The 144,179-nt window shown below is 45.4% G+C and overlaps 1 protein-coding gene across 1 annotated transcript; it reads left to right on the forward strand.

Moving 5' to 3' along the window:
• The first annotated feature begins 4,859 nt into the window (after window positions 1-4,859).
• Window positions 4,860-84,972, forward strand: LOC106568530 (WD repeat-containing protein 7). The gene is given in 19 exon segments (XM_045692790.1): window positions 4,860-5,027; window positions 5,497-5,554; window positions 5,557-5,595; window positions 8,826-8,902; window positions 13,530-13,643; window positions 19,601-19,748; window positions 21,063-21,163; window positions 21,166-21,313; window positions 25,491-25,690; window positions 31,063-31,083; window positions 35,747-35,942; window positions 46,195-46,409; window positions 82,278-82,406; window positions 82,650-82,730; window positions 84,203-84,297; window positions 84,418-84,638; window positions 84,765-84,789; window positions 84,791-84,923; window positions 84,925-84,972. Coding segments are annotated over 19 exon segments (2,208 nt in total). The 5' UTR covers window positions 4,860-4,868.
• The last annotated feature ends 59,207 nt before the right edge of the window (window positions 84,973-144,179 follow it).

The following is a 144,179-nucleotide window of genomic DNA, read 5'->3' on the forward strand; positions in this document are numbered from 1 at the left end:
CCTGAATATAGCTTACTGACCCTGGAACTGTCCCTGAATACAGCTTACTGACCCTGGAACTGTCCCTGAATATAGCTTACTGACCCTGGAACTGTCCCTGAATATAGCTTACTGACGTTCTCATGTTCCTGTTAATTTCAATTTTTTTGTGTTTTTGTTCTACTTGACTTTAAAAATAAATAAAAAAGTAAAATGTATACTGATATAGATTATTGCATTGTTGGGAAAGAACAAGCCAGAAAGGCATTTCACTGTACTTGTGCAAGTGACAATAAAAAATACAACAACTTGAAAGTTGATAAACGACTCGGTAAGCTTGTTGTTTCACCCTCACCTCTGTCTGAGCAGGCTGGCTGGGCTGCTTTGTATTTTCTGTTTAATTAATTGAGTTATTTATTTTTAACGCAAGATCAGCTGTTCTGTCATTCTGACACAGGTCATGGTAGGTTGCATTCATTCATTTCCTTATACTTGAAGTACTTTTTTTTTTTTTAAAGGCACTTGCGTCTGTCAGGGTATTTCAAAACAATATTGTGGACTCACTTGTTCCCTGTGCTTGATAGGCTAGATACTGTAAGTGAGTGGGCTTTTCGTTTTAGGCTAGTTGGCATGACAACATTCAGCCTCTGTAGCTAGATCGCTACCCTGCTGTAACCCAAAACTGCCGTTTGGCATTCGTGGATTACCAACAAAGAATCGTGGCTGTGGTATCATCTGAATAGTAAACTAGCTACCTGATACTGGGCTAGTCATGCGGTTCTTTCAAAGAAATACACAAGTTTACATGACACAGCCAAGATACCTGTAATACCAATGCATTGCACATACAAATGATCACTTACTTAGTTTGTTGTCTTGAGGAGCTTGTCCTGTTTCTAGGCCTGTTTCTAGATAACAAAATGGAAGATCATGATTCTAGCTGCCTTCTCTGTCCTCCTCCCCTATTATAGACGATGCAGCTACATACACAATACTCTGTCCTCCTCCCCTATTATAGACGATGCAGCTACATACACATTACTCTGTCCTCCTCCCCTATTATAGACGATGCAGCTACATACACAATACTCTGTCCTCCTCCCCTATTATAGACGATGCAGCTACATACACAATACTCTGTCCTCCTCCCCTATTATAGACGATGCAGCTACATACACAATACTCTGTCCTCCTCCCCTATTATAGACGATGCAGCTACATACACAATACTCTGTCCTCCTCCCCTATTATAGACGATGCAGCTACATACACAATACTCTGTCCTCCTCCCCTATTATAGACGATGCAGCTACATACACATTACTCTGTCCTCCTCCCCTATTATAGACGATGCAGCTACATACACAATACTCTGTCCTCCTCCCCTATTATAGACGATGCAGCTACATACACAATACTCTGTCCTCCTCCCCTATTATAGACGATGCAGCTACATACACAATACTCTGTCCTCCTCCCCTGTTATAGACGATGCAGCTACATACACATTACTCTGTCCTCCTCCCCTATTATAGACGATGCAGCTAGTACATGCATACTGTTGTCATGTCATCTGACCTATCCAAAAGGAATCATGAAATGGCGTGTTAAGACCACCGATCAATACGACACTTCACACTGCTGCCCTTACAGTTCAGCATGTCAGACAGCACTCGTTGTTCTGTACATCACACAGGCTAGGAATATGTCCCACGTGGCACCCGTTTCCCTATATAGTGCACTACTTTGTGGTTAAATTGTAGTGCACTACATAGGGAATAGGGTGCCATGTGGGACATGCTCACAGTAAACTGGTTCTTATGGATCCTCCTCACTTCACTGACTCACTGGTCTACTGTTGTGGTACGCTGCGGTGTATCGATCTTACTCTGAAAGCCTGTCGATGGATTGGTGGTAGACTTGGAAAGCCGTGTGTGTCACTGTCTACTAGACTAGCTGTTTGGACTGGAAGCAGAGGGATTTTCTTTTTTGTTGAGCTATAGAAGAGGTTTCTACTTGGTTTTCTTGAGTGTTAAACAGGAATATTATCCGAAATGAAGCTGATGCGACTTGTGAAGATGAAAGCGATGTTTCACAGGCTGAGGTCTGCTCTGACTCAGACAATTTATGAGTCTATCATAAGGTACGATACTGCTGATTTTTAAAGCTTCTCCACTGAATGGCACTTGACTGAGACCTAGCCTCTGTATTTCAACAGTGTTCTATAAGAATGTAGCGGTGTCCTTAACTCCCTAGCCTCAATGTTATGGCTTTTTAAAAGTCAGGCTAGAGTTAGGAAGCATTTTATAAAAAATAAATAAAAAAATTGCGATAAATACAGTGGGTTATTCCTTTGTTCCGTGTGCACATAAATAGTATTTATTGGGTATTTTCACAGTTCTGCTATTATTTAATGGACAGTACTACTTTAACATTTAATCTGGATTTTTTTACATTTATATATTTTTTTAACCTTTTAGTCATTTAGCAGACACTCTTATCCAGAGCGACTTACAGTAGTGAATGCATACATTTCATATATATATATATATTTTTTTTTTCATACTGGTCCCCCGTGGGAATCGAACCCACAACGCTGGCGTTGCAAACACCATGCTCTACCAACTGAGCCACACGGGAATAGGGTGCCATATTTCCTGGAACTTGCAGACAGCTCAATAAGACTAGCCTAATGCATGTAAAGCCTACTACTGGCCTTATCGATAGGTGAATGATTACTTCTCACATGAAACAGATACAAGTTTAATTTGTTTTAAAGTGGCTATTTTAAAATAGTTTTTATCTGAATGTTGAATGTGATTTAACCATGTGGGCACCTGATGTGGCACAGCTGTCTAAAGCACTGCATCTCAGCGCTTCAGATATCACTACAGACACCCTGGTTCGAATCCAGGCTGTATCACAACCGGCCGTCATTGGGAGTCCCATAGGGTGGCGCACAATTGGCCCAGCGTCATCCGGGTTTGGCCGGTATAGACCGTCATTGTAAGTAAGAATTTGTTCTTAACTTACTTGCTAAGTTTAAATAAAGGTAAAATAAAAATCTGTTGTGTTCAGTTCTGACTCTGGACAGATGTAGGCCAGGTTATCACAAGAGATTACTACCAAGTTAGTTACTTTTCTGGGACGTAGACAGCCAATGGTCTCTCTGTCTGTGCTATTAGATGAAGTTCCCATGCTGCTCAGCACCCTAACCCTCTCTGTCTGTGCTATTAGATGAAGTTCCCATGCTGCTCGGCACCCTAACCCTCTCTGTGCTATTGGATGAAGTTCCCATGCTGCTCGGCACCCTAACCCTCTCTGTCTGTGCTATTGGATGAAGTTCCCATGCTGCTCGGCACCCTAACCCTCTCTGTCTGTGCTATTGGATGAAGTTCCCATGCTGCTCGGCTCCCTAACCCTCTCTGTCTGTGCTATTGGATGAAGTTCCCATGCTGCTCGGCTCCCTAACCCTCTCTGTCTGTGCCGTTAGATGAAGTTCCCATGCTGCTCGGCACCCTAACCCTATCTGTCTGTGCTGTTAGATGAAGTTCCCATGCTGCTCGGCACCCTAACCCTCTCTGTCTGTGCTGTTAGATGCAGTTCCCATGCTGCTCGGCACCCTAACCCTCTCTGTCTGTGCTGTTAGATGAAGTTCCCATGCTGCTCGGCTCCCTAACCCTCTCTGTCTGTGCTGTTAGATGAAGTTCCCATGCTGCTCGGCACCCTAACCCTCTCTGTCTGTGCCGTTAGATGAAGTTCCCATGCTGCTCGGCACCCTAACCCTCTCTGTCTGTGCCGTTAGATGAAGTTCCCATGCTGCTCGGCACCCTAACCCTCTCTGTCTGTGCCGTTAGATGAAGTTCCCATGCTGCTCGGCACCCTAACCCTCTCTGTCTGTGCCGTTAGATGGAGTTCCCATGCTGCTCGGCACCCTAACCCTCTCTGTCTGTGCCGTTAGATGGAGTTCCCATGCTGCTCGGCACCCTAACCCTCTCTGTCTGTGCCGTTAGATGGAGTTCCCATGCTGCTCGGCTCCCTAACCCTCTCTGTCTGTGCCGTTAGATGAAGTTCCCATGCTGCTCGGCACCCTAACCCTCTCTGTCTGTGCCGTTAGATGAAGTTCCCATGCTGCTCGGCTCCCTAACCCTCTCTGTCTGTGCCGTTAGATGAAGTTCCCATGCTGCTCGGCACCCTAACCCTCTCTGTCTGTGCCGTTAGATGAAGTTCCCATGCTGCTCGGCACCCTAACCCTCTCTGTCTGTGCCGTTAGATGAAGTTCCCATGCTGCTCGGCACCCTAACCCTCTCTGTCTGTGCCGTTAGATGAAGTTCCCATGCTGCTCGGCACCCTAACCCTCTCTGTCTGTGCCGTTAGATGAAGTTCCCATGCTGCTCGGCACCCTAACCCTCTCTGTCTGTGCCGTTAGATGAAGTTCCCATGCTGCTCGGCACCCTAACCCTCTCTGTCTGTGCCATTAGATGAAGTTCCCATGCTGCTCAGCACCCTAACCCTCTCTGTCTGTGCTATTGGATGAAGTTCCCATGATGCTCGGCACCCTAACCCTAGTCCGCTGGTATTCCTGTCACTATTGTCATTGTGTAAGGCCGACACTCAATGTTGTTTTGGGTGACCCCCAACTATTGACCATGTATTTGTGAAGAGGTTATTGGCAAGTGTACGCTTGATATGAAACTACTCTCACTTGCAAATAGTGACTCTAATGGTGCTTCACATCAGCCACTGTTGGGGCATGATAATACCAAGACTAGTCTGCACTTCAATACTGATAATACCAAGACTAGTCTGCTCTCTCTCTGTCTCTGTCTCTGTCTCTGTCTCTCTCTCTCTCGCTCTCTCGCTCTCTCGCTCTCAGTTCAAGAGAGAACATGTCAGGAAACAGCCTGGTTTTACCCATAGTGCTGTGGGGCCGTTCGGCGCCCACTCACTGCATCTTCAGCCTGCCGGTCATGGATGACCTCACAACCATCATTACTGGCTGCCATGACGGACAGATCTGCATCTGGGACATGACCCCTGACCTCGAGGTAATATCATGACCCCTGACCTCGAGGTAATATCATGACCCCTGACCTTGCTCCTACTGAACACAATCCATATCAGTTGTACTTTACTCGTAGGTACCTTACCACTCATTGTCATTCTGAAGTAGTAGTAATTAGTAATTACAGTATTACTATAAGAGAAACATCATGTAAAGTGTTGGTGGTGTGACCCCCTGTCTTCTGATTTAATGTTGTTACTGTAGTAATTAAACAGTGTTACTAATACATTTACATGTTAGTCCTTTCACAGAAGCTTTTATTACATTTTAGGGTTAAGTGCCTTTCTCAAGGGCACGTCGACTGATGTTTCACCTTGTTGGCTCAGGGATTCGAACCAGCGACCTTTTCGGTTACTGTCTCAACTTTCTTAACCTCTAGACTATCTGTCATTACCTACTACACAGGTATAAGTGGTGTTCCTTAGTGACTCTGTGTCTGGTGCTGTTCACAGATCACTTCCAGGGCCATGTTGTTCATCCACACCGCCTCCATCACCTGCCTGTCTAAAGCCCCTGCAGTGACAAGCAGTACATCGTCAGCGCATCGGAAAGTGGGTGAGGACTGAGGGCAGCAGGCCTACACCGCAGTGAGGGCAGCAGGCCTACACCGCAGTGAGGGCAGCAGGCCTACACCGCAGTGAGGGCAGCAGGCCTACACCGCAGTGAGGGCAGCAGGCCTACACCGCAGTGAGGGCAGCAGGCCTACACCGCAGTGAGGGCAGCAGGCCTACACCGCAGTGAGGGCAGCAGGCCTACACCGCAGTGAGGGCAGCAGGCCTACACCGCAGTGAGGGCAGCAGGCCTACACCGCAGTGAGGGCAGCAGGCCTACACCGCAGTGAGGAGTGAGGGCAGCAGGCCTACACAGCAGTGAGGAGTGAGGACAGCAGGCCTATACCGCAGTGAGGAGTGAGGGCAGCAGCCCTACACCGCAGTGAGGAGTGAGGGCAGCAGCCCTACACCGCAGTGAGGAGTGAGGGCAGCAGGCCTACACCGCAGTGAGGAGTGAGGGCAGCAGGCCTACACCGCAGTGAGGAGTGAGGGCAGCAGGCCTACACCGCAGTGAGGAGTGAGGGCAGCAGCCCTACACCGCAGTGAGGAGTGAGGGCAGCAGGCCTACACCGCAGTGAGGAGTGAGGGCAGCAGGCCTACACCGCAATGAGGGCAGCAGGCCTACACCGCAGTGAGGGCAGCAGGCCTACACCGCAGTGAGGGCAGCAGGCCTACACCGCAGTGAGGGCAGCAGGCCTACACCGCAGTGAGGGCAGCAGGCCTACACCGCAGTGAGGGCAGCAGGCCTACACCGCAGTGAGGAGTGAGGGCAGCAGGCCTACACAGCAGTGAGGAGTGAGGACAGCAGGCCTATACCGCAGTGAGGAGTGAGGGCAGCAGCCCTACACCGCAGTGAGGAGTGAGGGCAGCAGCCCTACACCGCAGTGAGGAGTGAGGGCAGCAGGCCTACACCGCAGTGAGGAGTGAGGGCAGCAGGCCTACACCGCAGTGAGGAGTGAGGGCAGCAGGCCTACACCGCAGTGAGGAGTGAGGGCAGCAGCCCTACACCGCAGTGAGGAGTGAGGACCGCAGGCCTACACCGCAGTGAGGAGTGAGGGCAGCAGGCCTACACCGCAATGAGGGCAGCAGGCCTACACCGCAGTGAGGGCAGCAGGCCTACACCGCAGTGAGGAGTGAGGGCAGCAGGCCTACACCGCAGTGAGGAGTGAGGACCGCAGGCCTACACCGCAGTGAGGAGTGAGGGCGGCAGGCCTACACCGCAGTGAGGAGTGAGGACGGCAGGCCTACACCGCAGTGAGGACGGCAGGCCTACACCGCAGTGAGGGCGGCAGGCCTACACCGCAGTGAGGGCAGCAGGCCTACACCGCAGTGAGGGCAGCAGGCCTACACCGCAGTGAGGGCAGCAGGCCTACACCGCAGTGAGGGCAGCAGGCCTACACCGCAGTGAGGGCAGCAGGCCTACACCGCAGTGAGGGCAGCAGGCCTACACCGCAGTGAGGAGTGAGGGCAGCAGGCCTACACCGCAGTGAGGAATGAGGGCAGCAGGCCTACACCGCAGTGAGGAGTCAGGGCAGCAGGCCTACACCGCAGTGAGGAGTGAGGGCAGCAGTCCTACACCGCAGTGAGGAGTGAGGGCAGCAGTCCTACACCGCAGTGAGGAGTGAGGGCAGCAGGCCTACACCGCAGTGAGGAGTGAGGGCAGCAGGCCTACACCGCAGTGAGGAGTGAGGGCAGCAGGCCTACACCGCAGTGAGGAGTGAGGGCAGCAGGCCTACACAGCAGTGAGGGCAGCAGGCCTACACAGCAGTGAGGGCAGCAGGCCTACACCGCAGTGAGGAGTGAGGACAGCAGGCCTACACCGCAGTGAGGAGTGAGGGCAGCAGGCCTACACCGCAGTGAGGAGTGAGGACAGCAGGCCTACACCGCAGTGAGGAGTGAGGACAGCAGGCCTACACCGCAGTGAGGAGTGAGGGCAGCAGGCCTATACCGCAGTGAGGAGTGAGGGCAGCAGCCTACACCGCAGTGAGGGCAGCAGGCCTACACCGCAGTGAGGAGTGAGGGCAGCAGGCCTACACAGCAGTGAGGAGTGAGGACCGCAGGCCTACACCACACATAATCATATTGTGTGTGTGTCATCATAATATGTGCGTGTGTCATCATAATGTGTGTGTGTGTCATCATAATGTGTGTGTGTGTCATCATAATGTGTGTGTGTGTCATCATAATGTGTGTGTGTCATCATAACGTGTGTGTGTCATCATAATGTGTGTGTGTGTCATCAAATGTGTGTGTGTGTGTCATCGTGTGTGTGTGTGTGTGTCATCGTGTGTGTGTGTGTGTCATCGTGTGTGTGTGTGTGTCATCGTGTGTGTGTGTGTGTGTCATCGTGTGTGTCATCGTGTGTGTGTGTGTTCATCATATTGTGTGTGTGTGTGTTCATCATATTGTGTGTGTGTGTGTTCATCATATTGTGTGTATGTGTGTGTCATCATATTGTGTGTATGTGTGTGTCATCATATTGTGTGCATGTGTCATCATAATGTGTGCGTGTGTCATCATAATGTGTGCGTGTGTCATCATAATGTGTGCGTGTGTCATCAGAATGTGTGTGTGTGTGTGTGTGTCATCGTGTGTGTGTGTCATCGTGTGTGTGTGTGTGTCATCGTGTGTGTGTGTCATCGTGTGTGTGTGTGTGTCATCGTGTGTGTGTGTGTGTCATCGTGTGTGTGTGTGTCATCGTGTGTGTGTCATTGTGTGTGTGTTCATCGTGTGTGTGTCATTGTGTGTGTGTGTGTTCATCATATTGTGTGTATGTGTGTGTCATCATATTGTGTGTATGTGTGTGTCATCATATTGTGTGTATGTGTGTGTCATCATAATGTGTTTGTGTGTGTCATCATAATGTGTGTGTGTGTGTGTCATCATAATGTGTGTGTGTGTGTCATCATAATGTGTGTGTGTGTGTCATCGTAATGTGTGTGTGTGTGTGTCTGTCATAGTGTGTGGGTGTCATCATAATGTGTGTGATCATAATGTGTGTGTGTGTGTTTGTCATAATGTGTGTGTGTGTGTGTCATCATAATGTGTGTGTGTGTGTGTGATCATAATGTTTGTGTGTGTGTGTTCTGTTTGTGTGTGTGTGTGTGTGTGTGTGTGTGTGTGTGTGTGTGTGTGTGTGTGTGTGTGATCATAATGTGTGTGTGATCATAATGTGTCTGTCATAGTGTGTGTGTGTGTGTGATCATAATGTTTGTGTGATATATTTTCAGAGGACAGAGTGGTAGCAGTATCAGTCACCGGGATACTGAAGGTGTGGATCATCACACAGGATGTCAGCAGGATGCAGGTAGAGTGGGACTGAGTTACATCAGACACTACTGGATGTTGTTGTTATCATGCTGTTAGCTACCACACAATACTCATATTAACCAGGATGCAGGTAGAGTGGGACTGAGTTACATCAGACACTACTGGATGTTGTTGTTATCATGCTGTTAGCTACCACACAATACTCATATTAACCAGGATTTGTTCCAGATAATATCACGAGTATTGGGACTAATTAGAGTAACTGGGACACACTCAGGGGAACCAATTGTAAGGGATAAGGAGGATGGAAATGAATAATCAAGTTCAGTCACCTCTAAGTGTGTGTTTCTCTTCCTGTCCTGAGTCTAAGCCCATCTACTGTGGGGGCTGTCAGAGCATCTCCTTCTGCAACTGCAACACAGCTCTCTGCTGGGGGTCTAATCCAAGTACAGAAGGGTAAGATGAAAGATCCCATGCTCCTTGGGTCTCCCTTACTGCCCAGGTTGGAATACCCATTCACTGTGATCTGTATACCTAGTACCCTCAGTAGACCTAGTAGACCTAGTGCCCCTAGTAGACCTAGTAGACCTAGTACCCCTAGTAGACCTAGTAGACCTAGTGCCCCTAGTAGACCTAGTACCCTTAGTAGACCTAGTACCCCTAGTAGACCTAGTACCCCTAGTAGACCTAGTGCCCCTAGTAGACCTAGTACCCCTAGTAGACCTAGTAGACCTAGTAGACCTAGTACCCCTAGTAGACCTAGTACCCCTAGTAGACCTAGTAGACCTAGTAGACCTAGTACCCCTAGTAGACCTAGTGCCCCTAGTAGACCTAGTAGACCTAGTACCCCTAGTAGACCTAGTGCCCCTAGTAGACCTAGTAGACCTAGTGCCCCTAGTAGACCTAGTAGACCTAGTACCCCTAGTAGACCTAGTACCCCTAGTAGACCTAGTAGACCTAGTAGACCTAGTACCCCTAGTAGACCTAGTGCCCCTAGTAGACCTAGTAGAGCTAGTAGACCTGGTACCCCTAGTAGACCAAGTACCCCTAGTAGACCAAGTACCCCTAGTAGACCAAGTACCCCTAGTGCCCCTAGTAGACCTAGTAGACCTAGTAGACCTAGTACCCCTAGTACCCCTAGTAGACCTAGTACCCCTAGTAGACCTAGTGCCCCTAGTAGACCTAGTAGACCTAGTGCCCCTAGTAGACCTAGTACCCCTAGTACCCCTAGTAGACCTAGTACCCCTAGTAGACCTAGTGCCCCTAGTAGACCTAGTGCCCCTAGTAGACCTAGTAGACCTAGTAGCCCTAGTACCCCTAGTAGACCTAGTAGACCTAGTGCCCCTAGTAGACCTAGTAGACCTAGTGCCCCTAGTAGACCTAGTACCCCTAGTACCCCTAGTAGACCTAGTACCCCTAGTAGACCTAGTGCCCCTAGTAGACCTAGTGCCCCTAGTAGACCTAGTACCCCTAGTAGACCTAGTACCCCTAGTACCCCTAGTAGACCTAGTACCCCTAGTACCCCTAGTAAACCTAGTGCCCCTAGTAGACCTAGTGCCCCTAGTAGACCTAGTACCCCTAGTAGACCTAGTGCCCCTAGTAGACCTAGTAGACCTAGTGCCCCTAGTAGACCTAGTAGACCTAGTACCCCTAGTAGACCTAGTGCCCCTAGTAGACCTAGTACCCCTAGTAGACCTAGTACCCCTAGTAGACCTAGTGCCCCTAGTAGACCTAGTAGAGCTAGTAGACCTGGTACCCCAGTAGTTTATGTGTCGGGGGGCTAGGGTCAGTCTGTTACATCTGGAGTATTTCTCTTGTCTTATCCGGTGTCCTGTGTGTATTTAAATATGCTCTCTCTAATTCTCTCTTTCTCTCTTTCTGTCTTTCTCTCGGAGGACCTGAGCCCTAGGACCATGCCTCAGGACTACCTGGTATGATGACTCCTTGCTGTCCCCAGTCCACCTGGCCGTGCTGCTGCTCCAGTTTCAACTGTTCTGCCTGCGGCTATGGAACCCTGACCTGTTCACCGGACGTGCTTGTTGCACCCTCGACAACTACTATGATTATTATTATTTGACCATGCTGGTCATTTATGAACATTTTAACATTTTAACATTTTGACCATGTTCTGCTATAATATCCACCCTGCACAGCCAGAAGAGGACTGGCCACCCCTCATAGCCTGGTTCCTCTCTAGGTTTCTTCCTAGGTTTTTGGCCTTTCTAGGGAGTTTTTCCTAGCCACCGTGCTTCTTTCACATGCTTTGCTTGCTGTTTGGGGTTTTAGGCTGGGTTTCTGTACAGCACTTTGAGAATATCAGCTGATGTACGAAGGGCTATATAAAAATAAATTTGATTTGAAATTTGATTTAGACCAAGTACCCCTAGTAGACCAAGTACCCCTAGTAGACCTAGTAGACCTAGTGCCCCTAGTAGACCTAGTACCCCTAGTACCCCTAGTAGACCTAGTACCCCTAGTAGACCTAGTGCCCCTAGTAGACCTAGTGCCCCTAGTAGACCTAGTACCCCTAGTAGACCTAGTACCCCTAGTAGACCTAGTACCCCTAGTACCCCTAGTAAACCTAGTGCCCCTAGTAGACCTAGTGCCCCTAGTAGACCTAGTAGACCTAGTACCCCTAGTAGACCTAGTGCCCCTAGTAGACCTAGTAGACCTAGTACCCCTAGTAGACCCAGTACCCTTAGTAGACCTAGTAGACCTAGTACCCCTAGTAGACCTAGTAGACCTAGTACCCCTAGTAGACCTAGTACCCTTAGTAGACCTAGTACCCCTAGTAGACCTAGTAGACCTAGTACCCCTAGTACCCCTAGTAGACCTAGTAGACCTAGTACCCCTAGTAGACCTAGTACCCCTAGTAGACCTAGTAGACCTAGTAGACCTAGTACCCCTAGTAGACCTAGTACCCCTAGTACCCCTAGTAGACCTAGTAGACCTAGTAGACCTAGTACCCCTAGTAGACCTAGTGCCCCTAGTACCCCTAGTACCCCTAGTAGACCTAGTAGACCTAGTGCCCCTAGTAGACCTAGTGCCCCTAGTAGACCTAGTGCCCCTAGTAGAACTAGTACCCCTAGTAGAACTAGTAGACCTAGTAGACCTAGTGCCCCTAGTAGAACTAGTATACCTAGTAGACCTAGTGTCCCTAGTAGACCTAGTAGACCTAGTGCCCCTAGTAGACCTAGTGCCATCGATTATCATCAACTGGCATGGGATGCTTATATGACCAGGATTATCATGAACTAGCATGGGATGCTAATATGACTAGGATTATCGTCAAATAGCACGGGCTGCTAATGTGACTAGGATTATCATCAACTAGCATGGGTTGGTAATATGACCAGGATTATCATCAACTAGCATGGGATGTTTATATGACTGGGATTATCATCAACTAGCATGGGATGTTTATATGACTGGGATTATCATCAACTAGCATGGGATGTTTATATGACTGGGATTATCATCAACTAGCATGGGATGTTTATATGACTGGGATTATCATCAACTAGCATGGGATGTTTATATGACTGGGATTGTCATCATCTAGCATGGGTTGCTAATATGACTAGGATTATCATCAACTAGCATGGGTTGCTAATATGACTAGGCTTATCATCAACTAGCATGGGTTGGTAATATGATTAGGATTATCATCAACTAGCATGGGTTGCTAATATGACTAGGCTTATCATCAACTAGCATGGGTTGGTAATATGATTAGGATTAACATCAACTAGCATGGGTTGCTAATAAGACTAGGATTATTATCAACTAGTAATATGATTAGGATTGTGCCTTTAGCTACTGGCTAATGAAAGAAAGTTGGTATGAATACCAATAGAACAGGAGAGAAATAGTCTACTGGTTTCTATGTCATGGACGTAATTCCCTCCACGTTTGTATGGTCGGATTTTTACTTTGAAGCAAGGTAAGACATGCCTAATAATATGAAGTAAAACGTTCAGTTTTCAAACAATTAATTATATGTTTTCAAAACACATACTGCCCTACAGCTGTTTAGAAGTAATAAAATACTTTTTGAAACAACAAAATGCTGTCCACCCCATTTTAATAGAACATGCTCTCAATAGATAGAATGAGAGCCACTGCCAGTATCAGCTTATTTAACTAGGTAAATCAAGAACAAATTCTTATTTTCAATGACGGCCTAGGAACAGTGGGTTAACTGCCTTTTTCAGGGGCAGAATGACAGAGTTTTACCTTGTCAGCTCTGGGATTTTATCTTGCAACCTTTCGGTTATTAGTCCAAAGCTCTAACCACTAGGCTACCTGCCTCCCAGTCCTCTAACTAGATACCAAAGTGTCTTATGTTCTTAGTCAATGTTCTCTTTCTATCTTATATTGTATGTTCTGTTTGCCTGGGTGTCAATCTGTTTATGCTTTCTCGCCAAACGTGACAATGTTTGGCGTGGCAATGTGTGACAAGGACATGGCAAGATGGCACAAACAGATGTGGGACCCATCAGGCTAGTGTGTTCTGTATTTTATTTAGGAGGTGTGTAGTTTTCTGTGTATAGATTTGATTAATGTGCTGTCTGTACCTTCTCAGTTTGTTGTTATTGTTCATATTCTTTTCTTACCCTCGTCACACTGCCTCACCCCTGATCCGAGGGCGTGTGCTCCTCCAGATTGAGGAGTCTGGTGAGGGGGTAGACATGGTGGTGCTGTGCCACCCTGCCAGCGAAGTAGACATGGAGCTCTACACACCAGAGCTGCTATTCCACCAGCCAAAAGAGGCACCAGTAAGCTCAGTGCTGCAGCGAACAGATGGAGAGAGGCACACACTGGCTCTGTCCAGCAGGGGGAGCCATTAGCTCTGTTACAGATTCACTGCATGCACTCAGGTTCACAGAAGAAGCATACAGACCAGGATGGCAAGATGTGATAGTATATTGTTGTGGCACGGGGCAATTACACAACATTTAGTGCCCCATGCATAGTACGCTGGTGATTTGATCAATATCATATTTGATGTTGATGAATTTCACACTATAAATCGGTATCCTAAAATGTTACTAATATAGTCTTGCAGATGTCTTGTTGATGAAGACTGATAACTGATCTGCAATACATTGATCTGAATTCTGATTGACTCCAATGCTTTAATTTATGTATTTTATTAGCCAATCGAAATAAAATCTCCTAAACCCCGTTTGGTCAGCTGAACAGTTATTGGTTGCCTGCCCCTGTGATGTGTGCACCTCTACGATGCTGTTTTTCTGATTGGTCAGTTTCCTCATCTCACTCTGGCTCACCTGGTTCCATGCTCCTCCCACTAACATCTCCAAACCATCAATCTCCTCTCATGTAGATCTTCATGCTACTTTTTCACTGAAAATCAGATCAAGACACAGATAAGGACATCTGATACAGTTAGCCTGTTTAGCATCTGATACATTCATAACAGGTAGCCTGTTTAGCATCTGATACATTCATAACAGTTAGCCTGTTTAGCATCTGATACATTCATAACAGGTAGCCTGTTTAGCATCTGATACATTCATAACAGTTAGCCTGTTTAGCATCTGATACATTCATAACAGGTAGCCTGTTTAGCATCTGATACATTCATAACAGGTAGCCTGTTTAGCATCTGATACATTCATAACAGGTAGCCTGTTTAGCATCTGATACATTCATAACAGGTAGCCTGTTTAGCATCTGATACATTCATAACAGGTAGCCTGTTTAGCATCTGATACATTCATAACAGTTAGCCTGTTTAGCATCTGATACATTCATAACAGGTAGCCTGTTTAGCATCTGATACATTCATAACAGGTAGCCTGTTTAGCATCTGATACATTCATAACAGGTAGCCTGTTTAGCATCTGATACATTCATAACAGGTAGCCTGTTTAGCATCTGATACATTCATAACAGTTAGCCTGTTTAGCATCTGATACATTCATAACAGCTAGCCTGTTTAGCATCTGATACATTCATAAGCCGTTCTTAGTGCTGTTCTTGTGTGGCTTCTTCCCTTTCTATTCTCTAGCCTATTCCTTCTCCAACAAAACACTCCAGTGCCTTTGTCTTAAACCTTTTAGGATTGTGTTTTTAGGATTGTGTTGAACAAAACATTTTTATATGAATTAATAGATCATGTCAATCTTTGCAAGTTTTTTTGCTAATGTGTGCATGCTAGACTGTTGGTACTTTGCATTGACCCTGTGGCTGTCTGTTCAGGATGCTCAGAAACTCTCAACTGACCTCTGAACTATGACCCATACTATTAGAACTCATAGACATACATATGGCCAGAGATGAAGAGACGAAGCGAGAGGGTTTACTCCGCCCAAAATACAGTGCATTTGGAAAGTATTCAGACCCCCTTGACTTTTTCCACATTTTGTTACGTTACAGCCTTATTGTAAAATGGATTAAATATTTTTTTTATATTTTTTTCCCCCTCATAAATCTACACACAATACCCCATAATGACAGAGTGACCATTGTGTTCTTGTTCACCTCTCTGACGAAGGCCCTTCTCCCCTGATTGCTCAGTTTGGCTAGGTGGCAAACGTCTTCCATTTAAGAATGATGGAGGCCACTGTGTTCTTGGGGACCTTCGATGTTGCAGAAATGTTTTGGTACCCTTCCCCAGATCTGTGCCTTGGAGCTCTACGGACAATTCCTTCAACCTCATGACTTGGTTTTTGCTCTGACATGCACTGTCATCTGTGGGACCTTATATAGACAGGTGTGTGCCTTTCCAAATCATGTCCAATCCATTGAATTTACCACAGGTGGACTCCAATCAAGTTGTAGAAACATCTCAAGGATTATCAATGGAAACAGGATGCACCTGAGCTAAATTTAGAGTCTCATAGCAAAGGGTCTGAATACTTAACTAAATAAGGTATTTCAGTTGTATTTTAAAAAAAAATTTCTATACATTTGCAGAAATGTCTAAAACCTGTTTTCGCTTCGTTATTATGGGGTATTGTGTGTAGATTGATGAGAAAATCAATTTTAGAATAAGGCTGTAATGTAACAAAATGTGTAAAAAATGGAAGGGGTCTGAATACTTTCCGAATGCACAGTATGTCCACGTTGAGTAGATAATACGTACGACCCTGCCTCACACAGGAAGCGGCGCAGGTCCTAATCCAGGCACTTGTCATCTTCCGTCTGGATTACTGCAACTCGCTGTTGGCTGGGCTCCCTGCCTGTGCCATTAAACCGCTACAACTCATCCAGAACGCCGCAGCCCGTCTGGTGTTCAACCTTCCCAAGTTCTCTCACGTCACCCTGCTCCTCCGCTCTCTCCACTGGCTTCCAGTTGAAGCTCGCATCCGCTACAAGACCATGGTGATTGCCTACGGAGCTGTGAAGGGAACGGCACCTCCATACCTTCAGGCTCTGATCAGGCCCTACACCCAAACAAGGGCACTGCGTTCATCCACCTCTGGCCTGCTGGCCCCCCTACCTCTGAGGAAGCACAGTTCCCGCTCAGCCCAGTCAAAACTGTTCGCTGCTCTGGCACCCCAATGGTGGAACAAGCTCCCTCACGACGCCAGGACAGCGGAGTCAATCACCACCTTCCGGAGACACCTGAAACCCCACCTCTTTAAGGAATACCTAGGATAGGATAAAGTAATCCTTCTAACCCCCCCCCTTAAAAGATTTAGATGCACTATTGTAAAGTGGTTGTTCCACTGGATATCATAAGGTGAATGCACCAATTTGTAAGTCGCTCTGGATAAGAGCGTCTGCTAAATGACTTAAATGTAAATGTAAATAATGAATTATTAAGGAAGTAAGGACTTTTTGTATCGGGGGCAATGAATGTCGAATTTAGTCAGGACAAAAATAATTTTCTATTTTGATACGAGAGGCTTATTGGGTCTAATTGAAGTTTTGTAATGTTTAGGTTGTTACAAGTGTACTGATATAAGTAGGACACATGACATCCCGACAACTTTGAGAAAAAACACCATCAGAGATGTCCCTGTTGAAATTCGAGATGTATCCACCAATCCGCAGAGAGGAATAGGCATGAGCTTGACAGCCCACCGTTCCTCTGACGTGGACAATAAATCCCATTGTTAGGGTGGAGACACAAGCTTCTCATCATTTTATCTAGTATCTCTGATATGTTTGTGTCCCAAATGGCACTCTATTCCCCAGTGGTGTAAAGTACTTAAGTTAGTTTTGGGGGGTATCTGTACATTATTTATATTTTTGACTACTTTCCTAAATAAAATGATGTACTTTTTACTCCGTACATTTTCCCTGAAACCCAAAAGTACTCATTACATTTTGAATGTTTAGCAGGACAGGAAAATGGTCCCATTCACGCACTTATCAAAATAACTTCCCTGGTCATGCCTACTGCCTCTGATCTGGCGGACTCACTAAACACACATGCTTCGTTTGTAAATGATGTCTCAGTGTTGTAGTGTGCTCCTGGCTATCCATAAATTTAAAACAAGAAAATGGTGTCGTCTGGTTTACTTTAATATAAGCAATTTAAAATGATTTATATTTTTACTTTTGATACTTCAGTATATTTTAAATCAAATACTTTTAGACTTTTACTCAAGTACTATTTTACTGAGTGACATTCACTTTTACTTGAGTAATTTTCTATAAAAGTATCTTTACTTTTACTCAAGTATGACAATTAGGTACTTTTGCCACCACTGCTATTCCCTACATGATCCCTGGTAAAAAAGTAGTGCACTATATAGGAAATAAGGAGCCATTGGGATGCTGCCATATTCACGCTATGAGGACCTGAGGTGCTGCTCCACTCTGCTGCTTCTCTATGTCTCTGTCTCTGTCTCTCTCTGTCTCTTTCTCTCTGTCTCTTTCTCTTTCTCTCTCTGTTTCTCCCTCTCTCTCTTATTAACTCCCATATATACCATCAATATTACATCTTATAAGCCTGTTATAATCCCTTTTTATAATAAGCCTCACGTAAACGGTAGTGAACTTCTGATGGACCCTAGTTGATTGATATTTAGGCAGTGAATAAAAAAAAAAAGTGATTTTTGTTACTCATAAAAACAATAGGGCCTTCATTTAACCGTCATCTCAGCTTCCCAGTGTTAATTTCTCTAGGAAGGAACACAATTATAGCAGAGTAAATCGGTCAAATAAAAGATCAAAGGTACAGTCCCAAGAGGCACCCTATTCCCTACGTAGTGCACTACTTTAGATCAGAGCCCTATGGAACCCTATTCCCTATATATAGTGCACTACTTTAGACCAGAGCCCAATGGGTAGTGCACTACATAGAGAAGAGGGTGCCGTTTGGGACTCGTATGGAGTCCTACCAGTGAAAGGTCAGTTAGTGGAGGACCATTAACAACATGAATAACTATCGATGTTCAGTCCTGCTAGATTTGTTAGGTAGGCAAACAAAAAACAGTCTTCCAAGTTGAGACCTCTCTTATCTTTTTTTACATGGCACCAGGTTTCTCTTCAACAATTTAGCATCTTGTCTAGCTAGCTGGTTTGTATCCAGATGATTCAGTGCCTTGCTGTCCAGAGAGCTGAGTTAGGGGATATTTTAGTATGGGAGGGGGGGTCAATTCATGTGTTGTACTGTAGGTAACCCTGTTGGTAGTTGAGTAAGCAGTCTGTTCTTCCAGCTTGGCATCCTCTTAATATCACAGTGATGTTTTATAGTGCTAAACGTTAACAGCACATCCCAATGCTCCCATGGCATGAGATCATGTCCCCCTGCAAGCCCGGCTTCCCCTTCTTATACAGAGCAGAATAGAATATTCTGGAGTTTTTAGGTCCACGGTACAACAAGACTACAGTATGCTGTCCTGCGTTTAATCCCATCATTATTAACCTTTAACATAATCCCTGTATCATTACGACGAGACCATTTACACTTTGGTATCGTCATACTGCACAAATGATGGAATTGGCATGGATATATGCCAGCATATGTTGGTCCTGTATATATATTCTACATGACTTTGTCAAAGACTGAGTGACGGCCTGAGATAATGCCATAGATATGGAACTGAACACAGAGATAATGCCATAGATATGGAACTGAACACAGTGATAATGCCATAGATATGGAACTGAACACAGAGATAATGCCATAGATATGGAACTGAACACAGAGATAATGCCATAGATATGGAACTGAACACAGAGATAATGCCATAGATATGGAACTGAACACAGTGATAATGCCATAGATATGGAACTGAACACAGAGATAATGCTATAGATATGGAACTGAACACAGAGATAATGCCATAGATATGGTACTGAACACAGAGATAATGCCATAGATATGGAACTGAACAAAGAGATAATACCGTAGATATGGAACTGAACACAGAGATAATGCCATAGATATGGAACTGAACAAAGAGATAATACCATAGAAATAATGGGTGGACTCTGGCAGCCATTGTTAGTGGAGGAGCAAACTAGGAAGTCAAATCAGGAAGTGTAGCCATCAATATGTGCTGTGATTTGTTGATTCAACTCAACTGACATTACAAGAACTCCCTTCCATTGCATGAGCCACATCAGTTAACATCATTTGAATGAACATTCTACATTACCATGGAAATTATTCAATCGCAATCTCAGGCAGCCATTGCGAGTGTACCAGGCGAGTTGCCATGGTTAGAGGTTCCAAGCCCGTTCTATTCATTCTGTTTCTATGGATAATACCAGTGTTCATTGTTCTAATGTTCTACGTTCTGTGTTCTAGTTGCTCATATGTCCCTCGGTGACATGGTTCTTCTAGAGCCGTCGGGAGCCCTTCCACAAGCTGCTGGTCCAGGGAGATTCAGCAGGACGCCTCACCCTCTGGAGCATCCCAGACACCTCGCCCCTGCGGTCTCTCTCCACTGCAGCAGGTACCATTTAGTCCACTAGGTGGCACAAGAGCCCCACATCTGTACGGATACTGTGGGTGAGAATTGGAAGGCTTTTATGCCATTGGCTGGCTAAAAACCAGTCAAATCATCCCTCCCAGTGTAGGGAATGTGTAGTCCATTATTTCCCAATGTTTTTGTTATGATATCTGCGGCCTAAAATGCTTGATTTTTTCCAGCGGCTTTATTGACATTTTGCGATGAAATGTGATTAAAAAAAAATCAATTTAAAATGTATATAAAGTAATAAAAAGTAATGTGGTCAGTTCTAGTACGATTGTACGCAAAATACATTTCTAAGACTGTGTTTAGACAGGCATCCTGATTCACTAATTGTTCTTAATTTTGTCCAGCAGTTCAAACCAAAAAGACTCATGATTCTTGAGCGATGAAAAAAGTGGCTGTTCCGATGTATTTATTTTTGACATGCTGTAACGATCGTCGTGCAGGAAGGAAGAAGTGGACCAAGGCGCAGCTGGGAGCGAACTCATGTTATTTATTACAGACTGAAATAACACGGTCAAAACAGAGAATAAACGTATCGCTACTGCTCCAACAAAAAGAGACAACAACCCACAAACATCGTGGGGGGAAAAGGAACTTAAATATGATTCCCCAATCAGAGGCAACTAGTGACAGCTGTCTCTGATTGGGAATCGACAGAACCCAACATAGAAATACGCCCCAAAGCAAGGCTATACCAAAAACATAGAAAATAAACTATAGAAATGCCACACCCTGACCAAAATAGAAGAGTTCACCTGGTCAGGGCGTGACACATGCCTTGCTGATTGGAAGTGACTTCCTCTTGTGTTCCAGCACAAAGTTACACGGAGTACAAAACAATTTGCTCCCACCTTCATGTAAAACATTGGAAATGGGTTTTTGCAGTCTTTAACGGTGGTTTCTGTTGACGAATAAGATGCCTTCCTGTTTATTGTTCTGTCAGTCGTCATCATCGACTTCACACGCTGACAGGGGGAAAACGTTTCACATGTGGTTCTATTGGGCTGTTTCCTTCAGTAACAGTGGTCAAAATTGCCAACACTCTTTTGATTGGACCCTTTTGAGATAAAAGTGCGGGTAATGGTCAAAATCGCGAGCTGTCGCATAATATGCATGGCTTGGTTGATTTAATTTTTTTGCGTTTGAGTTATGTGATCGTGGATTCCGCGTGTCACATTCCTCATGATTCCTCTTCATGCCATTTCTCTGGTCTAAGCCGGGTTAGTCAGCTGGGTCTGTTTGGTTCTGTATATAGATAATACTGTGTTCTCTACTTCCCTGTCCCTCCAGAGCTCCAGCTGTCCTCCACCATCTCCCTCCAGGAGGCCTTTGATAAGCTGGTTCCTCTGTCGGCGGGCATCATAGACCAGCTGAGTGTGACGCCCGGGTCGGGGGGGGGCCCATCAAGGTGACGGCCAGCGTAAACATCCCCTCCCAGGGCAGGCTGGTGTGTGGCAGAGAGGACGGAATCATCATCCTGGTCCCCGCCACACAGACCGCCATCGTACAGCTTCTGCAGGAAGAACACATGCTGCGTGGAGGTGAGGGGGTTAGTGGAGAGGAGTGTGGGGGTGTACATGCTGCGTGGAGGTGAGGGGGTTAGTGGAGAGGAGTGTGGGGGTGTACATGCTGCGTGGAGGTGAGGGGTTAGTGGAGAGGAGTGTGGGGGTGTACATGCTGCGTGGAGGTGAGGGGGTTAGTGGAGAGGAGTGTGGGGGTGTACATGCTGCGTGGAGGTGAGGGGGTTAGTGGAGAGGAGTGTGGGGGTGTACATGCTGCGTGGAGGTGAGGGGTTAGTGGAGAGGAGTGTGGGGGTGTACATGCTGCGTGGAGGTGAGGGGGTTAGTGGAGAGGAGTGTGGGAGTGTACATGCTGCGTGGAGGTGAGGGGGTTAGTGGAGAGGAGTGTGGGGGTGTACATGCTGCGTAGAGGTGAGGGGGTTAGTGGAGAGGAGTCTGGGGGTGTACATGCTGCGTGGAGGTGAGGGGGTTAGTGGAGAGGAGTGTGGGGGTGTACATGCTGCGTGGAGGTGAGGGGGTTAGTGGAGAGGAGTGTGGGGGTGTACATGCTGCGTGGAGGTGAGGGGGTTAGTGGAGAGGAGTGTGGGGGTGTACATGCTGCGTGGAGGTGAGGGGGTTAGTGGAGAGGAGTGTGGGGGTGTACATGCTGCGTAGAGGTGAGGGGGTTAGTGGAGAGGAGTCTGGGGGTGTACATGCTGCGTAGAGGTGAGGGGGTTAGTGGAGAGGAGTCTGGGGGTGTACATGCTGCGTAGAGGTGAGGGGGTTAGTGGAGAGGAGTCTGGGGGTGTACATGCTGCGTAGAGGTGAGGGGGTTAGTGGAGAGGAGTCTGGGGGTGTACATGCTGCGTGTGTCTGTGGTACCTGGCTCTTACCAAACTACATTTAATTGAATGCCCTGATTGTGTCTCTGGATAAGAGCATCTGCTAAATGACTAAAATGTCTCCTCTCTCTGCAGGCTCACCGGGTTAGTGAATGTGTTACTATCTCCTCTCTCTATAGGCTGGCCCCCTCACCGTACCCTGAGGGTTAGTGACTGTGTTACTATCTCCTCTCTCTATAGGCTGGCCCCCTCACCGTACCCTGAGGGTTAGTGACTGTGTTACTATCTCCTCTCTCTATAGGCTGGCCCCCTCACCGTACCCTGAGGGTTAGTGACTGTGTTACTATCTCCTCTCTCTATAGGCTGGCCCCCTCACCGTACCCTGAGGGTTAGTGACTGTGTTACTATCTCCTCTCTCTATAGGCTGGCCCCCTCACCGTACCCTGAGGGTTACTGACTGTGTTACTATCTCCTCTCTCTATAGGCTGGCCCCCTCACCGTACCCTGAGGGTTAGTGACTGTGTTACTATCTCCTCTCTCTATAGGCTGGCCCCCTCACCGCACCCTGAGGGTTAGTGACTGTGTTACTATCTCTCTCTATAGGCTGGCCCCCTCACCGTACCCTGAGGGTTAGTGACTGTGTTACTATCTCCTCTCTCTATAGGCTGGCCCCCTCACCGTACCCTGAGGGTTAGTGACTGTGTTACTATCTCTCTCTATAGGCTGGCCCCATCACCGTACCCTGAGGGTTAGTGACTGTGTTACTATCTCCTCTGTCTATAGGCTGGCCCCCTCACCGTACCCTGAGGGTTAGTGACTGTGTTACTATCTCCTCTCTCTATAGGCTGGCCCCCTCACCGTACCCTGAGGGTTAGTGACTGTGTTACTATCTCCTCTCTCTATAGGCTGGCCCCCTCACCGTACCCTGAGGGTTAGTGACTGTGTTACTATCTCCTCTCTCTATAGGCTGGCCCCCTCACCGTACCCTGAGGGTTAGTGACTGTGTTACTATCTCTCTCTATAGGCTGGCCCCCTCACCGTACCCTGAGGGTTAGTGACTGTGTTACTATCTCCTCTCTCTATAGGCTGGCCCCCTCACCGTACCCTGAGGGTTAGTGACTGTGTTACTATCTCCTCTCTCTATAGGCTGGCCCCCTCACCGTACCCTGAGGGTTAGTGACTGTGTTACTATCTCCTCTCTCTATAGGCTGGCCCCCTCACCGTACCCTGAGGGTTAGTGACTGTGTTACTATCTCCTCTCTCTATAGGCTGGCCCCCTCACCGTACCCTGAGGGTTAGTGACTGTGTTACTATCTCTCTCTATAGGCTGGCCCCCTCACCGCACCCTGAGGGTCAGTGACTGTGTTACTATCTCCTCTCTCTATAGGCTGGCCCCCTCACCGTACCCTGAGGGTTAGTGACTGTGTTACTATCTCCTCTCTCTATAGGCTGGCCCCCTCACCGCACCCTGAGGGTTAGTGACTGTTACTATCTCCTCTCTCTATAGGCTGGCCCCCTCACCGTACCCTGAGGGTTAGTGACTGTGTTACTATCTCTCTCTATAGGCTGGCCCCCTCACTGTACCCTGAGGGTTAGTGACTGTGTTACTATCTCCTCTCTCTATAGGCTGGCCCCCTCACCGCACCCAGAGGGTTAGTGACTGTGTTACTATCTCCTCTCTCTATAGGCTGGCCCCCTCACCGTACCCTGAGGGTTAGTGACTGTGTTACTATCTCTCTCTATAGGCTGGCCCCCTCACCGTACCCTGAGGGTTAGTGACTGTGTTACTATCTCCTCTCTCTATAGGCTGGCCCCCTCACCGTACCCTGAGGGTTAGTGACTGTGTTACTATCTCCTCTCTCTATAGGCTGGCCCCCTCACCGTACCCTGAGGGTTAGTGACTGTGTTACTATCTCTCTCTATAGGCTGGCCCCCTCACCGCACCCTGAGGGTTAGTGACTGTGTTACTATCTCCTCTCTCTATAGGCTGGCCCCCTCACCGTACCCTGAGGGTTAGTGACTGTGTTACTATCTCCTCTCTCTATAGGCTGGCCCCCTCACCGTACCCTGAGGGTTAGTGACTGTGTTACTATCTCCTCTCTCTATAGGCTGGCCCCCTCACCGTACCCTGAGGGTTAGTGACTGTGTTACTATCTCCTCTCTCTATAGGCTGGCCCCCTCACCGTACCCTGAGGGTTAGTGACTGTGTTACTATCTCTCTCTATAGGCTGGCCCCCTCACCGCACCCTGAGGGTTAGTGACTGTGTTACTATCTCCTCTCTCTATAGGCTGGCCCCCTCACCGTACCCTGAGGGTTAGTGACTGTGTTACTATCTCCTCTCTCTATAGGCTGGCCCCCTCACCGTACCCTGAGGGTTAGTGACTGTGTTACTATCTCCTCTCTCTATAGGCTGGCCCCCTCACCGCACCCTGAGGGTTAGTGACTGTGTTACTATCTCTCTCTATAGGCTGGCCCCCTCACCGTACCCTGAGGGTTAGTGACTGTGTTACTATCTCTCTCTCTATAGGCTGGCCCCCTCACCGTACCCTGAGGGTTAGTGACTGTGTTACTATCTCCTCTCTCTATAGGCTGGCCCCCTCACCGTACCCTGAGGGTTAGTGACTGTGTTACTATCTCTCTCTATAGGCTGGCCCCCTCACCGTACCCTGAGGGTTAGTGACTGTGTTACTATCTCCTCTCTCTATAGGCTGGCCCCCTCACCGCACCCTGAGGGTTAGTGACTGTGTTACTATCTCCTCTCTCTATAGGCTGGCCCCCTCACCGTACCCTGAGGGTTAGTGACTGTGTTACTATCTCCTCTCTCTATAGGCTGGCCCCCTCACCGCACCCTGAGGGTTAGTGACTGTGTTACTATCTCCTCTCTCTATAGGCTGGCCCCCTCACCGTACCCTGAGGGTTAGTGACTGTGTTACTATCTCCTCTCTCTATAGGCTGGCCCCCTCACCGCACCCTGAGGGTTAGTGACTGTGTTACTATCTCTCTCTCTATAGGCTGGCCCCCTCACCGTACCCTGAGGGTTAGTGACTGTGTTACTATCTCCTCTCTCTATAGGCTGGCCCCCTCACCGTACCCTGAGGGTTAGTGACTGTGTTACTATCTCCTCTCTCTATAGGCTGGCCCCCTCACCGTACCCTGAGGGTTAGTGACTGTGTTACTATCTCTCTCTCTATAGGCTGGCCCCCTCACCGTACCCTGAGGGTTAGTGACTGTGTTACTATCTCCTCTCTCTATAGGCTGGCCCCCTCACCGTACCCTGAGGGTTAGTGACTGTGTTACTATCTCCTCTCTCTATAGGCTGGCCCCCTCACCGTACCCTGAGAGTTAGTGACTGTGTTACTATCTCCTCTCTCTATAGGCTGGCCCCCTCACCGTACCCTGCGGGGTCACCGTAACAAAGTGACGTGCCTGCTGCACCCCCACCAGGTGTCTCCTCGCTACGACCAGCGCTCCCTGGTCTCCGGCGGTGTGGACTTCAGCGTCATCGTCTGGGACGTCTTCACTGGAGAGATGAAACACATCTTTTGTGTCCACGGAGGAGAGATCACACAGATCCTGGTCCCCACCTGAGAACAGCTGCGTGAGTCGAGCTTCACAGATATATACACAATTGAATCAAAGTGAATTGAGTCCTTTTGAATCTTCTCCCCAGCCCTCATTCTTATATGAGTGCAATTGTGTAGGTGGGACTATAGGAAAACCCCAGGAAGAGTAGCTGCTGCCAAGGCAACAGATAATGGGGATCCATAATAAATACGAAAAAATACACCTTTTATTTTATGAGTGCAATTTTGTAGGTGGGACTGGAATGAGAAGTGGACTAATGCAAATATGCAAACCCTTTGAAAATACTGTAGTGGATTTCATCGCGGCTGTCCATCAGCGGAGAGAGGAGAGGCCTCCTTCGTCATTGATTCTAGTTCTGCCCTCTGATCTCGCACAGTGTGCTGCATCCCTGCTACTTCCTGTCGCACACAGCCTCATCTCTTCCTCCCTCGGCAGCCATGCCTCCTCTGCTCTCCTGGTGTGTGTGTGTGTGTGTGTGATTGACAGGTACCATACTGATGTCCATTACATGTGAGTGGTCCACCCTGTAAGTAAGAGTGTCTGTTCTGAGAGAGAATTACCTCCGGGGATCTTAATGACCTGTTTAGTTATGCGGGAGCTTTATAGCATGTCGATCCGCCTACTTAAGGAGCCAGGCCATTTAATTGATATGTGTGAGAGGGAGAGTGGAGCAGGAGATGGGTTAGCTCCAAGGCTGGCGGGGGGGGGGGATCCATAATATCGGTTGTACTGCGTACACTGTAGTGAAGAGGGCACGGCAGCGCCTCTTCCCCCTCAGGAGGCTGAAAATATTTAGCATGGTCCTTTTGGATTCTCAATAAGTTCTACAGCTGCACCATCGAGAGCATCTTGACTAGCTGCGTCACCGCTTGGTATGACAAATGCACCACCCTTGACCGCAAAGCGATACACAGGGTGGTGCGGAAAGCTCAGTACATCACTGGGGTCGAGCTCCCTGCCACCCGGGACTTCTATATCGGGCGATTTCAGAGGAAGGGAGGAAAAAAATTGCGAAATTATAAATAAATATATTTTTATATAGTCTACATTATTACCCTATACGTCACATTGGATTGCACCTTTTTGTATCAGGAATAAAGAAACGGTCACAAGTTATACTTCCCATTGTGTTTGATTTATCATGGCTTTAACAACATTGTAACATCTGCAGTCTTTAAAACAGAGATAATAATATAACTCTTGAATCTCAGGTCTAGAACCTATGCAAGTGCCTAGGACAATGTGGTCATGTACTGTTTTTACTTAATGTTTCTTTGTTTTGCTCGCTCGCCTCACTTTTCTGGAGGGAAAATCTGTTGAACAGTGAATCATTTTTTTTCTGGCCTTATTGTGTGTGTTATTTTACTCCAGTTGTATTCGGTGCATGTGAAATAACATTTGATTTACTCCCGCCTCCTCCTGATTGGATATTAAAGAAAGACTTCCTCTAGAGCTGAATTGAGAGCATTGTTAAACTCTCCCTGTATTTGACTCGTCCGTCTAGCCTAGACCCCTGGTGTGTACAGTAACACTGGCCTGAGTAAGCTTGTTTCTAACCCTAGTCCTGGTACAGTAACACTGGCCTGAGTAAGCTTGTTTCTAACCCTAGTCCTGGTACAGTAACACTGGCCTGTGGTGTGGAGTGGATCGTTAATTGCCCTGCAGCAGCAGCACGTGTGATGACAGTGATGAAGAGTGATGATTCCTATACCTCCCTCATGGTCAAGGTTTCCTGTACCTCTCTCATGGTCAAGGTTTCCTGTACCTCTCTCATGGTCAAGGTTTCCTGTACCTCTCTCATGGTCAAGGTTTCCTGTACTCTGCTTTCAGTTCCACCACACATCCTCCTGTACCACCTCCCTCCCTCCCGGTCTCCCTCCCTCCATCTCTCCCTCCCGGTCTCCCTCCATCTCTCCCTCCCTCCCAGTCTCCCTCCATCTCTCTCTCCCTCCCTCCCAGTCTCCCTCCATCTCTCTCTCCCTCCCTCCCAGTCTCCCTCCATCTCTCCCTCCCTCCCTCCCTCCCTCCCTCCCTCCCGGTCTCCCTCCATCTCTCCCTCCCTCCCTCCCTCTCTCCCTCCCTTCCCCCAGTCTCCCTCCGTCCATCTCTCCCTCCCTCTCTCCCTCCCGGTCTCCCTCCATCTCTCCCTCCCTCCCTCTCTCCCTCCCTTCCTCCCGGTCTCCCTCCATCCATCTCTCCCTCCCTCTTTCCCTCCCTCCCAGTCTCCCTCCATCTCTCCCTCCCGGTCTCCCTCCATCTCTCCCTCCCTCCCAGTCTCCCTCCATCTCTCCCTCCCTCCCAGTCTCCCTCCATCCCGGTCTCCCTCCATCTCTCCCTCCCTCTCTCCCTCCCTCCCTCCCGGTCTCCCTCCATCTCTCCCTCCCTCTCTCCCTCCCTTCCTCCCGGTCTCCCTCTCTCCCCTCTTGTCTACCTGACAGACAAATGGGATTATTGTATTTATTTTTGGGGCAATATTTTCTGTCCTTGTACCATGCCTCTTGTACCAGAGTGTGTGTTACTGTTTGTGTGTGTGTACTTTAATAAGTCCCAGACAGATTGTGTAGTGTTTTTGACATGCTGTGCTGAGTCTCTGTCGGTAGAAAGCGCTCAAGGATGTTGCTCCTAAAGCTGGCAGCAGATCCATCTCTCTTCCTGTCTGAGTTATGTCTGTGACAGCAGCGGCGGCTGGTGATTTACTCTCAGAAGGGCCTGGGCAGCCTCCTCATCAGACCAACATTATTAAAGAACGAATGCCCCTCCAAAAACAACTTCTCGTTTTGGCATCGATATGAGTCAGAAACATTTTTTTTTTATTGTCAAAATTTACTACAAAGTGTAAATAGATCCAAAACGTAGGTTTACAAGATGATAGGGGGGAAATTATGTCACGGAATGAAGGTCACCGTAAGTTTTCCTTGGGTTGGGTTTATTTCAAACCTGCCCACAGCTGGCAGTACCCAAGTAATCATCCCTCCTGCCCACAGCTGGCAGTACCCAAGTAATCATCCCTCCTGCCCACAGCTGGCAGTACCCAAGTAATCATCCCTCCTGCCCACAGCTGGCAGTACCCAAGTAATCATCCCTCCTGCCCACAGCTGGCAGTACCCAAGTAATCATCCCTCCTGCCCACAGCTGGCAGTACCCAAGTAATCATCCCTCCTGCCCACAGCTAGCAGTACCCAAGTAATCATCCCTCCTGCCCACAGCTGGCAGTACCCAAGTAATCATCCCTCCTGCCCACAGCTGGCAGTGCCCAAGTAATCATCCCTCCTGCCCACAGCTGGCAGTGCCCAAGTAATCATCCCTCCTACCCACAGCTGGCAGTGCCCAAGTAATCATCCCTCCTACCCACAGCTGGCAGTGCCCAAGTAATCATCCCTCCTGCCCACAGCTGGCAGTGCCCAAGTAATCATCCCTCCTACCCACAGCTGGCAGTGCCCAAGTAATCATCAAAACTGCCCACAGCTGGCAGTGCCCAAGTAATCATCAAAACTGCCCACAGCTGGCAGTGCCCAAGTAATCATCAAAACTGCCCACAGCTGGCAGTGCCCAAGTAATCATCAAACCTGCTCAATCATCAAACCTGATCAATTTGGTTTAACATTCCAGCATGGCCCTTGTAATGCCAGGTTAGTGGGTTCAATTCCCGGGACCACCCATAAAGCCCCAATGAGGCTAGTTACGGACCATCAGTAAATTACACAATGTAGATGTGACTATTTTTAAATGTCAACAGCTCCAAATTTCATTGACTTAAAAAAAAAAACTAGAATTTGTAGAAATTCCTATACAAATATTGAACACATCTAATGAGACAACTAAAAGATGTGCAACTTCAACATATTGTTCCATTTCCATTTGTGTAATTTGACAATCCCTAAATATCCTCAGAGAATCCAATGTCAAACTAACTTTGCCACAGTTGTACACCAGTCAGCTGATGCTAATTGGCGAAAGAAGTTGGCTGGCACTAGCTTAACCTAGGCGACTTCAATACGGAAAATTATGCCACATCAGGAAGTTCAGCCCCCCTTTAGCATCTGCCTCGAAAAACACTAGGGTTAATTTCATTGTTGTGACCAAGGAGATATTTGTATTCCATTCTATTGTCATCAACAGTATTGAGGGGTCTGTCAGTGTTTGACCTACCATTCACACATACACATAAGATACGCACTCTACACACACGTACACACGGATGTTGTATTGTAGATATGTGGTAGTAAAGTGTCATGAAATGTAATGTCATGTAATATTTTAAATTGTACAGTGCGTTCGGGAAAGTATTCAGACCCCTTGACTTTTTCCGCATTTTGTTACGTTACAGCCTTATTCTAAACTTCATTAAATTATCATTTTTCCTCATCAATCTACACACAATACCCCGTCATTTGCAAATGTATTAAAAATAGAAAGTATTCAGAACCTTTGTATTCAGAACCTTTGTGATGAGACTTGAAATTTGAGATCAGGTGCAACCAACATCCATGATGTTTCTACAAGTTGATTGGACATGATTTGGAAAGGCACACACCTGTCTATATAAGGTCCCACAGTTGACAGTGCATGTCAGAGCAAAAACCAAGTCATGAGGTTGAAGGAATTGTCCGATTGTGTCAAGTCACAGATCTGGGGAAAGGTAGCAAAACAATTCTGCAGCATTGAAGCATCCTCAAGAACATAGTGACCTCCATCATTCTTAAGTGGAAGAAGTTTGGAACCACCAAGACTCTACCTAGAGCTGGCCACCCGGCCAAACTGAGCAATCGGGGGAGAAGGGCCTTGGTCAGGGAGGTGAACAAGAACCCGATGGTCACTCTGACAGAGCTCCAGAGTTCCTCTGTGGAGATGGGAGAACCTTCCAGAAGGACAAACATCTCTGCAGCACTGCACCAATCAGACCTTTATGATAGAGTGGTCAGACGGAAGCCACTCCTCAGTAAAAGGCACATGACAGCCCACTTGGAGTTTGCCAAAAGGCACCTAAAGGACTCTCAGACCATGAGAAACAAGATTATCTGGTCTGATGAAACCAAGATTGAAATCTTTGGCCTGAATACCAAGCGTCACGTCTGGAGGAAACCTGGCACAATCCCTTCAGTGAAGCATGGCAGCATCATTCTGTGGGGATGTTTTTCAGCGGCAGGGACTGAGAGACTAGTCAGGATCAAGGGAAAGATGAACGGAGAAAAGTACAGAGCAATCCTTGATGAAAACCTGCTCCAGAGCGCTGGGGCGAAGGTTCACCTTCCAACAGGATGACGACCCAAAGCACACAGCCAAAACAACGCAGGAGTGACTTTGGGACAAGTTGAGTGGCCCAGCCTGACCTTGGACTTGAACCCGTTCGAACATCTCTGGAGATACCTGAAGATAGCTGCTCAGCGACGCTCCCCATCCAACCTGACAGAGCTTGAGAGGATCTGCAGAGAAAAATGGGAGAAACTACCAAAATACAGGTGTGCCAAGCTTGTAGCGTCATACCCAAGAAGACTCAAGGCTGTAATCGCTGCCGAAGGTGCTTCAACACCTTTGGCAGCGATTACAGCGATGTACACAGCCAATCTGTAAATAGCCCACCCAACTACCTACCTCATCCCCATATTTGTTTTTGTTTTTCTGCTCTTTTGCACACCAGTATTTCTACTTGCACATCCTCATCTGCACATCTATCACTCCAGTGTTAATTGCTAAATTGTAATTGCTTCGCCATTATGGCCTATTTTTTGCCTTATCTCCTTACTTCATTTGTTATTGACTGTACGTTTGTTTATCCCATGTGTAAACTCTGTGTTGTTGTTTTTGTCGCACTGCTTTCCTTTAGATTGGTTCTGGTCATCAATTTTTAACTACTCATTCTGCTCAAGTTCCCGGTAAGGCTGATAAAAAAAAACACCATCTCAAGAGAAGGAAACCTACAAAATAATAGCAAGAACTCCCTCTGCAGTTTAGAAAATGCTGTCATAATGCTGTGCTGATAAACATTTACAATACATGCAGTTGTAAATGTTATCAACTGGCCTACCTGGTGAAATAAAAATGCAAAAGGTACTAAGTAAAGGGTCTGAATACTTATGTAAATGTGATATTTAAGTTGGGTTTTTTGTTGCTAAAATTTCAAAAACCTGCTTTTGCTTTATCATTATGGGGTATTGTGTGTAGATTAATGAAGAAAAAAACGATTTAATCAATTTGAGAATAAAGTTGTAACGTAACAAAATGTTGATAAAGTCAAGGGCTCTGAATACTTTACGAATGCACAATATATAACTGCCTTAATGTTGCTGGACCCCAGGAAGAGTAGCCGCTGCCTTGGCAGGAACTAATGGGGATCCATAATAAACCCCAGGAAGAGTAGCCGCTGCCTTGGCAGGAACTAATGGGGATCCATAATAAACCCCAGGAAGAGTAGCTGCTGCCTTGGCAGGAACTAATGGGGATCCATAATAAACCCCAGGAAGAGTAGCTGCTGCCTTGGCAGGAACTAATGGGGATCCATAATAAACCCCAGGAAGAGTAGCTGCTGCCTTGGCAGGAACTAATGGGGATCCATAATAAACCCCAGGAAGAGTAGCTGCTGCCTAATGACATGTTGTGTTGCCTGGATACCACAGTCTGTCCTAATGACATGTTGTGTTGCCTGGATACCACAGTCTGTCCTAATGACATGTTGTGTTGCCTGGATACCACAGTCTGTCCTAATGACATGTTGTGTTGCCTGGATACCACAGTCTGTCCTAATGACATGTTGTGTTGCCTGGATACCACAGTCTGTCCTAATGACATGTTGTCTTGCCTGGATACCACAGTCTGTCCTAATGACATGTTGTGTTGCCTGGATACCACAGTCTGTCCTAATGACATGTTGTGTTGCCTGGATACCACAGTCTGTCCTAATGACATGTTGTCTTGCCTTGATACCACAGTCTGTCCTAATGACATGTTGTGTTGCCTGGTTACCACAGTCTGTCCTAATGACATTAATCTCCCCTGTTAAAGCCTGTGACCTCTCGGTCTGTCTGTCTGTCTCTCTCACCGCCCCCTCTCTCTCTCTCTCTTGCCCCCTATAACCCCTCTCTCTCTCTGTTGCCCCCTATAACCCCTCTCTCTCTCTCTCTCTCTCTCTCTCTCTCTCTCTCTCTCTCTCTGTTGCCCCCCTATAACCCCTCTCTCTCTCTCTTGCCCCCTATAACCCCTCTCTCTCTCTGTTGCCCCCTATAACCCCTCTCTCTCTCTCTGTTGCCCCTATAACCCCTCTCTCTCTCTCTCTGTTTCCCCCTATAACTCCTCTCTCTCTCTCTGTTGCCCCCTATAACCCCTCTCTCTCTCTTGCCCCCTATAACCCCTCTCTCTCTCTCTGTTGCCCCCTATAACCCCTCTCTCTCTCTCTGTTGCCCCTATAACCCCTCTCTCTCTCTCTGTTTCCCCTATAACCCCTCTCTCTCGCTCTCTGTTGCCCCCCTATAACCCCTCTCTCTCTCTCTGTTGCCCCCTATAACCCCTCTGTCTCTCTGTTGCCCCCTATAACCCCTGTCTCTCTCTCTGTTGCCCCCTATAACCCCTCTCGCTCTCTGTTGCCCCCTATAACCCCTCTCTCTCTCTGTTGCCCCCTATAACCCCTCTCTCTCTCTCTCTGTTGCCCCCTATAACCCCTCTCTCTCTCTGTTGCCCCCTATAACCCCTCTCTCTCTCTCTCTGTTGCCCCCATAACCCCTCTCTCTCTCTCTCTCTCTCTCTCTCTCTCTCTGTTGCCCCCTATAACCCCTCTCTCTCTCTCTCTCTCTGTTGCCCCCTATAACCCCTCTCTCTCACTCTCTGTTGCCCCTATAACCCCTCTCTCTCTCTCTGTTGCCCCCCTATAACCCCTCTCTCTCTCTGTTGCCCCCTATAACCCCTCTCTCTCTCTCTCTCTCTCTCTCTCTCTCTCTGTTGCCCCCTATAACCCCTCTCTCTCTCTCTGTTTCCCCCTATAACCCCTCTCGCTCTCTGTTGCCCCCCTATAACCCCTCTCTCTCTCTGTTGCCCCCTATAACCCCTCTCTCTCTCTGTTGCCCCCTATAACCCCTCTCTCTCTCTCTGTTGCCCCCTATAACCCCTCTCGCTCTCAGTTGCCCCCTATAACCCCTCTCTCTCTCTCTGTTGCCCCCTATAACCCCTCTCTCTCTCTCTCTCTCTCTGTTGCCCCCTATAACCCCTCTCTCTCTCTCTCTCTCTGTTGCCCCCATAACCCCTCTCTCTCTCTCTGTTGCCCCCTATAACCCCTCTCTCTCTCTCTGTTGCCCCCTATGACCCTTCTCTCTCTCTCTGTTGCCCCCCTATAACCCCTCTCTCTCTCTCTGTGTTGCCCCCCATAACCCCTCTCTCTCTCTGTGTTGCCCCCATAACCCCTCTCTCTCTCTCTCTCTCTCTCTCTCTCTCTCTCTCTCTCTCTCTGTTGCCCCCTATAACCCCTCTCTCTCTCTCTGTTGCCCCCTATAACCCCTCTCTCTCTCTGTGTTGCCCCCCCATAACCCCTCTCTCTCTCTGTGTTGCCCCCATAACCCCTCTCTCTCTCTCTCTCTCTCTCTCTCTCTCTCTCTCTCTCTCTCTGTTGCCCCCCTATAACCCCTCTCTCTCTCTCTGTTGCCCCCTATAACCCCTCTCTCTCTCTCTGTTGCCCCCTATAACCCCTCTCTCTCTCTGTTGCCCCCTATAACCCCTCTCTCTCTCTGTTGCCCCCTATAACCCCTCTCTCTCTCTCTGTTGCCCCCATAACCCCTCTCTCTCTCTCTCTCTCTCTCTCTCTCTCTCTGTTGCCCCCTATAACCCCTCTCTCTCTCTCTCTCTCTGTTGCCCCCCTATAACCCCTCTCTCTCACTCTCTGTTGCCCCTATAACCCCTCTCTCTCTCTCTGTTGCCCCCTATAACCCCTCTCTCTCTCTGTTGCCCCCTATAACCCCTCTCTCTCTCTCTCTCTCTCTCTCTCTCTCTCTCTCTGTTGCCCCCTATAACCCCTCTCTCTCTCTCGCTCTCTCTCTCTCTCTGTTGCCCCCCTATAACCCCTCTCTCTCTCTGTTGCCCCCTATAACCCCTCTCTCTCTCTGTTGCCCCCTATAACCCCTCTCTCTCTCTCTGTTGCCCCCTATAACCCCTCTCGCTCTCAGTTGCCCCCTATAACCCCTCTCTCTCTCTCTGTTGCCCCCTATAACCCCTCTCTCTCTCTCTCTCTCTCTCTGTTGCCCCCTATAACCCCTCTCTCTCTCTCTCTCTCTGTTGCCCCCATAACCCCTCTCTCTCTCTCTGTTGCCCCCTATAACCCCTCTCTCTCTCTCTGTTGCCCCCTATGACCCTTCTCTCTCTCTCTGTTGCCCCCTATAACCCCTCTCTCTCTCTCTGTGTTGCCCCCATAACCCCTCTCTCTCTCTGTGTTGCCCCCATAACCCCTCTCTCTCTCTCTCTCTCTCTCTCTCTCTCTCTCTCTCTCTCTGTTGCCCCCTATAACCCCTCTCTCTCTCTCTGTTGCCCCCTATAACCCCTCTCTCTCTCTCTGTTGCCCCCTATAACCCCTCTCTCTCTCTCTGTTGCCCCCCTATGACCCCTCTCTCTCTCTCTCTCTCTCTCTCTCTGTTGCCCCCTATAACCCCTCTCTCTCTCTCTGTTGCCCCCTATGACCCCTCTCTCTCTCTCTCTCTCTCTCTGTTGCCCCCTATAACCCCTCTCTCTCTCTGTTGCCCTCTATAACCCGTCTCTCTCTCTCTGTTGCCCCCCTATAACCCCTCTCTCTCTCTGTTGCCCCCTATAACCCCTCTCTCTCTCTCTCTGTTGCCCCCTATAACCCCTCTCTCTCTCTCTCTCTGTTGCCCCCTATAACCCCTCTCTCTCTCTCGCTCTCTCTCTCTCTCTGTTGCCCCCCTATAACCCCTCTCTCTCTCTCTGTTGCCCCCTATAACCCCCTCTCTCTCTCTCTCTCTCTCTCTGTTGCCCCCTATAACCCCTCTCTCTCTCTCTGTTGCCCCCTATAACCCCCCCTCTCTCTCTCTCTCTCTCTCTCTGCTCTGCCCCTGACAGAATCGTGTTCAGAACTGTGTGTGCTCTGTGGCCAGTGACCACTCCGTGGGTCTGCTCAGCCTGCGGGAGAGGAAGTGCATCATGCTGGCGTCTCGACACCTCTTCCCCATCCAGGTCATCAAGTGGCGCCCCTGTGGTGACTTCCTGGTGGTGGGCTGCTCTGATGGCTCAGTGTATGTATCGCAGATGGACACAGGTGAGACAGAGGCGCGCACACACACACACACACACACACACACACACACACACACACACACACACACACACACACACACACACACACACACAGAGAGATGGTGCGCGCAAACACACCTAGACACGCACACACACACACACGCACACATACACACACACACACACGCACACATACACACACACACACAGAGATGGTGCGCGCAAACACACCTAGACGCGCACACACACACACACACACACACACACAGAGATGGTGCGCGCAAACACACCTAGACACGCGCACACACACACATACACATGTGCGCGCGGGCGCACACACACACACACACACACACACACACACACACAGAGAGACGGTGCGCGCACACACACCTAGACACGCACGCACACACACACACACAGCTAGACATGCACACACACACAGACGCGCGCGCACACACACACACACACACACACACACACACACACACACACACACACACACACACCCCTAACTACCTTTGACCAGGGCCCTATGGGATAGGGTGTGTTTTGGGACGCCGTGTGGTGATTTATAGAAGTGTCCATTAGGATCTTTGAGGAGGAAGCTAGTAAGCTATTAGATTGATTCTCTTCTGCCTCTCCTCCCGACGACGACAGAGCTTGGCTAAAAAACTGCCAGGGTAGCGCTATCCTTGTGTTCTTCCTCTCACTTTACCACGCCTCTTGCTCAGCGATGATCTACACACTCCCTACTCAGATGAATAATAGATAGCCTGATGCGTTTGTTTGTCCGTGCCGTCTGTATACGAGGCAGCACGTTTAGCAGTGTAAAGCAACGCAGCACTCTGAAAAACATTAGACTGATTTTAATCGCCCACACAGCAGTGGAAATAGAGATGATTTATGAGGAGGAGTGGAGTGGAACTAGCTGGTGGAGGGGGGGAAGTAGCTGATGGAGGGGGGAACTAGCTGATGGAGGGGTGGATGTAGCTGATGGAGGGGGTGGATGTAGCTGATGGAGGGGTGGATGTAGCTGATGGAGGGGTGGAAGTAGTTGATGGAGGGGTGGAAGTAGTTGATGGAGGGGTGGATGTAGCTGATGGAGGGGGAAGTAGCTGATGGAGGGGTGGATGTAGCTGATGGAGGGGTGGATGAAGCTGATGGAGGGGTGGATGTAGCTGATGGAGGGGTGGAAGTAGCTGATGGAGGGGTGGATGTAGCTGATGGAGGGGTGGATGTAGCTGATGGAGGGGTGGAAGTAGCTGATGGAGGGGGGAACTAGCTGATGGAGGGGTGGATGTAGCTGATGGAGGGGTGGATGTAGCTGATGGAGGGGTGGAAGTAGCTGATGGAGGGGTGGAAGTAGCTGATGGAGGGGTGGATGTAGTTGATGGAGAGGTGGATGTAGTTGATGGAGGGGTGGAAGTAGCTGATGGAGGGGTGGATGTAGTTAATGGAGGGGTGGAAGTAGCTGATAGAGGGGTGGATGTAGCTGATGGAGGGGGAAGTAGCTGATGGAGGGGTGGATGTAGCTGATGGAGGGGGTAAGTAGCTGATGAGGGGTGGAAGTAGCTGATGGAGGGATGGATGTAGCTGATGGGGGGGTGGATGTAGCTGATGGAGGGGTGGAAGTAGCTGATGGAGGAGTGGATGTAGCTGATGGAGGGGTGGATGTAGCTGATGGAGGGGGGAAGTAGCTGATGGAGGGGTGGAAGTAGCTGATGGAGGAGTGGATGTAGCTGATGGAGGGGTGGAAGTAGCTGATGGAGGGATGGATGTAGTTAATGGAAGGGTGGAAGTAGCTGGTAGAGGGGGGAAGTAGCTGATGGAGGGGGGGAAGTAGCTGATGGAGGGGTGGATGTAGCTGATGGAGGGGTGGATGTAGCTGATGGAGGGGTGGATGTAGCTGATGGAGGGGTGGATGTAGCTGATGGAGGGGTGGAAGTAGCTGATGGAGGGGTGGATGTAGCTGATGGAGGGGTGGATGTAGCTGATGGAGGGGTGGATGTAGCTGATGGAGGGGTGGATGTAGCTGATGGAGGGGTGGATGTAGCTGATGGAGGGGTGGAAGTAGCTGATGGAGGGGTGGATGTAGTTGATGGAGGGGTGGAAGTAGCTGATGGAGGGGTGGATGTAGCTGATGGAGGGGTGGATGTAGCTGATGGAGGTGTGGATGTAGCTGATGGAGGGGTGGATGTAGCTGATGGAGGGGTGGATGTAGCTGATGGAGGGGTGGAAGTAGCTGATGGAGGGGTGGAAGTAGCTGATGGAGGGGTGGATGTAGTTGATGGAGGGGTGGATGTAGCTGATGGAGGGGTGGATGTAGTTGATGGAGGGGTGGATGTAGCTGATGGAGGGGGGAAGTAGCTGATGGAGAGGGGAAGTAGCTAATGGAGGAGGGGAAGGAGCTGATGGAGCGGGGAAGGAGCTGATGGAGGAGGGGAAGTAGCTGATGGAGGGGGAAGTAGCTGATGGAGGGGGAAGTAGCTGATGGAGGGGTGGAAGTAGCTGATGGAGGGGTGGATGTAGTTGATGGAGGGGTGGATGTAGCTGATGGAGGGGTGGATGTAGTTGATGGAGGGGTGGATGTAGCTGATGGAGGGGGAAGTAGCTGATGGAGAGGGGGGTGTAGCTGATGGGGTGGGGAAGTAGCTAATGGAGGAGGGGAAGGAGCTGATGGAGCGGGGAAGGAGCTGATGGAGGAGGGGGAAGTAGCTGATGGAGGGGGAAGTAGCTGATGGAGGGGGGAAGTAGCTGATAGAGGGGGTGTAGCTGATGGAGGAGGGTAAGTAGCTGGTGGGGGGAGTAGCTGATGGAGTTGGGGAAGTAGTTGATGGAGGGGGAGTAGCTAATGGAGGAGGGGAAGTAGCTGATGGAGGAGGGGAAGTAGCTGATGGGGTGGGGAAGTAACTAATGGAGGAGGGAAAGGAGCTGATGGAGGGGGGGAAGTAGCTGATGGAGGGGGAAGTAGCTGATGGAGGGGGAAGTAGCTGATGGAGGGGGAAGTAGCTGATGGAGGGGGGGACGTAGCTGATGGAGGGGGGAAGTAGCTGATGGAGAGGGGAAGTAGCTAATGGAGGAGGGGAAGGAGCTGATGGAGCGGGGAAGGAGCTGATGGAGGAGGGGGAAGTAGCTGATGGAGGGGGAAGTAGCTGATGGAGGGGGAAGTAGCTGATGGAGGGGTGGAAGTAGCTGATGGAGGGGTGGATGTAGTTGATGGAGGGGTGGATGTAGCTGATGGAGGGGTGGATGTAGTTGATGGAGGGGTGGATGTAGCTGATGGAGGGGGAAGTAGCTGATGGAGAGGGGGTGTAGCTGATGGGGTGGGGAAGTAGCTAATGGAGGAGGGGAAGGAGCTGATGGAGCGGGGAAGTAGCTGATAGAGGGGGTGTAGCTGATGGAGGAGGGTAAGTAGCTGGTGGGGGGAGTAGCTGATGGAGTTGGGGAAGTAGTTGATGGAGGGGGAGTAGCTAATGGAGGAGGGGAAGTAGCTGATGGAGGAGGGGAAGTAGCTGATGGGGTGGGGAAGTAACTAATGGAGGAGGGAAAGGAGCTGATGGAGGGGGAAGTAGCTGATGGAGGGGGAAGTAGCTGATGGAGGGGGAAGTAGCTGATGGAGGGGGAAGTAGCTGATGGAGGGGGGACGTAGCTGATGGAGGGGGAAGTAGCTGATGGAGGGGGAAGTAGCTGATGGAGGGGTGGACGTAGCTGATGGAGGGGGAAGTAGCTGATGGAGGGGGAAGTAGCTGATGGAGGGGGAAGTAGCTGATGGAGGGGGAAGTAGCTGATGGAGGGGGGAAGTAGCTGATTTAGGGGGTGTAGCTGATTGAGGGGGGAAGTAGCTATTTGAGGGGGGAAGTAGCTAATTGAGGGGGGGAAGTAGCTAATGAAGGGGGAAGTAGCTGATGGAGGGGGAGTAGCTGATGGAGGGGGAAGTAGCTGATGGAGGAGGGGAAGTAGCTAATGGAGGGGGAAGTTGCTGATGGAGGGGGAAGTAGCTAATGGAGGGGGAAGTTGCTGATGGATGGGGTGAAGTAGCTGGTGGAGGGGGGGAAGTAGCTGATGGAGGGGGAAGTAGTTGATGGAGGGGTGGATGTAGCTGATGGAGGGGTGGATGTAGTTGATGGAGGGGTGGATGTAGCTGATGGAGGGGTGGATGTAGCTGATGGAGGGGGAAGTAGCTGATGGAGAGGGGGGTGTAGCTGATGGGGTGGGGAAGCAGCTAATGGAGGAGGGGAAGGAGCTGATGGAGCGGGGAAGGAGCTGATGGAGCGGGGAAGGAGCTGATGGAGCGGGGAAGGAGCTGATGGAGCGGGGAAGGAGCTGATGGAGTTGGGGAAGTAGTTGATGGAGGGGGAGTAGCTAATGGAGGAGGGGAAGTAGCTGATGGAGGATGGGAAGTAGCTGATGGAGGGGGAAGTAGCTGATTTAGGGGGGGTGTAGCTGATTGAGGGGGGAAGTAGCTAATTCAGGGGGGAAGTAGCTAATTGAGGGGGGAAGTAGCTAATTGAGGGGGGAAGTAGCTAATGAAGGGGGGAAGTAGCTGATGGAGGGGGAGTAGCTGATGGAGGGGGAAGTAGCTGATGGAGGAGGGGAAGTAGCTAATGGAGGGGGGGTGTAGCTAATGGAGGGGGAGGTTGCTGATGGAGGGGGAAGTTGCTGATGGAGGGGGGAAGTAGCTAATGGAGGGGGAAGTTGCTGATGGATGGGGGGAAGTAGCTGATGGAGGGGGGATGTAGCTGATAGAGGGGGTGTAGCTGATAGAGGGGGGTGTAGCTGATAGAGGGGGGTGTAGCTGATGGAGGAGGGGAAGTAGCTGGTGGGGGAGTAGCTGATGGAGTTGGGGAAGTAGTTGATGGAGGGGGGAGTAGCTAATGGAGGAGGTTGGAAGTAGCTGGTGGAGGAGGGGGAAGTAGCTGGTGGAGGGGGAAGTAGCTGATGGATGGGGGGAGTAGGTAATGGAGGGGGGAAGTTGCTGATGGAGGGGGAAGTAGCTGATGGAGGAGGTTGGAAGTAGCTGGTGGAGGAGGGGGAAGTAGCTGGTGGAGGAGGTTGGAAGTAGCTGGTGGAGGGAGGGAAGTAGCTGATGGATGGGGGGAAGTAGCTGGTGGAGGGGGGAAGTAGCTGGTGGAGGGGGAAGTAGCTGGTGGAGGGGGAAGTAGCTGGTGGATGGGGGAAGTAGCTGGTGGATGGGGGAAGTAGCTGGTGGATGGGGGAAGTAGCTGGTGGAGGGGGGGAAGTAGCTGGTGGAGGGGGGAAGTAGCTGGTGGAGGGGGGAAGTAGAAATAGCTGAGAACGAGGGAGGAGGATGGGGGGTGAGCACTTACAAAACATCTCCCTAAATGTGGAGTCTCTCTCTGCCTGTGAGTCCATTAGCTAAGCACAGTGTGTTTGTCTGCTCTTAAAGCTGGTTATGTCTTGTTGTGCTGAGTAGGACAGAAGGATGCACAGTAGCAAGCCTCCCCTACTCACTGGTCTGGGGAGAGGAAGAAACGTGGCTGGCTGTAATTTGCTGTGTGTGAGCATGTCTCTCTCTGCGTGTGTGTGTGTGTGAGAGAGACATGCGGGGTTAGCCTAAGTAATGGTCTGAGGTTTGTCTGGAAAGCCTTGAGAGGAGCTGAAGGAGTGAAGGAAACAGACAGGAAAGCTCTCCATTTAGACACAATATATTACTGACGGACAGCTAGATTTCCTCTCCTCTGTTCAGTGTCTTTCCCATAGAGATAAATAATGTATCTTCTTTGTCTTCGTCCCCCCCCAAATATCAGCTGTAATAGGCAGAGTAAAACTCACTCTCTTAGGGAGAAGATGGAGCATCATCAAAGCTGCTTACAATGGCTACAAAATGATATAAAACATCTCTGGCACCATTATCACAACAGATACACTCATGCTGGTTTCAGATTCAAAATGCTAGAGACGGGTAGAGAGACAGGCCGGTAGAGAGACGGGCCGGGTAGAGAGACGGGCCGGGTCGAGAGACGGGCCGGGTAGAGAGACGGGCCGGGTCGAGAGACGGGCCGTTAGAGAGACGGCCCGGTAGAGAGATATAGACCTCTATAATAATACAGGTCTATATAGGGGACCTACATCATATTAATAATACAGGTCTATATAGGGGACCTTCATCATATTAATAATACAGGTCTATATAGGGGACCTACATCATATTAATAATACAGGTCTATATAGGGGACCTACATAATTAATAATACAGGTCTATATAGGGGACCTTCATCACATTAATAATACAGGTCTATATAGGGGACCTACATCATATTAATAATACAGGTCTATATAGGGGACCTACATCATATTAATAATACAGGTCTATATAGGGGACCTACATAATTAATAATACAGGTCTATATAGGGGACCTACATCATATTAATAATACAGGTCTATATAGGGGACCTACATCATATTAATAATACAGGTCTATATAGGGGACCTACATCATATTAATAATACAGGTCTATATAGGGGACCTACATCATATTAATAATACAGGTCTATATAGGGGACCTACATCATATTAATAATACAGGTCTATATAGGGGACCTACATCATATTAATAATACAGGTCTATATAGGGGACCTTCATCATATTAATAATACAGGTCTATATAGGGGACCTACATCATATTAATAATACAGGTCTATATAGGGGACCTACATAATTAATAATACAGGTCTATATAGGGGACCTTCATCACATTAATAATACAGGTCTATATAGGGGACCTACATCATATTAATAATACAGGTCTATATAGGGGACCTACATCATATTAATAATACAGGTCTATATAGGGGACCTACATAATTAATAATACAGGTCTATATAGGGGACCTACATCATATTAATAATACAGGTCTATATAGGGGACCTACATCATATTAATAATACAGGTCTATATAGGGGACCTACATCATATTAATAATACAGGTCTATATAGGGGACCTACATCATATTAATAATACAGGTCTATATAGGGGACCTTCATCACATTAATAATACAGGTCTATATAGGGGACCTACATCATATTAATAATACAGGTCTATATAGGGGACCTACATCATATTATTAATACAGGTCTATATAGGGGACCTACATCATATTAATAATACAGGTCTATATAGGGGACCTACATCATATTATTAATACAGGTCTATATAGGGGACCTACATCATATTAATAATACAGGTCTATATAGGGGACCTACATAATTAATGATACAGGTCTATATAGGGGACCTACATATTAATAATACAGGTCTATATAGGGGACCTACATTATATTAATAATACAGGTCTATATAGGGGACCTACATCATATTAATAATACTGGTCTATATAGGGGACCTTCATCATATTAATAATACAGGTCTATATAGGGGACCTACATCATATTAATAATACAGGTCTATATAGGGGACCTACATCATATTAATAATACAGGTCTATATAGGGGACCTTCATCATATTAATAATACAGGTCTATATAGGGGACCTACATCATATTAATAATACAGGTCTATATAGGGGACCTACATCATATTAATAATACTGGTCTATATAGGGGACCTTCATCATATTAATAATACAGGTCTATATAGGGGACCTACATCATATTAATAATACAGGTCTATATAGGGGACCTACATCATATTAATAATACAGGTCTATATAGGGGACCTTCATCATATTAATAATACAGGTCTATATAGGGGACCTACATCATATTAATAATACAGGTCTATATAGGGGACCTACATCATATTAATAATACAGGTCTATATAGGGGACCTACATAATTAATAATACAGGTCTATATAGGGGACCTACATCATATTAATAATACAGGTCTATATAGGGGACCTACATCATATTAATAATACAGGTCTATATAGGGGACCTTCATCATATTAATAATACAGGTCTATATAGGGGACCTACATCATATTAATAATACAGGTCTATATAGGGGACCTACATCATATTAATAATACAGGTCTATATAGGGGACCTACATCATATTAATAATACAGGTCTATATAGGGGACCTACATCATATTATTAATACAGGTCTATATAGGGGACCTACATCATATTAATAATACAGGTCTATATAGGGGACCTACATCATATTAATAATACAGGTCTATATAGGGGACCTACATCATATTAATAATACAGGTCTATATAGGGGACCTTCATCATATTAATAATACAGGTCTATATCGGGGACCTACATCATATTAATAATACAGGTCTATATAGGGGACCTACATCATATTAATAATACAGGTCTATATAGGGGACCTACATCATATTAATAATACAGGTCTATATAGGGGACCTTCATCATATTAATAATACAGGTCTATATAGGGGACCTACATCATATAATACAGGTCTATATAGGGGACCTACATCATATTAATAATACAGGTCTATATAGGGGACCTACATCATATTAATAATACAGGTCTATATAGGGGACCTACATCATATTAATAATACAGGTCTATATAGGGGACCTACATCATATTATTAATACAGGTCTATATAGGGGACCTTCATCACATTAATAATACAGGTCTATATAGGGGACCTACATCATATTAATAATACAGGTCTATATAGGGGACCTACATCATATTAATAATACAGGTCTATATAGGGGACCTACATCATATTATTAATACAGGTCTATATAGGGGACCTTCATCACATTAATAATACAGGTCTATATAGGGGACCTACATCATATTAATAATACAGGTCTATATAGGGGACCTACATCATATTAATAATACAGGTCTATATAGGGGACCTACATCATATTAATAATATAGGTCTATATAGGGGACATTCATCATATTAATAATACAGGTCTATATAGGGGACCTACATCATATTAATAATATAGGTCTATATAGGGGACATTCATCATATTAATAATACAGGTCTATATAGGGGACCTACATCATATTAATAATACAGGTCTATATAGGGGACCTACATCATATTAATAATACAGGTCTATATAGGGGACCTACATAATTCATAATAATACAGGTCTATATAGGGGACCTACATCATATTAATAATACAGGTCTATATAGGGGACATTCATCATATTAATAATACAGGTCTATATAGGGGACCTACATCATATTAATAATACAGGTCTATATAGGGGACCTTCATCATATTAATAATACAGGTCTATATAGGGGACATTCATCATATTAATAATACAGGTCTATATAGGGGACATTCATCATATTAATAATACAGGTCTATATAGGGGACCTACATCATATTAATAATACAGGTCTATATAGGGGACCTACATCATATTAATAATACAGGTCTATATAGGGGACCTACATCATATTAATAATACAGGTCTATATAGGGGACATTCATCATATAATACAGGTCTATATAGGGGACCTTCATCATATTAATGATGGATGGAGAGACTGGGCCAATCATTCCAGGAAAGATGTGCTGTGCTGGTATTGTGTGTTGTTCTGGGTGGTGTATTGTTCTGGGTGGTGTGTTGCTCTGGGTGGTGTGTTGCTCTGGGTGGTGTGTTCTGGGTGGTGTGTTGTTATGGGTGGTGTGTTGCTCTGGGTGGTGTGTTGCTCTGGGTGGTGTGTTGCTCTGGGTGGCGTGTTGCTCTGGGTGGCATGTTGCTCTGGGTGGTGTATTGTTCTGGGTGGTGTGTTCTGGGTGGTGTGTTGCTCTGGGTGGTGTTGTTATGGGTGGTGTGTTGCTCTGGGTGGTGTGTTGTTCTGGGTGGTGTGTTGCTCTGGGTGGTGTGTTCTGGGTGGTGTGTTGTTCTGGGTGGCGTGTTGCTCTGGGTGGCGTGTTGTTCTGGGTGGCGCGTTGCTCTGGGTGGCGCGTTGCTCTGGGTGGCGTGTTGCTCTGGGTGGCGTGTTGCTCTGGGTGGTGTGTTGTTCTGGGTGGGTACCGGAGTGGGCTGATATCTTTGGTAGTGGAGAAACAGAGTTGAGTTATAACGGCTACAGTTTTAATCAGCTTGACATTTTCAGGGCCCGGTTTCCCAAAATCATTTTTAAAGCTATGTTTTACTTAGAACCATGACACTATGGTTTTAATAATGAGCTTTGCCATAAGATGCTTTTGGGAAACTGGGCCCTGGTCATTAAGCAAATCGCAACAGATCCCAGTAACCATCATCTCTGCCTGTTGAGCCCACGCACAATTATTTTCCTCTCTCCCGCCATCAGGTTCGTTGGACCGTTGTGTGATGGCCATCACGGCTGTAGAGATCCTGAATGCGTGTGAAGAGGTGGTGCCGGCCGCTGTGGACTCTCTGAACCGCCCTGCGGTCAACCTGAAACAGGCCATGACACGACGCAGCCTGGCTACGCTCAAGAACATGGCCACGCACAAACTACAGACCCTGGCTACCAACCTACTGGCTGCAGACACCGCAGACAAGGTACAGCACAACCCTGACCCCTAACCCTAACCCTGACCCCTAACCCTGGCTACCAACCTACTGGCTGCAGACACCGCAGACAAGGTACAGCACAACCCTAACCCTGACCCCTAACCCTGACCCCTAACCCTAACCCTGACCCCTAACCCTAACCCGTGACCCCTATCCCTGGCTAACTAGCGTTTAGAGCGTTGGGCCAGTAACCAAAAGGTTGCTGGTTCGAATCACCGAGCCGGCAAGGTGTAGTAATTGTCCGTTCTGCCCTTGAGCAAGGCAGTTAACCCCCAACAACAACTGCTACCCGGGTGCCGATGACGTGGACGTCAATTAAAGCAGCCCCCTGCACCTCTCTGATTCAGAGGGGTGGGGTTAAATGACTCCTGCACCTCCCTGATTGAGGAGTTGGGTTAAATGACTCCTGCACCTCTCTGATTCAGAGGGGTGGGGTTAAATGACTCCAGCACCTCTCTGATTCAGAGGGGTGGGGTTAAATGACTCCTGCACCACTCTGATTCAGAGGAGTGGGGTTAAATGACTCCTGCACCACTCTGATTCAGAGGACTGGGGTTAAATGACTCCTGCACCTCTCTGATTCAGAGGAGTTGGGTTAAATGACTCCTGCACCTCGTTGATACAGAGGAAGACATTTTGGTTGGATACATTCTGTTGTGCAACTGACTAGGTATCACTTTCCCTACTGCACTACCCCTGCCTGACCCCTAACCCTGGCTACCAACCTAGGACAGGCAGAATGGTCAGGTGGGCTGGTACAGGGCCAGGTCAGGCAGAGTGGTCAGGTGGGCTGGTACAGGGTCAGGACAGGCAGAGTGGTCAGGCGGGCTGGTACAGGGTCAGGACAGGCAGAATGGTCAGGCGGGCTGGTACAGGGTCAGGACAGACAAAGGTCAAAAACCAGGAGGACGAGAAGAAGAGAGGCTGGGATGAGACAGGAGCTGACAGGACGACCCCTGGTAAGCTTGACAAACAGACAAACAGACAAACAGAAAACACAGGTATAAGGTACACAGGGGATAATGGGGCAGATGGGCGACACCTGGAGGGGGGTTGGGTGGAGACGAGCACAAAGACAGGTGAAAAAGGTCAGGGCGTAACTTTATGTAGCCGTAATGAAGGCTTTATGAATACATATATATGGGACCTAATACAGTGAAGTGCTACTATGAACCATTAGACCTGTATTAGATTGTGTAAATATTAGCTCTGTATGTTGGTTTATTTCACTAGACCTCCATCCAATGTTAAGTTAGAAAGCAATAAGTTCAGACTGGAGTGATTGTCCTTTAATTGGTTCATACCTGTCTCAGTTTCAAACCCTGATCAGCACTTCATCACTGTAGAAGTGCTTTCCGTCGCAATGCAACACACACACACACACACACACACACACACACACACACACACACACACACACACACACACACACACACACACACACACACACACACACACACACACACACACACACACACACACACACACACCCCACACACCCCACACACACACACCACTGTATAAGTGCTTTCCATCGCAATGCAACAAATCTCTCCCCCATACAGTCTCTGTGCCAGTCATCCATAGCAAAGCATTACTGGATTTTATTTAATGGTGTTTCACTTCAGATGGCGGGAGAGGGGTGGGGGGGAGACAGATGGAGGGAGAGGGGTGGAGGGGACAGATGGAGGGAGAGGCGTGGGGGAGAGACGGCTGGAGGGAGAGAGAGAGCGAGAAAGAGACGGAGAGAAAAAGAGATGCCATGCCAGGGTTTAAGCTTTTTCCCCATAGCACCACCATTAGGCCAAATTTGACAGATCGACCTAGGACAAATCAAATCAAAGTTTATTTGTCACGTGCGCCGAATACAACAGGCACCTTAGAGTGAAATGCTTACTTAAAGGCTCTAACCAATAGTGCGAAAAAAAGGTGTGTGTGTGTAGGTAAGTAAAGAAATAAAACAATTGAAAATAAGAGTAGCAAGGCTATATTCAGACACCGGTTAGTCAGGCTGATTGAGGTAGTATGTACATGTAGATATGGTTAAAGTGACTATGCATATATGATGAACAGAGAGTAGCAGTAGCGTAAAAGAGGGATTGTCGGGTGGTGGGAGGGACACAATGCAGATAGCCCGGTTAGCCAATGTGCGGGAGCACTGGTTGGTCGGGACAATTGAGGTAGTATGTACATGAATGTATAGTTAATGTATAGTTAAAGTGACTATGCATATAAGATAAACAGAGAGGGGCAGGGGGAGGGCACACAATGCAAATAGTCCAGGTAGCCATTTGGTTACCTGTTCAGGAGTCTTATGGCTTGGGGGTAAAAACTGTTGAGAAGCCTTTTTGTCCTAGACTTGGCGCTCCGGTACCGCTTGCCATGCGGTAGTAGAGAGAACAGTCTATGACTGGGGAGGCTGGAGTCTTTGACAATTTTCAGGGCCTTCCTCTGACACCGCCTGGTATAGAGGTCCTGGATGGCAGGAAGCTTTGCCCCAGTGATGTACTGGGCTGTTCACACTACCCTCTGAAGTGCCTTGCGGTCGGAGGCCGAGCAGTTGCCGTACCAGGCAGTGATGCAACCGGTCAGGATGCTCTCGATGTTGCAGCTGTAGAACCTTTTGAGGATCTCTTTAGTTTCCTGAGGGGGAATAGGCTTTGTCGTGCCCTCTTCACGACTGTCTTGGTGTGTTTGGACCATTCTAATTTGTTGTTGATGTGGACACCAATGAACTTGAAGCTCTCAACCTGCTCCACTACAGCCCCGTCGATGAGAATGGGGGCGTGCTCGGTCCTCTTTTTCCTGTAGTCCACAATCATCTCCTTAGTCTTGGTTACGTTGAGGGAGAGGTTGTTATTCTGGCACCACCCGGCCAGGTCTCTGACCTCCTCCCTATAGGCTGTCTCGTCGTTGTTGGTGATCGGGCCTGCCACTGTTGTGTTGTCAGCAACCTTAATGATGGTGTTGGAGTCGTGCCTGGCCATGCAGTCGTGGGTGAACAGGGAGTACAGGAGGGGACTGAGCATGCACCCCTGGAGAGCTCCAGTGTTGAGGATCAGCATGGTGGCTGTGTTGTTACCTACCCTTACCACCTGGGGGCGGCCCGTCAGGAAGTCCAGGATCCAGTTGCAAAGGGAGGTGTTTAGTCCCAGGTTCCTTAGCTTAGCGATGAGCTTTGAGGGTACTATGGTGTTGAACGCTGAGCTGTAGTCAATGAATAGCATTCTCACATAGGTGTTCCTTTTGTCCAGGTGGGAAAGGGCAGTGTGGAGTGCAATAGAGATTGTATCATCTGTGGATCTGTTTGGGCGGTATGCAAATTGGAGTGGGTCTAGGGTTTCTGGGATAATGGTGTTGATGTGAGCCATTACCAGCCTTTCAAAGCACTTCATGGCTACGGACGTGAGTGCTACGGGTCTGTAGTCATATAGGCAGGTTGCCTTTGTGTTCTTGGGCACAAGGACTATGGTGGTCTGCTTGAAGCATGTTGGTATTACAGACTCAATCAGGGACATGTTGAAATGCCCGGCGCACACGTCCTGGTAATCTGGCCCCGCAGCTTTGTGAATGTTGACCTGTTTAAAGGTCTAACTCACGTCGGCTACGGAGAGCATGATCACACAGTCGTCCCGAACAGCTGATGCTCTCATGCAGGCCTCAGTGTTGCTTGCCTCGAAGCGAGCATAGAATTGATTTAGCTTGTCTGGTAGGCTCGTGTCACTGGGCAGCTCGCGGCTGTGCTTCCCTTTGTAGTCTGTAATAGTTTGCAAGCCCTGCCACATCTGACGAGCGTCGGAGCCGGTGTAGTATGATTCAATCTTAGCCCTGTACTGACACTTTGCCTGTTTGATGGTTTGTCGCAGGGCATAGCGGGATTTCTTGTAAGCTTCCGGGTTAGAGTCCCGCACCTTGAAAGCGGCAGCTCTACCCTTTAGCTCAGTGTGAATGTTGCCTGTAATCCATGGCTTCTGGTTGGGGTATGTACGTACAGTCACTGTGGTGACAACGTCCTCAATGCACTTATTGATAAAGCCAGTGACTGATGTGTATTCCTCAATGTCATCGGAAGAATCCCGGAACATGTTCCAGTCTGTGATAGCAAAACAGTCCTGCAGTTTAGCATCTACTTCATCTGACCATTATTTTATAGACCGAGTCATTGGTGCTTCCTGCTTTAATTTTTGCTTGTAAGCAGGAATCAGGAGGATAGAGTTGTGGTCGGATTTACCAAATGGAAGGCGAGGGAGAGCTTTGTACGCGTCTCTGTGTGTGGAGTACAGGTGATCTAGAATTTTTTTCCCTCTGGTTGCACATTTAACATGTAGAGATTTGGTAGAACTGATTTAAGTTTCCCTGCATTAAAGTCTCCGGCCACTAGGAGCACCGTGGTTTCCTGTTTGCTACTTCTTTCATCCTTACCATGCTTGCCAAATATCAGAACTCAAAATCAAACAGATCATGCAATATGCCTTTAATGTATTTTGGATAAAAAACTATTTTTTAATGATGGTGACTACTTTAAATCTTTTCCTCCAGAACCGCTGGACCGATCGGCACCATATTTTCCAAGACTCTAGGTCAAACAATATGGTGGCTATAAGCCAATGAGGTTGCATGAACGGTTCTCCCTGTCCAACAGTGCCTCCATACGATCTAACCAAACCTATACAGGTAGCCTAGTGGTTAGAGCGTTGGACTAGTAACCGGAAGGTTGCAAGATCGAATCCCCGAGCCGACAAGGTAAAAATCAGCTGCCCCTGAACAAGGCATTGAAAATTGAAAATAAGAATTTTTTCTTAACTGACTTGCCTAGTTAAATATACATTTGTGGCCTTTTACAGCGCCACCATGTGGCTGACTGAATGTGCTGCATATGTTGAGTCTTGACCGTGTGGAACATGTTTTGTTACAATACGAATATGCATGTCTGATTCGTATATAATTCTTGTGCCAGACCATGCCCATGTGAGAGTTTATTGGTCAGTAGCATATCAAGTTTCGTGCTGATTGTAGGAGTAGCGTTGTGGTTTTCACAAAATCAATCATTTCCCGCCTATTATGTGAGGGCTTGCAAATTTGACCAATCACCGCAATATTTCTGTATAAAACAGTAAAATCATTGCAATATTATCGCAATAAAACTGGCCAATCACCACGAGTACAAAAAAAAGGGCTCTCAATTTCAACCAATCACTGCACATTTACCGCATAATATGGTTCAATCAAGCCACACGTCAACAAACTATTTGCGTTGTCTGCGCAGTTTCGCAACGAATTGCCATGCAGAATATAAGCATTGCCGCAGCAAAAAAATAAAAACATTTCCCCCTGCAAATATCACCCCATAAAAGAGTGAAATCCCGTAGGGACTGCGTTTTGTTATTTACAGTCATGCAAGGTTGCAACCTCCTAGGCCTTACCATCTCAGTGGAATTTACATGTTAATTTTCCTTGATAGAAGAACCGGTATAAAAATTATCAACGGCATAAAATACAATGTTGGTTTCTGTTTCCACAAAAGAGATGGAATGAGAGAAAAACAGAGAAGGAGAAAGATCTTCACTATATATATATATTTTTTAAGCACAATCAACCTCCCTGAACTATGGTTGTGTCTGGGACCCTCTGGATTGTGCTGGGATGCAGAGCGCCACGGCTGCCTTAAGGGGAGCACTTAACAGTGGCCATTTTGAAAACCAGTCTGGTGTTTTTGAAAAGCAATGAAGGTTAGATTGCAGTGGAATGAACAGGGCAAATAGCAGGGGCTAAGCGGCTGGATGAAAAATGCATGCCTTGCTTCTGTCTCGTGGGGGTATATCTGGGCCCAGCCGCCGTCTAGCTTTCAGCCCAGCCAGCCAGGCAGGGCCCTGCCATCGAAGATATTGCTGGAGAGAAGAGAGAGAGAGAGAGAGAGAGATAGTGAGAGTGGTTCTTCTAGACAATTAGACAGGGAAACACTCCTAACCACCTCCTCCTCCTTGGGTGTGATAACGGAGGGTCCCCAGGCTCGGCTGGAGTAGTGGAGGTGGTGTGTGTGTGTGTGTGTGTGTGTGTGTGTGCGCGTGTTGGTGCGTGTCTGTAGAGTGTTTCCCAGACCAGCAGCCTGCAGGGACCAGGGGTTAGTTAACGTGGAGCCTGGGCTCTTAGTGCTGTGGACCTGGGGGTGTTGGGATGGAGACATTGCTCTGGGTGCTACCAGGGGAAAAGATGGAATGAGAGGTAATCCTCCCTCCATCCTGTCCTCTTTTCTCACTCTCTCCATCGCTTCCTGAGATTCACACATATCCCTCAGCCTGTCAGGAGGTAGGTGCGTGTGTGTGTGCGTGCTGTGTGTGTGCGCGCTGTGCACGTGTGTGTGTGTGTGTGTGGTGTGTGCGTGCGTGCGTGCTACCACTAGAAGTGGTCCTGTAGTGTTCAGTTTGTGAGAGTGAGGCGGTAGCAATGCTAAGATCCTGATTGGATCTCTTTCACATACTAAATGCATTCGGTGTACGTTTCTTTTTGGATAAAAGTGTCTTAAGTGGAATATTATTGCTTTATACATGTTCATATTATTCCGTCATGCATTAGCATATTATTGCATTATACATTATCATATTATAGTTTTTTATTATACAATATTATCATATTATTGTTTTTTTATTATACAATATTATCATATTATTGTTTTTTTATTATACAATATTATCATATTATTGTTTTTATACATGATCATATTATTGTTTTTATACATGATCATATGAGTATTTTATACATTATCATATTATTGGTTTATTATTATTATTATACATTATCATATTATTATTTTATACATTATCATATTATTGGTTTATTATTATTATACATTATCATATTATTATTTCATACATTATCATATTATTGTTTTTATTATTATTATACATTATCATATTATTGTTTTATACATTATCATATGATTATTTTATACATTATCATATTATTGTTTTTGAACATTGTCGTATTATTGCTGTATACATGATCATATTATTGTTTTATACATTATCACATTATACATGATCATATTATTATGGTATACATGGTCATATTATTGTGGTATACATTATCATATTATTGCAGTATACATGATCATATCATCGCTTTTAGACAAAACATTATCGCTTTATACATTATCACACTATTGCTGTAAACATTATCATACTATTGATATATACATTATCATAATGTTGCTTTATACATTCTGATATTATCACTTCATACATGACCATACTAGTGCTTTATACAGCACCATATTATAAGCTTTATACATGATCATATTGTCGCTTTATACATTACCGTATTAGCGTGATATACATTATCATATTATTGGTTTTATATTATCATGTTATTGTTTATACATTGTCATTATCACTTTATGCATTATCATATTGCTTTATACATGATCATATTGTTTTATACATGTTCATATTATTGCTTTATACATTGCCGTAGTAGTGTTTAATTTTTTTTTAATCATATTGCTTTCATGCATTATCATAGTATTGCTTTTTACATTATCATGGAACTGGTGCAGGTGCATCAGTGTGATACCAGGGTTCCCTTTATTTGATCATGTCTGCAGATGCTAAAAGAGGATATTGGGTAGTGGTGGTGGTAGTAGTAGTGGTAGTTATGTTGTTGGTGGTAGTAGTAGTGGTAGTAGTGGTGGTAGTAGTAGTGGTAGTTATGTTGTTGGTGGTAGTAGTAGTTTGGTGGTAGTAGTAGTGGTAGTTATGTTGTTGGTAGTAGTGGTAGTGGTGGTAGTAGTAGTGGTAGTTATGTTGTTGGTGGTAGTAGTAGTTTGGTGGTAGTAGTAGTGATGGTAACAATTGTGGTTGTAGTAGTGATGGTAGTAGTAGTAGTAGTGTTGATAGTAGTAGTAGTAGTAGTGGTGATGGTAGTAGTAGTAGTAGTAGTGGTGGTAGTAGTGGTAGTAGCTGTAGAAGTAGTGGTGGTAGTAGTAGTGGTAGTAGTGGTGATGGTGGTAGTAGTAGTAGTAGTGGTGGTAGTAGTAGTAGCAGCTGTAGTAGTAGTAGTAGTAGCTGTAGTAGTAGTAATGGTGGTAGTAGTAGTAGTAGTAGCTGTAGTAGTAGTGGTGGTAGTAGTAGTGGTAGTAGCTGTAGTAGTAGTGGTGGTGGTTGTAGTAGTAGTAGTGGTGGTGGTAGTAGTAGTAGCTGTAGTAGTAGTAGCTGTAGTAGTAGTAGTAGTAGTAGTAGTAGTAGCTGTAGTAGTAGTAGTAGTAGTAATGGTGGTATTAGTAGTAGTAGTAGTGGTGGTAGTAGTAGCAGCTGTACTAGTAGTAGTAGTAGTAGTAGTAGTAGTAGTAGTAGTAGTAGTAGTAGTAGTAGTAGTAGTAGTAGTAGTGGTGGTAGTGGTATTAGTAGTAGTAGTAGTGGTGGTGGTAGTGGTATTAGTAGTAGTAGTAGTGGTGGTGGTAGTGGTATTAGTAGTAGTAGTAGTAGTGGTGGTGGTGGTAGTAGTAGTAGTAGTAGTAGTAGTGGTAGTAGTAGTAGTAGTAGTAGTAGTAGTAGTGGTGGTAGTAGTCGTAGCTGTAGTGGTGGTCGTAGCTGTAGTAGTAGTGGTGGTAGTAGTAGTAGTAGTGGTGGTATTAGTGGTAGTGGTGGTAGCGGTGGTTAAGTGATATACAGTTTATACCATATACAGGGCTATTTGGAAAAATACCGACGGTATGATTTTAATACCGTAAAAAAATATATACAGTTGAAGTCGGAAGGTTACATACACTTAGGTTGGAGTCATTAAAACTCGTTTTTCAACCACTTCACAAATTTCTTGTTAAAACAAACTATGGTTTCAGCAAGTCGGTTAGGACATCTACTTTGTGCATGACACAAGTAATTTTTCCAACAATTATTTACAGACAGATTATTTCACTTATATTTCACTGTGTCTTCCCTGTGGCTCAGTTGGTAGAGCATGGTGTTTGCAACGCCAGCATGCTGTGTGCAACGCCAGGATTGTGGGTTTGATTCCCACGGGGGGCCAGTACAAAAAAACAAACAAAAACAATGCACGAAATGAAATGTATGCATTCACTACTGTAAATTTCTCTGGATAAGAGCGTCTACTAAATGACTAAAATGTAATGTAAAATGTACTGTATCACAATTCCAGTGGGTCAGAAGTTTACATACACTAAGTTGACTGTGCCTTTAAACAGCTTGGAAAATTAGGCTAATTGACATCATCTGAGTCAATTGGAGGTGCACCTGTGGATGTATTTCAATACCTACCTTCAAACTCAGTGCTTCTTAGGAAAACTACCATCATGGGAAAATCTAAAGAATTCAACCAAGACCTTGCAAATCATGCGTTTTTCTTGATTTTTTTGTTGTTATTCTGTCTCTCACTGTTCAAATAAACCAACCATTAAAATTATAGACTGATCATTTCTTTGTCAGTGGGCAAACATACAAAATCAGCAGGGGATCAAATACTTTTTTCCCTCACTGTAAGTTGCAGGGTTGCGTAACTGGGTGGAAGCCAGCTAGTGATGGCTATTTAACAGTCTGATGGCCTTGAGATATACGTTTTTCAGTCTCTTGGTCCCAGCTTTGATGCACCTGTACTGACCTCGCCTTCTGGATGATAACGGGGTGAACAGGCCGTACCTTGGGTGGTTGATGTCCTTGATAATCTTTTTTGCCTCCCTGTGACATCAGGTGCTGTAGGTGTCCTGGAGGGCAGGTAGCTTGCCCACGGTGATGCGTTGTGCAGACCGCACCACCCTCTGGAGAGCCCTGCAGTTGCGGGCGGTGCAGTTGCTGTACCAGGCGGTGATACAGCCGGAGATACAGCCGGACAGGATGCTCTCAAATCAAATTGTATTTGTCACATGGGCCGAATACAACAAGTGTAGACCTTAAAGTGAAATGCTTACTTACAAGCCCTTAAACCAACAATGCAGTTTTAAGAAAAAGATTGTGCATCTGTAAAAGTTTGAGGGTCTTAAGGGCCAAACAAAATTTCTTCAGCCTCCTGAGTTTGAAGAGTCGCTGTTGCGCCTTCTTCACCACACTGTCTATGTGGTTGGACCATTTCAGATCATCAGTGATGTGTACGCCGAGGAAGCTTTCTACCTTCTCCACTGTGGTCCCATGGGATTTGGGCATGCTCCCTCTGCTGTTTCCTGAAGTCCACAATCAGCTCCTTTGTTTTGTTGACATTAAGTGAGAGCTTATTTTCCTGGCACCACTCTCCCAGGGCCCTCACCTCCTCCCTGTAGGCTGTCTTGTCATTGTTGGTAATCAGGCCTACTACTGTTGTTGTCTGAAAACTTAGTGATTGAGTTGGAGGCATGCGTGGCTAAGCAGTCATGGGTGAACAGGGAGCACAGGAGGGGGCTGAGCACGCATCCTTGTGGGGCCCCTGTGTTGAGGATCAGCGAAGTGGAGGTGTTGTTTCCTACCTTCACCACCTGGGGTGGCCCGTCAGGAAGTCCAGGACCCAGTTGCACAGGGCGGGGTTCAGACCCAGGGCCCCGAGCTTAATGATGAGCTTGGAAGGTACTATGGTGTTGAATGCTGAGCTATAGTCAATGAACAGCATTCTTACATAGGTATTCCTCTTGCCCAGATTTGACAAAATATATATATATCACCTTTATTTAACCAGGTAGGCCAGTTGAGAACAAGTTCTCATTTACAACTGCTACCTGGCCAACATAAAGCAAAGCAGTGCGACACAAACAACAACACCGAGTTACACATGGGATAAACAAACGTACAGTCAATAACACAATAGAAAAATCTATATACAGTGTGTGCGAATGTCGTAAGGTTAGGGAGGTAAGGTAATAAGTCAGCCATAGTGGCGAAATAATTACAATTTAGCAATTATACACTGGAGTGATATATGTGCAGAAGATGAATGTGCAAGTAGAGATTGGTGTGCAAAGGAGCAAAAAATATAATAACAATATGGGGATGAGGTAATTGGGTGGGCTAATTACAGATGGGCTGTGTACAGGTGCAATGATCGGTAAACTGCTCTGACAGCTGATGCTTAAAGTTAGTGAGGGAGAAAAAAGACTCCAGCTTCAGTGATTTTTGCAATTCGCTCCAGTCATTGGCAGCAGAGAACTGGAAGGAAAGGCGGCCAAAGGAGGAGTTGGCATTGGGGATGACCAGTGAGATATACCTGCTGGAGCGCGTGCTACGGGTTGGTGTCGCTATGGTGACCAGTGAGCTGAGATAAGGCAGGGCTTTACCTAGCAAAGACTTATAGATGACCTGGAGCCAGTGGGTTTGGTGACGAATATGAAGCGAGGGCTTGCCAACGAGAGCATACAGGTCGCAGTGGTGGGTAGTATATGGGGCTTTGGTGACAAAACAGATGGCACTGTGATAGACTACATCCAATTTGCTGAGTAGAGTGTTGGAGGCTATTTTGTAAATGACATCGCCAAAGTCAAGGATCGGTACGATAGTCAGTTTTACGAGCGTATGTTTGGCAGCCTGAGTGAAGGATGCTTTGTTGCGAAATAGGAAGCCGATTCTAGATTTAATTTGGGATTGGAGATGCTTAATGTGAGCCTGGAAGGAGAGTTTACAGTCTAACCAGACTGTTAGACTGTAAACCAGACAGTCTAACCAGATGGGATAGGGCAGTGTGCTGTGCGATGGCGAATGCATTGTCTGTGGATCTATTGGGGCGGGAATCAAATTGAAGTGGGTCTAGGGTGTCAGGTAAGGTAGAGGTGATATGATTCTTAACTAGCCTCTCAAAGCACTACATGATGACAGACGTGAGTGCTTTCTTGGGTACAGGAACAATGGTGGACATATTGAAGCAAGTGGGGACAGCAGACTGGGATAGGGAGAGATTGAATTGTCCTTAAACATTCCAGCCAGCTGGTCTGTGCATGCTCTGAGGACACGGCTAGGGATGCTGTTTAGGCTGCCTTGCAAGGGTTAAGAAGGAGAAGGAGAGCGTGGAGTCCTTGGTAGCGGGCTGCGTCGGTGGATCTGTGTTATCCTCAAAGCGTGCGACGAAGGTGTTTAGCTTGTTCAGGAGCAAGACTTCAGTCTCCGCGACGTGGCTGGTTTTCCCTTTGTAGTCCGGGATTGTCTGTAGACCCTGTAGCATACGTCTCATGTCTGAGCCGTTGAATTGCGACTCCTCTTTGTCTCTGTACTGACGTTTTGCCTGTTTGATTGCCTTACAGAGGGAATGGTTCGCACTTTCAGTTTTGCACGAATACTGCCATCTATCCACGGTTTTTGGTTTGGTTAGGTTTTAATAGTCACAGTGGGAACAACATCTCCTATACACTTCCTGGTGAACTCCGTCACCATATCCGTGTATTCGTCGATGTTATTCTCATAGGCTACCCAGAAAACATCCCAGCCGGCGTGATCAAAACAATCTTGAAGCATGGATTCCGATTGGTCAGACCAGCGTTGAATAGTCCTTAGCACGGGTACTTCCTGTTTGAGTTTCTGCCTTTTGGAAGGGAGGAGCAAAATGGAGTTGTGATCAGATTTGCCAAAGGGAGAGAGGTGGGAGGGCCTTGTAGGCATTTCGAAAAGTTGAATAGCAGTAGTCCAATGTTTTTCCAGAGCCGAGTACAACAGTCAATGTGTTGGTTGAACTTTGGTTGCGTTTTCCTCAAATTTGCTTTGTTAAAACGTCCAGCTACAATAAATGCAGCCTCAGGATATGTGGTTTCCAGTTTGCATAAAGTCTTGTGTAGTTCTTTGATGGCCGTCGTGGTATCGGCTTGAGGGGGAATATACATGGCTGTGACTATAACCGAAGAGAATCCTCTTGGGAGGTAATATGGTCAGCATTTGATTGTGACGTATTCTAGTTCGGGTGAACAAAAGGACTTGAGTTCCTGTATGCTATCACAATCACAACATGAGTAGTTGATCATGAAACATACACCACCGCCCTTCTTCTTCCCGGAGATGTCTTTATTCCTGTCTGTACTGAGAACCCAGCTGGCTGTATGGACGGGGACATTATATCCAGAGAGAGACATGTTTCTATGAAACAGAGTATGTTACAATCCTTAATGTCTCTCTGGATAGAATATTCTCGCCCTGAGCTCGTCTACTTTATTATCCAGAGACTGATCATTAGCGAGTAATATACTCGGAAGCGGTGGATGGTGTGCACGCCTCCTGAGTCGGACTAGAAGTCCACTCCCAATACCTCTTCTCCGCCGGCGACATCTTGAAGCAGTCTCTGGAATAAGGTAAATTGCCCTGGGAGGTACGAACAAAGGATCCAATTCAGGAAAGTCGTATTCCTGGTGAGTTACCGCCGCTCTGATATACAAAAGTTATTTCTGGCTGGGCTAATAATGTAAGAAATAACACACAAAAAAACCCGAAAATACTGCAAAGTTGCCAAGGAGCTAGAAGCAGAGCTGCCATATCTGTCGGCGCTATCTTACAAGTAAGTGATGAAAAGGGCTTCCTTTTTATTTTCGGTTCCAACAGGTTGTTTGCAACTGCGTCACTCATTTTAATATTTGAGTGAGGGGCCCCTCCAGCGGTCAGGCTCATCCCCTTAAACTTCAGTGGCAAGACAAGATCCTCTGACATGCCAGTCCAAATAGCAAAGTATTTTCCCACTTTGGTTTACTTTTTTATTGTTCTTTGTTTTTTTCGTTCATTTTTAGGTTCATGATAAGCAGGCTGTTACAGTGCACAGGTTTCTTTGGTTTATATCGATGCATCATCGGGAATTTAAGGTCATAAGTCTGAATGTAAACGGACTGGGGAGTGCCATCAAGAGAAGTATGGTAATAGCAAAGATGAAACGGGAGAGAGTTGACATACTATTCTGGCAGGAAACTCACTTCTTCACTCCTGAACACGAGAAACTCAAGAAAACAGGATATAGAAATACCTTTTTCTTCTTCTTCTAAAACGGGTAGAATTTTCATCCCCAAATTCAGTTAATTTTGTGTAGGGGATTTTAACATGATTTTAAACTCAAAGTTGGACAGCACAAATCAAAATAGGAAAATGAGCCTGGTTGTTAAAAAAAACTCTATAGGATATGACAGGATTTAGGACTGCTTGATGTATGGCGTGACATCCACATGTCAAATAGGGAATATACTTTTTACTCAGCCCACAACACTGAATACTTCAGGTTAAACTACTTTTTTTTCATGTACAGTACATATAGGCACAGGTTGAAGGATTGTAGGATTGGGCAGAGTGATTTATCAGATCATAATGGAGTTTACCTTACTCCACACCTTGATAGCAAACCAAGTAATACACTATGGAGGTTTAATACAAGCATGCTGAATGACCCAGCATTCAATGAATCAATAAATACAGAATTCAATGTCTATCTGGAGAATAATGATAACGGGGAGTATCTCTGCTGTTTTGTGGGATGCATCTAAGGCGGTTATTCGAGGGAATATCATAGCCACATCATCTCTCAAGAAAAAGATTAAAGCACAGAAACTGCTGAAATTACAGGAAGCTTAGAACAATCTTGGAACGATCTCACAGTCATTTCAAAGACCCTCTTATATTACGAGAGATTTCAAAAGGTAAAAACAGGAAGTTGACCAGATTTATAGTGAAGAAGTAGAGAAACAGCTCAGGTTCCTGAAACAACGATATTATGAAACAGGCTCACCGGCAACAAAATTACTAGCGTGGAGACTCAGAAAACAACATGCACAAAATACAATTTTCAAAATAAAAGACCCTAAAACATTACATGCAAATTGGATGAAATACAGAATGCATTTGAATCATATTATACAAATCTGTATAAGCAACCAGAGAAGGCAGATGCATAGAAAATAGAGCATTTTTGTTTTTACAAAAAAAATGATGGCGCCGACAAAGATGGCCGCCTCGCTTCTAGTCCTTAGGAAACTATTCAGTATTTAGTTTTTTTATGTATTATTTCTTACATTGTTACCCCAGGAAATCTTAAGTCTTATTACATACAGCCCGGGAAGAACTATTGGATATAAGAGCAACTCACTTGATCTCCCCTCAATTGGGGACAGAGCAAAAATAATAGACTGACTTCAGAAATTACCACTGAAGAAATGAATAATGAAATATCTCATCTAAAAGTAAACAAATCTCCAGGTACTGATGGTTTCCCTTCAGAATGATTCAGAGCCTCCACAAAACAACTAACACCTCTACTTCAGGCCTGTTTTAACTGGACTCTGCAGGAGGGAGATCTTCCACCATCGTGGAGAGAAGCCATAGTATCTGTAATACCAGAAAAGAAGGAATGTAGTTCCTATAGACATATCGCAATTATTAACATGGATTATAAACAATATGAATCGATACTATATGCGTTACAGGCAAAGGCTCCCGAGTGGCGCCGAGGTCTAAGGCAATGCATTTCAGTGCAAGAGGCGTCACTACAGTCCCTGGTTCGAATCCACATCCGGCTACTGATTGAGAGTCCCATAGGGCGGTGCACAATTGGCCCCAGCGTCGTTCCGGGTTTGACTGACTTGCCTAGTTTAAATAAAATCAAAATAATAATAATAGCCAATAGAATGGTGGACATAATCCCAGAATTGATTGATGGAGATAAAACTGGTTTCATAGGAAATAGACAGACACAGAACAACATAAGGAGGACACTACATGTCATGGACCATATAACTCAGGAGAAGACAGGCTCTATATTAATCAGTCTAGATGAAGGGAAAGCATTTGATTCAGTGGGATGGGATTATCTATTCCAAATTATGGATAGATTTGGTTTCAACAAAGAAGTGATACAGTGCATCAAAACACTGTATTCATGTCCAACTGCCAAAATAAAGATTAATGGACATTTTGTCCCAAACGATAAGTTTGGGACAAAGACAAGGCTGTCACATCCTGACCATAGTAAGAGGTTATTTTTATGGTAGAGTAGGTCAGGGCGTGACGGGGGTGTTTTGTGTTTTTCTAGGTTTTGTATTTCTAGGTTTAAGTTCTAGGTTTCTATTTCTATGTTGTTTTTCTTTGGGTTGATCTCCAATTGGAGATCATATTTAAGTATTTTTTTTTTTCCTGGGGTTTGTGGGTTATTATATTTTGAGTAGTGTTTGTTTCTCTCTGCGTCACGGTTTGTTGTTTTGTCAATTCAGTTATTTATGTCTTGCAAAGTTTCACGAATTTAATAAATATGTGGAACTACAACCACGCTGCACTTTGGTCTGCTCCTTTCGACAGCCGTGACAAAGGCTGTAATCTTTCACCCACACTCTTCTCCTTGTACATCCCTGCAATTCAGGATAGCAGATTTTGTATTTTTGGTTGGTTTACTATTCTAGTGAGGGCTTCTGGTGCTACCAAGTATAGGGAAATGTGTACGTGCACGCGCACACACACGTACACACACACACACACACACGTACACACACACACACACACACACACACACACACACACACACACACACACACACACACACACACACACACACACACACACACACACACACACACACACACACACACACACACACAAACACCAGTAACTGCCACTGGAACGATGTCCTTGTCTTCTACTGTGCTCCCTCTTCTCATCAGGGACCACCAGGGTTTCCCAACCCTTCTCATCAGGGACCACCAGGGTTTCCCAACCCCTCTCCTCAGGGACCACCAGGGTTTCCAACCCCTCTCCTCGGGGACCACCAGGGTTTCCCAACCCCTCTCCTCGGGGACCACCAGGGTTTCCCAACCCCTCTCCTCGGAGACCACCAGGGTTTCCCAACCCCTCTCCTCAGGGACCACCAGGGTTTCCAACCCCTCTCCTCGGGGACCACCAGGGTTTCCCAACCCCTCTCCTCAGGGACCACCAGGGTTTCCCAACCAGGGTTTCCCTGCTTCCTCATCACAACCGTTGTCTTCAATGCATCCCAATTGGCACCCTATTCCCTACATAGTGCACTACCGTTGACCAGCGGCACATTATTCCCTACATAGTGCCATACGTTTCACCAGAGGCCCTGGTCAATAGGGTGCCATTTGGGTACATGCACTAAGTGTCTTGCCTGGTGATCAAATGGTCTGCGAGAGAGATCAAATCAAATCAAATCAAATTTATTTTTATATAGCCCTTCGTACATCAGCTGATATTCTCAAAGTGCTGTACAGAAACCCAGCCTAAAACCCCAAACAGCAAGCAAAGCATGTGAAAGAAGCACGGTGGCTAGGAAAAACTCCCTAGGAAAAACTCCCTAGAAAGGCCAAAAACCTAGGAAGAAACCTAGAGAGGAACCAGGCTATGAGGGGTGGCCAGTCCTCTTCTGGCTGTGCAGGGTGGATATTAAAACAGAACATGGTCAAAATGTTAAAATGTTAAAATGTTCATAAATGACCAGCATGGTCAAATAATAATAATCATAGTAGTTGTCGAGGGTGCAACAAGCACGTCCGGTGAACAGGTCAGGGTTCCATAGCCGCAGGCAGAACAGTTGAAACTGGAGCAGCAGCACGGCCAGGTGGACTGGGGACAGCAAGGAGTCATCATACCAGGTAGTCCTGAGGCATGGTCCTAGGGCTCAGGTCCTCCGAGAGAAAGACAGAAAGAGAGAAAGAGAGAATTAGAGAGAGCATATTTAAATACACACAGGACACCGGATAAGACAAGAGAAATACTCCAGATGTAACAGACTGACCCTAGCCCCCGACACATAAACTACTGCAGCATAAATACTGGAGGCTGAGACAGGAGGGATCAGAAGACACTGTGGCCCCATCCGATGATACCCCGGACAGGGCCAAACAGGCAGGATATAACCCCACCCACTTTGCCAAAGCACAGCCCCCACACCACTAGAGGGATGTCTCCAACCACCAACTTACCGTCCTAAGACAAGGCCGAGTATAGCCCACAACGATCTCCGCCATGGCACAACCCAAGGGGGGGCGCCAACCCAGACAGGAAGACCACGTCAGTGACTCAACCCACTCAAGTGACGCACCCCTCCCATGGACGGCATGGAAGAACACCAGTAGGCCAGTGACTCAGCCTCTGTAAAAGGGTTAGAGGCAGAGAATCCCAGTGGAAAGAGGGGAACCGGCAAGGCAGAGACAGCAAGGGCGGTTCGTTGCTCCAGCCTTTCCGTTCACCTTCACACTCCTGGGCCAGACTATACTTAATCATAGGACCTACTGAAGAGATAAGTCTTCAGTAAAGACTTAAAGGTTGAGACTGAGTCTGCGTCTCTCACATTGGTAGGCAGACCATTCCATAAAAATGGAGCTCTATAGGAGAAAGCCCTACCTCCAGCCGTTTGCTTAGAAATTCTAGGGACAATTAGGAGGCCTGCGTCTTGTGACCGTAGCGTACGTGTAGGTATGTACGGCAGGACCAAATCGGAAAGATAGGTAGGAGCAAGCCCATGTAATGCTTTGTAGGTTAGCAGTAAAACCTTGAAATCAGCCCTTGCCTTAACAGGAAGCCAGTGTAGGGAGGCTAACACTGGAGTAATATGATCAAATTTTTTGGTTCTAGTCAGGATTCTAGCAGCCGTATTTAGCACTAACTGAAGTTTATTTAGTGCTTTATCCGGGTAGCCGGAAAGTAGAGCATTGCAGTAGTCCAGCCTAGAAGTAACAAAAGCATGGATTAATTTTTCTGCGTCATTTTTGGACAGAAAATTTCTGATTTTTGCAATGTTACGTAGATGGAAAAAAGCTGTCCTTGAAACAGTCTTGATATGTTCTTCAAAAGAGAGATCAGGGTCCAGAGTAACGCCGAGGTCCTTCACAGTTTTATTTGAGACGACTGTACAACCATCCAGATTAATTGTCAGATTCAACAGAAGATCTCTTTGTTTCTTGGGACCTAGAACAAGCATCTCTGTTTTGTCCGAGTTTAAAAGTAGAAAGTTTGCAGCCATCCACTTCTTTATGTCTGAAACACAGGCTTCTAGCGAGGGCAATTTTGGGGCTTCACCATGTTTCATTGAAATGTACAGCTGTGTGTCGTCTGCATAGCAGTGAAATTTAACATTATGTTTTCGAATGACATCCCCAAGAGGTAAAATATATAGTGAAAACAATAGTGGTCCTAAAACGGAACCTTGAGGAACACCGAAATTTACAATTGATTTGTCAGAGGACAAACCATTCACAGAGACAAACTGATATCTTTCCGACAGATAAGATCTAAACCAGGCCAGAACTTGTCCATGTAGACCAATTTGGGTTTCCAATCTCTCCAAAAGAATGTGGTGATCGATGGTATCAAAAGCGGCACTAAGATCTAGGAGCACGAGGACAGATGCAGAGCCTCGGTCTGACGTCATTAAAAGGTCATTTACCACCTTCACAAGTGCAGTCTCAGTGCTATGATGGGGTCTAAAACCAGACTGAAGCGTTTCGTATACATTGTTTGTCTTCAGGAAGGCAGTCAGTTGCTGTGCAACAGCTTTTTCTAAAATTTTGGAGAGGAATGGAAGATTCGATATAGGCCGATAGTTTTTTATAATTTCTGGATCAAGATTCGGCTTTTTCAAGAGAGGCTTTATTACTGCCACTTTTAGTGAGCTTGGTACACATCCGGTGGATAGAGAGCCGTTTATTATGTTCAACATAGGAGGGCCAAGCACAGGAAGCAGCTCTTTCAGTAGTTTAGTTGGAATAGGGTCCAGTATGCAGCTTGAGGGTTTGGAGGCCATGATTATTTTCATCATTGCGTCAAGAGATATAGTACTAAAACACTTTAGTATCTCCCTTGATCCTAGGTCCTGGCAGAGTTGTGCAGACTCAGGACAATGGAGCCTTGGAGGAACACCCAGATTCAAAGAGGAGTCTGCAATTTGCTTTCTAATGATCATGATCTTTTCCTCAAAGAAGTTCATAAATTTATTACTGCTGAAGTGAAAGCCATCCTCCATTTGCGAAGGCTGCTTTTTAGTTAGCTTTGCGACAGTATCAAAAAGAAATTTCGGATTGTTCTTATTTTCCTCAATTAAGTTGGAAAAATAGGATGATCGAGCAGCAGTAAGGGCTCTTCGATACTGCACGGTACTGTCTTTCCAAGCTAGTCGGAAGACTTCCAGTTTGGTGTGGCGCCATTTCCGTTCCAATTTTCTGGAAGCTTGCTTCAGAGCTCGTGTATTTTCTGTATACCAGGGAGCTAGTTTCTTATGACAGATGTTTTTAGTTTTTAGGGGTGCAACTGCATCTAGGGTATTGCGCAAGGTTAAATTGAGTTCCTCGGTTAGGTGGTTAACTGATTTTTGTCCTCTGACGTCCTTGGGTAGGCAGAGGCAGTCTGGAAGGGCATCAAGGAATCTTTGGGTTGTCTGAGAATTTATAGCACGACTTTTAATGCTCCTTGGTTGGGGTCTGAGCAGATTATTTGTTGCAATTGCAAACGTAATAAAATGGTGGTCCGATAGTCCAGGATTATGAGGAAAAACATTTAGATCCACAACATTTATTCCATGGGACAAAACTAGGTCCAGAGTATGACTGTGGCAGTGAGTAGGTCCAAAGACATGTTGGACAAAACCCACTGAGTCGATGATGGCTCCGAAAGCCTTTTGGAGTGGGTCTGTGGACTTTTCCATGTGAATGTTAAAGTCACCAAAAATTAGAATATTATCTGCTATGACTACAAGATCCGATAGGAATTCAGGGAACTCAGTGAGGAACACTGCATATGGCCCAGGAGGCCTATAAACAGTAGCTATAAAAAGTGAGTGAGTAGGCTGCATAGATTTCATGACTAGAAGCTCAAAAGACGAAAACGTCATTGTTGTTTTTTTTTTGTAAATTGAAATTTGCTATCGTAAATGTTAGCAACACCTCCGCCTTTGCCGGATGCACGGGGGGTATGGTCACTAATGTAACCTGGGGGTGAGGCCTCATTTAACACAGTAAATTCATCAGGCTTAAGCCATGTTTCAGTCAGGCCAATCACATCAAGATTATTATCAGTGATTAGTTCATTGACTATAACTGCCTTGGAAGTGAGGGATCTAACATTAAGTAACCCAATTTTGAGATGTGAGGTATCACAATCTCTTTCAATAATGGCAGGAATGGAGGAGGTCTTTATACTAGTGAGATTGCTAAAGCGAACACCGCCATTTTTAATTTTGCCCAACCTAGATCGAGGCACAGACACGGTCTCAATGGGGGAAGCTGAGCTGACTACACTGACTGTGCTAGTGGCAGACTCCACTAAGCTGGCAGGCTGGCTAACAGCCTGCTGCCTGGCCTGCACCCTATTTCATTGTGGAGCTAGAGGAGTTAGAGCCCTGTCTATGTTCGTAGATAAGATGAGAGCACCCCTCCAGCTAGGATGGAGTCCGTCACTCCTCAACAGGCCAGGCTTGGTCCTGTTTGTGGGTGAGTCCCAGAAAGAGGGCCAATTATCTACAAATTCTATCTTTTGGGAGGGGCAGAAAACAGTTTTCAACCAGCGATTGAGTTGAGAGACTCTGCTGTAGAGCTCATCACTCCCCCTAACTGGGAGGGGGCCAGAGACAATTAATCGATGCCGACACATCTTTCTAGCTGATTTACACGCTGAAGCTATGTTGCGCTTGGTGACCTCTGACTGTTTCATCCTAACATCGTTGGTGCCGACGTGGATAACAATATCTCTATACTCTCTACACTCGCCAGTTTTAGCTTTAGCCAGCACCGTCTTTAGATTAGCCTTAACGTCGGTAGCCCTGCCCCCTGGTAAACAGTGTATGATCGCTGGATGATTAGTTTTAAGTCTAATACTGCGGGTAATGGAGTCGCCAATGACTAGGGTTTTCAATTTGTCAGAGCTAATGGTGGGAGCCGTCGGCGTCTCAGACCCCACAACGGGAGGAGTAGAGACCAGAGAAGTCTCGGCCTCCGACTCCGACTCGCTTAATGGGGAGAACCGGTTGAAAGTTTCTGTCGGCTGAATAAGCGACACCGGTTGAGCATTCCTACAGCGTTTCCCTCCAGAAGCCATGAGAAAGATGTCCGGCTGCGGGGACCGTGCGAGGGGGTTTATACTAACGTTACTATCTGTACTTACTGGTGGCACAGACGCTGTTTCATCCTTTCCTACACTGAAATTACCCTTGCCTAACGATCGCGTCTGAAGCTGGGCTTGCAGCACAGCTATCCTTGCCGTAAGGCGATCGTTCTCCTGTATATTATAAGTACAACGACTGCAATTAGAAGGCATCATGTTAATGTTACTTAGCTTCGGCTGTTTGAAGTCCTGACGAACCATGTCCAGATAAAACCTCCGGGGATGAATGAAAAAAGTTGAGTGAGGAAAAAAGTTGAGTGAGGGAAAAAGTAAAAATATACGGTAATGAAAAAGTAAAAAACCGTCAGGTATCAAAGTAAGATCGGCAACAAAAACGCACAGCAGCGTAAACAAGTCTGCAAGTTGTGACCGGAAACAGAGAGAGAGCCAGGAATCCAAAGGGGTCATCACCTCCCATCTCCTCTCCTCCCTTCTCTCCCCTTTACTCTCCTCCCTCTCCTCTCTCCTCCCCTCTCTCCCCTTTACTCTCCTCCCTACTCCCCTCTCTCCCCTTTACTCTCCTCCCTCTCCTCTCACCTCCCCTCTCTCTCCACCTTGCCTTCTCCTCTCTCTCTCTCTCTCTCTCTCTCTATCTATCTATCTATCTACACTCAGCCCAGTCCAGCCAGTCATTCTGTCAGCCCTGTCTACCTCTAATGTAGCATCATTTCCTCTGACACAGTAATTCTGCCTCTACCCGGGTGGGTTAGCTGTACCTGTGATATCTGTTGTCAATACTCTCCATTATGCCCCCTACAACACAGAACAACAAGCCCTGATGCAGCTGCTAGCCAGTCCACCTGGCCACCCACTGGGGTAATGATGGATAATGACCATCAACTGCCTTCCAATCAACCTGCCTACCTAGCCTTCACTTTGGTGTCACTATTACACCTGCACTGTCTGACTGCAAACCCACTATTCTTTGTGTTTGTGGTGGGTGGGTGGGGTGATGTGTGTGTAGTGTTTGCACTGTTGTGTTTTTGTCAGACAGAATGTTTTGTGTGGATGTTTGTTGTTGTGGAGAGAGCAGGCGGGGTGAGTGTGTGTGTGTGAGAGAGAGAGAGAGAGAGATTGTGTACTGTAGATGTTTGCATGTTTGATGTTTTGAAGAGGCCAGTTGGTAACAGAGTAGCTCTTGAGGCGTATTGATTTTGTAATGTCTCCCTGAATGCTCTTAGTCAAGGTTCAACAAAGTTTTCACTGAGCTGATTTCTCTAAGTCCAGGGTGTTAACACTACAGCCATTAGCAGCATCAAGGAGAACCCTAAGTATAGATGCACTACAGCCATTAGCAGCATCAAGGAGAACCCTAAGTATAGATGCACTACAGCCATTAGCAGCATCAAGGAGAACCCTAAGTATAGATGCACTACAGCCATTAGCAGCATCAAGGAGAACCCTAAGTATAGATGCACTACAGCCATTAGCAAAATAGATTGGTGATCTAAAAGATGGAACGCTTTTACTGTCCTGTTGAAGACTACATTTGCACCTTGCATGGCATTGACTGTGTGTGTGTGTGTGTGTGTGTGTGTGTGTACCAAGCGAGAGAACCAGATTAAAACCACTATCAATAGCCTTCGTCCTCCTGTCTCAGCTGAACTAGCATCAGTCAAAATCAATTGTTTACTGTACTGTATGTGGCGATGCTTTGAGTTACGGTGTGGTTTATTGATCCTGTAACACATAGACACTTCCTCTGTAGCTTGTGTGTCTGTTTCTGCCTGCTGGACTGGACTAGTCTGAGCAAGGAGGAGGAGAGTAGGGGTCCTGTGGAACAATGAGCTTTTAACAGCCTGGATCTCTGTTTACAGCTCCAGTCCTTTCCCTTCTCCTCTCACCGCTTATACCACTCTCCTCTCCTCTCCTCTCCTCTCCTCTCCTCTCCTCTCCTCTCCTCTCCTCTCTCTCCTCTCCTCTCCTCTCCTCTCCTCTCCTCTCCTCTCCTCTCCTCTCCTCTCCTCTCCTCTCCTCTCCTCTCCTCTCCTCTCCTCTCCTCTCCTCTCCTCTCCTCTGTCCCCCTGTTCTGTTCTCCTCTCCTCTCCTCTCCTCTCCTCTCCTCTCCTCTCCTCTCCTCTCCTCTCCTCTCCCATGTTCACACCACTCTACTCTGCTCTTCTCTACTTTGCTCACACTGTGGGTGTCCTGTGTGTTCTCTCTGCTCACACCACTCTGTTCTGCTCTCCCTAAAGTAGACATGGAGCTGGGCTGGCCAGTCAGTCACAACAAGGCTAGCTATGCATTTATAGTCTGTCACTGGGCTGGCCAGTCAGTCACAACAAGGCTAGCTATGTATTCATAGTCTGTCACTGGGCTGGCCAGTCAGTCACAACAAGGCTAGCTATGTATTCATAGTCTGTCACTGGGCTGGCCAGTCAGTCACAACAAGGCTAGCTATGTATTCATAGCCTGTCACTGGGCTGGCCAGTCAGTCACAACAAGGCTAGCTATCTACCACTTATTTATAGGTTTCTATAGCAACCAAAATAGCCATCAACTGCAAGAGGAGCCTGCATTTTAGAATGGGCCAATGGTGAAGGTCCGTAAAGATGGAGGAATTCCGATATGACGTCATTGTTTTTAGCACAACCCACTGAGTTCTTAAACTACGGCGTGCAGCATGGTTCAACGTGGCAGTTAATAAGCACAATCTACCACCAGAGAATCAGATCCACCAATCAGAGCTACCTGATTCTACACAGCTAGCTACCATCATATCTACCACCAGAGAATCAGAGCTACCTGATTCTACACAGCTAGCTACCATCATATCTACCAGCAGGGAATCAGATCCACCAATCAGAGCTACCTGATTCTACACAGCTAGCTACCATCATATCTACCACCAGAGAATCAGAGCTACCTGATTCTACACAGCTAGCTACCATCATATCTACCAGCAGGGAATCAGATCCACCAATCAGAGCTACCTGATTCTACACAGCTAGCTACCATCATATCTACCAGCAGAGAATCAGAGCTACCTGATTCTACACAGCTAGTTAGCATCATATCTACCACCAGAGAATCAGAGCTACCTGATTCTACACAGCTAGCTACCATCATATCTACCAGCAGAGAATCAGAGCTACCTGATTCTACACAGCTAGCTACCATCATATCTACCACCAGAGAATCAGAGCTACCTGATTCTACACAGCTAGCTACCATCATATCTACCAGCAGGGAATCAGAGCTACCTGATTCTACACAGCTAGCTACCATCATATCTACCAGCAGGGAATCAGAGCTACCTGATTCTACACAGCTAGTTACCATCATATCTACCACCAGAGAATCAGAGCTACCTGATTCTACACAGCTAGCTAGCATCAGATCAGCCTGCCCCCTCACTCCATCACTCTCTTCCCTCTCCTCCTTTTCCTCTGTCGCCCATCATTTTGTCAGGCAGAGGTATTGGTTAAGGTGGATGGAATAAGATCATTTATTTTTCTATGTGGGTAGGGTAAGATGCAGTAGGGTATGCTTGCGCTTTCTTTTGGCCGATTGAAAAAAATATATATATATTTTTTTTTTTACATACAGTACCAGTCAAAAGTTTGACACACCTACTCATTGAAGGGGTTTTCTTTATTTTTACTATTTTATATATTGTAGAATATTAGTGAAGACATCAAAACTATGAAATAACACATGAAATCTATGGCATGTAGTAACCCAAAAAGTGTTGCCAAGACTGAGCAAAGCTGTCATGAAGCCAACGGGTGGCTGCTTTGAAGAATCTCAAATATAAAATATATTTTCATTTGTTTAACAGTTTTTTGGTTCCTACATGATTCCGTATGTTTTATTTCATAGTTTTGATGTCTTCACTATTATTCTACAATGTAGAAAATAGTAAAAATAAAGAAAACCCCTTCAATGAGTAGGTATGTCAAACTTTTATTTTTTTGGGAGGGGAGAAAAGCTGACACACCACTTTGCAAAAAGTATTTCACTACTTCTAATCAGCTGGAGGCAGTATGCAGTTAATAAATATATGTACCTCATTGTTTTAAACCTTAACATTTTACTTCATATTATGAGCCATGTCTTACCTTGCTTCAGAGTAGCCTAGCCAAATTCAGACCATATCCGTGGAGGAAATTATTTTATTTCATTGTCCATTAGAAAAAGGACAATTTGTCACATGTGCCGAATACAACAGGTGTAGACCTTACAGTGAAATGCTTATTTACGAGCCCCCAACCAACAATGCAGTTAAGGCAATGTCTAAAAAAAGAAATAAAAGTAACAAATAATTAAACAGCAGCAGTAAAATAACAATAGCGAGGCTATATACAGGGGGTACCGGTTAGTTGAGGTAATTGAGGTAATATGTACATGTAGGTAGAGTCACTAAAGTGACTCTGCATTAGCAACCGATGCTAGTGGTTGCATCTTTAGATCTCCCCTCTTTCTACATTGCTAATGGATATTTTCATCTGTCACATGAAACCGCTTGTATGTGCGATGCACTTTGACAACGGCATATAGCCAAGTAGCTTTGTGCGTATCAGGGCGGCAGGTAGCCTAGTAGCCTTGTGCGTATTGCTGCGCTTATAATGTGAAGTGATAATAGTTGATCAACATTTTAAGCTAAACATTCTGCTCTGTTGCATCACTCATTGCTTTTGGGAGAATTAAAAAAAAAACATATATGTAGCCTAAGGCCTACTGGTTGTATGAATTTGGGCTCCATCGTCCCACAACTGTCCTAGAGTCTGTTTGGAATAGGCTATTTCTTTCTCGACATGCTGACCAGTAGAATAGCTAAACTTTTCTACTATGGGTGGATAGTACAGTGGTTCCTCATGTAAAAGTTGTTATACGGTAGTATAGCATGTGGTATGCTTCCGTTTGTCATGGTACTGTATGCGTCAGTTTGTCGAAGTGCTTGCCGTTAATGCTCATTTTAACCACCAGAGGGCATCGTTCAGCATATCTACTACACTATTTGACAGCGTCAGTTTGAGATTATGCATTCCTTTAAATCTTGATGAAAAGAAATTGATTCATATTATGGTGTTTCTATTTCAAGAAAAAAATGACTGTACCCAAAATAAGTTCTTCAACGTATAAATATGGCCTGAATATTGTATCAAATATTTGTTAAAGGCCTATCGAGTAGCTGTCACGTCCTGACCACAGAAAGATGTTTTTTTCTATGGTAGTGTAGGTTAGGGCGTGACAAGTTTTTCTTCTTCTATGTTTTCTATTTCTATGTTCAGGTTCTAGTTTTGTATTTCTGTGTTGGGGTTTTGTTTGGGATGATCTCCAATTAGAGGCAGCTGGTCCTCGTTGTCTCTAATTGGAGATCATACTTAAGTAGGGTTTTTTTTCCACCTGGGTTTGTGGGAGATTATCTTTGAGTCAGTGTATGTTTCACCTCTGCATCACGGTTTGTTGTTTTTGTCATTCCGTTTATTTATGAATTGCATAGTTTCACAGTGTAAATAAAATGTGGAACGACACACACACTGCACTTTGGTCCGCTTCTCCTTACGACACCCGTGACAGAATCTCCCACCACCAAAGAACCAAGCAGTGTGGTCAGCAGGACAAATGGACTTGGGAGGAGATATTGGACGGGAAAGGACCCTGGAGGCAGGCTGGGGAGTATTGCCATCCTGAAGAGGAAATTGAGGCAGTGAGAGCGGAGCGGCGATACTACGAGGCAAGTGCGAGAAGCATTTTTTTGGGGGGGCACACGGGGAGATTGGCAGAGTCAGGTTGGAGACCTGAGTCAACTCCCCGTGCTTACCGTGGGGAGCGAGTGACGAGGCAAGCACAGTGTTATGCGGTGATGCACACTGTGTCGCCAGTGCGCATTCACAGGCCGGTGTAATCTGTGCCCGCGCCTCGCATTTGTCGAGCTAGATTGAGCATCCAGCCAGGACGGTTTGTGCCAGCCATACGCTCGAGACCTCCGGTGCGCCTCCACGGCCCAGTATATCCTGTGCCTGCTTCACGTACCCGGCCTCCAGTGAGTCAATCCAGCCTGGTACGCCCTGTGCCTGCCCCTCGCACTTGCCCTGAGGTGCGTGTTACCAGTCTAGCGCCACCTGTGCCAGCCCCATGCATCAGGCCTCCAGTGCGCATTCCAAGTCCAGAGCTTCTGGCGACAGTTCCCAATCTAGAGCTTCCGGCGACAGTTCCCAGTCCAGAGCTTCCGGCGACAGTTCCCAGTCCAGAGCTTCCGGGGACAGTTCCCAGTCCAGAGCTTCCGGCGACGGCCCACTATGTATTGCCTCCAAAACTGCCGGTGAATGAGCACATCAATTTACAAAAATACTCATCATAAACGCTGATAAACTTTACAACAGTTATTGAAAGAATGATTGATATAGATACAATTATAGATCCTTAATGCAACCGCTGTGTCAGATTTCAAAATAGCTTTACGGCGAAAGCACATTGTTCAATATTCTGAGTACAGAGCTCAGCCATCAAAGCAAGCTATACAGTTACCCGCCAAGTTCTGGAGTCAAAAAAAGTCAGAAATAGTATTATAAATCTTCACTTACCTTTGCTGATCTTCGTCGGAATGCACTCCCAGGACTGCCAGTTCCACAAGAAATGTTTGTTTTGTTCGATAAACTCCATATTTATGTCCAAATACCTCATTTTTGTTCACGCGTTCAGTCGAGTTATCCAAATGCGCCATGCTCGCGCATTTTGTTGAGACGAAAAGTTCAAAAAGTTATACTACAGTTTGTAGAAACGTCAAACGATGTATAGCATCAATCTTTAGGATGTTTTTATCATACATCTTCGATAATATTCCAACCGGACAAATCCTTTGTCTTCAGAAAGAAAAAAGAAAGCACCTCTCGCTGACGGCCACACACATGAATGATCTAATGGCACTCAGCCAGACACCTGGTTGAAATGACTGTCATTCCCTTCCAGGTCACAGTAGAAGCCTGTAACAACGTTCTAAAGACTGTTGGCATCTAGTGGAAGCCTTAGGATCTGCAAAATGACCCCTAAGTCACTGTAGTTTGAATAGGGAATTAATTGAAAAAACTACAAGCCTCAGATTTTCAACTTCCTGGTTGGATTTTTCTCAGGGTTTTGCCTACCATATGAGTTCTGTTATACTCACAGACATCATTCAAAAGTTTTTGAAACATCAGAGTGTTTTCTATCCGAATCTACTAATAATATGCATACCCTACCTTCTGAGCCTGAGTAGCAGGCAGTTTAATTTGGGCACGCCTTTCATCCGGACATGAAAATACTGCCCCCTACCCCTTAATTAAGTTTAAATTACACTTTCTAAACAATATTAAATATAAATGTCTTGTGTTATGTCAACTATAGTCTTCGATTAGGTTATTAGAAGGTACTTTCAAAGCGATTTTTAGTTGTCAATGTGCCCCATTGCATTGTGAAAAAAAAATATATCGTACTTAATTCATGGCATGCTTTCTTTTTATCCGAATGTTGAATAGACGTGCAGACAAATTATTTAATACCGGAAAGAATAATATTTGCCTATTCTGGAGTCATTAATACAATTAGGCTAAACAAATGAATGTTATTGCAACGGATCGGCTCTTGGAAAGCATAAGAGGCACCTTATTTCTTCAATATAATAATTCATTCAGGAGGTTAAACCTGTAGGTCTTAGGCCCGCAGTAAATTAAATTAGTAAAATTGTCATTGTTGATGAAATACGAACGCTATAGGCTAATAGGTGTTTTGGATTATTCATTATAAATAGGATTTATTTGGTTTATTTAATTTACATTCTTCATTGTAACCACAATGTCACAAATAATTGAACACACACACACACACACACACACACACAACACGAGCCAATTAACTTGGTCTTTATTAAAGACGATCTGTTAAAGACACAGAATGTGTCAGTGATGTATTTATTTTGGACCAAAGCCACGAATGTTTGTGTCACTCAGCTTCATGCTGACAAATAGCTTATTAAATAGGCCAAGCCTAAACCAATAAACTAAATATCCTAAATAAACAGTTTTATAAATAGATCAAATAAATTAAATAGCTCAGGTCTTGAAAATATGGGCAGCATTTTTCTCCTCCGTATCCTCGCTGGAATCACTGACGTAATGTACCGTAGTATAGCACAATCTATGTCAATGCACTGCAGTATAAACTTGCAACTTTTAATTGAAGAACCACTGTAGATTGACATAGTGATTTTGCTGTTCGTTATACATCTTGTTAGCTGAGGAAAAGTAAACGTTGACAGTTATTTTAACATCTTCAAAGTGCACATCAGAATTTCATAAGAAGGACCACGCTTCGTTGCATCCTTGAATTGCATGTTCTGAATTATGAATTACCATAATGTAAATGTGATTTTCTGTCATTCTAAGCACCGTGGGTGGACGCCTTAATCAGCTTATTCACCCAATGCATATGGAGCTGGTAAATTTCTCAAATGTCTGGTAAATTCAAATGCTGCAGGTCAGATGTCCCGGCACCACATTTTCCTGGAAACCATGGTGCGTGCGTGCGTGCGTGCGTGGTTAGTTGGTTGGTTGGTTGGTTGATGGAGAGAATCAGACATATGTCTGTCCTCTGTGCATTTGACCTTGCAGCTCTAAACCCCTGGTTAACGGGAACTGAGCGAAAATGAGAGAGAGTCCTTGTTACCCCCCCTTCCCCCGTGGTGTGTGTGTGTGTGTGTGTGTGTGTGTGTGTGTGTGTGTGTGTGTGTGTGTGTGTGTGTGTGTGTGTGTGTGTGTGTGTGTGTGCTCGCCCATCTATAGAAAGACGTTAACCCCTGCAGCTTCAGCTATGATAGAATGGGGGGACAGGGTTATGGGAAGATGGGGGAGGTGGACAGGGTTAGGAGAAGATGGGGGAGGTGGACAGGGTTAGGGGAAGATAGGGGAGGTGGACAGGGTTAGGGGAAGATAGGGGAGGTGGACAGGGTTAGGGGAAGATAGGGGAGGTGGACAGGGTTAGGGGAAGATGGGGAGGTGGACAGGGTTAGGGGAAGTTGGGGGGAGGTGGACAGGGTTAGGGGAAGATGGGGGAGGTGGACAGGGTTAGGGGAAGATGGGTGAGCTGGACAGGGTTAGGGGAAGATGGGGGAGGTGGACAGGGTTAGGGTAAGCTGGGGGAGGTGGACCGGGTTAGGGGAAGCTGGGGGAGGTGGACAGGGTTAGGGGAAGCTGGGGGAGGTGGACAGGGTTGGGGAAGATGGGGGAGGTGGACAGGGTTAGGGGAAGATGGAGGGAGGTGGCCAGGGTTAGGGAAGATGGAGGGAGATGGACTGGGTTAGGGGAAGCTGGGGAGAGGTGGACAGGGTTAGGGGAAGCTGGGGGTGGTGGACAGGGTTAGGGGAAGCTGGGGAGGTGGACAGGGTTAGGGGAAGCTGGGGGGAGGTGGACAGGGTTAGGGAAGCTGGAGGGAGGTGGACCGGGTTAGGGAACCTGGGGGAGGTGGACAGGGTTAGGGGAAGCTGGGGGGGAGGTGGACTGGGTTAGGGGAAGATGGGGGGAGGTGGACAGGGTTAGGGGAAGATGGAGGGAGGTGGCCAGGGGAAGGTGGAGGGAGGTGGACTGGGTTAGGGGAAGCTGGGGGGAGGTGGACAGGGTTAGGGGAAGCTGGGGAGAGGTGGACAGGGTTAGGGGAAGCTGGGGAGAGGTGGACAGGGTTAGGGAAGCTGGGGAGAGGTGGACAGGGTTAGGGAAGCTGGGTCTGGGAAGGGTCCCTTTGTCTTGTTGTTGTAGCAGCCGTTGCCCTGTAGAGGGCAGCATTCCTCCACTACAGCAACACGGCTGCGTCCAGACATCTATTTTCATAAAGAAGCAGTTCAAAGAGAGAAAGCCTTATTAAGCTTCACTGATCAGAGCATATCAGTACTGCTGCTGCTGGATGCATTGTCCAGGGATATTTGTGCAACTTCTCTGCTGTGTGTGTGTGTGTGTGTGTGTGTGTGTGTGTGTGTGTGTGTGTGTGTGTGTGTGTGTGTGTGTGTGTGTGTGTGTGTGTGTGTGTGTGTGTGTGTGTGTGTGTGTGTGTGTGTGTCACAGGTGCAAGTGCAGTGTCTCACCATCAGTCAGGACACCATAAAGGCTAATTACTAAACAGGGAAGCTGTGAGCTGGGCTGGGGCCCACACACACTGTGACTGTAAGGGCGTTGCTGTAGCTTGGCTGTAGCTTCCTTCAGTAGCCAGCACCAGCAGAGGAAATATCCAGTGACACACACACACACACACACCACACACACAGGCGTCTCACGGCTGCCTGGAGAAGCAGACAGCTGTCGAACAATTGAGCACGGCGCACGGTCAGTGGCTTTGATTGGCTGTTCCCTCATCAAACGGACAGTAAAGATGGTTGGACCACCAGTAGGACAAAGGAGCAGTGCTGCTGGCGTGCAGGTGTTAGGAGTCACTTCCCTCCTGGTGAAGTCAGCCACACAAGGCCCTTTATAACCGGTTAAAACACCTCATGAAACACCACCAACCCACCACGTTGACTACTCTTTAAAATCAACAATATTACTGTAAATTCTGCATTTTCTACTCAAAACAAATAGTTTCCAATGACTGTTTTTTTTCACCATGTACATCTCTATCTTACAATGTGCTACTTTATGTTGACAGTCCCGTAATACATCATCTCTTGCATATAGACCCTGCGATAGACTAGTGTCCTGTCCAGGGGGTGTCCTGGTATACCAAGCTGCTACAGAAACAGGAGATAGACTAGTGTCCTATCCAGGGGGTGTCCTGGTATACCAAGCTGCTACAGTAACAGGAGATAGACTAGTGTCTTGTCCAGGGGGTGTACTGGTACATCAAGCTGCTACAGAAACAGGAGATAGACTAGAGTCCTATACAGGGGGTATACTGATACACCAAGCTGCTACAGAAACAGGTGATAGACTAGTGTCCTGTCCAGGGGGTGTACTGGTACATCAAGCTGCTACAGAAACAGGAGATAGACTAGTGTCCTATCCAGGGGGTGTACTGGTACACCAAGCTGCTACAGAATCAGGGGATAGACAAGTGTCCTGTCCAGGGGGTGTACTGGTACATCAAGCTGCCTCACACTACAGAAACAGGAGATAGACTAGTGTCCTGTCCAGGGGGTGTCCTGGTACACCAAGCTGCTACAGAAACAGGAGATAGACTAGTGTCCTGTCCAGGGGGTGTACTGGTACACCAAGCTGCTACAGAAACAGGAGATAGACTAGTGTCCTGTCCAGGGGGTGTACTGGTACATCAAGCTGCCTCACACTACAGAAACAGGAGATAGACTAGTGTCCTGTCCAGGGGGTGTACTGGTACACCAAGCTGCTACAGAAACAGGAGATAGACTAGTGTCCTGTCCAGGGGGTGTACTGGTACACCAAGCTGCTACAGAATCAGGAGATAGACTAGTGTCCTGTCCAGGGGGTGTACTGGTACATCAAGCTGCCTCACACTACAGAAACAATTCCTGCTCCTATGAGCTAAGGCTCTCTCTCTCTCCTGTCTGTCCGTCTGTCCGCCCGTCCATCCGTCCGTCCGTCTGTCCGTGGCTTTGTCATTGGGAGGTATAAACTAGTTAGTCTGTTAACTGTGTGTTTGTGTCCTCTTCTCTCCTGTAGCTGTCTCCCTCTGTCCACCCCTCCTCTCCCCTATACGCCAGGCCCAGCCTTACTCTGGCTTACTCTGTGATCACTGTTGCATACACAGCATTGCCCATTGAAGGCACTTAAAGGCCATTGAGCACGGGGACAGTGCTGACCCTCAGTGTGCTAATTGTCAGAGATAGACCTTACTGTGATGTCTATTGAGCCTTCCCTCCCTCCCGGACAGAGCAGATGCAGGATGGGGAGGGAGGAGGGGGGGTGAGAGGGTTGTTTGAAGGGGCTAGGGGACCCAACAACAGCAGCCACTTTCTCTCTCTCTCTCTCTCTCTCTCTCTCTCTCTCTCTCTCTCTCTCTCTCTCTCTCTCTCTCTCTCTCTCTCTCTCTCTCTCTCTCTCTCTCTCTCTCTCTCTCTCTCTCTCTCTCTCTCTCTCTCTCTCTCTCTCTCTCTCTCTCAATTCAAGGGGCGTTATTGGCATGGGAAACATATGTTAACATTGCCAAAGCAAGTGAAGTAGATAATATACAAAAGGGAAATAAACGATAAAAATTAACAGTAAACATTACACTCACAGAAGTTCCAAAAGAATAAAGACATTTCAAATGTCATATTATGTATTTATACAGTGTTGTAATTATCTACAAATGGTTAAATTACAAAAGGGAAAATAAATAAGTATTGTATTTACAATGGTGTTTGTTCTTCACTGGTTGACCTTTTCTTGTGGCAACAGGTCACAAATATTGCTGCTGTGATGGCACACTGTGGTATTTCACCCAGTAGATATGGGAGTTTATCAAAACCGATTTGTTTTCGAGTTCTTTGTGGATCTGTGTAATCTGAGGGAAATATGTCTCTCTACCATGGTCATACATTTGGCAGGAGGTTAGGAAGTGCAGCTCAGTTTCCACCTCATTTTGTGGGCAGTATGCACATAGCCTGTCTTCTCTTGAGAGCCAGGTCTGCCTACGTCGGCCTTTCTCAATAGCAAGGCTATGCTCACTGAGTCTGTACATAGTCAAATCTTTCCTTAAGTTTGGGTCAATCACAGTGGTCAGGTATTCTGCCACTGTGTTCTCTCTGTTTAGGGCCAAATAGCATTTTAGTTTGCTCTGTTTTTTTGTTAATTCTTTCCGGTGTGTCAAGTAATTATATTTTTGTTTTCTCATGATTTGGTTGAGTCTAATTGTGTTTCTGTCCTGGTCTCTCTCAATTCAAGGGGCTGTATTGGCATGGAAAACATATGTTAACATTGCCAAAGCAAGTGAAGTAGATAATATACAATAGCGAAATAAACAATAAAAATGAACAGTAAACATTACAATCACAGAAGTTCCAAAAGAATAAAGACATTTTACCTGTCATATTATGTATATGTACAGTGTTGTAATGATGTGCAAACGGTTAAAGTACAACAGGGAAAATAAATAAATATAAATATGGGTTGTATTTACAATGGTGTTTGTTCTTCACTGGTTGCTCTTTTCTTGTGGCAACAGGTCACAAATCTTGACGCTGTGTCTCTCTCTCTCTCTCTCTCTCTCTCTCTCTCTCTCTCTCTCTAGAAAGGAGGAAAATAATGTTCTAAGGGTCCAGTCATTGCAGCTCTGGTTCATTTCTATGTTAACATCCTTACCTATGCAAAGTGTGTAGTGCATGGGGCCTTCAAATTGAATTACAATTGAATAGGGATTAGCATGTTTTGCAAATGAGACTTGCTGTGGTTAGAAAACAGAATGAGATTCAATGAAAGGCTTGGGGACATTGGAGGTGAAATATACCAGGTTGTTACAGAACCTGATGACTAAACCTGAATCTAAAACAGATGGACAATGAGACTGACTGAGGAGTGGCAGCATTTTGCTCCTGAATCCAGACACAGTGAATGGAAGGGAAACGTGGGGATTATTGAAATAGCAAGGCTATGTCAAAGAGTTGATGAACATGCGCATATCGAGTTTGAAGAAAAAAGACCTCCATAGAATAACATTATTCCACATTTGTTACACGGAAAATACAGTATATCTGAGTTTTCTTCTATTTAATATACAACATTAATAAGAGAGCCTTGTCAGAATATCATAGAATCCCATCCGTCTTCCAAATCCATCCTTTAATCTCTCCTCTGTAGCATGATGTACTACAGTACCCATAATGCTTTGTGGAAGATATCTGGTCATGTCTTAGTTAAGACACTACTGTGATGGTGTGCCTTCTCCTTATCAATACATCGGTCTTTGTGTTTCCCAGGGTAACCTGCAGAAGTACTCCAACAACAGTCTGTTGGTGCAGGCCAGGAAGACCAATCTGACAGACCCTGACATGCATGTCCTGTTCTTGGACGTGGAGTCGGTGATCATCCAGCTGCTGACGGAGGAGGCCCAGCGGCCTAACCCCACCCTGGTCTCCCCTGAGACCCTCCAGGAGGCCCAGCGGCCCCAACCCCACCCTGGTCTCCCCTGAGACCCTCCAGGAGGCCCAGCGGCCCAACCCCACCCTGGTCTCCCCTGAGACCTTCCAGGAGGCCCAGCGGCCCCAATCCCACCCTGGTCTCCCCTGAGACCTTCCAGGAGGCCCAGCGGCCCCAACCCCACCCTGGTCTCCCCTGAGACCCTCCAGGAGGCCCAGCGGCCCAACCCCACCCTGGTCTCCCCTGAGACCCTCCAGAAGGCCCAGGGAGCAGCTGACAAGGTCTTCCAACAGGTGAAGGATGGATGGATGCTCGGTCCTGCTAGGTTGTGACTGGAATGGCACCCTATGTCCTGTATAGTGCACTACTTCTGGCTAGAGTCTTCCTGTTCCTTGTCGATGGCTCTACTTCTGGCCAGAGTCTTTCTGTTCCTTGTAGAGGGCTCTACTTCTGGCCAGAGTCTTCCTGTTCCTTGTAGAGGGCTCTACTTCTGGCCAGTCTTCCTGTTCCTTGTAGAGGGCTCTACTTCTGGCTAGAGTCTTCCTGTTCCTTGTAGAGGGCTCTACTTCTGGCCAGAGTCTTCCTATTCCTTGTCGAGGCTCTACTTCTGGCTAGAGTCTTCCTGTTCCTTATAGAGGGCTCTACTTCTGGCCAGAGTCTTCCTATTCCTTGTCAGGGGTTCTACTTCTGGCTAGAGTCTTCCTGTTCCTTATAGAGGGCTCTACTTCTGGCTAGAGTCTTCCTGTTCCTTGTCGAGGGCTCTACTTCTGGAGTAGGTAGTGTACTGTACTCCTATATAGGGAATGGGTAGTGTACTACTATATAGGGAATGTGTAGTGTACTACTATGTAGGGAATGGGTAGTGTACTACTATGTAGGGAATGGGTAGTGTACTGTACTACTATATAGGGAATGGGGAGTGTACTACTATATAGGGAATGGGTAGTGTACTGTACTACTATATAGGGAATGGGGAGTGTCCTGTACTACTATATAGGGAATGGGTAGTGTACTACTATATAGGGAATGTGTAGTGTCCTGTACTACTATATAGGGAATGGGTAGTGTCCTGTACTACTATATAGGGAATGGGTAGTGTCCTGTACTACTATATAGGGAATGGGTAGTGTCCTGTACTACTATATAGGGAATGGGTAGTGTACTACTATATAGGGAATGGGTAGTGTACTGTACTCCTATATAGGTAACAATAATATCTGTTATTACCATGACCTTTCAGATACAGTAACAATAATATCTGTTATTACCATGACCTTTCAGATACAGTAACAATATTATCAGTTATTACCATGACCTTTCAGATACAGTAACAATAATATCAGTTATTACCATGACCTTTCAGATACAGTAACAATATTATCAGTTATTACCATGACCTTTCAGATACAGTAACAATAATATCTGTTATTACCATGACCTTTCAGATACAGTAACAATATTATCAGTTATTACCATGACCTTTCAGATACAGTAACAATATTATCAGTTATTACCATGACCTTTCAGATACAGTAACAATATCAGTTATTACCATGACCTTTCAGATACAGTAACAATAATATCTGTTATTACCATGACCTTTCAGATACAGTAACAATATCAGTTATTACCATGACCTTTCAGATACAGTAACAATTATCAGTTATTACCATGACCTTTCAGATACAGTAACAAGCCCCACTAATTATTATTTTCTCTATTTTTCTACATTACTGAGTGTCGGCCGTTTTGTCATCTCCAACAGGTGAAGGAGACAATGAAGGAGACCATTAAGGAGCATCTCCTGGATGAAGACGAGGAGGAAGAGGTCGTTAGCATAGAGGCTAGAGAAACAGGCCAGTAACCAAAGGGTCGCCGGTTCGAATCCTAGATCCGACAAGAAATCTGGTGGGGACTGAGCCAAAAATTGGTGGGTTATAAGCAAAAAGACAGTGAAATATTAGTTTTCTTCTAGATGAGGAGACGGAAAGAGAAGTCTAAGTCTCTGTCTCTGTTGGAGTATAACCTGACTATGGACACGGCCAAACTGTTCATGTCCTGTCTCCACGCTTGGGGCCTCAACGGACCACTGGACGAGGTGTGTCTGAGCAGACTGGGCATGCTCAGACCCCACTGCCCATTATCTTTCGGTCTCATATCCCATGGAGGACAGATGTCTCTCATGCTGCCCACCTTTACAGGTAAGATTTGTAAGACTTTCTGAATTTATTAGCTGATCAATTTTTGTTGAAATAAAGAATAAAATCAGAGTTTTCTGTTTTCAGAATCGATACTAATCTATTAACTCCTCCGTATTAATTCAGGAGTCCCTGCTGCGTCAGATGGCCCTGTCCACAGGCAGGAAGTTGTCCCTGTCAGAGATGGTGGGTAAAGGGACGTACAGAGTGTCCCGGGCCATGACCACCCAGCACCTGCTCTCTGTCATCTCATTGGCTAACACCCTGATGGGCATGACCAATGCCACCTTTCGTGGGAGAACATATGAAGAAGGCACCTGTCAGGTACGCAGAATGAATGCACACACACACACACACACACACACACACACACACACACACACACACACACACACACACACACACACACACACACACACACACACAGAGAGAGAGAGATCCGGCCTACAGGCACAGAGATCCAGCTCAAGGGTACACACACACACACACACACACACACACACACACACACACACACACACACACACACACACACACACACACACACACACACAGAGAGAGAGATCCGGCCTACAGGCACAGAGATCCAGCTCAAGGGTACACACACACACACACACACACACACACACACACACACACACACTGCTAAATAGTTAATCAAATGGCTACCTGGACAACCTCCATTGACCTTTTTTTGCACCGTCTCTATGTACCCACACTGGACTCTACCCACACTGGGCCCTACCCACACTGGACTCTACCCACACTGGACTCTACCCACACTGGACTCTACCCACACTGGGCCCTACCCACACTGGACTCTACCCACACTGGGCCCTACCCACACTGGGCTCTACCCACACTGGACTCTACCCACACTGGACTCTACCCACACTGGACTCTACCCACACTGGACTCTACCCACACTGGACTCTACCCACACTGGACTCTACCCACACTGGACTCTACCCACACTGGGCCCTACCCACACTGGACTCTACCCACACTGGACTCTACCCACACTGGACTCTACCCACACACTCTCACCCATACTTACACCGACACCCCAACACACAAATAAAATGTTATTTGTCACGTGCTTTGTAAACAATAAGTGTGAAATGCCCTACTGACGGGTCCTTCCCAACAAAGCAGAGAGAAACAAATAGAGAACTAATAGAAAAGTAATAATAATACACAATAAACAAGGTACCAGTTACTGAGTCAATGTGCTGGGGTACCAGTACTGAGTCGATGTGCGTTGGTACCAGTACCGAGTCGATGTGCAGGGGTACCAGTAACGAGTCAATGTGCGTTGGTACCAGTACCGAGTCGATGTGCTGGGGTACCAGTAACGAGTCGATGTGCTGGGGTACCAGTACTGAGTCGGTGTGCAGGGGTACCAGTACTGAGTCGATGTGCGTTGGTACCAGTACTGAGTCGATGTGCTGGGGTACCAGTAACGAGTCGATGTGCTGGGGTACCAGTAACGAGTCGATGTGCTGGGGTACCAGTAACGAGTCGATGTGCTGGGGTACCAGTAACGAGTCGATGTGCAGGGGTACCAGTACTGAGTCGATGTGCAGGGGTACCAGTACTGAGTCGATGTGCAGGGGTACCAGTACTGAGTCGATGTGCAGGGGTACCAGTACTGAGTCGATGTGCAGGGGTACCAGTACTGAGTCGATGTGCGTTGGTACCAGTACTGAGTCAATGTGCTGGGGTACCAGTAACGAGTCGATGTGCAGGGGTACCAGTACTGAGTCGATGTGCAGGGGTACGAGGTAATTGAGGTAGATATGTGCATATACTGTAGGTATGGATAAAGTGACTAGGGAATAGGATAGATAATAAACAGTAGCAGCAATGTATGTGGTTAGTCAAAAAAAAGTAAGTGCCAAAAGCGTCAATGCAGATAGTCTGGGTAGTTATTTGGTTAACTGGTTAACTATTTAAGTATTTAACTAACTATTTAGCTGTTTTTTGGCTTGGGGGTAGAAGCTGTTCAGGGTCCTGACATGTTGTTCGGTACCGCTTGCCAGGCTACTGCTTGGGTGGCCGGAGTCTTTGACAATTTTTAGGGCCTTCCTCCGACACCGCCTGGTATAGAGATCCTGAAAGAGTCCAATGCATAATGAGTGGATCCTCAGTCTTAGCCTGGTGGTCTATTGTTTACTTGTATGTCTCCTCAGAGACCTACTGTAGGGGCTAGAGCCCAGTCTATAATACATCCAGGCCCCATGGCTGCTGTGGGCCCTTGGCCTGGTGTGGGGTGCCTTGAGGTGGGGATGATTGCTCCACAGGCTGGGGGGGTCTTTCTGGGCAGTATTGAGGAGTTTTCCAGACTTAGTTTGCTATTTGTACAGAGAGCAGAGAGAGAGAGGAGAGGATGTGGTCTGATTGTAAGATGTGTACTAGGCCTACTAAGTCCCGTAGGGAGCTGAATGATTTAACATGCTGCAGCTGAAATGCCAGATACAGGATGACAATTTCATGAAGTCTGTCGACGGCCGTCCCGGCGCCCTTTGATGTGTTTGTGTTATTATCCTACATAAAACAGGGGAGCGAACGAAAAGACAGACTCGCTTCATATAGAGGGGCGGACTGAGAAAAGTCCACACAAAACGTATTCTCTGCCAGCCATATAATTGGTCCAAGCCAGTCCTCAATATTTCAAATCATTGTTTTTTTCATGTTGCCATCGTAGATTTATGTTCTAGAATAGATTCCTTCTAGAATAGATTCGGTGTTCCTTCTCGACTAGTTAGAAGTAAAGCAGAAGCTCCAGAACTTGATGCCACAGGTCTCCCAGCTTCCAGAAAGCCCATTCTACAACACATTAACCCCCAGCCATGGTCTAATGCTTTCAAACACACGTCTGTCCATATAAAATAGTAGCTTTAATAACAACCCACTGACATAAATTAATCTAAGTCAGTAGACTTCGTGCACATTGTAGTACACATCTTAACTTAGTAGGCCTAAGTACACATCTTATCTTAGTAGGCCTAGTACACATCACATCTTAGTAGGCCTAGTACACATCTTAGTAGGCCTAGTACACATCTTGGTAAGCCTAGTACACATCTTAGTAGGCCTAGTACACATCTTATCTTAGTAGGCCTAGTACACATCACATCTTAGTAGGCCTAGTACACATCACATCTTAGTAGGCCTAGTACACATCTTAGTAGGCCTAGTACACATCACATCTTAGTAGGCCTAGTACACATCACATCTTAGTAGGCCTAGTACACATCTTATCTTAGTAGGCCTAGTACACATCACATCTTAGTAGGCCTAGTACACATCATATCTTAGTAGGCCTAGTACACATCTTGGTAAGCCTAGTACACATCTTGGTAAGCCTAGTACACATCTTAGTAGGCCTAGTACACATCTTATCTTAGTAGGCCTAGTACACATCTTATCTTAGTATGCCTAGTACACATCTTATCTTAGTAGGCCTAGTACACATCTTGTAAGCCTAGTACACATCTTAGTAGGCCTAGTACACATCTTATCTTAGTAGGCCTAGTACACATCTTATCTTAGTATGCCTAGTACACATCTTAGTAGGCCTAGTACACATCTTGGTAAGCCTAGTACACATCTTATCTTAGTATGCCTAGTACACATCTTAGTAGGCCTAGTACACATCTTGGTAAGCCTAGTACACATCTTAGTAGGCCTAGTACACATCTTATTTACATTTACATTTACATTTAAGTCATTTAGCAGACGCTCTTATCCAGAGCGACTTACAAAATGGTGCATTCACCTTATGATATCCAGTGGAACAACCACTTTACAATAGTGCATCTAAATCTTTTAAGGGGGGGGGGTTAGAAGGATTACTTTATCCTATCCTAGGTATTCCTTAAAGAGGTGGGGTTTCAGGTGTCTCCGGAAGGTGGTGATTGACTCCGCTGTCCTGGCGTCGTGAGGGAGCTTGTTCCACCATTGGGGTGCCAGAGCAGCGAACAGTTTTGACTGGGCTGAGCGGGAACTGTGCTTCCTCAGAGGTAGGGGGGCCAGCAGGCCAGTGGTGGATGAACGCAGTGCCCTTGTTTGGGTGTAGGGCCTGATCAGAGCCTGAAGGTATGGAGGTGCCGTTCCCTTCACAGCTCCGTAGGCAATCACCATGGTCTTGTAGCGGATGCGAGCTTCAACTGGAAGCCATTGGAGAGAGCGGAGGAGCGGGGTGACGTGAGAGAACTTGGGAAGGTTGAACACCAGATGGGCTGCGGCGTTCTGGCTGAGTTGTAGGGGTTTAATGGCACAGGCAGGGAGCCCAGCCAACAGCGAGTTGCAGTAATCCAGACGGGAGATGACAAGTGCCTGGATTAGGACCTGCGCCGCTTCCTGTGTGAGGCAGGGTCGTACTCTGCGAATGTTGTAGAGCATGAACCTACAGGATCGGGTCACCGCCTTGATGTTAGTGGAGAACGACAGGGTGTTGTCCAGGATCACGCCAAGGTTCTTAGCACTCTGGGAGGAGGACACAAGGGAGTTGTCAACCGTGATGGCGAGATCATGGAACGGGCAGTCCTTCCCCGGGAGGAAGAGCAGCTCCGTCTTGCCGAGGTTCAGCTTGAGCTGGTGATCCGTCATCCACACTGATATGTCTGACAGACATGCAGAGATGCGATTCGCCGCCTGGTTATCAGAAGGGGGGAAAGGAGAAGATTAATTGTGTGTCGTCTGCATAGCAATGATAGGAGAGACCATGTGAGGATATGACAGAGCCAAGTGACTTGGTGTATAGCGAGAATAGGAGAGGGCCTAGAACAGAGCCCTGGGGGACACCAGTGGTGAGAGCGCATGGTGCGGAGACAGATTCTCGCCACGCCACCTGGTAGGAGCGACCTGTCAGGTAGGACGCAATCCAAGCGTGGGCCGCGCCGGAGATGCCCAACTCGGAGAGGGTGGAGAGGAGGATCTGATGGTTCACAGTATCAAAGGCAGCAGATAGGTCTAGAAGGATGAGAGCAGAGGAGAGAGAGTTAGCTTTAGCAGTGCGGAGAGCCTCCGTGACACAGAGAAGAGCAGTCTCAGTTGAATGCCCAGTCTTGAAACCTGACTGATTAGGATCAAGAAGGTCATTCTGAGAGAGATAGCAGGAGAGCTGGCCAAGGACGGCACGTTCAAGAGTTTTGGAGAGAAAAGAAAGAAGGGATACTGGTCTGTAGTTGTTGACATCGGAGGGATCGAGTGTAGGTTTTTTCAGAATCTTATTCTTATTCTTATCTTAGTAGGCCTAGTACACATCTTATCTTAGTAGGCCTAGTACACATCTTAGTAGGACTGGTACACATCACATCTTAACAGCTTAGATTTTGATGGACTTTCCACCCTTTAAGATGGTCGGTGTTAGAGGAGTGCATTTCCCTGTTTATGTCCCAAATGGCACCCTATTTCCTACATAGTGCACTATGTAACCTTATGGGCCCTGGTCAAAAGTAGTGCACTGAATTTGGAATAGGGTGCCATTTAGGATGCATGACTCTGTCTGGCCTGGCCTATGTGTGATAAACAGTGGATGAGCCCTAAATTAAATCTATGGTCTGATAGAAGTATTTTGCAGCTCTCTCCTAGCGAAGCATTGAACAAACTATTTTTATACAGACTGGATCAATAGACCCTGGTCGCTCTAAAAGGTTTCTATCTTGTTTCTATCCCAACATTTTTAGTAAATGTGTCCGTACCGTGATGAATAGGAATTCAGCCTCAGGCTGATCAGCCACACTTTCTCCTGCAGCTAGCTAGCCCCAGAGAAAGACTTCCCTTGGCTGTCTACTGCAGCTAGCTAGCCCCAGAGAAAGACTTCCCTTGGCTGTCTACTACAGCTAGCTAGCCCCAGAGAAAGACTGCCCTTGGCTGTCTACTACAACTAGCTAGCCCCAGAGAAAGACTGCCCTTGGCTGTCTACTACAACTAGCTAGCCCCAGAGAAAGACTGCCCTTGGCTGTCTACTACAACTAGCTAGCCCCAGAGAAAGACTGCCCTTGGCTGTCTACTACAGCTAGCTAGCCCCAGAGAAAGACTGCCCTTGGCTGTCTACTACAGCTAGCTAGCCCCAGAGAAAGACTGCCCTTGGCTGTCTACTGCAGCTAGCTAGCCCCAGAGAAAGACTGCCCTTGGCTGTCTACTACAGCTAGCTAGCCCCAGAGAAAGACTGCCCTTGGCTGTCTACTACAGCTAGCTAGCCCCAGAGAAAGACTGCCCTTGGCTGTCTACTACAGCTAGCTAGCCTCAGAGGCTGGTCAGATAGACTATACTTGGCTGTCTACTACAACTAGCTAGCCTCAGAGGCTGGTCAGACTATACTTTGCGGTCTACTACAACTAGCTAGCCTCATAGGCTCAGGGAGAATAGTCAACTGGGATCATACTAAAAAGTCAGAAATAGACAAAAGAAATGAAGTGATCCAAGTTTAAATATAAATACAGACTTCAGTATTGGTGGTACTGTTTTCTGGGACCGGATATTGTTGACAGTTCTCAGTCATTCTATTTTATGGGGACCCATAGTGGACATAGGGGTCTCATTGCTGGACCTAACAAGGGTAGAGCGGACTGAAAGAAAGACCTAACTTGGATAGAGAGGACTGAAAGAAGGACCTAATTGGGGTAGAGAGGACTGAAAGAAGGACCTAACTAGGATAGAGAGGACTGAAAGAAGGACCTAACTGGGGTATAGAGGACTGAAAGAAGGACCTAACTTGAGTAGAGAGGACTGAAAGAAGGACCTAACTTGGGTAGAGAGGACTGAAAGAAGGACCTAACTTGGGTAGAGAGGACTGAAAGAAGGACCTAACTAGGATAGAGAGGACTGAAAGAAGGACCTAACTTGGGTAGAGAGAACTGAAAGAAGAGTGGCTCTTCCTGCTCTTCCTGCTAGAAAGATAGATAGATACAGTGCCTTCAGAAAATATTCATACCCCTTGGCTTATTCCACATTTTGTTGTGTTAAGTAATTTCTATGGGCTGCTTATTCTTTAACATTATTTGGTGCTGTGTCTGACGCCTGTTTCTATCAGCGCTCTCTTTCAGCATGATGCAGTGCACCTGTTTTCATCGCTCGGACTCTTAGTAACTACCCGTGGTCCTGAATCAATAGTTAGGCCTATGTGTGGCTGAATTTATTCCCGCCACTGTGTGAGTTTGACTATTGTCTCCTTTGGAAGTGTTTCTGTGAAAGGATTAATGGTTTCTATTGGCCTTATACATCACGGTGGTGTATGAATGCATTTCTGATGGGTTATAGAGTAGCCTAAACACTGTAATTATCACAAGATGTTAGATTATGTTTTTTCTTTCTCCTTGGCTTGGTTACCCTGTGATTTACACTCACCATTACTGTTATACTGTATCAAATCAAAGTTTATTTGTCACGTGCGCCGAATACAACAAGTGTAGACCTTACAGTGAAATGCTTACTTACAGGCTCTAACCAATAGTGCAAAAAAAGGTATTAGGTGAACAATAGGTTAGTAAAGAAATAAAAACAACAGTAAAAAAGACAGTGAAAAATAACAGTAGCGAGGCTTTATACAGTAGCGAGGCTATAACAGTAGCGAGGCTATAACAGTAGCGAGGCTACATACAGACACCGGTTAGTCAGGCTGATTGAGGTAGTATGTACATGTAGATATGGTTAAAGTAACTATGCATATATCACGGCGCCGGAGAAGATGGCTGACGTTTTACGTGTTCCTAACCGAATGTGTTTTTTGTTCGTTTTTTTTTGTGTTTGTAACTTATTTTTGAACTTATTCTGTACATAATGTTGCTGCTACCGTCTCTTATGACCGAAAATAACTTCAGGACATCAGAACAGCGATTACTCACCACGGACTGGCAGAAGCTGTTTTTTCCTTTAACGTGTCCGACGAGCCCGATGTGAAGGACATAGTGTTTTCCCGGGAACAGGCCCAAATCCCCATCATTTGCATGAAGAGAAGATGGAGAAAAAGAGGACGGAGGTCGGGCTGCCTTCTGAGAATTCGTAGGCGATCGAATAAACCCCCACTGCGAGCATGCTCTGACCAACTGGCAAGTGTCTTCACTGGCATTTTCAACCTCTCCCTGTCCGAGTCTGTAATAACAACATGTTTTTTATTTCAATTTAAAGTTTCATTAACTTTTCTTGTTTTTCAATCAACCAACAAAAAACACATTCCACATTCACATATGTGGCAGACATAAATAATAAAATATAAAACAAAACAAACTTGTAGCAGCACTATCAGCCTTTCTTATTGGCTATTTCCAGCCTTAGCTAAGATGACGAGCAAATCATTCGTTTTTACAGCACCTTACACAACATGTATCTGCTCATTTCCCTAATCACCCCATTCACTCTGTCCAATTTGAAATATAGTTGAGTAGTGGAGACCAGAGTCTATCAAACCTGGGATGTCTCTTGCGAAGGTCATACGTGAGCTTTTCAAGAGGAATAAAGTCAACAATCTGGTCAATCCACATTTTAAATATAGGAGAAGTATTAGAAGCCCACAATAGAAGAATACATTTCTTAGCAAAGTATGTGATAGTCATGAACAGACTTTCTCTCTCAGGATCAAGAACAAAGTCTTGCTGGGCATTAAGAAGATAGAGACATGGGTTCATATCAAACTGTACATCTAGTATTTTCTGTGCAGCAGTATGTATAGATTGCCAAAATCTGGAAATCTCTCTAGAACTCCAAAATACATACATATGCAGTGCCTTGCAAAAGTATTCACCCCCCTAGTCCAAATTGGTGAAGTGAAATTAATAAAATAACTTGTTTCAAAAAGAATAAATAACGGAAAAATGGTGCGTGCATATGTATTCACCCCCTTTGCTATGAAGCACCTAAATAAGATCTGGTGCAGCCAATTACCTTCAGAAGTCACATAATTATCTAAATAAAGTCCACCTGTGTGCAATCTACATGTCACATGATCTGTCACATAATCTCAGTATATATACACCTGTTCTGAAAGGCCCCAGAGTCTGCAACACCACTAAGCAAGGGGCACCACCAAGCAAGCGGCACTATGAAGACCAAGGAGCTCTCCAAACAGGTCAGGGACAAAGTTGTGGAGAAGTACAGATCAGGGTTGGGTTATAAAAAAATATCTGAAACTTTGAACATACCACGGAGCACCATTAAATCCATTATTAAAAAATTGAAAGAATATGGCACCACAACAAACCTGCCAAGAGATGGCCGCCCACCAAAACACACGGACCAGGCAAGGAGGGCATTAATCAGAGAGGCAACAAAGAGACCAAAGATGACCCTGAATGAGCTGCAAAGCTCCACAGTGGAGATTGGAGTATCTGTCCATAGGACCACTTTAAGCCTTACACTCCACAGAGCTGGGTTTTATGGAAGAGTGGCCAGAAAAAAAGCCATTGATTAAAGAAAAAAATAAGCAAACACGTTTGGTGTTCGCCAAAAGGCATGTGAGAGACTCAAACATATGGAAGAAGGTACTCTGGTCAGATGAGACTAAAATGTAGCTTTTTGGCCATCAAGGAAAACACTATGTCTGGCGCAAACCCAACCCCTCTCATCACACCGAGAACACCATCCTCACAGTGAAGCATGGTGGTGGCAGCATCATGCTGTGGGGATGTTTTTCATCGGCAGGGACTGGGAAACTGGTCAGAATTGAAGGAATGATGGATGGCGCTAAATACAGGGAAATTCTTGAGAGAAACCTGTTTCAGTCTTCCAGAGATTTGAGACTGGGACGGAGGTTCACCTTCCAGCAGGACAATGACCCTAAGCATACTGCTAAAGCAACACTCGAGTGGTTTAAGGGGAAACATTTAAATGTCTTGGAATGGCCTAGTCAAAGCCCAGACCTCAACACAATTGAGAATCTGTGGTATGCCTTCAAGATTGCTGTACACCAGCGGAGCCAATCCAACTTGAAGGAGCTGGAGCAGTTTTGCCTTGAAGAATGGGCAAAAATCCTAGTGGCTAGATGTGCCAAACTTATAGACACATACCCCAAGAGACTTGCAGCTGTAATTACTGCAAAAGGTGGCTCTACAAAGTATTGACTTTGGGGGGGGGAATAGTTATGCACGCTCAAGTTTTCATTTTTTTGGTCTTATTTCTTGTTTGAATCACAAGACAAAATATTTTGCATCTTCAAAGTGGTAGGCATCTTGTGTAAATCAAATGATACAACCCCCCCCAAAACAATATATATTTTAATTCCAGGTTGTAAGGCAACAAAATAGGAAAAATGCCAAGGGGGGTGAATACTTTTGCAAGCCACTGTAGGTTCCACTTTCAGAGGTAGCTATTTTACAATCAGGAGAAATGTCTGTATTCATTCTATGGATTCTCACTGGGGTGTAATAAAATGTGTTTAAAAAAAAAGTGTAATTAGATTCTTTCAGTATACCCTCTAGCAAACATCCACCCATAACTCATCACTGATAGTCAGACAAAGGTCATTTTCCCAGATTATTTTCAAATGAGGAAAGGAGTAGATAGATATATGATATAATGGAAGTAAATTAGGAAATTAGGAATAATCTAATTTGAAGATATAAAAAAAATGATCTTGGAATATTGAATTCATTGCAGAGCTCTTGAAAGGATTTCAATGTAGTGGTTTTCTGATGAAACAGGTCTGAAAAGGTCCTGATTCCTAGAGGATGCCAAAGATGAAAATTGGCATCACTCAGGGCTTTTGGCAAGTCTGGGTTGCATACTATAGGCGAGTGAGAACATATTTGGGAGGAAATGCCAAGGTATTTCTTACAGTCCCTCCATGCTAGTAGGGTGCTGTAAATCACAAAGGTGTAGGCTATGTTGCCCACTTCACTAAAGTTATTAATGAACATAATTGAGTTTAGGGGCAATGAACCACCTCTTGTCTGTTTGTGATCCATGTTGGCATGTTGCGGATTTGGGCAGACCAGTAGTACAATTGAAGGGAGGGAAGGGAAAGACCACCCTTAGATTCAGGTTTCGATAGAGTGGATGTTTTTTATTGCCCATATAAATTTGGTGATGCTTTGGTTAGTTGTTTTGAAAAAGGAAACTGGGAGATAGCATGGGAGCATCTGAAATAAATAGTTCAGTCTAGGGAGGATGTTCATACGGATTACATTAATTCTTCCTACTAAGCTAATTGGGAGGGAGATCCAGGTTTGGAGATCGTTCTTGATTCGATCCAGGAGTGGAAGATAATTTTCCTTGAAAAGGCTATTCAGATCTGGTGTTATGAAGATCCAAGCTATTGAAACCCCTGTGTCTTCCATTGGAATGGACATAGTGTCTTCATAGAGCTGGTGAGTGTAATATTGAGAGGGTAGACAGTGGATTTGTTCAAATTTATCTTATAACCTGAAAACTTGCCATACTGAGCAATTGTGTGTAAAAAGTGAGGGAGGGATTTCTCAGGGTTGGATATGTAGAGCAAGACATCATCCTCGTAGAGCAAAATGTTGTGCTGCAGGCCTTGCTCCTTATCAACTCTGCCAGAGGCTCCGCCCCCAACAAGTAGAGCAGGGAGGGGACAGCGGGCACCCTTGTCTTGTGCCCCGTCCCAAAGGGAATCTGTCAGAGTTCAGTCCATTAGTAGTCACCATGGCATTTGGATGAGAGTATAGTGATTTGATCCATTTAATAAAGTTTGGGCCCATATTGAACTTTTCTAAGACTGAGAACAGAAAGCTCCAATCCATCCTGTCGAACGCCTTCTCAGCATCCAGTGAAGCCAGCAGGACAGGGGTCTTCTGTGCGTTTACTTGATCAATAATATCAAAAAGACAGCGAATGTTATCAGAAGAGTATCTGTCTCTAATAAATCCAATTTGGTCCGCTTTTATTATTTTGGGAAGAAGAGTGTTTAGTCATTTGGCGAGACATTTTGTAATTATTTTGTAGTCGAAATCCAACAAGCTTATGGGCCGGAAGGACGAGAAGGATAGAGGGTCCTTGTCTTTTTTGAGCAACACTGTAATGCGAGCTGTGTGCATTGAGTCTGGGAGAACTCAGTTTTTGCAAAAATCCTCCAGCATTGGCATGAAATAGGGCTAAGCTGGGGCCAAAAAGCTTTAAAGAACTCTCTGGGGAATCCATCTGGGCCTGGGGACTTATTAGGTGGCATGGAGGTAATTGCCTCCAGGACCTCCTCAGGAGTGAAGGGGGAGTTGAGATCTTCTTGGTCGGTCTCTGATAATTTAGGTAGCGAGAGTCCCTCTAGGAAGGAGTGGAGTTCTGCCTCCGTGTGTTTTCTCTCAGAGGTATATAGTTTGCAGTAAAAATCATGAAAAGTTAAATTGATCTTTTTGGGGTCATATGTGACCTCGTTCTCTGCTGTTCGGATAGCCATGATTGTATGCTCGAACTGCTCTTTTTTTAATTGGTAAGCAAGCAATCTACTCGGCCTATTGCTATACTCATGGTATTTCTGTTTAGTAAAGAAAACTTCTTTTTTTTATCTCCCGAGTATAGCTCAAATTCAGTTTGGCTTTGGCTGCTTTAAGTTGACTCCAGGAGGTGCTGTCTGGGGATTGTTTATGTACTTTTTCACAGCATTCCAGCTCCCTCTCAAGATCTAGCCTATGTGCTTCCATTGCTTTTTTCTTAGAGGAACCATATGCAATTAGATGACCTCTTATTGTGGCTTTTGCAGCGTCCCACATTGTGGCCGGAGAAACAGGAGAATCTTTGTTGTCTTGTGTGTAGTTGTCTATCCATGTAGTTACCAATGTATGGAATGCTTCATTTGATAACATGGAGGTGTTGAATTTCCAGCTCTTTGACCTCGGGATGTTTTTGCAGAGGTCAAAGCGGAGGTGGACAAAGGCGTGATCTCAAAGTGCTATGGGTCCGATTGTACACGTGGCTGAATTTATGAAACTCTTTGGGATAAAAATGTAATCTATACGGGTGTAGGTGTTATGGACATTAGAGTAGTATGTATAGTCCATAGATGAGCTATTAGTCTCTCTCCAGATATCTATCAGTCCCATCTCTTTAGTAAGAGACTTCAACATCTTTGCAGATCTAGGATTTGTGGTGGGGACTTGAGATGATTTGTCTAGGGTTGGGTTAAGGGTACAATTAAAATCTCCGGCCACCACTCCAAAGGAAACACAATGCTCATTGAACAGGGTTATCATTTTTTACATGAAAGCAGGAGTATCTGTGTTAGGGGCGTATATGTTTAAGATAGTAATTGGTTGTCCATCCAGTGACCCAGTTATCAAAATAAATCTCCCCTCCAGATCAGATATGTTTTTGTCAATTATGAATGGAACATTCTTATGGATAAGTATGGCTGTACCTCTACTGTTTGATTTGAAAGATGAGAAATACACCTGTCCCACCCAAGCTCTGCGGAGTTTGGAATGGTCGGCATCACAGAGGTGTGTCTCTTGTCTGCTTTTTCCTTTTTTAGAGAACATAGTATCTTTTTCCGTTTTATTGCACGACCTAGACCATAGCAGTTCCATGTCAATAGATTTAAGGTACTAGTCATCGAACAGTAATCGAACTTTAGTGCAAGTCATCTCTGGGTAAAGGCGGATAATAGTTACAGCTGCGTTCACATAAAAGGAAAATAAATGGTGTACATAAAATAACAATCTCTGAACACCCAAACAACTCGACATATCCCGTTGGATCTATTATATATCCCCTGCTCAGTCTCAATTATGTGTTCCGAAAAAAAAAAAAAAAAAACGGGAACAGTTAGCAACGCACAACGTCTCCCCCTCCCCACCAAAGACATGCCTCATCCTCTCTGCCCCACATTGAGTAAATGATAACGTAGCCCCCGTCCAGACCACATTAAAAGAGGTAGAAAATAAAATCAATAGCCCAGCCTACATATACCTCCCCCAAGGGACATAGGAAACCACAAGCAATAATAGCAACAAAAAAAGGGAAATAAAAGTAGGCTGAAACGTTAGTAGGCCTAGGTTAGGCTATAGAGCCTATCCCTCTCAGCTAAAGGAAAATAAATATAGATTAGACGACTATAATGACATTTAGCGGGGCGGGTGGGTCTTTGGACGGCGGCTATATGTTGTCTTACCTCCTTTAGTAATAACAGTAATCGCATTTAGTCATTGGTCCATTTCTCATTGACCAGGATTGTCTTTCAAAAAACGTTTTGCCTCTTCGGGAGTTTTGAAGTGTCGCAGGGCTCCTTGGTGAAGAATCCTGATCTCGTTTGGGTATTTGAATCCCCTAAAGATGCCTCGGTCAATTGAGTATTTCTTCACCTCGTCAAACTCTCGGCGCTTTCGGCGTATTCCAGCTGACAGTTCCTGGTGTAAAGTGAGTTTGGCGTTTCCCACTGTAATGGTGTTGATTTTCGCCGCCTGTAGGACTCGTTCCTCAGGAAACGTATGGTGATTGGGCGCGGTGGTTGTCTGGCTGCTGGTGGGGGCCTCAATGCTCGGTGAGCTCTCTCGAGTTCTATGGGCCTGTCGGTGGACAGGTGGAGCCACTCGGGAGGTTTGTCTTGCAGGTAGCGGATCAGTGGCATGTTTCCCTCTTCTTTTTCACCCAGATTTAATAGAACACAATTATTCCTTCGCCCCCTGTTTTCCAGGTCCTCTGTTTTCTCTTCCAGATGCTCTATTTTCTTTTTAGCATATGCTATTGTTTCCATGGCGTCTGTCAATAAGTTTTCCATGGATAGGATTCACCCCTCTGCCTTGTCCAGGCGCCCCGCGTTTATGGTTATCTTGTTGTTGATGTCTGGCAAAGCATTTTCTAGGATTGCCCCCTATCGCACTGAGCTGAGAGTTAATGGCATCTAATTTGATGTTGAGTTCTGTACGTTGGGATCTCAGCTCAGAAAGGATGTCTCCGACAGAATGCCGAGGTTGGCAGTTTTTAGGCCTCGGGAGGGGACGGGTTCCCTTGCTCCTGGCTAATGGCGCTAGATTTTTCTGAAGCTAGCTGTTTCTTGGAGGCTTTTTCCTTGGCTGTTGCTCGAGTCCGGGTAAAAATGTCACTTGTAACATCGCCTTTTTTAGCCGCCATGACTTTTTGACTTAAGCTAATGGAGTTTTAACTTGAAGTGGAGGTAAGATTAAGAATTGGAAACTACTTGTGCGGAGCTCTTAGTTCTTGCGGGCATCTCATTCAAGGGTTACGTGATCCCCTCAAAACAACATGTTTTAAGCAGACCACCATAGTCCCTGTGCCCAAGAACACTAAGGTAACCTGCCTAAATGACTACCGACCTGTAGCACTCATGTATGTTGCCATGATGTGCTTTGAAAGGCTGGTAATGGCTCACATCAACACCATTATCCCAGAAACCCTAGACCCACTCCAATTTGCATACCGCCCTAACACTTCACACCGCCCTTTCTCACCTGGACAAAAGGAACACCTAAGTGAGAATGCTATTCATTGACTACAGCTCAGCATTCAATACCATAGTGCCCTCCAAGCTCATCACTAAGCTAAGGACCCTGGGACTAAACACCTCCCTCTGCAACTGGATCCTGGACTTCCTGACGGCCGCCCCCAAGTGGTAAGTGTAGGTAACAACACATCCGCCACACTCAACACAGGGGCCCCTCAGGGGTGGGTGCTCAGTCCCCTCCTGTACTCCCTGTTCACTCATGACTGCACGGCCAGGCACGATTCCTACACCATCATTAAGTTTGCCGATGACACAACAGTGGTAGACCTGATCACCGACAACGACGAGACAACCTACAGGGAGGAGGTCAGAGACCTGGCCGTGTGGTGCCAGGACAACAACCTCTCCCTCAACGTGATCAAGACAAAGGAGTTGATTGTGGACTACAGGAAAAGGAGGACCGTGCACACCCCCATTCTCATCGATGAGGCTGAAGTGGAGCAGGTTGAGAGCTTCAAGTTCCTTGGTGTCCACATCACCAACAAACTAACATGGTCCAGGCACACCAAGACAGTCGTGAAGAGGGCACGACAACACCTATTCCCCCTCAGGAGACTGAAAAGATTTGGCATGGATCCTCAGATAATCAAAAAAGTTCTACAGCTGCTACATCGAGAGCATCCTGACTTGTTGCATCGCTGCCTGGTATGGCAACTGCTCGGCCTCCGACCGCATGGCACTACAGAGTGTAGCGTGAACGGCCCAGTACATCACTGGGGCCAAGCTTCCTGCCATCCAGGACCTCTACACCAGGCGGTGTCAGAGGAAGGCCCTAAAAGTATTTCACTGTAAGGTTGTAATCGGCGCATGTGACTAATAACATTGGATTTGATTTGATGTCACCGCAGCCCGACTCACGGCTCAGGCCTGTGTTGTCTTTGTGAACGGCATCCCGAAGCACGGCTCAGGTCTGTCTGTTGTGTGCTGTCTCTGTGAGCTGCATCCCGAAGCACGGCTCAGGTCTGTCTGTTGTGTGCTGTCTCTGTGAGCTGCATCCCGAAGCACGGCTCAGGTCTGTCTGTTGTGTGCTGTCTCTGTGAGCTGCATCCCGAAGCACGGCTCAGGTCTGTCTGTTGTGTGCTGTCTCTGTGAGCTGCATCCCGAAGCACGGCTCAGGTCTGTCTGTTGTGTGCTGTCTCTGTGAGCTGCATCCCGAAGCACGGCTCAGGTCTGTCTGTTGTGTGCTGTCTCTGTGAGCTGCATCCCGAAGCACGGCTCAGGTCTGTCTGTTGTGTGCTGTCTCTGTGAGCTGCATCCCGAAGCACGGCTCAGGTCTGTCTGTTGTGTCCGTGTGCTGTCTCTGTGAGCTGCATCCCGAAGCACGGCTCAGGTCTGTCTGTTGTGTGCTGTCTCTGTGAGCTGCATCCCGAAGCACGGCTCAGGTCTGTCTGTTGTGTCCGTGTGCTTTCTCTGTGTGCTGAAACACGGCTCAGGCCTGTTTAGATTGATTTTATCTAAAAGCATTGCTTCTCCTGCACTAGAATGGTCCGACTACACAATATAAAATCGGGTGCATTAAGTGAAGCTCTGTTTATGTTATTTTCTTGATTTTTTTTAAAAAATTTGATATGACGTATTGGAAATGTTTTCCCCAACTGAAGGCCTATGTCCAATAGTCAAGGGTCGTCACTGCATATAACACATAACAAAAACAAAGGACGACATTGTCTTAGCTATAGAGCGGGACTCCCTCAGTACATCAGTGATCTGAACTTTTACTCCTAAACTGTGTTAGGTGATGGTGATGCCAGATATTGGTGATGCCAGATATCTTGCTGGCCCTGATGTTGTCCTCAGCTCAACTACTCTGCAGTGGGGTAAAGTACTTCGGTAAAAATACTTTAAAGTATTACTTAAGTCGTTTTTTTGGGGGGTATCTGTACTTTACTATTTATATTTATGACAACTTTTACTTTTACTTCACTACTTTCCTAAAGAACATAATGTACTTTTTACTCCATACATTTTCCCTGGCACCCAAAAGTACTCGTTACATTTTAAATGTTTAGCAGGACAGAAAAGGTCCAATTTACACACTTATCAAAAGAACATCCCTGGCCATTCCGTATACTGCCTCTGATCTGGCGAATTCACTAAACACAAATGCTTTGTTTGTAAATTATGTCTGAGTGTTGGAGTGTGCCCCTGGCTATCAATAAATGAAAAATTGTGCCGTCTGGTTTGCTTAATGTATTCATACTTTTACTTTTGATACTTAAGTATATTTAAAACCAAATACTTGTAGACTTTTACTCAAGTAATATTTTACTGGGTGACTTTGACCTTTTACTTGAGTCATTTTCAATTAAGGTATCTTTACTTTTACTCAAGTATGACAATTAGGTACTTTTTCCACCACTGCATCTTTGTAGCCTGTAGTACTTCTCCACAATGTAGCGCCCACTTGGGTGATACCTCTGCAGCCGCTACAGCGCTAAAAGCTCACCACACATCAGTCCAGAGTAGTAGTCATGCTCACTACACGCTCCATGCCATTTCCACAATGCAGTCAGGTCTCATTGATTAAGAAGCAGCCGATGCTGAGATGTCTCTTTTTAAATGCAGACATTAGCTAGACAAACCAGACAAGTCAACCTGCCATCAGTCCTACATCTCTGTGGGTAAAAACAACCAGATACTGTATATTCAATCAACAACTCAATGAGCTAAATAAAAATAATAATATGTACTCAATGTACAAAGCTCTCTGTTTAAGCTGCCTCATGGCGCCATGGCAACCACAGTGGCTTGTCTTTAACGTTAAAGACCAAAGACTTCTCTTTCTGTGCCAAACTTCACTCTCACTAACTTTGCTCTGCTCTTTACTCTCCCAAGAGAATAACTTGTTTTTCCCGAGAAAACGTTTCAACGTTTTTCCCTCCAGACACAGGAATTGTAATATCCCAGGATCACAGGCAACCTGTTAGTGTTAGATGTTAGACACAGTAGCACATATAGTCTATTTGTATCAAGGCTTTAGCTAACAAGAGAGATCTGCTATACTCTTCCTTTGCTTCGTTAGTCCAAATGCAACAGGTGCAGTCAGCAGAATGGAACGGGCGCTGAGCACTTTTCAAAGGGGAGACTGTGGGCTGTAAGGTTCACAGGGGAGGCTAACAGTTAAAGATCCAATGCAGCCGTTATTATCTTAATATTAACTCATTTCTGGGTAACAATTAAGTACCTTACTGTGACGAACATTTGAACATCTTGGCCATGTTCTGTTATAATCTCCACCCGGCACAGCCAGAAGAGGACTGGCCACCCCTCATAGCCTGGTTCCTCTCTAGGTTTCTTCCAAGGTTTTGGCCTTTCTAGGGAGTCTTTCCTAGCCACCGTGCTTCTACACCTGCATTGCTTGCTGTTTAGGGGTTTTAGGCTGGGTTTCTGTACAGCACTTTGTGACATCAGCTGATGTAAGAAGGGCTTTATAAATACATTTGATTGATTGATTGTTTTCAATCAAAATGGTCAAAAAGAATGATGGTGATGTCACCAGGCAGGTCCAAACTCCATCCCACCAAAACAGGCAAACATTTCAGGTGGTCTTTTCAAATAGCTCTTACACTAAAAGGGCATTATCATAATTTTCACAGTATTATTCCAACCTCATAGTGTGGAAATAATGTATGTATATAACATTGGAAATCACGTTTTTTTGACTACACTGGGCCTTTAACACATTAGCGTCTGTATGTATATGTGCGTTAAGGTGTATCTGGCCCTGGTGATTCAGTCAGGAAGGGAGGAAACCCTGGTAGGATAAGCACTGCAGTTTGGGAGAGCTGCAGGTGTTATGGGTAGGGCTCTGTGCTTTGGTTCATTCTATCACATAACATGGATTTTAACCTTAATTTAAAGCTTTTTCATCAAACTTTCCCCTTTTATTTTTGTCAGATTGTCCAGCACCATCCGCTGACAATTGTAAAAGAAATAAAAAAAAGTGTAGTACAAATTTCTGTAAAAAGCTTAAAATAAAGGTTTGAATCCAGGTCATGGGACATGATCAACCAAAACAGAGAGCTTTAGTTATAGGCAGTAATGATTTGGCTCCTTCTTTAACATTGTGGGCCGAGAAAAAATATATTTCTTAATTTCAACTAATAGACAGATACAACAGAACAACCCACATCCGAACATGTACTTACCCTAAATGAAAAGGGGAATTGAGAAAGTTTGTATAATCTGTGTTTCCTTTAGGATTTTTTTCAGCAGCGGTGGCCCCAGTCATAGACTGTTCTCTCTACTACCGCATGGCAAGCGGTACCGGAGTGCCAAGTCTAGGACAAAAAGGCTTCTCAACAGTTTTTACCCCCAAGCCATAAGACTCCTGAACAGGTAATCAAATGGCTACCTGGACTATTTGCATTATGTGCCCCCCCAACCCCTCTTTTTACGCTGCTGCTACTCTCTGTTTATCATATATGCATAGTCACTTTAACTATACATTCATGTACATATTACCTCAATTGGGTCGACCAACCAGTGCTCCCGCACAGCGGCTAACCGGGCTATCTGCATTGTGTCCCTCCCACCACCCACCAACCCCTCTTTTACGCTACTGCTACTCTCTGTTTATCATATATGCATAGTCACTTTAACCATATCTACATGTACATACTACCTCAATCAGCCTGACTAACCGGTGTCTGTATGTAGCCTCGCTACTGTATATAGCCTGTCTTTTTACTGTTGTTTTATTTCTTTACCTACCTATTGTTAACCTAATTAATACCTTTTTTGCACTATTGGTTAGAGCCTGTAAGTAAGCATTTCACTGTAAGGTCCACACCTGTTGTATTCAGCGCACGTGACAAATAAACTTTGATACGATTTTTTTTGAAGAACGACTGAAAATGTCACTTCTGGAGACTTTTTAAAAAGCCGTTCTACTCTAAAATGCATGAAAATGAAATTATGTTGACACCATCTGAAATATAACTGATGCTCGCCAGGAGGAGCCAGCAGTGTCTGTTCACTCGTGGCTCTCATTCACACCACTGCTCCGCTCTGTATGCTACAAATATACCTTGTCACTCTGCTCTTAAAGAATACTGTGAGATTTGGGCAATTAAACACTTTTTCTACTTCCCCAGAGTCAGATTTACTCATGGATACCGTTATGTCTTTGCGTGCAGTTTGAAGGAAGTGGAAGGCAGTTTTTCACAAGCCATTTCTATGTAGTATTAGCACAATGACTGGAAGTCTAAGGGAACAGCTAGCATGCTGGACGTTTCCCCATAGACTTCCAGTCATTCTGCTAACGCTAGGTAGCAACTTCCTTCAAACTGCACGTGGAGACATAAACATGGTATCCATGAGTTCATCTGATTCTGGGTAAGTTGATAAAAGGGCTTGATTGACAAAATCTCGCACTGTCCCCTTAAACGTTCCGCCGCTGCTAAATGCACATTGGGGAAACACTGATAGGAATGATTTGTTGTTATTCATAACCTCTCTGTCTGCACGCACACACACACACACACACACACACACACACACACACACAACTACCCCCCCCGCTAAGCTTGTTTATTCTACACAGCACATGGAGACAACATTTCAAGGTTCTCTCTGTTAAATATTTGATGGTGTCTTTGTGGTGTTTTGTTCTCCAGGCCTCCTAGACCCCCGAGCCCCTGAGACCCCCAAAAAGACTGCAGCACCCCCTCAGGTCTCCAGTCCGGCCATGCAGGGACAGATCAAACAAGGTAACTACAAACGACTGTTTTCCCCTCTGGGCCGTACTGGGAGAACTACTGATGAACAGGCAGGCAGCAGGCCCTGTGAGCCTCAGAGATCAATGAGAGGCCTCCTCCTGGCCTGTCAATCTCAGTGTGAGTCCCAAATGGTAGCTTATTCCCTATATAGTGCACTACTTTTGACCAAAGCACTATATAGGGAATAGGTATGGGCTATGGTTAAGGTTGCATCATTCTGGCCCCAAATTCCTTGGTTTTCCAGAAATCCTGGTGGTAATATTCCTGGAATTACGAGGGAATAAGGAGAAAATATGTGGATCCTCCAACTAGGATTTGTGGAATACCAGGGAATTTTTGCAAAGTTACCATAATTTTGCAATCCTAGCTTTGGTCAATAGTAGTGCACTATATAGGGAATAGGATGCCGTCTGAGACGCAACCCCCTAGAGTACCTCATAGTCATTACCCACAGCACTAAACTAAGGGGACAGAGCACTTTAGTCGACAATATAGTACATTTACAGTGCAGCTAACTTTACTTATTAACCTAGCCAGGCGTCTGTGCTCCACAGCAGTCCTGTCTGTCTGCATTTATATTTAAATTTGTGATATTTATCAGATGCTCTTATCCAGAGCCACTTATTCTCTAGTGTTACGTTGACCTGTTAGGTTGACCTGTTAGGTTGACCTGTTAGATTGACCTGTTAGATTGACCTGTTAGATTGACCTGTTAGGTTGACCTGTTAGGTTGACCTGTTAGATTGACCTGTTAGGTTGACCTGTTAGATTGACCTGTTAGGTTGAGGTTGACCTGTTAGGTTGACCTGTTAGGTTGATCTGTTAGATTGATCTGTTAGGTTGACCTGTTAGGTTGACCTGTTAGGTTGATCTGTTAGATTGATCTGTTAGATTGACCTGTTAGATTGACCTGTTAGGTTGACCTGTTAGGTTGACCTGTTAGATTGACCTGTTAGGTTGACCTGTTAGGTTGAGGTTGACCTGTTAGATTGACCTGTTAGGTTGACCTGTTAGGTTGACCTGTTAGGTTGACCTGTTAGGTTGAGGTTGACCTGTTAGATTGACCTGTTAGGTTGACCTGTTAGGTTGAGGTTGACCTGTTAGATTGACCTGTTAGGTTGACCTGTTAGGTTGAGGTTGACCTGTTAGATTGACCTGTTAGGTTGACCTGTTAGATTGACCTGTTAGGTTGACCTGTTAGGTTGACCTGTTAGATTGACCTGTTAGGTTGAGGTTGACCTGTTAGGTTGACCTGTTAGGTTGAGGTTGATCTGTTAGGTTGACCTGTTAGATTGACCTGTTAGATTGACCTGTTAGGTTGACCTGTTAGATTGACCTGTTAGGTTGACCTGTTAGGTTGAGATTGACCTGTTAGGTTGACCTGTTAGATTGACCTGTTAGGTTGACCTGTTAGGTTGAGATTGACCTGTTAGGTTGACCTGTTAGATTGACCTGTTAGGTTGACCTGTTAGGTTGACCTGTTAGGTTGACCTGTTAGGTTGACCTGTTAGATTGACCTGTTAGGTTGAGGTTGACCTGTTAGGTTGACCTGTTAGGCTGATCTGTTAGATTGATCTGTTAGATTGACCTGTTAGGTTGACCTGTTAGGTTGATCTGTTAGATTGATCTGTTAGATTGACCTGTTAGGTTGACCTGTTAGGTTGACCTGTTAGGTTGACCTGTTAGATTGACCTGTTAGATTGACCTGTTAGGTTGACCTGTTAGGTTGAGGTTGACCTGTTAGGTTGACCTGTTAGGTTGACCTGTTAGGTTGAGGTTGACCTGTTAGATTGACCTGTTAGGTTGACCTGTTAGGTTGAGGTTGACCTGTTAGATTGACCTGTTAGGTTGACCTGTTAGATTGACCTGTTAGGTTGACCTGTTAGATTGACCTGTTAGGTTGACCTGTTAGGTTGACCTGTTAGATTGACCTGTTAGGTTGACCTGTTAGGTTGAGGTTGACCTGTTAGATTGACCTGTTAGATTGACCTGTTAGATTGACCTGTTAGGTTGACCTGTTAGGTTGACCTGTTAGATTGACCTGTTAGGGTGAGGTTGATCTGTTAGGTTGACCTGCTAGATTGACCTGTTAGATTGACCTGTTAGGTTGACCTGTTAGATTGACCTGTTAGGTTGACCTGTTAGGTTGAGATTGACCTGTTAGGTTGACCTGTTAGGTTGATCTGTTAGGTTGACCTGTTAGGTTGACCTGTTAGGTTGACCTGTTAGATTGACCTGTTAGGTTGACCTGTTAGGTTGACCTGTTAGGTTGACCTGTTAGGTTGAGGTTGACCTGTTAGGTTGACCTGTTAGGTTGAGGTTGACCTGTTAGATTGACCTGTTAGATTGACCTGTTAGGTTGACCTGTTAGGTTGAGGTTGACCTGTTAGATTGACCTGTTAGGTTGACCTGTTAGATTGACCTGTTAGGTTGACCTGTTAGATTGACCTGTTAGGTTGATCTGTTAGATTGATCTGTTAGATTGACCTGTTAGATTGACCTGTTAGGTTGACCTGTTAGGTTGACCTGTTAGATTGACCTGTTAGATTGACCTGTTAGGTTGACCTGTTAGGTTGAGGTTGACCTGTTAGATTGACCTGTTAGGTTGACCTGTTAGGTTGACCTGTTAGGTTGAGGTTGACCTGTTAGATTGACCTGTTAGGTTGACCTGTTAGGTTGAGGTTGACCTGTTAGATTGACCTGTTAGGTTGACCTGTTAGGTTGAGGTTGACCTGTTAGATTGACCTGTTAGGTTGACCTGTTAGGTTGACCTGTTAGGTTGACCTGTTAGGTTGACCTGTTAGGTTGACCTGTTAGATTGACCTGTTAGGTTGACCTGTTAGGTTGAGGTTGACCTGTTAGATTGACCTGTTAGGTTGACCTGTTAGATTGACCTGTTAGGTTGACCTGTTAGGTTGACCTGTTAGATTAACCTGTTAGGTTGAGGTTGACCTGTTAGGTTGACCTGTTAGGTTGAGGTTGATCTGTTAGGTTGACCTGTTAGGTTGACCTGTTAGATTGACCTGTTAGGTTGACCTGTTAGGTTGAGATTGACCTGTTAGGTTGACCTGTTAGATTGACCTGTTAGGTTGACCTGTTAGGTTGAGATTGACCTGTTAGGTTGACCTGTTAGATTGACCTGTTAGGTTGACCTGTTAGGTTGACCTGTTAGGTTGAGATTGACCTGTTAGGTTGATCTGTTAGATTGACCTGTTAGATTGACCTGTTGGGTTGACCTGTTAGGTTGACCTGTTAGATTGACCTGTTAGGTTGAGGTTGACCTGTTAGGTTGACCTGTTAGGCTGATCTGTTAGATTGATCTGTTAGATTGACCTGTTAGGTTGACCTGTTAGATTGACCTGTTAGGTTGACCTGTTAGGTTGACCTGTTAGGTTGAGGTTGACCTGTTAGATTGACCTGTTAGGTTGACCTGTTAGGTTGAGGTTGACCTGTTAGATTGACCTGTTAGGTTGACCTGTTAGGTTGAGGTTGACCTGTTAGATTGACCTGTTAGGTTGACCTGTTAGATTGACCTGTTAGGTTGACCTGTTAGGTTGAGGTTGACCTGTTAGATTGACCTGTTAGGTTGACCTGTTAGGTTGAGGTTGACCTGTTAGATTGACCTGTTAGGTTGACCTGTTAGGTTGACCTGTTAGGTTGACCTGTTAGATTGACCTGTTAGGTTGACCTGTTAGGTTGAGGTTGACCTGTTAGATTGACCTGTTAGGTTGACCTGTTAGATTGACCTGTTAGGTTGACCTGTTAGGTTGACCTGTTAGATTAACCTGTTAGGTTGAGGTTGACCTGTTAGGTTGACCTGTTAGGTTGAGGTTGATCTGTTAGGTTGACCTGTTAGGTTGACCTGTTAGATTGACCTGTTAGGTTGACCTGTTAGGTTGAGATTGACCTGTTAGGTTGACCTGTTAGATTGACCTGTTAGGTTGACCTGTTAGGTTGAGATTGACCTGTTAGGTTGACCTGTTAGATTGACCTGTTAGGTTGACCTGTTAGGTTGACCTGTTAGGTTGAGATTGACCTGTTAGGTTGATCTGTTAGATTGACCTGTTAGATTGACCTGTTGGGTTGACCTGTTAGGTTGACCTGTTAGATTGACCTGTTAGGTTGAGGTTGACCTGTTAGGTTGACCTGTTAGGCTGATCTGTTAGATTGATCTGTTAGATTGACCTGTTAGGTTGACCTGTTAGATTGACCTGTTAGGTTGACCTGTTAGGTTGACCTGTTAGGTTGAGGTTGACCTGTTAGATTGACCTGTTAGGTTGACCTGTTAGGTTGAGGTTGACCTGTTAGATTGACCTGTTAGGTTGACCTGTTAGGTTGAGGTTGACCTGTTAGATTGACCTGTTAGGTTGACCTGTTAGATTGACCTGTTAGGTTGACCTGTTAGGTTGACCTGTTAGGTTGACCTGTTAGGTTGACCTGTTAGATAGGTGAAAGATATGATCCCTTATTGATGTCACTTGTTAAACCTTCTTCAAACAGTGTAGGTGAAGGGGAGGAGACCGGTTAAAGAAGGATTTTTAAGCCTTGAGACAATTGCGACATGGATTGTGTATGAGTGCCATTCAGAGGGTGAATGGGCAAGACAAAATATTGAAGTGCCTTTGAACGGGGTATGGTAGTAGGTGCCAGGAACACCGGTTTGAGTGTGTCAAGAACTGCAACGCTGCTGGGTTTTTCACGCTCAACAGTTTCCCGTGTGTATCAAGACTGGTCCACCACCCAAAGGCCAACTTGACACAACTGTGGGAAGCATTGGTCGTCAACATGGGCCAGCGTCCCTATGGAACGCTTTCGACACCTTGTAGAGTCCATGCCCTGACGAATTGAGGCTGTCACTGAGGGCAAAAGGGGATGCAGCTCAGTATTAGGAAGGTGAAAGAGAACACACAACTTCCTTTGAGATCTAAATGTATAGGATGTTTTACCTTTTTGGAAAGTTACATTTACTTTAGGTGGGGACAACATTCAATGAACAATGTTTTGCACACCCAGTGTATGAAAAATGTTGATCATAATGTCTACTCTATTAAAGCATCTTTGATGTGATAATATAAATCTATTATTATTATGAAGATTATTATTTTTTAATTTACCCTCTAAAATATTTCCGAAATGTAATGTATATTTGATCTCTTAAGAATTTTCTTTAACTTGAGAAGATTGCAGAAAAATGTTAATTTGCGGAGGAGGAGGCCTTCCTTATTAATTACTTAACATCATATTAATAAATTGTATTAAATCTATAACAGTCTTGACTGATCATGGCCCTGCTTGACAGGTCTGTCCTATCATAACATATTACCATTTAATGTAGAAATTACCTTAATTGCATGCGTATGAGCAACATTCTTACTAACGACGACCCAACTAACATCTAACTGGGGGGGGGTCTGTCAGGATCTGTCAGCGTGCGCGCGCACACACAGTTGAAGTAGGAAGTTTACATACACTTAGGTTGGAGTCATTAAAACTTGTTTTTCAACCACTCCACAAATTTCTTGTTAACAAACTATAGTTTTGGCAAGTCGGTTAGGACATCAACTTTGTGCATGACACAAGTCATTTTTCCAACAATTGTTTACAGACAGATCCTTTGACATCATTTGAGTCAATTGGAGTTGTGGATGTATTTCAAGGCCTACCTTCAAACTCAGTGCCTCTTTGCTTGACATCATGGAAAAATCAAAAGAAATCAGCCAAGACCTCAGAAAGAAATTGTAGACCTCCACAAGTCTGGTTCATCCTTGGGAGCAATTTCCAAACGCCTGAAGGTACCACGTTCATCTGTACAAACAATAGTACGCAAGTATAAACACCATGGGACCACACAGCCGTCATACCGCTCAGGAAGGAGACGCGTTCTGTCTCCTAAAGTGCAAATCAATCCCAGAACAACAGCAAAGGACCTTGTGAAGATGCTGGAGGAAACAGCTACAAAAGTATCTATATCCACAGTAAAATGAGTCCTATATCGACATAACCTGAAAGGCCGCTCAGCAAGGAAGAAGCCACTGATCCAAAACCACCATAAAAAAGCCAGACTAACTGCACATGGGGACAAAGATCGTACTTTTTGGAGAAATGTCCTCTTGTCTGATGAAACAAAAATAGAACTGTTTGGCCATAATGACCATCGTTATGTTTGGAGGAAAAAGGGGGAGGCTTGCAAGCCGAAGAACTCCATCCCGACCATGAAGCACGGGTGTGGCAGCATCATGTTGTGGGGGTGCTTTGCTGCAGGAGGGACTGGTGCACTTCACAAAATAGATGACAACATGATGGAAAATTATGTGGATATATTGAAGCAACATCTCAAGACATCAGTCAGGAAGTTAAAGCTTGGTAGCAAATGGTTCTTTCAAATGGACAATGACCCCAAGCATACTTTCAAAGTTGTGGCAAAATGGCTCAAGGACAACGAAGTCAAGGTATTGGAGTGCCCATCACAAAGCCCTGACCTCAATCCCATAGAAAATTTGTGGGCAGAACTGAAAAAGCGTGTGCAAGCAAGGAGGCCTACCCACCTGACTCAGTTACACCAGCTCTGTCAGGAGGAAAGGGCCAAAATTCACCCAACTTATTGTGGGAAGCTTGTGGAAGGCTACAATTTAAACAATTTAAAGGCAATGCTACCAAATACTAATTGAGTGTATGTAAACTTCTGACCCACTGGGAATGTGATGAAAGAATTAAAAGCTGAAATAAATCATTCTCTCTACTATTGTTTTGACATTTCACATTCTTTAAACGAAGTGGTGATCCTAACTGACCTAAAACAGGGAATTTTTACTTGGATTAAATGTCAGGAATTGTGAAAAATTGAGTTTAAATGTATATGGCTAAGGTGTATGTAAACTTCCTACTTCGACTGTGTGTATACTGGTCTCCATGCAGATGTCGTGTCCATCCGGACAAAAGCCAGTTGAACAAACAACAACGTTTACCCACACACACACACACACACACACACACACACACACACACACCACACGTGTCCACCATTAGCGTTCAGAGCCCATTGTTACACCATAATAGTGCCTGGACTCATTGGTTTTCACTTAATGCATACCATGTGCTTATTCTAATTGAGAGGAAGTGTCCTGTAGTGACCTGCTAAATCACTGTCATCCTCACATTGTTCCGACACTCTGGCCATAAGGGCCCTCTTCCGCTCATTCATATGCTAATAGCTTCTGCCTTTTTACCCCTTCTAACCAATGTAATGTGTGTGAGTTTAGGCACTGACATGTCAATCCAAAGGCCACTTGTTTATTTTACTGGCTGTACGTGGCAAATGGTTTCACAAAACAAACAGAATAAAATTATAGACAATTAAAAAAATACAATGTTGCTATATTTTTTGCAAATGGTCCGTTTGATTACCTCAGATGTTTGCCAGTAAAACAAACACAGTGTGTTTCCTTCTTTGTGGCTATATACTATTTTATTATTATTATATAGTATCTGTCCCCAATACATAGTATTATAATATAGTATCTGTCTCCGATACATAGCATTATTATTATATAGTATCTGTCTCCGATACATAGTATTATTATTATATAGTATCTGTCTCCAATACATAGTATTATTATCTAGTATCTGTCTCCAATACATAGTATTATTATTATTATCTAGTATCTGTCTCCGATACATAGTATTATTATTATATAGTATCTGTCTCCAATACATAGTATTGTTATTATATAGTATCTGTCTCCGATACATAGTATTATTATTATATAGTATCTGTCTCTGATACATAGTATTATTATTATATAGTATCTGTCTCCAATACATAGTATTATTATATAGTATCTGTCTCCGATACATAGTATTATTATTATCTAGTATCTGTCTCCGATACATAGTATTATTATTATATAGTATCTGTCTCCAATACATAGTATTATTATTATATAGTATCTGTCTCCAATACATAGTATTATTATTATATAGTATCTGTCTCCAATACATAGTATTATTATTATATAGTATCTGTCTCCAATACATAGTATTATTATTATATAGTATCTGTCTCCGATACATAGTATTATTATTATATAGTATCTGTCTCTGATACATAGTATTATTATTATATAGTATCTGTCTCCGATACATAGTATTATTATTATATAGTATCTGTCTCCGATACATAGTATTATTATTATATAGTATCTGTCTCCAATACATAGTATTATTATTATATAGTATCTGTCTCCAATACATAGTATTATTATTATCTAGTATCTGTCTCCGATACACTGTACAGTATATTGATTCTCAATGGTTCTTTTGGTTTGAGGAGATAATGAAAGTTACTCAAAGCGTGGAGAGAGGTTGTTTTTCCTTCCTCCGCTCGTTTCCTGCTCTATTGATCTGAACGGCTTGTGAAAACTGTTCAACGCTTGTATTATTAAGTGTTCTTTAATGGAGTCGTTCTTTTAAATCCGGTGCCAAGATAAAGGCTTGGTATCTGTGTCCCAATTGGCACCCTTTTCCCTATTTAGGGCACTACTTTAGACCAGAAAATACAAAGGGAATAGGGTGCCATGGGGGACACATTGTGTGTGTTCTGAACAGCGTGGTACGAGGCAAAGCAGCAGCTTGTTGTTTAAGGAGGGCTGTGGAGAAATAAATAATGTCAGACTGTCACACAGCCATTAAGACTGTCACACAGCCATTAAGGAACATAAAAGGGCTTATAACCCTTATGTACCAAGACGTTTAGCCGCCAACTTTACCATACCGCCAACTTTACCATACCGCCAACTTTTTGCCGCCTTTTCTTTATCTAAAAGGGGTCGCTGGTAAAAAAGCCTGTACTTTTATTTCCGACAAGCGACCTAGTCATGATTGTGGTAAAGTTCTGCCTACGGCTTAGTATGAAATGTAGCTGTAATGCTGAGGCGGCATTGACACCCACTACCGCCCTAATTCTCTTGAGGGTTGCTAGACAGCGCCTGTTACTAGGCTGTTAACATCCCATCATAGCCCACCACATGCACTGTTTTCTAACCACTACTGGATGGATCCATAATGAATTACTGTGGGAATAAATATCACTGAATGACACACATATTGGAATAAAGTAGGCTAATGATGTTGAAGGCATCAAATTGTTTCTTTGGAGTTGTCAATTTATTCATTGTCTTTTGTTTGTAGCGCTCCTGTTAATGTGGAGTAAGGACATGCACCTGATTATGCATAGAAGCAGGCCTAGGCTACCTGGCCTGCGCTCAAATGTAGGCTTATAGATCTGCCCATTTGGGGATCTGATACTGTTTCTAATTGGCTTAACTCACCATCACTGTGGAACTTCTCAAAGTGTTCTTAAAGCATCAGACAAGCTCAGTAGCCTAAATACATTTGATTTTATTAAAACAGATAGGATGTGTCTATATAGGAAAAAATACAGGTTACATTTTTTTTTTCATAATCTATGGGTTCGAAAGAACAGATAACCAAGATTTTTTGTTTGTTTGTCGAGGACAGCCCTACACTACTTTGAGACAAGCTTGGGGAATCGTCTTGATAAATTAATCAATGTCAGATTTTTCTTTTCACAGAATCTCCGTTTCGATATTGGTTAGGCTACAATTAGCCTGTGGAAATGTCAGCTAAGTTGAGGTGAGTGCTGCTCATGATCATCTTGTCTAGGTGGGTCATTGATTATCACTGATCAGAACAGTTTGCCAGCATGTTATGTAGCTTAACAAGTGGACTATTTAGCCCTAAAGTCACCAAGTAGCCTAGGTCTACTCCCTACCAACAACCAACAGCCAAAATCAAAAGTCTGATAATCTATGCTATAATGTAGCCTAAATGCTACATGCTATAATGTAGCCTAAATGCTACATGCTATAATGTAGCCTAAATGCTACATGCTATAATGTAGCCTAAATGCTACATGCTATAATGTAGCCTAAATCAAGTGCTGATCCATCACTGATCAGAAACATTTAGCATGCTGTAATGTAGCCTAAATCAAGAGTAGGCCTATTATTTTGCTCGATCGCATATAGGCAACTCCAAAAGCCTTTGGAGGTTGTGAAATATGAACACAAGACTTTTGAAAATAGAAATTTCTATTATTTTCTTTTGATCATTATGAAGATAAGACCCTCACTCCCTAACGAAGTGGAGTGAGGGTCTTATCCGGATGCTGGAGTGAGTGGTCGTGCTGCACCTCGCTCCGCGGGTAATATTACATTTCATTACATTACATTACATTGGAACGATTTGATTAGTGTATTGTTAGCTAGCTGCATAGTTGTATCTGCTGTCTTTGTATCAAGGATAAAGGTGTAGCTCTGAGGAACTAACAAGGTTAGCTAGCCAGCTGTGTTCGTTCGTTCGCGCCATTTTCCGAAACGGCGTCAACACGATAACACCACAGCCACTGCTAGCAAGCCAACTTTACCAATTAGCAGTACTGTAGAAACTATATACATTACAACTTAACGATTTGACTAGTGTAATGTTAGCTAGCTACATAGTTGTCTTTGTATCAAGATAAAGGCGTAGTACAGAGTAACTATCAAGGTTAGCTAGCCAGCTTCATTTTCTAAAAGTCTACAATGCGCCCACTGCTAGCTAGCTAACCCTACCAGCTAGCTGTATCATTTTTAGTCAATAAGATTTTTGCAACATAAGCTTAACTTTCTGAACATTTGAGATGTGTAGTCCACTTGTGTAACTAGCAGGACTGACTTTGTGTTAGCTAGCCAACGTTTAATTACTTCTGCGTTATGAAAGGAACTAGACACGGACACAAATGATCATTTGGCAGCTTGTTGTTACCAAGTATTGGTGCTAACCGTGTGTTATAGGATGCTAGCATGCTAGTTAGCTAGTTAGCTATGGCGTCATAGGACACGGTGCACTAGGTGGGTTTTCACGGAAGAATACTGTACCAAGTTAGCTAGCGGAATAAACTAAGTTTGAGCCTGGAAACATTGAACCACTGTAGTTTACATCAATTTTAATTTCTAGTGGTAGCTAGAAAAGTTATATTTTAGTGTTTTAGTGTTTCAGTGAATTGTTAGTGAGGGAGGCCCTGCTCTCTCGCTTCCCCAGTTGTTTAGTTAATTTTAAAGGCCAATCTCCTTTGCATTAGCGTAGCCTCTCCTGTAACCTATCAACTATGTGTCGGTCTATCCCTGTTCTCTCCTCTCTGCACAGGCCATACAAACGCTTCACATCGCGTGGCCGCTGCCACTTTAACCTAGTGGTCCCAGCGCGCACGACCCACGTGGAGTTCCAGGTCTCCGGCAGCCTCTGGAACTGCAGGTCTGCGGCCAACAAGGCAGAGTTCATCTCAGCCTATGCTACCCTCCAGTCCCTCAACTTCTTGGCGCTGACGGAAACATGGATTACCACAGAAAACACTGCTACTCCTACTGCTCTCTCCTCGTCTGACCACGTGTTCTCGCACACCCCGAGAGCATCTGGCCAGCGGGGTGGTGGCACTGGAATCCTCATCTCTCCCAAGTGGACATTCTCTCTTTCTCCCCTGACCCATCTGTCTATCGCCTCCTTTGAATTCCATGCTGTCACAATCACTAGCCCATTCAAGCTTAACATCCTTACCATTTATCGCCCTCCAGGTTCCCTTGGAGAGTTCATCAATGAGCTTGACGTCTTGATAAGTTCCTTTCCTGAGGATGGCTCACCCCTCACAGTTCTGGGTGACTTTAACCTCCCTACGTCTACCTTTGAGTCATTTCTCTCTGCCTCCTTCTTTCCACTCCTCTCCTCTTTTGACCTCACCCTCTCACCGTCCCCCCCTACTCACAATGCAGGCAATACGCTTGACCTCATCTTCACTAGATGCTGTTCTTCTACTAATCTCACTGCAACTCCCCTCCAAGTCTCCGATCACTACCTTGTATCCTTTTCCCTCTCGCTCTCCTCCAACACTACTCACTCTGCCCCTACTCAGATGGTATTGCGCCGTCGCAACCTTCGCTCTCTCTCTCCTGCTACTCTCTCCTTTTCCATCCTATCATCTCTTCCCTCTGCTCAAGCCTTCTCCAACCAATCTCCTGATTCTGCCTCCTCAACCCTCCTCTCCTCCCTTTCTGCATCCTTTGACTCTCTATGTCCCCTATCCTCCCGACCGGCTCGGTCCTCCCCTCCTGCTCCGTGGCTTGACGACTCATTGCGAGCTCACAGAACAGGGCTCCGGGCAGCCGAGTGGAAATGGAGGAAAACTAGCCTCCCTGCGGACCTGGCATCTTTTCACTCCCTCCTTTCTACATTTTCCTCCTCTGTTTCTGCTGCTAAAGCCACTTTCTACCACTCTAACTTCCAAGCATCTGCATCTAACCCTAGGAAGCTCTTTGCCACCTTCTCCTCCCTCCTGAATCCTCCTCCCCCTCCCCCCCCTCCTCCCTCTCTGCGGATGACTTCGTCAACCATTTTGAAAAGAAGGTCGACGACACCGCTGGTCCTGCTCACACTGCCCTACCCTATACTTTGACCTCTTTCTCCCCTCTCTCTCCAGATGAAATCTTGCGTCTTGTGACGGCCGGCCGCCCAACAACCTGCCCGCTTGACCCTATCCCCTCCTCTCTTCTCCAGACCATTTCCGGAGACCTTCTCCCTTACCTCACCTCGCTCATCAACTCATCCTTGACCGCTGGCTACGTCCCTTCCGTCTTCAAGAGAGCGAGAGTTGCACCCCTTCTCAAAAAACCTACACTCGATCCCTCCGATGTCAACTACAGACCAGTATCCCTTCTTTCTTTTCTCTCCAAATCTCTTGAACGTGCCGTCCATGGCCAGCTCTCCTGCTATCTCTCTCAGAATGACCTTCTCGATCCAAATCAGTCAGGTTTCAAGGCTGGTCATTCAACTGAGACTGCTCTTCTTTGTGTCACAGAGGCTCTCCGCACTGCTAAAGCTAACTCTCTCTCCTCTGCTCTCGTCCTTCTAGACCTATCTGCTGCCTTTGATACTGTGAACCATCAGATCCTCCTCTCCACCCTCTCCGAGTTGGGTATCTCCGGCGCGGCTCACTCTTGGATTGCGTCCTACCTGACAGGTCGCTCCTACCAGGTGGCGTGGCGAGAATCCGTCTCCGCACCACGTGCTCTCACCACTGGTGTCCCCCAGGGCTCAGTTCTAGGCCCTCTCCTATTCTCGCTATACACCAAGTCACTTGGCTCTGTCATATCCTCACATGGTCTCTCCTATCATTGCTACGCAGACAACACACAATTAATCTTCTCCTTTCCCCCTTCTGATAACCAGGTGGCGAATCGCATCTCTGCATGTCTGGCAGACATATCAGTGTGGATGACGGATCACCACCTCAAGCTGAACCTCGGCAAGACGGAGCTGCTCTTCCTCCCGGGGAAGGACTGCCCTTTCCAAGATCTCGCCATCACGGTGGACAACTCCATTGTGTCCTCCTCCCAGAGTGCTAAGAGCCTCGGCGTGACCCTGTACAACACCCTATCGTTCTCCGCTAACATCAAGGCGGTGACCCGATCCTGTAGGTTCATGCTATACAACATTCGCAGAGTACGACCCTGCCTTACACAGGAAGCGGCGCAGGTCCTAATCCAGGCACTTGTCATCTCCCGTCTCCCGACATTAAACCCCTACAACTCATCCAGAACGGCGCAGCCCATCTGGTGTTCAACCTTCCGAAGTTCTCTCACGTCACCCCGCTCCTCCGCACACTCCACTGGCTTCCAGTTGAAGCTCGCATCTGCTACAAGACCATGGTGCTTGCCTACGGAGCTGTGAGGGGAACGGCACCTCCATACCTTCAGGCTCTGATCAGGCCCTACACCCAAACAAGGGCACTGCGTTCATCCACCTCTGGCCTGCTGGCCCCCCTACCTCTGCGGAAGCACAGTTCCCACTCAGCCCAGTCAGAACTGTTCGCTGCTCTGGCACCCCAATGGTGGAACAAGCTCCCTCACGACGCCAGGACAGCGGAGTCAATCACCACCTTCCGTAGACACCTGAAACCCCACCTCTTTAAGGAATACCTGGGATAGGATATAGTAATCCTTCTAACCCCCCCCTCAAAAAAATATATAGATGTACTATTGTAAAGTGGTTGTTCCACTGGATATCTTAAGGTGAATGCACCAATTTGTAAGTCGCTCTGGATAAGAGCGTCTGCTAAATAACATAAATGTAAACGTAAACGAAAGAGATGAAACGTGGATCAAAAAAGTGACTTTTTTCAAGATATCGTACAGAGGATCATCCAGGCGAGATTTTTTTTCCTTTGTACGATGGGAAAAAGAGCAGATTCTAAGGTTTCTAGAGCACATAGTCACCTACAAAAATCTCTAAAAGGGGAAGGCACTTTTTGTTTGTTTGTTATGTGACAGCAGTTCCACACGTTCCCGTTAGCCCTCAAGTTGTGCCGGAAAAAAACATTATTTTGTTTTTTATTCTGTTATATTCCATTATATTCTTACTATACAATATTTGTGTGTTGACTTTGATCAGGGCAGGAGAATTTAAGTGTGTCTTGTCTGTTTATTGAACGAAATATCTATTGTTTCCGTGTGCATGGCACAGTGTAGAATACAGGCTGCACAGACCAGTAACTTCAATAAACAACATATATATATATATATATATATATTTTATAATGTATTTTATAATGTATTTTCAAAAGAAAACTATATATATATATATATATATAGTTTTCTTTTGAAAATACATTTAATTAGTCTTATAATGATTGTTGAACTAATAAATTCCTTTTTTTTCCTTCCTGATGGTGTATTTTCAATGAATTTATAAAAATAGACGCACATCCACATCTGCACAGCCCTCCCTCTCTTAACCTGAGCATGGGTTAGGGTCAGGGTTAGGGTTAGGGTCAGGGTTAGGGTTAGGGTTAGGGTCAGGGTCAGGGTTGGGGTCAGGGTTAGGGTTAGGGTCAGGGTCAGGGTTAGGGTCAGGGTCAGGGTTAGGGTTAGCATGTCCACGGGATGTAGGAAAGGCTTATGTTGTAAAAATGAGACTGTTTTGAAGGAGGGTCATATAAACATTAGCTTTCTTTTTTCCCCCCCGGGCGACATGACATGAATCCTGTATGATAAGTGTATTAGAGAGGGAGGCCAGGAGAACCCTGTCCTAACCCTAGGTCACTGTGTCGCTCTGTGACTACTGTCCTAACCCCTAACCCTAGGTCACTGTGTCGCTCTGTGACTACTGTCCTAACCCCTAACCCTAGGTCACTGTGTCGCTCTGTGACTACTGTCCTAACCCCTAACCCTAGGTCACTGTGTCGCTCTGTGACTACTGTCCTAACCCCTAACCCTAGGTCACTGTGTCACTCTGTGACTACTGTCCTAACCCCTAACCCTAGGTCACTGTGTCGCTCTGTGACTACTGTCCTAACCCCTAACTCTAGGTCACTGTGTCGCTCTGTGACTACTGTCCTAACCCCTAACCCTAGGTCACTGTGTCGCTCTGACTACTGTCCTAACCCCTAACCCTAGGTCACTGTGTCACTCTGTGACTACTGTCCTAACCCCTAACCCTAGGTCACTGTGTTGCTCTATGACTACTGTCCTAACCCCTAACCCTAGGTCACTGTGTCGCTCTGTGTGACCTTGCGGCTGCTGTTTTAACCCCTGCAGGTTGGAGCCAGCTGGCTGCTATGCACTGTGTGATGCTGCCTGACCTGCTGGGCCTGGACAAGTTCAGACCACCTCTACTGGAGATGTTGGCAGGACTGCTGTCTAGAGGTAATACACTGCACTGTCAGGACTGCTGTCAGGACTGCTGTCTAGAGGTAATACACTGCACTGTCAGGACTGCTGTCTAGAGGTAATACACTGCACTGTCAGGACTGCTGTCTAGCGGTAATACACTGCACTGTCAGGACTGCTGTCTAGAGGTAATACACTGCACTGTCAGGACTGCTGTCTAGAGGTAATACACTGCACTGTCAGGACCGCTGTCTGGAGGTAATAGGGGGGGGGGGCGCTGACTTCTCGCTAACCGCTTGGCTGGCTGGCTGGTTGATGGCTTGCTAACCTTTTCTCTTAGTCAGAGAGAGCGCAGGACTAGTGGGGCTGATAGGGCTGGGGCCGGCAACTGCTATGTGGGATATAAATGACTGGATGGCCTCGACTCCCTGCCCCAGCCTCCACGGCACGGTTTCTGTTGAACATCCAGCTTTAAAGGGACGGAGGTGGGAGTAGAATAGAGGAGGTTGGTTGCTACAGCTGGGTGTATAATTGGTCTCAGATCCCTGGCTGACAGAACAGTGTGAGGGAAATGACCAGGCTGGGGTCTCTGGGTCAGAGTGGTAGATGAGAAGGAACCAGGTCTGACAGTGCTGTGTGGTAGCTAGCCAGGCTGGGTCAGTGATAGCCAGACTGGGTCAGAGCTAGCCAGGCTGGGTCAGTGATAGATGAGTAGGGTTAGCTCTCTGGTTCTAATGGCCCTCACACCTCTCCTCCTCAACCTTTACACACTCTGTAATGAAAGCCACAATTTGATAACCCTCTTCTCTGTGTGTGTCTGTACAGTCGTGGCCAAAAGTTTTGAGAATGACACAAATATTAATTTTCACAAATTCTGCTGCCTCAGTTTGTATGATGGCATTTTGCATATACTCCAGAATGTTATGAAGAGTGATCAGATGAATTGCAATTAATTGCAAAGTCCCTCTTTGCCATGCAAATGAGCTGAATCCCCAAAAAACAATTCCACTGCATTTCAGCCCTGCCACAAAAGAACCAGCTGACATCATGTAAGTGATTCTCTCGTTAACACGGGTATGAGTGTTGACGAGGACAAGGCTGGAGATCACTCTGTCATGCTGATTGAGTTCGAATATCAGACTGGAAGCTTCAAAAGGAGGGTGGTGCTTGGAATCATTGTTCTTCCTCTGTCAACCATGGTTACCTGCAAGGAAACACGTGCCGTCATGATTGCTTAGCACAAAAAGGGCTTCACAGGCAAGGATATTGCTGCCAGTAAGATATCAACCATATATCGGCACATCAAGAACTTCAAGGAGAGCGGTTCAATTGTTGTGAAGAAGGCTTCATGGTGCCCAAGTAAGTCCAGCAAGCGCCAGGACCATCTCCTACAGTTGATTCAGCTGCGGGATCGGGCACCACCAGTACAGAGCTTGCTCAGGAATGGCCGCAGGCGGGTGTGAGTGCATCTGCACGCACAGTGAGGCAAAGACTTTTGGAGGATGGCCTGGTGTCAAGAAGGGCAGCAAAGAAGCCACTTCTCTCCAGGAAAAACATCAGGGACAGACTGATATTCTGCAAAAGGTACAGGGATTGGACTGCAGAGGACTGGGGTAAAGTCATTTTCTCTGATGAATCCCCTTTCCGATTGTTTGGGGCTTCCGGAAAAAAGCTTGTCCAGAGAAGACAAGGTGAGCGCTACCATCAGTCCTGTGTCATGCCAACAGCAAAGCATCCTGAGACCATTCATGTGTGGGGTTGCTTCTCAGCTAAGGGAGTGCCGAGAGCAACTTCTCCCAACCATCTAGGAACAGTTTGGTGACGAACAATTTCTTTTCCAGCATGATGGAGCACCTTGCCATAAGGCAAAAGTGATAAAAAGTGGCTCAGGGAACAAAACATTGATATTTTGGGTCCATGGCCAGGAAACTCCCCAGACCTTAATCCCATTGAGAACGTGTGGTCAATCCTCAAGAGGCAGGTGGACAAACAAAACCCCACAAATTCTGACAAACTCCAAGCATTAATTATGCAAGAATGGGCTGCCATCAGTCAGGATGTGGCCCAGAAGTTAATTGACAGCATGCCAGGGTGGATTGCAGAGGTCTTGAAAAAGAAGGGTCAACATTACAAATATTGACTCTTTGCATCAACTTCATGTAATTGTCAATAAAAGCCTTTGACACTTATGAAGTGCTTGTAATTATACTTTAGTATTCCATAGTAACATCTGACAAAAATATCTAAAGACACTGAAGCAGCAAACTTTGTGGAAATTAATATTTATGTAATTCTCAAAACTTTTGGCCATGACTGTATACGCAGAAAAAGCTTATTTCTCTCAAATTTGGTGAACACATCTGTTTACATCCCTGTTAGTGAGGATTTCTCCTTTGCCAAGATAATCATCCACCTGACAGGTGTGGCGTATCAAGAAACTGATTAAACAGCATTATCATTACACAGGTGCACCTTGTGCTGGGGACAATAAAAGGCCACTCTAAAATGTGCAGTTTTGTCACAACAAAATGCATGCTGACTGCAGGAATGTCCACCAGAGCTGTTTTTAATTCTTTTTTTTAACCTTTATTTAACTAGGCAAGTCAGATGTGAACCCATTCTGTTGTAGATAATTTAAAGTTAAGCCACCCCCCAACGTTGTTTTAGAGAATTTGGCAACTGGCCTCACAACTGCAGACCACGTGTAACCACGCCAACCCAGGACCTCCACATCCGGCTTCTGATTGTCAGACCAGCCACCCGGACAGATGATGAAACTGTGGGTTTTGCACAACTGAATAGTTTCCGCACAAACTGTCAGAAACTGTCTCAGGGAAGATCATCTGAGTGCTCGTCATCCTCATCATGGTCTTTACCTGATGGCAGTTCGGCGTTGCTACCGACTTCACCTGAAACATTTCTGACCTTCAATGGACACTGGCATGCTGGAGAAGTGTGCTCTTCACGGATGAATCCCGGTTTCAACTGTACCGGGCAAATGGCAGACCGTGTATGGTGTCGTGTGGGCGAGCAGTTTGCTGATTTCAAAGTTGTGAACGGAGTGCCCCATGGAGGCGGTGGGGTTATGGTATGGGCAGGCATAAGCTACGGACAACGAACTCCATTGCATTTTGTCGATGGCAATTTGGCAATTTTGATGTTCAGAGATACCGTGATGAGATCTTGAGGCCCATTGTCGTGGCATTTATCCGCCACCATAACCTCATGTTTCAGCATGATAATGCATAGCCCCATGTCGCAAAGATCTGTACACATTTCCTGGAAGCTTAAAAGTCCCAGTTATTCCATGGCCTGCATACTCAGACATGTCATCCATTGAGCATGTGTGGGATGCTCTGGATCGACATGTATGACAGCGTGTTCCAGTTCTCGCCAATATTCAGCTACTTCACACAGCCATTGAAGAGGAGTGGGACAACACTTCACAGACTACAATCAACAGCCTGATCCACACTGTGAAGGAGATGTGTCGCGCTGCATGAGGCAAATGGTGGTCACACCAGATACTGACTGGTTTTCTGATCCACACCCCAACAGATGCATATCTGTATTCCAAGTCATGTGAACTCTATTGACTAGGACCTAATGAATTGATTTCAACTGATTGACTTCCTGATATGAACCGGAACTCAGTAAAATCTTAGAAATTGTTGCATGTTGCGTAATATTTTTGTTTAGTGTAATATGATGTGTATCTAATATCTGTGTTATATAATATCATATGTTGTGTAAGTTTCGTCATCGGCCCCCTCCATTTTGTGTAGAATTGCAGGAAATTAGCTTTAAAACAGCTAAGTGTTGTCTCATCGGCCAAGAGGAGATCCTCTATAACGTATGGTCGGAGATGACAGCGTTGGCCAAGCCCCCTGTGTGTGTGTGTGTGTGTGTGTGTGTGTGTGTGTGTGTGTGTGTGTGTGTGTGTGTGTATAAATATACCAGTCAACAATGTGCTTATTTGAGCTGTTTTTGTGACATTATATGCTAGCTTGAAAAATGGGTGTGTGATTATTTCTGGCTGGGTACTCTCCTGACATAATCTAATGTTTTGCTTTTGCTGTAAAGCCTTTTTGAAATTGGACAATGTGGTTAGATTAACGAGAGGCTTGTCTTTAAAATGGTGTAAAATAGTCATATGTTTGAGAAATTGTACTTATAGTTGACAGGGGGCAGCTCTAGCAGGGCAGAAATTTGATGAACTTGTTGGAAAGTTGGCATCCTATGACGGTGCCGCATTGAAAGTCACTGAGCTCTTCAGCAAGGCCATTCTACTGTCAATGTTTGTCTATGGAGATTGCATGGCTGTGAGAAATATATTAATTGGATTTCCGTGGGGCCGCGGAAATTGTAGACTAAAGGGTTCAAAGGAAGCTTGAAGGCAGTGGAAGTCTGTAGGCTCTTACAAAATTCTTTAGGAGGAAATCTGTGTGTCATTTTGTTCAACATGTATTTTTATAGACATAACACACTGCAATTTACAGAGAGAGTTGCAAACACTTGTTGAAATTCTTTCACTAATTTGACATATGTTGTTCTCTCTTTTTCTCTTGAAGGAAAAGTCACCCGAAAAAATATATTTTGGAATTCGTTTCATTGGTCCATTGTTGACATAGTTCCAAAATGTTTTACAATAAAATGTACAAGATATGTAACTTTCAAAATACAGAAATCATTCCTGTATGATGCATCCAGAACCTAATTGAGCACCTGTTCTGTTTCTGAAAAAGTGCCCATTAAACACTGTTTGATTTTAAATGTAACCTTTCATTTTAAAAATGATGTATTCAATCATTTCACTGTGTAGTTCGTATGATGTACGAGAGGTCACCAAAATAGAGCTTGTTTGGCGAAAACAATTCTTAACCCGGACCCCTGGGATACTGGCTGGCTACATTTTCTATGTGCTTGTGGACAACACTGGGCAGCTCTGACTGAGGTTTGCTATAGAATATGAATGTGACTGGCTGTATCCCCACACATAAACACACAGGCTCATAGATCCGGCTTGAAGGAGCATCTTTCTTAAAAGATTATGTACGCAGGCAAACACACACAGCGTAGACTTACGTGAGCTGACTTGGTCCACATACTGGGGCAGGTATGGGACCCACAGGTCGATGTTGTCCTTCCTGCCTGACTGACCAATCCTTCGCAGCTCAGCCAGAAGCAGGACCTGGGCCGCCTCTCTCACCTGGAGAGAGAAGCACAGAGATTAGACACACAACATACATATATATAGTACCAGTCAAACTTATTTTTCTTTCATGGCTACCCGGAAGATTGAAAAGACAGGCTGAGTGGGTGGGGAGCTTATATTCATGAGCTCGCCTTGACAAAAGTTTGGACTCACATACTCATTCAAGGGTTTTTCTTTATTTTTACTATTTTCTACATTGTAGAATAATAGTGAAGGCATCACAACTATGAAATAACACATATGGAATCATGTAGTAACCAAAAAAAGTGTTAAACAAATCAAAATATTTTGCCTTTGCCTTGATGACAGCTTTGCACCCTCTTGGTAGTGTATATGGAAGTAGTTTAGTGCCAACATTTTGTTAAATATGGGTAAAATAAAAAATTCCTGATCTTTCTTATATATCTCATATATAGGACAGACACTTTAAAAGAAACTTCCTTTTATTCATTTTTTTGACCATCTGTTTTTCCCTTGTATGAATCTGTTATTCAATGCGCTTCTATGGGCTAATAGCAGTAAGACCAAATTCAATGTTTCATCAAATCAAAAAATATAGATTATGCCTAAAGGGGTCCTAAAATTCAAAATCAAATAACTATGTGATTCTTAGTGTATGACCATCTTAAAACAAATCCATATGTTAGCTTTATTTATAAAGTTATACTTACTGTTGAGAGATGGAATAGGTGCCTTTTGGAAGTGGTTGTGCGTCAGCTGTCACTCAATTATCTCATGTCAGCAACATTGTTTTAGATCGGTAAGTTAGTCGAGCGCTCAGCTATCTAAACTTGTAGTAAGCATGGTCGAATTACCGCCCGGGGTGGGGCCCATTGATCATCAGTTATCATATGACAATCTTCAAACGTTTGCCTCCACCCTATGGCAAAATGTGTAGAATTGCAGGAAATTAACTATAAAACTAAATTGTTTTTCTCTTCGCTGTCACGAGGCTTGGGCCGCTAAAATGTTTTCCTCACAAAGTGTGTTGGGGGAGGGCCCTCATGATGACTTTTGTTTTTTTCTTGTGGCCCCCACCCCCATCAAGGTTTCCCATCCCTTACATACTGTAGACGGACCAGGTGAATCCAGGTGAAAGCTTTGACACCTTATTGATGTCACTATTTAAATCCACTTCAATCACTGTAGATGAACACACAATACTTTATAATGACAGTGAAAACATGTTTTTAGAAATGTTTGTAAATGTATTATCTCATTTACATAAGTATTCACACCCTTGAGTCAATACATGTTAGAATCACCTTTTGCAGCGATTACAGCTGTGAGTCTTTCTGGGTAAGTCTCTAAGGGCTTTGCACACCTGGATTGTACAACATGCACATTATTTTTTTTATTTAATTCTGCCATTTTTAAGTCTTGCAATAGATTTTCAAGATGATTTAAGTCAAAATTGTAACTTGGCCATATGAGGAACATTATATATGTATATTTTGCCTTGTGTTTTAGGTTATTGTTCTGCTGAAAAGTGAATTTGTCTCCCAGTGTATGTTGTGAAGCAGATTGAACTAGGTTTTCCTCTAGGATTTTGCATATTCTGTTTCTTTTTTATCCTAAACAAATTCCATAGTCCTTGCTGATGACAAGCAGCCCCCACCATGCTTGAAAAATATGAAGAGTGGTACTCAGTGATATGTTGTATTGGATTTGGCCAAAACATACCCGGCTGAAAATGAATGTAGAGCCGACAGCCGGCGCTAGTGGAAAACACCGGCTGGCTTTCCTTCATCTGTTTCTATGTGTTCTCATTTCTTTACAGCACCGTCCAACTAACACTGTTGATTCCTAGTTCCTCTTTGTCCGTCAGACCAAAAGCCGTGGGGTGGAGTGGTTGTGAGCTCTTACACAAGAAAGAAGGAGAAAAATAATGAAAGAAAGGGTGCAGAGCACGGAGAGAAAGAATGGATTGGCCATAGGAGCGGCTGATCGAGGCCTTTTGAATTGAGCGTCTGTGGCGTGGGCGTTGAGACAGGGAGGGATTTGTGAGTGTGTGTGTGTGTGTGTGTGTGTGTGGAGAGGGATTTGTTTGTTTACGCACAGCTCTGCTATTGACCACACAGGTCAGATGTCACTGAAAGTGGGCAGAATCAAAAGAAGCCAGGTTTCACAGCATCAGAGCTTCTCTGTGAGAACACCGAGAGAGTGTCTTACTGTAATGCATGGAAACCCTGTAAGAGATGCACACAGTGGTGTGTGTGTTTGTGTGTGTGTGTGTGTGTGTGTGTGTGTGTGTGTGTGTGTGTGTGTGTGTGTGTGTGTGTGTGTGTGTGTGTGTGTGTGTGTGTGTGTGTGTGTGTGTGTGTGTGTGTGTGTGTGTGTGTGTGTGTGTGTGTGTGTGTGTGTGTGTGTGTGAGAGAGAGTGAGAGAAGGTGGCCTCACTGTGTTATTGAGCTGCTGAACTGTCCCCTTACGAAGATATGTCATGTTGAGACATGTCATTCAAACATGTAGGAAAACAGGTAGACGGAGCTGCAGTACACACACACACTTCCTGTTTGGAGATGTAAGACACGGTTCTGGGAGAATAATGTGATGGTGTGAGTGTCTGCTATGTGATGTGATGGTGTGAGTGTCTGCTATGTGATGTGAGGGTGTGAGTGTCTGCTATGTGATGTGATGGTGTGAGTGTCTGCTATGTGATGTGATGGTGTGAGTGTCTGCTATGTGATGTGAGTGTCTGCTATGTGATGTGAGGGTGTGAGTGTCTGCTATGTGATGTGATGGTGTGAGTGTCTGCTATGTGATGTGATGGTGTGAGTGTCTGCTATGTGATGTGATGGTGTGAGTGTCTGCTATGTGATGTGATGGTGTGAGTGTCTGCTATGTGATGTGATGGTGTGAGTGTCTGCTATGTGATGTGATGGTGTGAGTGTCTGCTATGTGATGTGAGTGTCTGCTATGTGATGTGAGGGTGTGAGTGTCTGCTATGTGATGTGAGTGTCTACTATGTGATGTGATGGTTTGAGTGTCTGCTATGTGATGTGAGGGTGTGAGTGTCTGCTATGTGATGTGATGGTGTGAGTGTCTGCTATGTGATGTGAGGGTGTGAGTGTCTGCTATGTGATGTGAGGGTGTGAGTGTCTGCTATGTGATGTGATGGTGTGAGTGTCTGCTATGTGATGTGATGGTGTGAGTGTCTGCTATGTGATGTGAGGGTGTGAGTGTCTGCTATGCGATGTGATGATGTGAGTGTCTGCTATGTGATGTGATGGTGTGAGTGTCTGCTATGTGATGTGATGGTGTGAGTGTCTGCTATGTGATGTGAGTGTCTGCTATGTGATGTGAGGGTGTGAGTGTCTGCTATGTGATGTGAGTGTCTACTATGTGATGTGATGGTTTGAGTGTCTGCTATGTGATGTGAGGGTGTGAGTGTCTGCTATGTGATGTGATGGTGTGAGTGTCTGCTATGTGATGTGAGGGTGTGAGTGTCTTCTATGTGATGTGAGGGTGTGAGTGTCTGCTATGTGATGTGATGGTGTGAGTGTCTGCTATGTGATGTGATGGTTTGAGTGTCTGCTATGTGATGTGAGGGTGTGAGTGTCTGCTATGTGATGTGATGGTGTGAGTGTCTGCTATGTGATGTGAGGGTGTGAGTGTCTGCTATGTGATGTGAGGGTGTGAGTGTCTGCTATGCGATGTGATGGTGTGAGTGTCTGCTATGTGATGTGATGGTGTGAGTGTCTGCTATGCGATGTGATGGTGTGAGTGTCTGCTCTGCGATGTGATGGTGTGAGTGTCTGCTATGTGATGTGATGGTGTGAGTGTCTGCTATGTGATGTGATGGTTTGAGTGTCTGCTATGTGATGTGAGGGTGTGAGTGTCTGCTATGCACTTGATGGTGTGAGTGTCTGCTATGCGATGTGATGGTGTGAGTGTCTGCTATGCGATGTGAGTGGACGTGCCTCTCAAAGCATTAACCAATTAGCCCCATCCCAGCCTTTAGCCTGGCCCTGTTATCAGGCTTTATTTACTGCCTAAAGAAATTAGACAAAGTAATGAAACAAGCCCAGCCCAGCCCAGCACATAGAGTTCTGTTCTCACTAGAGGTGTGCAGAGTAGTCGGACAAAACAAGTATCGTAACGGATATGGGCAGTTTTCTGGATACGATTATGATCAGAGTATGTTTTGTAATTATCCGTAAATCGGATTTCCGGGTTCCAGCAAGCATCTTTCTCATGTCAGTCAGTCACAGAGTTTGTAAACCATACTGTAATGTCTTTGAGTCACTCATGTACGTGGCCTAAATAACTCTGTAAACAGACAGGCAAACGAGCTGCTGCTCTGACTGGATAGAGTGAAGCTGTTTTTCTCCGCCGACTCGATTCATCATTTCATCACTTTTTCCCGGCATGTTTTCGGTCTGATCATTTAGAAAGTTGTATTCCTGGTCGTAATGTTGGTAAGTTGACGTTGCTCTCATATCCAATAGTTCTTCCCGGCTGTATGTAATACGACTTATCACTACACCCAATGAAAACAATGTATAACCCAAAAGAACGAAAACAAAATTGCTTATCTATTTAACAACTACACTAACAAAACATGATGGACATCTTGAAGCATATGGAGATAGCAGACTGGGATAGGGATAGAATGAATATGTCCGTAAACATTCTAGCCAGCTGGTCTGCGCATGCTCTGAGGACGCGGTTAGGGATGCCGATCTGGGCCGGCGGCCTTGCGAGGGTTAACACGCTTAAATGTCTTACTCACATCGGCCACGGAGAAGGAGAGCCCACAGTCCTTGGTAGCGGGCTGTGTCGGTGGCACTGTGTTATCCTCAAAGTGAGCGGAGAAGGTGTTTAGCTTGTCCGGAAGCAAGACGTCGTGTCCGGTCCGTGGCTGGTTTTCCTTTTGTAGTCCGTGATTGTCTGTAGACCCTGCCACATACATCTCGTGTCTGAGCCGATAAAATGCGACTCCACTTTGACTCTATACTGACATTTTGCCTGTTTGATTACCTTACGGAGGGAATGGTTCGCACTGCTTGCATTCGGCCATAAATCCCAGTCACCTTGCCACGGTTAAATGCGATGGTTTGCACTTTTGGTTTATCGCGAATGCTGACACTTCCTGTTTGAGTTTCCGCCTATAGGAAGGAAGGGAGGAGCAAAATGGAGTCGTGATCAGATTTGCCGAAGGGATGGCAGGGGAGGGCATTGTAGGCATCCAGAAAGTTGGAGTAGCAGTGGTCGAGTGTTTTAGCAGCGTGAGTACTACAGTCAATGTGTTGATAGAACTTTGGTAGCCTTTTCCTCAAATTTGCTTTGTTAAAATCCCCAGCTACAATAAATGCGGCCTCAGGATATATGTTTTACAGTTTGCATAAAGTCCAGTGAAGTTCCTTGAGGGCTGTCGTGGTATCGGCTTGAGGGGAATATATGAAAATTTGTTCTCAACTAGCTTACCTGGTTAACCTGTTGGGGCTAGGGGGCAGTATTTTCACGGCTGGATAAAAAAACGTACCCGATTTAATCTGGTTACTAATCCTACCCAGTAACTAGAATATGCATATACTTATTATATATGGATAGAAAACACCCTAAAGTTTCTAAAACTGTTTGAATGGTGTCTGTGAGTATAACAGAACTCATTTGGCAGGCAAAACCCTGAGACAGATTCTGACAGGAAGTGGATACCTGATGTGTTGAATTACCTTTAAGCCTATGCCATTGAAACACACAGGGGCTTATTAATGTTTTGGCACTTCCTATTGCTTCCACTAGATGTCACCAGCCTTTACAAAGGGTTTTGAGTCTTCTACTGTGAGATCTGACCAAACAAGAGCCTTGGAACGGTGATGGCCGATTAGACTCTGGCGCGTGAGGTCATGTTGGGTACCCTCGTTCCAATACGTTTTAAAAGAGAATGCATTCGTCCACCTTGAATATTATTCATGTCTGGTTAACTTCTTTCAAAATTTTTCAAACATACAACTATCTTACACCCTTTGAAAGATAAACATCTCCTTAATCTAACCACGTTGTCCGATTTCAAAAAGGTTTTACGGCGAAAGCATAAAGTTAGATTATGTTAGGAGAGTACATTGACAATAGCTGTGTGTAATGTTTTGTCAATTCAAAGACAGGCGTCACCAAACCATAAAACCAGCTAAAATTATGCACTAACCTTTTACAATCTCCATCAGATGACACTCCTAGGACATTATGTTAGACAATGCATGCATTTTTAGTTCTATCAAGTTCATATTTATATCCAAAAACAGCGTTTTACTATGGCATTGATGTTGAGGAAATCGTTTCCCTCCAATAACCGGCAGTCAAGTCAGCACCACAAATTAAATAATTAAAATTAGAAAACATTGGTAAAATATTATATTGTCATTTAAAGAATTATAGATTTACATCTCTTGAACGCAATCAACTTGCCAGATTTAAAAATAACCTTACTGGGAAATCACACTTTGCAATAATCTGAGCACTGCGCCCAGAAAAATATGCTTTGCTATACAGACAAACGGCCATGTTGGAGAGATCTAAAATCGAAAATACTATGTAAATAATCCATTAATCTTTGATTCTCTCCATCAGATGTCACTTCCAGGAATCCCAGGTCCATAACGAATGTAGTTTTGTTCAAAAAAGCTCATCATTTATATCCAAAAAGCTCCGTGTTGTTAGCACATGATCTAAGCCAGCCGGACTTCTCGTCATGAACGAGGGGAAAAAATATATTTACGTTCGTTCAAACATGTCAAACGTTGTATAGCATAAATCATTAGTGCCTTTTTTAACAAGAACATGAATAATATTCAAGGTGGACGAATGCATTCTCTTTTATAACGTATTGGAACGAGGGTACCCAACATGAACTCGCGCGCCAGAGTCTAATCGGCCATCACCGTTCCATGGCTCTTGTTCGGTCAGATCTCACAGTAAAAGGCTCAAAACACTTTGTAAAGGCTGGTGACATCTAGTGGAAGCAATAGGAAGTGCCAAAACATTAATCAACCCCTGTGTGTTTCAATGGCATAGGCTTAAAGGTCATTCAACACATCAGGTATCCACTTCCTGTCAGAAAATGTCTCAGGGTTTTGCCTGCCAAATGAGTTCTGTTATACTCACAGACACCATTCAAACAGTTTTAGAAACTTTAGGGTGTTTTCTATCCATATATAATAAGTATATGCATATTCTAGTTACTGGGTAGGATTAGTAACCAGATTAAATCGGGTACGTTTTTTTATCCAGCCGTGAAAATACTGCCCCCTAGCCCCAACAGGTTAAATAAAGGTGAAAAAAATAAATAATAATAAATAAAAAATACACGGCTGTGTCTATAACCGAAGAGAATCCTCTTAGGAGGTAATATGGTCGGCATTTGATTGTGACGTATTCTAGTTCGGGTGAACAAAAGGACTTGAGTTCCTGTATGCTATCACAATCACAACATGAGTAGTTAATCATGAAACATACACCCTCGCCCTTCTTCTTCCCATAGAGATATTTATTCCTGTCTGCGCGATGAACTGAGAATCCAACTGGCTGAACGGACTCAGACAGTTTGTCCCGAGAGAGCCATGTTTCCGTGAAACAGAGTATGTTACAATCCCTGATGTCTGTCTGGAAGGAGATCCTCGCCCTGAGCTTGTCAACTTTATTATCCAGAGACGGAACATTAACGAGTAATATACTCAGAAGTGTTGGGTGGTGTGCAAGCTTCCTGAGTAGGACTAGAAGTCCACTCCGAGTACCTCTTTTCTGCCGGCATTGTTTTGAATCAGCCTCTGGGATCAGTTGAATTGCCCTGCCCTGAACAAAGGATCCAGTTCGGGAAAGTCGTATTCCTGGTCGTAATGCTGGTGAGTTACTGCCGCTCTGATATCCAAAAGTTCTTCCCGGGTGTATGTAATAACACAAACCATTTCCTGGGCTAACATTATAAAAAATAACACATCAAAAAACGAAATAATTCAATGTTTCCTAAAAGATACGAATACGAGTATGGTGATGTCAGTACATTCCTAGTACTCACCACTAAAATTAATTGTCAGGTTTTAGGAACCTAACTGCATTAAAACAATGTTTGTTTGTGTATCATATCTAGTTGTTGACAGAGGCATACAGTGATTTGGTGTGAGAACAGACCAGAGGATAGGGGTTAACTTGTTCCCTCTCACTTATCTCAACGTTTGGAGCCTCCAGACAGAAACAGAAAAACAGACAGAAACAAAGTAGAGTTGCCACTGAGCCAGACTTCCCCCCCTTCTGTCTCTGTGTCCTTTCCTAGAAACAGGTCTAGTAGGGGCTGAAGCCATCCCAGGGTCATGTAACATAATTCATTTATTTTCAGCAGAGAGAGACTGTGTATTTGTTACTTTCAGAGCTCCATAAATAGAAGACATGGAGGTTGAAGTTAGGAGCAGGTTTTATTTGCCTGCTTGCCTGCGCCCCAGGGCTGAATAATTAATGCAGACAGAGTGGAAACCCCCAGGGTGGGCGGGAGCAGGATCCTCCTCCCTCCATCCCTCCATCCATCCATCCATCCATCCCTTTACATTTCTCTCAACCAGCCCACAGAGGACCTCTGTCTTCCCAGCATCCACCCAGCTTCTCAAAACTCACCAGTGTGTGTTTCTGTATGTGTGGTTGTGTGTGTGTGTGTGTTGCTGTGGAGCATCTCATCTCTTTGCCGAGGAGCTGCCAGGCCACACTGACGGGAGAGAGAGGGACCGGCTCTAGGTCGCTCTGGGGAACAGCTGCCATGGCAACGGACCCTCGCTGGTCAGTCTAGTGTTACCACAGGGTAGGAGAGAGGGAGGGAGGGAGGGAGGGAGGGATAGAGAGAGGGAGGGAGGTAAGGAGGGAGGGCGGGCGAGCGGGCGGGAGAGAGAGAGAGAGAGAGAGAGGGAGGGAGTGCTGTGGGGCTGACCTCGGCAGGGGTACAAGGTTGTAGGGGTCAGTGAATCCGATCCCTCTTTGTTTGCCTCTGCTGCGCTGAACGCTTCTCTCTCTGCTCCTCTGTGTGTGTGTGTGTGTGTGTGTGTGTGTGTGTGTGTGTGTGTGTGTGTGTGTGTGTGTGTGTGTGTGTGTGTGTGTGTGTGTTATCTATGTCAGCACTGTGAGCCTGCTCAGCTTCAAGCTGTTATTTTGACTGATGAATATCTGATAGAAATCACACACCACTCTGATCAATAAGCGCCTCATCAGAACTAATCAATGTTTATTATTTGTTTATTTACACATTGTTGTCCAGATATGAATTACATCCAGCTGGCTCTTCTAGTGCTGGTTGAAATCGTTTCCAAAACGTCTCCCTGTAAACTCAATCATTTGGATTGGTGTCTATTGTAATCTATCTATTGTAATCTATCTATTGTAATCTATCTATTGTAATCTACATATTGTAATCTATTGTAATCTATCTATTGTAATCTATTGTAATCTATCTATTGTAATCTATCTATTGCAAATCTAGCTATTGCAATCTAACTATTGCAATCTAGCTTTTACAATCTACTGTATTTTACAATCTATCTATTACAATCTACTGTATTTTACAATCTAGCTATTACAATCTACTGTATATTACAATCTAGCTATTACAATCTACTGTATTTTAGTCTATCTATTACAGTCTATCTATTACAATCTACTGTATTTTGCAATCTACTGTATTTTACAATCTAGCTATTACAATCTACTGTATTTTACATTCTATCTATTACAATCTATCTTTTACAATCTATCTATTACAATCTACTGTATTTTACAATCTATCTTTTACAATCTACTGTATTTTGCAATCTACTGTATTTTACAATCTATCTATTACAATCTACTGTATTTTACAATCTATCTATTACAATCTACTGTCTTTTACAATCTATCTATTACAATCTATATTTTAAATCAAATCAAATCAAATAAAATTTATTTTTATATAGCCCTTCGTACATCAGCTGATATTCTCAAAGTGCTGTACAGAAACCCAGCCTAAAACCCCAAACAGCAAGCAAAGCATGTGAAAGAAGCACGGTGGCTAGGAAAAACTCCCTAGGAAAAACTCCCTAGAAAGGCCAAAAACCTAGGAAGAAACCTAGAGAGGAACCAGGCTATGAGGGTTGGCCAGTCCTCTTCTGGCTGTGCAGGGTGGATATTATAACAGAACATGGTCAAGATGTTAAAATGTTAAAATGTTCATAAATGACCAGCATGGTCAAATAATAATAATCATAGTAGTTGTCGAGGGTGCAACAAGCACGTCCGGTGAACAGGTCAGGGTTCCATAGCCGCAGGCAGAACAGTTGAAACTGGAGCAGCAGCACGGCCAGGTGGACTGGGGACAGCAAGGAGTCATCATACCAGGTAGTCCTGAGGCATGGTCCTAGGGCTCAGGTCCTCCGAGAGAAAGACAGAAAGAGAGAAAGAGAGAATTAGAGAGAGCATATTTAAATACACACAGGACACCGGATAAGACAAGAGAAATACTCCAGATGTAACAGACTGACCCTAGCCCCCCGACACATAAACTACTGCAGCATAAATACTGGAGGCTGAGACAGGAGGGATCAGAAGACACTGTGGCCCCATCCGATGATACCCCCGGACAGGGCCAAACAGGCAGATTTTACAATCTATCTCTGTGTATTTCTTTGGTATAGTAAAGGAGGATACATATGCAAAAAGCCTCAATACATTTTTAGACAAGCACCACAGCTTATACAGCTAGATGTATATCTTTGCTTAGTTGTTGGTGAGTTTGGACATTTACAAGCGAATGTGAACGAGAGACATTGCAAATGAACAAAGTTTTGAGGCATGCTTGTCTGAAGCAAGAAGAGTATTGGATCTCAGGCAGAATGCTTATACGCTATGTCTGTGTGGCGTCTGAAGTCGCTAGGGCAACTGGCCTCTCTTACAACAATAAAAAGATTGCAGTTTTGAAACGGTTCATAAACTACAGTCGACTGTGGTATTTTGGACGCAGTAAAATTGCAGAACAACTGCAGAGTGTACTGCACTCTAACTGTAGTTACAATGCAAAATTACTGCAGTAAAAGCCTCTGTTTTTCAGAAGGGCTGAAAAACAGAGACGATAAAAAATAAATAAAAAAACGCAAGGAAATCAAGATAGCAGTGGCAGCTGTACAGATAACTCAGAATTCACGCAGGGTAAAAACATTTTTTTGTGTGTATTTTGTAAACGTATATCTAAAATATGCTTCTTATTATAATTTCTGCTCGGCATCAGACAGATTTTGTGCTTCAGTTGCACTTTTGAACTGTGGTGAGATTTCATGACGGGGAATTGTGTCAACAGACTGACGTGGACCTACTCTTTCTCCAGGAACTAACCAGTTTATTTTTCCTCCGTTAAAATGCAAGATTAACGTCAAGCGAAGCATTTGGAAATGTAGTCAGGCTACATTCTAACTATGATAGGCCTAAACATTAGAAATAGGACGGCCTTCCATCGTTTTTTTTGCAACAAACCCCCAAAAATACCTTGCTTTTTCATTTTAAGTTCATTTAGGCTACTTGTGTGGCTGTTAGCCAAATAGCGTTGCACTTCTGTTGTCATCTGATGAAAATGAAGCTATTTTCTGTCGAATGTGTTTACACTGATGTATTTTCTGTGAAGGGAAACTATAGCTGCACGTCCCTGATCAATGTATTGAAGCAACAAAAAACAAAAACACTATTGACTTTCAATATAAAACATGACCTCTGTCAATACACAGCTGGACTCACCTGTTCCTGCTTTCTACCTGTTGTGCAATTTACAAACACTTGACTTGATCAACCGTTCTGGGGAACTAATTTACCTTCATAATGTAGAATAATGTGACAGGTGAAATGAGGATCTCAGTCTGCTTTATCTCCTGCAGGTATTAACGTAAAAAGAAAATAGCTACAAATATTAAAATGTATTGGAAAAACTTAAAATAAATAGTTTCACTGGTATTGGAAAAACCATGTCGTGGCTATTTCCAAATACCCCGGTGTACGGTGTATATACAGTGTACTACCCAAGCCTACTGTTAATTCTCTTCTCCTAAACTTTAGTCCTCCTCTGCACTTAAACAGATCTATGACAGTGGTAAGGTCACAGAGGCACAGTGGTGTACATAAGTGCCCATGCTGAGAGAAACACACACACACACACACACACACACACACACACACACACACACACACACACACACACACACATACATTCATACATACATACACAAACCCATGCTGGGAGAAGAGAACGAAACTAAAGCAATGAATAACTGACCTTTTACCAGGAGGACAATTTACAAGAGCAGAAAAGGATGTTGTTGATATGGTTTGAAACCAGAACCATTGAATTAGTTGTTATTGGTGAAATGTTAACCGAAAGGTGAATGTTGAGTTCTCATTTTTGATCCAGTTTATATGTGTGTGTGTATATATATATATATATATATATATATATATATATATATATATATATATATATATATACATAGTACAGGGAATGTCAAAGCATTTATATTTTTGGTAAGATAGTCTTGGAGATGAATGGGTTGTTATGGTTATAGTGACATGAGATTTGTGTTGCAGGTTAATGCAGTATGTATGCATCTACCATCCAGGCACTAGTCTTTGTCTCTACTGACAATATCAACACATTCAGTATCCAGCTTGATATGTTATTAAACCAGTCCTGTCTGCTCATAAAGGTCCCAGTATATAGCTTGATATGTTATTAAACCAGTCCTGTCTGCTCCTAAAGGTCCCAGTATATAGCTTGGTATGTTATTAAACCAGTCCTGTCTGTTATTAAACCAGTCCTGTCTGTTACTAAAGGTCCCAGTATCCAGCTTGGTACGTTATTAGATGTTATTAGATGAGCTTCCACGCCATACAACTCTCCTTCCGTGGCCTCCAACTGCATTTAAATACAAGTAAAACTAAATGCATGCGCTTCAACGATCGCTGCCTGCACCTGCCTGCCCGTCCAGCATCACTACTCTGCACGGTTCTGACTTACAATATGTGGACAACTACAAATACCTGGGTGTCTGGTTAGACTGTAAACTCTCCTTCCAGACTCACATCAAACATCTCCAATCCAAAGTTAAATCTAGAATTGGCTTCCTATTTCGCAACAAAACATCTTTCACTCATGCTGCCAAACATACCCTCGTCAAACTGACCATCCTACCGATCCTCGACTTCGGCGATGTCATTTACAAAATAGCCTCCAATACCCTACTCAATAAATTGGATGCAGTCTATCACAGTGCCATCCGTTTTGTCACCAAAGCCCCATATACTACCCACCACTGCGACCTGTACGCTCTCGTTGGCTGGCCCTCGCTTCATACTCCTCGCCAAACCCACTGGCTGCAGGTCATCTACAAGACCCTGCTAGGTAAAGTTCCCCCTTATCTCAGCTCACTGGTCACCATAGCAGCACCCACCTGTAGCACGCGCTCCACCAGGTATATCTCACTTGTCACCCCCAAAGCCAATTCCTCCTTCGGCCGCCTCTCCTTCCAGTTCTCTGCTGCCAATGACTGGAACGAACTACAAAAATCTCTGAAACTGGAAACACTTATATCCCTCACTAGCTTTAAGCACCAGCTGTCAGAGCAGCTCACAGATTACTGCACCTGTAATTTAGCCCAAACAACTACCTCTTCCCCTACTGTATTTATTTATTTATTTAGCTCCTTTGCACCCCATTATTTCTATTTCTACTTTGCACTTTCTTCCACTGCAAATCTACCATTCCAGTGTTTTACTTGCTATATTGTATTTACTTTGCCACCATGGCCTTTTTTGCCTTTACCTCCCTTATCTCACCTCATTTCAAATCAAATCAAATCAAATTTATTTATATAGCCCTTCTTACATCAGCTGATATCTCAAAGTGCTGTACAGAAACCCAGCCTAAAACCCCAAACAGCAAGCAATGCAGGTGTAGAAGCACATGAGAACTTGTTCTCAACTTGCCTACCTGGTTAAATAAAGGTGAAATAAATAATAAAAAAATTAAACCAGTCCTGTCGGTTACTAATGCGTTGCCATCACCACCCTGACCACCATCACCACCCTGACAACCATCACCACCCTGACCACCCTCACCCCACCACCTGACCACCATCACCACCCTGACCACCATCACTACCCTGACCACCATCACCACCCTGACCACCATCACCACCCTGACCACCATCACTACCCTGACCACCCTCACCCCACCACCCTGACCACCATCACCACCCTGACCACCCTCACCCCACCACCCTGACCACCATCACCACCCTGACCACCACCACCACCCTGACCACCATCACCACCCTGACCACCCTCACCCCACCACCCTGACCACCATCACCACCCTGACCACCCTCACCCCACCACCCTGACCACCATCACCACCCTGACCACCCTCACCCCACCACCCTGACTACCATCACCACCCTGACCACCACCATCACCACCCTAACCACCATCACCACCCTGACCACCATCACCACCCTCACCAACCTGACTACCATCACCACCATCACCACCACCATCACCACCCTGACCACCATCACCATCATCACCACCACCACCACCCTGACCACCATCACCACCCATCACCACCCTGACCACCATCACCACCCTGACCACCATCACCACCCTGACCACCAGCACCACCAGCCTGACCACCACCACCACCACCCTGACCACCACCACCACCACCACCACCATCACCACCCTGACCATCACCACCACCACCCTGACCACCATCACCACCCTGACCACCACCCCCCTGACCACCATCACCACCACCACCACCATCACCACCCTAACCACCACCACCCTGACCACCACCACCACCACCCTGACATCACCACCACCCTGACCACCACCACCACCCTGACATCACAACCACCCATCAACCCCCTAACCACCAACACCACCCTGACCACCATCACCACCCATCAACCCCCTAACCACCAACACCACCCTGACCATCATCACCACCAGCCTGACCACCACCACCACCCTGACCACCAGCACCACCAGCCTGACCACCACCACCACCACCCTTACCACCATCACCACCACCACCCTGACCACCACCACCACCCTGACCACCACCACCACCCTGACCACCACCACCACCACCACCACCATCACCACCCTAACCACCACCACCACCATCACCACCCTAACCACCACCACCCTGACCACCACCACCACCCTGACCACCACCACCACCCTGACATCACCACCACCCTGACCACCACCACCACCCTGACCACCATCACCTTGCTATAACAACGTTGTTCCTCTCAAGGCCACTGGTCTAGTGTTGGCAGGAGAATAAGAGTTGTGTGCTCTCTCTCTCTCTCTCTCTCTCTCTCTCTCTCTCTCTCTCTCTCTGTGTGTGTTATCCAGAGATTACTGTGAGTGCTGCCTCTACCTCTCCACAGCCTTTGTGTCTCAGCTACTGAATGCTTCTACAAGGCCAGCCAAGCCACTGGAGGGAGGGAGAGAGAGAGAGGTGGGTGGAAGAAGATAGGTAGCAAGTCACTCTCTTACGGGCTGAATAACGTTGAGAATTCCTGGCTGCACTTAGCCCCCCCCCTCTCCGTTATTGCCATGAGTATATATCATTATTTATTTATTTATTTTTATTTCACCTTTATTTAACCAGGTAGGCAAGTTGAGAACAAGTTCTCATTTACAATTGCGACCTGACCAAGATAAAGCAAAGCAGTTTGACACATACAACAATACAGAGTTACACATGGAGTAAAACAAACATACAGTCAATAATATAGTAGAAAAATAAGTCTATATACAATGTGAGCAAATGAGGTGAGATAAGGGAGGTAAAGGCAAAAAAGACCATGGTGGCGAAGTAAATACAATATAGCAAGTAAAACACTGGAATGGTACATTTGCAGTGGAAGAAAGTGCAAAGTAGAAATAGAAATAATGGGGTGTAAAGGAGCAAAATAAATAAATAAATACAGTAGGGGAAGAGCTAGTTGTTTGGGCTAAATTATAGATGGGCTGCAGTAATCAGTGAGCTGCTCTGACAGCTGGTGCTTAAAGCTAGTGAGGGAGATAAGTGTTTCCAGTTTCAGAGATTTTTGTAGTTCGTTCCAGTCATTGGCAGCAGAGAACTGGAAGGAGAGGCGGCCGAAGGAGGAATTGGCTTTGGGGGTGACCAATGAGATATACCTGCTGGAGTGGGTGCTACAGGTGGGTGCTGCTATGGTGACCAGCGAGCTGAGATAAGGGGGGACTTTACCTAGCAGGGTCTTGTAGATGACCTGGAGGCAGTGGGTTTGGCGAGGAGTATGAAGCGAGAGCCAGCCTACGAGAGCGTACAGGTCGCAGTGGTGGGTAGTATATGGGGCTTTGGTGACAAAACGGATGGCACTGTGATAGACTGCATCCAATTTATTGAGTAGGGTATTGGAGGCTATTTTGTAAATGACATCGCCGAAGTCGAGGATCGGTAGGATGGTCAGTTTTACGAGGGTATGTTTGACAGCATGAGTGAAAGATGCTTTGTTGCAAAATAGGAAGCAAATTCTAGATTTAACTTTGGATTGGAGATGTTTGATGTGAGTCTGGAAGGAGAGTTTACAGTCTAACCAGACACCTAGGTATTTGTAGTTGTCCACATATTCTAAGTCAGAATCGTCCATGGTAGTGATGCTGGACGGGCGGGCAGGTGCAGGCAGCGATCGGTTGAAGAGTATGCATTTAGTTTTACTTATATTTAAGAGCAGTTGGAGGCCACGTAAGGAGAGTTGTATGGCATTGAAGTTTGTCTGGAGAGTTGTTAACACAGTGTCCAAAGAAGGGCCAGAAGTATACAGAATGGTGTCATCTGCGTAGAGGTGGATCAGAGACTCACCAGCAGCAAGAGCGACATCATTGATGTATACAGAGAAGAGAGTCGGCCCAAGAATTGAACCCTGTGGCACCCCCATAGAGACTGCCAGAGGTCCGGACAACAGGCCCTCCGATTTGACACACTGAACTCTATCAGAGAAGTAGTTGGTGAACCAGGCGAGGCAATCATTTGAGAAACCAAGACTATTGAGTCTGCCGATGAGGATGTGGTGATTGACAGAGTCGAAAGCCTTGGCCAGGTCAATGAAGACTGCTGCACAGTATTGTTTCTTATTGATGGTGGTTAAGATATCGTTTAGGACCTTGAGCGTGGCTGAGGTGCACCCATGACCAGCTCTGAAACCAGATTGCATAGCGGAGAAGGTGCGGTGGGATTCGAAATGGTCGGTAATCTGTTTGCTGACTTGGCTTTCGAAGACCTTAGAAAGGCAGGGTAGGATAGATATAGGTCTGTAGCAGTTTGGGTCTAGAGTGTCCCCCCCTTGAAGAGGGGGATGACGGCGGCTGCTTTCCAATCTTTGGGAATCTCAGACGATATGAAAGAGAGGTTGAACAGGCTAGTAATAGGGGTTGCAACAATTTCGGCAG

This window comes from Salmo salar, chromosome ssa13 (genome assembly GCF_905237065.1).
Source record: "Salmo salar chromosome ssa13, Ssal_v3.1, whole genome shotgun sequence".
NCBI classification, from domain to species: domain Eukaryota; kingdom Metazoa; phylum Chordata; class Actinopteri; order Salmoniformes; family Salmonidae; genus Salmo; species Salmo salar.